Consider the following 144,179-nt stretch of genomic DNA (forward strand, 5'->3'; position numbering starts at 1 on the left):
GATAGACCTTGGTAACCTAAGCAAAACAAAGCCTTTTCCAGTTGTAGTTCTCACTTAATAGCAGGTGATACAATAGCAAATATTGAGCAAGCAAAAATTAGTCTGCATCCAGTGAATTTTAATAAATCATAAAATAAACATTTCTGTAGCTCTTCTGGGTTTTTGCCAGCAAGTGTTTACCAAGTTTAGACGTGTCTATAACAGCCAGACTCTATGCTACAACCTCAGGCAGTGCGAAGTACCCTGTGGACAGTAACCAAAAGCAATAACAATACCAGCACAAGGCAGAAAGAAAGAATTAAAATTAAAGCAGAAATTAATCTGGCTGAAACCAGAAGTTATGCTCTTTTAAAATCTAGCAAGATAATTTAGATTTTCAGATAGCTAAAAGCTAACCCAGATGTGGTTAGCAACTATATGGGAATCATGAGATTTGATTTTTCCCCTTGTTTTTTTTCATAGCCAGAAAAAAAATCCCTCAAAGTCTCAAGAATAAAAAAATAATTTTGTAAAAGGACACTCTTTGGTAACCATTATTTCTCTCGTTAGAATAACACCTCATTTGTCCATCACCATTGAGAGAATTTGTGTAGCTCAAAAATTAATTTTCCAATAAGGGAAAGGCAGTTTCATGTTCAAAGAAGTCAATTTCATTAAGTATTTTTGCTGGAACTTCTTGTCAGTGATCTACAGACAGAGCAGAGCCCCAGCTTCCCAAGGAGTCGGTTATCTCCCTGACTATCCATCATGCCGACAGCTACCAACTCTCTCCTGGAGCCTAACATGCTGGGCTCTCACTGGTCAGACATCTTCTCTACATTAAACTGCCTTCAACTTTCTTTTCTAAAAACTGATTTATTCAGATATAATTTACATGCTGAACTGTTCATGCATGCATATTTTCAGGGTATGGTTGTTACTATGTTCATTTTGGAGCATTTTCAAGGGGGAAATCTGTAGCCTGTACCACCTTGATATTCCCCTGCCCTTTGAAACGTCCCCATTACTAGGTCAAATTAAACACTATCTTCTGTGTCTAACTCCTCATCCCGGACTTTCCTCTGAAAGGAATCTCATAACCTGTGGCCTTTTTCCATGTAAGCATTCTCCAACTGGACATCTGCTTTCAAGATTCATCTGCACTGTTTCACATATAAATACTTAAGTCCTTAGAGCCACATGGATGTTTGGGTTCCCTCCATCTTTGGCTTTCGGGAGCAATGCTGCTTTCATATCCAGGGCTGTGTTTCTGTATGGCTATGAGCTTTCTTGGGTCTATACATGAAATGGCTGAATCATGTGATAATCCTAGTATAATTATCTAAGCTGTTGTCAGGTTTGACACACACAGGGTTGACCTCTCCCTCAGCTGCAGCAACTGCGTCAGCAACCCAGCCTACTGGTACTGTTTGAAAGCTCCAGTTTCCCCACGTGGCGTTCCTTTTTCAACCTCCCTCTCGGCCCATCTTCTGGTGTGTATGAAGGTGCTCCTCCAAGCTGACTTGCTCCTCTAGTGGTGATTGGCGTTTTACACCATTTCATGTGCTTTTTGGCCACTGGCTTAAATTCTCTGGCAAAATGTCAGAATATTTTGGTTGCTTTTAATTGGGAAATATCCTTTCCGTGAACAGGCCATGAAGGGTTTTCATATCATTAAGATACAAGTCTTGGATACGTGCTTCACAAATCCATCTGTGGATTACCTTTAAATTTCGCAGGTTTTTCTTCTTCTCTATTTAATTTCTTTTCTCTTTTTTTGCCCAGTTATTTAAAAGAAGACCTTGAAATCTCTGTGGTTTCTAGTCTTCCTCCACCAACCATTTATTCATTGTTTTTCAAGTACGTAAGTGTTTATACATGCATGTACTGTGTACTGATCACATTCCTACTCATGTTCCTGGACCCTCTCTTTTCTCCTCCCCTATTAGCTCCCTTTGTCTCTCAGACAGTTTCATTTCTGTTTGCACAACACATATAAATACATGACTTTATGTATCGTTGTAAAATCTACACTGCATAAATAAGAGAAAACATAATATTTGTCTTCCTGGAACTGATCTAATTTACTTAATATGGTATCTCCTGTTTCATCCATTTTCAATCAAACAGTAGAATTTAATTCTAGTGGCCAAGAAGAAATGCCATCGTGTGTATACCCCACCTGTCCTTCCTTCACCCGTCTGTCGATGGATACCTAGGCTGGTTCTGTAGCTCAGTTATTACCAACAATGCTGTAATAAAGATGTGCATGCTTCTCTATGCTCTGTTGATCCTATTGCTTCACAACACCCAGAGAAACATGGCTTTACCTTCCCCCTTCCCTGCCCTGTGTCTTTGGAGACTTTTACTGCTGAAGCTAAGCTCTTGTGTGTTAGCAGTTTCTCAGCCCCCTGATTTTCTCCTACCTGTATGTCCCTCTATCCTCATGTCTGCCTACCCACAAATAGCGAAGGTTTGGGCGCTTTTATGTTCCCTAGAAGTTCTGCATTCACTTTACTGTGGGTGTGTAATGAACTCGCGAAACAGCTGCTCCATTTTACATATATTTATGATCTCATGGTTACTGTGATTCCAGCACGATTATAGCAGGTCCTTCGCTTATGGTCTTGCTAAAGTGAAATCCAAGTGCTGGCCCACTGCCTCCTCTCACTGAAACCAAGAAAGAGACACTCACAGCCTCGGGCTGCTCCAGTTCTTCTTTGTTCTCATGCTAGTGAGGGAAAGTTAGTTTCCTGCTCGTTGTTGACTGAGGGCCTGGTTAGTCAGCTTTCCGGTAATTAGTAAAACACTGAAAATAATCGACTTGTAAGGATAAAAGCTTGATTTGGTTCCTGGTCACAAAGGTTTCTATCTATGGTTAACTGGACCTGGTGCTTTAGGCCCACGTGGCAGCTAAACTTCTTACATAAAAGAGCCTGGACTCTAAATCCTCTCCTAGGGCACATCTCCAGCCATCTAAACATGCCCCATGAGGCCTCACCTCATAAAGTTTCTTCCCACTCTCAAAGTCACAAAGTAGGACCTACATTTTCAACACATGAGCCTTTCAACCGTAGACCCAAGCTACAGCAAGACTGTTCTAAGAAGGCGGAGCCTCTGACAGTATGCAGTGCCAGTCAGGATGGGGGCTTCAGCAGCTCCGCATTCAATGCCCTCATGCGCATCTCAATTGCTTTTTATCTCTGGAACTTAAGGCTAAAGCCACCTAACCGGGCCAAAGCTTCCAAGATGCCCGATTTCCTATTCTCTCTGCTCCTTCTTTATCAGCCTGAAAAGTTCACTGGTGTCTCTTGAGGTCAGTCTGAAATATTGCTTATCCATAAAGCCTTCCACATACCATCTCCTCCTTCCTGTCGGTTCCCACCACATTCCCTAACTGTTCCAGTTTGTTTCTCTAGATGGTTTGAAAAAAAAATTAAAGAGTGTTAAATACTTTCCATTGGTTTTCTTGCTCCAATCCAGGTATGTCTTTTCTAGGAACAATTTATCTGACCCATCTCTTCATGGTGTGGTAAGGCCGTGAGAACGCCACAACCTGTGAAAATGAACACGGCTTCGGACTCCGTAGCAACAGAAGTCCTCACTGATGCCCTTGTTTCTTGTTTGCTCACTTGCTCTCTGTTGCTGGTTTCTTTCCTCTTTCTTTTTCACATACGCTCTTGAAACAGTGTCAGTTCTGGAGAACCTGGTCTCAAACTGGCTCTACCTGAATGACTGCGGCCAGGCTGGTGTGGACCTGGAAACACCTGAGCTAGATGCAGTAGGACAGAGGGTAGAGCGTGAGGACAATGGGTTCTGATTGACTGTCAGAAGGTCCCTTTTATGACTCTAATGCATGATCTTTGGCACAGAAACTGCAAAATCAATTTTGAGTGTTTTTATAGGCTTTCTTCCAGGGACTTGGGAGCCAGCTAGCAGAGTTTGCCAAGTGGGTGATCAGAGAATAAATGAGGCTCAACCTTACATTCACAAGGCCAACCATTTTGGAAGGTAAACTTTCCTATGAAGAACTTGAAATTTGAGGGACTTTGTCCACCTCTTTGCCTTCTGTTTATTCAATGATTATCAAATGGAGGCGTTTAAAATTGGCTTTAATAGAAGACCTTGAAGTAGAATAAACAACTCGCTTTCTTTTGCCCTTTTGTTGATTGGCTGTCTCGAATGGCAAGATCAAATCCTAAAGGTACACTTCAGAGCAGTGCTGGCCCCAGAAGACAAAACAGGAAAGAGAAGGCACCAAAATGGACCTCAGAAGAAGCAGCTGTAAATTCTGAGTTCAATTCTATACACCAAGGCACACTTTGGAACCTAGTCAGGAGCCTGGGGGCCACACTTAACTTGCATATATATTTACTTAAGATTTTAGATTGTGAACAAGCATACACAGCCTTGGCACTCATTTACGTGATTAATGAAAATGATTTGGGTTTTTATATCTTTCACTAGTTATGAATCCCCCCAGATGTGCAGTCCCTGCCCCATCTTATTACCACACAAGAGGCACCTCTGAAATTCCAAGTTCAACATTTTAATGTAAATATACCAGCAAAATCCCAGGGTTTGTCTTCTGCTGTTTCTCCCTCTGTGATTAGAATAAAACAAATTTCTCAGGCAACATGAATGAGGCACAAACTGAACACAGCAATTCAGTTAGCTCCAGGCCCAGGGAAGTGTGACTTTGTATGCATGCAAAGACAGAGCTTGGCTTTTTTGTAACACCAACTCTGAATCAACAGCCTCCCAAAGATGTACTGAATATGATCTTCCACAAAAATAGCAGCGATGTTTATACAGACAAAGATGTTTGAATAATAGATCCAATAAGGAAGCAAAACCTTTGACATTTCACCTGCAGCCCGAAATACATGGAGCACAGAGAACCTGGAGTACAGTATAATATATAATATAATACAATATAATATAATATATAATGTAGACCATTGTTATGGAATGGGGAGCCAAGGACTGACATGTTGTGCAACGTAGATTTTTCTCCTATTGAAGAAATGAGAATATTTGTAAGAACCCAGTTTACCTCAATAGTCTAGCAAAGAAGCAGAAGACAATAAGAATAAAAAGATATGTAATAAATATCCCAAAGAAAATATAATCTTCTGATATTGGCTGTGCCTGTGAAGTATGAAACAAAACACGTACAATTAAAACAACCATGAGAGTTGATAGTAACCAGACACCAAGCACTTAAAGCCCTGAGACCCAACAATTATCTATATATTGACTTTTGTATTTTTGGGACAAAGCCTTACTGTGCAACTCAAGCTGGTCCCAAACTTGTGATCCTCCTACCTCTTCATCCCAAATGTGGAGGATACTGAAACCCGTCATCCTGCCCCCTGAACACTGACATTGTTAAAAAAGGAAGACCCTAATTGGGATATTAATGCCTGTGAGGTTATTCTTGTCCTGCCCCCCTGCTTTTATGTTCTGTGTAGGTGGCTGTAAACATAGACTAACTTAGATGCCACAGACAAGGAAGCAGTGTTTGTCTAACACACTTACCATCTCTTCTTCCCTTATATGCCCACACACTTTCTTCTCCTACCATGTCATAGATGCACACATTGTAAATTTAGATTCTGTGTGTGAGAGAAAATATGCCATATTGGCTTCTCAAGAATGGCTTTATCTGATTACCATGATGACCTCTGCATCTATCCATTTTCCAGAAGGATGCAGTTCATTCTTCTACATGACTGAATGAAACTTAATTGTGTGTAAATGACACATTGTTCTTTAACTGTTCACCCACTTGGTGGGCATCTGTTCCACTTCCACATCTTGGTTACCATAACAATGTCACCATAAATGTAGATATGATTGTAACTCTATCATGTGTTGATTTAGAATATATTGTGTGTATACCTAAGAGTGATTGGTACAGCTGAGATAAATGGTGGCTATGTCTTCAGTGGTGATACAGTTCACATTCCCACCTGGGTGGATAAATGTCCCCTTCTCCCATATTCTTACCAGCATTTGCTATTTTTTCTTCATGAAAGCCATTCTTCTTGGAGTGACACAGAATCTGAAAGTCATTTTCATTTCTTTAATAGCTAAAGATGTTGGCTGGGCAGTGGTGATGCATGCCTTTAATCCCAGCATTCGGGAAGCAGAGACAGGCAGATATCTATGAGTCCAAGGCCAGCCTGATCTATAGAATGAGTTCCAGGGCAGCCAGAGAAACCCTATCTTGAAAAAACAAACAAAAAATGTTAAATATGTTTACATTTAATAGCCATTTGTGCTTCTTATTTTAAAGATTGTTTGTGTTGGGGTTAGAGAGGTGACTCTTCCAGAAGACCCAGGTTCAAGTTCCAGCTACTACATGGTGACTTTCAACTGCCTGTGTCTAGGGACTTTGATGCCCTCTTTTTGGCTTCTTTAGGCACTAAATATATGCATGATGTACAGACATATATACAGGCAAAAACTTGTACACATAAAAATAAAATAAATTGAAATTTGTTTGTCAAATTCTCTTTCCCACTTATTTATTGGATGACTGTGGGCAGTGATTTTTTAAGGTCTTTATGTATGCTAGATACTTACCTCTCATCTGATGAACAGTTGGCAAATGCTATTCCCAGTCTACCTCCTCACTCTTTATCTCAAGATCTGGAATGAATTTAAAAATTTTGGTGGGAGGATTCTACTGGGCAAAACAAAGTGAAAATGGAATTTACTTGCTGCGACAATGTCTAAAAAGGGATATAGATGAGCATAATTTTATACAGGTATTTTCTCCAATCTTAACCAATATGAGTAAGCAGAACATAGATTCATGCTGGGAAAGCACATGATATAATGTCAAAAAAATAATTATTTTGCTTCTTTGGAAAAGCCCTTCTGGGAACTTTTCCATCAAAGTTTTATCTGGAGTAGTTTTAGAATAAATGCATCGTAGTGAGTGTGTTTACCTACTTAATAAATACTGTAGTGTGGATGGAAGTTTCTATTTAGCCTAGTCCCACAGCTGTTCAGTCCCAAAGAAACAGAAAGGCTTATATTATTATAAACTGTTTGGCCTAGTAGCTCAGGCTTATTATTAACTCACTCTTACAAATTAAATTAACCCATAATTCTTGTCTATGTTTAGCCATGGCTTGGTACCTTTATCAGTGCAGCATTCTCATCTTGCTTCCTCTGTGTCTGGGTGGTGACTCTAGACTGAAACTTTTCTCTTCCCAGAATCCCTCTAGTCTGGCTGCCCTGTATATACTTCCTGCCTGGCTACTGGCCAATTAGCATTTCCTTGTTTACCTGATGCAGAAAGCAAGTTATGATAGAAAGTAAATTAGATACAAGACTTTGGACTCACCAAGATAGAATAGATATGGAGTATTTTCCTGAATTTGTCAAATGCAAATGGACTAGACATTGTTGATATATTTATTCCCTTATATATTATATATAGTTTCTCTTATATTAGTCATAGCCTTCTTTTTTTATTTTAGACAAAAGGAGAAATGTAGTGGCATTTCATTTATATTTTAATAAATAAAGATTGCCTGAAGATCAGAGAGTAAAAAAGCCCCACTGGTCAGCCTTACAGACCAGGCAGTGGTGACATACACCTTTAATACCAGTAGCCACACTAGTTTGCCATAGAAACTGGGTGGTCATGGTGCACACCTTTAATCCCAGCCCTAGAGAGAAATATAAGGCAGGAGGAGACAGTTCTCAGACAGTCTCATTCTGAGATTCATAGAGGCAGGATCGCCATTTCAGACTGAGGTCAAGGTAAGAGCCAGTGGCTGGCTGCTTTGCTTTTTGGATCTTCGGGTTGAATCCCAATATCTGACTTGTTTTTATTAATCATGCTTCATTGCAGCAAATCAATTGAAAGGTGAGGGAGCCTTACTGGAGGCTTCAGTTTCTGGGGCTCTGGTTCATTCTTACTCTGCTCTGTGGGGTTGATAATGTGGCTTGCCCAGTGGAGCAAAGCTGCTCATTTCTTCACTGGCAGGAAGCAGAGAGAGTGAAGGGGTGAAGGTTGCAGCTACGCCAAGGGTTCACTTCCACATTCTTCTGTTTAGGCTCCACCTACTTCCTAGGAACACAGGCTTGAGATCCAGCCTTCAGTACATGTGCCTTGGAGGAACGTTAAACAGTAACAGCAATCAGACCACACACAGAAAATGCACTAGTATCAGACCCTGACCACTCATGGGAACTCACGTGTGACTCTTGCTGAAGTCCTCAAGTGTCAGGAAGATGCTGTTCTCATCTGTAAAATGACAGTAAAGATAAAGCTACATGGCATCTAACGTACGTCCTCATTGTAGCGTTCTAGATGTCTAAGCCTGTGTTTTTGTTAGCATTTCACTTTTCTCATCCCATCCAGTAAATCCACAATATACTTAGTATTTCTCTTGCTTTCCTGCTTAGAATGAATGGCTCGCTGCCGGTAATCCAAAGTGCTGGATTGCCTCTCACGTGTTCTTTCCTGTAGTGGGTTACGAAGCTGGAGTTTATGATTACGCAGCTAGTGTAGATCACCAAAAACTAGGTGTGAGCAAAGACAGGGAGGCATAAATAGGTGCCCAGGAAATCTCCCTGGCAAGGGAGTAGTAAGAGTGTGGGAGCCAGGGAGCCCTCATTGCTGGGCATGCAATGTTGAGATCTGTCTGAGGAGAAGGTCAGCTGAAAGGAGCCTTTGAATCAGCCTCTCCTAAGGGAAAAGGGGAGAACACTGAGTGATTTTTCTCCTCAAATACATATAATATGAAGGAAGAGGATTAATATATTGTAGCAATACCTTAAATACTTCACTAACTTTCCAAAATATATTAAAATAACTAGCCTTCTTGATGTATGAAGACCACAAGAAGGAAAAATCTATAACCAGGAGCTCTGGATCCTGAAACAGGATTACGGGGAGGCCCCCACTCTACTGAACTGTTCTTAACACCATGCCAACTTTTGCATCAAGGACTTGGAATATAATTTTAAAAACCCTTGAAGATGCTTTGAGGAATTGTGTTGAGCAATAAGATATTTATTCTGGGTATATTTCTCTGAGAGATCTTGTTACTGCTTGGGATGGGACAGCTTCTAGGTTCATATGTTTTGGATCGCACACAGCATCATATCAAGCCCTTGGAATCTGAAAGAAAAAGACACATCCTCCTGAAGGTCAGCATGAAGCAAGGTCCTTCCCGTGAACTTCGACACCCTGCTCCCTGCCTTGAGGTTGCCTGGGTTCTAAGTGCTACTCTGTGAACATGTCAGCCTTTCTGCTCCTCAATTTTTAGCAATTACCATTTCTACTACTTTTTCTACTTAAGTGCAAAACTCCAGAGATCTTAATAAGAGTCAATTAGGTTAAATCACAGCTCTTCCTTACTGGCAGAATACACATAGTCCTTTCAGTAAAATGATCATCCTTTTTATTAAAATGCTTTCCTCCAAACCTCCTGCTTTAATTACTCTTGTTCTTCCCCGAGGAGTCATTGCTAGTGGAAGACCATAGCAACCCTCAGATATTTATAAGTGATGTCTACACATACAAGAAAACTCCTGGAGCAGTCACCAGCTGGTGTGCTTTGAGTGAGATGTTAACATCCAAAGATGAAGAGAATCAACATAAAGAGGTCTGGGTAGACATTGGAGTGAGCATGAAGACCTAGGTGAACACTCAGCACCTATATTGAAGGCTACACATGCTGGTATCTACTTGAAATCCCATTGCAGTGAAGATGGCCACATCCATTCTCCCTCTAGGGATTAGGAGGGTGGTTTTGTTTTCAGACAGTCTTACTATGTAGCCCAGGCTCGCCCACTCACTATGTAGAGTAGGTTAGCCTTGAACTCATAGAGATTCATCTGCCTCTGTCTACCAAGTGCTGGAATTAAAGTTGTACTCCACCACACCCATTTTACGAGGATTTTTTTTTAATTATAATTTGACTTTGCAACCACTGTTTTTGCGCAACTTGTCTGCAGATCTCTGGCAGGTGTGGTTTGAAAGGGTGTCAGATTAATGTAGTGTTCATTGCCAACAAGAGAGTGGAACAGTATGAAATGCAGGGAGACAATGTTAATAATTGGCTTTGATGGAAATAGAAGAATGGAGGACGCAAACAAATGTTATTTTTCTCTTCCCCTAAAACAATATAAATAATTTCTGGAAGAAGACAAATACTTTGAAAGTAACTAGAATGTTAGTATTTACCTGTGGAATGGCTGGTCAGAGGTGGGTTACTAAGCTACCATTGTGATATTTCAAAAGAGTTCTCATTTCTTCACTTCCAATAATTTCTTTTTTAATTTTTTATTGATTTTTATTGAGCTCTACATTTTTCTCTGCTCTCTTCCTGGCCTCTGCCCTCCCCTTCAACCCTCTCCTAAGGTCGCGACATTCCCAATTTACTCAGGAGATCTTGTCTTTTTCTACTACCCATGTAGATTAGATCCATGAATGTCTCTCCTAGAGTCCGCATTGTTATCTAGGTTCGTTGGGATTGTGATTTGTAGGCTGGTTTTCTTTGCCTACATTTACCATTTATGAGTGAGTACATGTGATAATTGTCTTTTTGGGTCTGGGTTACCTCACTCAAAATGATGTTTTCTAGCTCTGTCCATTTGCCTGAAAAATTCAAGATGTCATTATTTTTTTTCTTCTGTGTCGTACTCCATTGTGTAAATGTACCACATTTTCCTTATCCATTCTTCAGTCGAGGGGCATTTAGGTTGTTTCCAGGTTCTGGCTATGACAAGCAAAGCTGCTATTAACATAGTTTAGCACATGTACTTGTAGCATGATTGAGCATACTTTGACTATATACCCAAAAGAGGTATTACTGGATCTTGAGGAAGGTTGTTTCCTAATTTTCTGAGAAACTGCCACACTAATTTCCAAAGGGGTTGTACCAGTTTGCATTCCTACCATCAATGCAGAAGTGTTCCCTTTATCCCACAACCTCTCCTGCATACGTTGTCATCAGTGTTTTTGTTCTTGGCCATTCTTATAGATGTAAGATGGAATCTCAGAGCTGTTTTGATTTGTATTTCTCTGATGACTAAGGATGCTGAACATTTTCTTAAGTGTCTTTTAGCCATTTTAGATTCCTTTGTTGAGAGTTTTCTGTTTAGGTCTGTACTCCATTTTTTATTGGATTATTTGTTCTTTTGATGACCAATTTCTTGAGTTCTTTGTATATTTTGAAGATCAGATCTCTGTCTGATGCGGGGTTAGTAAAGAACTTTTCCCATTCTGTAGGCTGTTGTTTAAAGACTTGTATGACAAAAACTTTAAATCTTCAAAGAGAGAAATTGAAGAAGACACCAGAACGTAGAAAGATCTCCCATGCTGTTGGGTAGGCAGAATTAACATAGTAAAAATGGCAATCTTATCAAAAACAATCTACAGATTCAATGCAATGCCCATCAAAATCCCAGCAAAATTCTTCACAGACCTCAAAGAACAATACTCAAGTTCATATGGAAAAGCAAAAAACCCAGGATAGACAAAACAATCCTGTACAATAAAAGAACTTCTGGAGGCATCACAATCCCTGACTTCAAACTCTACTACAGAGCTACAGTTCTGAAAACAGCCTGGTATTGGCTTAAAAACCGACAGGAGGACCAATGGAACTGAATTGTAGACCTGGATATTAACTCACTCACCGTAGAACGCCTGATTTTTGACAAAGAAGCAAAAAATACCAAAAGAAAAAAAGAAATCATATTTAACAAATGGTGCTGACATAACTGGATACCAACATGTAGAAGAATGAAAATAGATCCATATCTATCACCACACACAAAACTCAAGTCCAAATGGATCAAAGACCTCAACATGAAGCCAGCCACACTGAACCTCATAGAAGAGAAAGTTGGAAGTACACTTGAATGCATTGTCACAAGAGACAACTTCCTAAATATAACCCCAGCAGCACAGACAGTGAGAGAAACAATTAATAAATGGGACCTCCTGCAACTGAGAAGCTTCTGTAAAGCAAAAGACACAGTTCACGTCCATTAATTTCTAGTTCTCTGTGTTTTAACGATTGTTGAGGGTCTGTCTCCAAGAGTTCTGATGAAGAGCTTCTTTGGAAATTGTCAAACTTTGGAAATCCAATTGCTTTTGTGGGGAGCTGAAGGCGAGAATGAGGAATGATAGTAGCTCCAGCAACAACACCTTGAAGGCCATCCAATCCGCACTCTGCACACCGTGTGCAGCTCTTGTTGTGCAGACGAAAAGAGTCCCTGCAACTAGAGGAGAGAGTGTTCACACCTTGGAGTGCTATGGGACAATGGTCTTTTATCCTGTTGCTTGTATTATTCTTAATAAAACTCTGATTGGCCAGTATCCAAGCAGAAAGTAGAGGCAGAGAAAAGAGAATTCTGGGAAGAGGGAAGTTTCATTCTGCAGTCGTGACCCAGACACAGAGGAAGCAAGATGTCACTGCCTCACTGATAAAGGTACCTAGCCGTATGGCTAACATAGACAAAAATAATGGGCTAATGTAAGTTATAAGAGTTAATAAGAAGCCCGAGCTAATGGGCCAATCCGTTTTATAATTAATGTAGACCTCTGTGTGTTTCTTTGGGACTTAACGGCTACAGAATTGGGCGGGACAGAAAACCTTGGTCAACATTTCAGTAAATGTAAAGAGATCAGCACAGGGTACAGTACACCTTTCAAAAGTTGCATCCAGCAATTGCAAGTCTAGCTCTCAAAGGATAAAATCTGTTTAGGGATGCAGATTTTAAAAGCCTGCCCTTTATTAGGTCACCCTTTGAAAAGCGACTTTATTGGGTTCACATTCATTGCCCCATGGTTTTAAAGATCTATCTCTAGGGCGAGAGAGATGACTCAGCGATCTAGAGTGCTTGCTACTTCTTCAGAGGACCTGGGTTCAATTCCCAGCACCCACATGGTGGTTCCATCCATAACTCCAATTCTAGAGGATCTGATGTCCATTCCTGACTTCTGTGGGCTTTGCACACGCATAGCCAAATACATACAGGCAAAATATTCATACATATAAAATAAATCTCTAAAAATATAATAAAGTTCTACCCAGGGCTGAACTACCCATACCAGTGTCAGACACTTTCTTTCCCCCAGAAACTTCACAGCTGTATTAATATGAGCGGCGGGGCTGCGTCCCTGGCACCCCAGCCGCCTGGCTAGCTTATGCCCGGAAATAACAACACACAAACTGTATTCATTTAAACACTGCTTGGCCCTTTAGCTCTAGCCCTTACAGGCTAATTCTCACATCCCAATCAACCCATCTCTAATAATCTGTGAGCACCGGTCTTACCGGGAAGATTCTAGCCTATGTCCATCCTGGGTCGGAGCTTCATTGCTTATGTCTGCCTGGGAGCGGGACATGGCGTCTCTTCTGAGGCATCTGCTCCCAAGAGGAGAGCTGTCCACTTCCTCTTCCTCCCAGCGTTCTGTTCTGTTTACTCCTCCCACCTATCTTCTAACCAATGAGGGCCAAGCAGTTTCTTTTTATTTAACCAATGACCTTCCTCCATCACACAGCTCCAGATCTTACTCCGAAGATTGTTATGGAGTTTCAGTTGATTGCATTTATGATAAGAGAGAAGGGTACAATCTCATTCTTCTTCAAGTAGATATTCAGCACCCCCAGCACCATTTGCAAAGAGACAGATACTTCCTTTTAGCTACTTAGTGCCCTAGAGCTTTATCAAATGTTCATGTTGATAATTGGTTTTATGTCTGGCTGCATGTATTTACTTATATGTCTGTTCTATATATGTTTTAAATATAATAGTTTTATAATATTTTTAAATGACAAGTGTGATCACATCAAATTGAATTGTTTTGTGCATGACAAAAAAAATGAACAGTTGTATAAATTTAGATTAATTTGACCTTTCAATTTCCTTGCATGTTCACACATCTCCCTACATATTTTATGTCTGTTTTACACTGTATTACATATATATTATATTTTACATAGTTTTTGAACTGTATCCTTCTCCTTCAACCTGCTTTTTATCCTTGACAGTAAGTTCCGATATACTCATCCACATTGCTTCATATAAACTCAATTTATCTATTTCTGTTGCTCATCAGTATCTCAATAGTTTGTTCATAATCAATATTCATTTTTCTAGACCTCATCTACAAAAGACTTTCAAAAATAAACTAAAAATCTAGAATCTGAAAACAAAAAGCAAACAAATTTTTTTTAAAAAAGAAGCCTCTCTACGAAGCTGGCTATGTGTCTCCTGTGTATATACCTGGATGTGCGTTCATCTTAAAGAATTACAAATTTGCAGAACTAAAAATACTGCTCAGGGGTTTCGAATGCCGGCTGTCTTGCAGAGAATCTGAACTGAATTCCCAGCACCCATATCAGGCAGCTCACAACCACCCATAACTCTAGCTTCAGGGAGGTTCAGCGCCCTCTTATGGCTTCCACAGGCATTGCACTCACATGTATGTGCAGGAACACACATGCACATGATTAAAATAATTCTCTTTAAAATGAACACATTTGCAGTGAAACGCTTCTGCTCCCACTGGTGTGGTAGGATTATGTGTTCCAGGTGTGTAAAGAATCCTTCTTTCAACTCAGTGTGCAAGCGTTAGGTGCCCAGGCTTGTGTTTTCTGAGTTAACTTTTGGATCTGAATGAAGGAATCTTGACAGCTCTCCATCTTCTTATTATGCTTCTCTCTAGCTGACAATAAGTCAGACCTTGCCGTGCTCCTGAGGAAACCCTGTCATGCTTTCACACATGAAGAAAAATAATATTTTATTTAAATCAAGCCATGGTTACTTACCTGCCTGATTCACTAATTTTAGTCTCAACCATTTCCCCTACGTATTGACCAACTGAACTAATGCATTCAAGCCCCAAATCCAATCTCCGTAGGCCCCTCCCTAGATGTCTTCTGGCAGAGTAAACTTGTTTCTTTTCTCTGGGTTCTTATAGCCAATACTTGGTTACTTTTCTCACCTCTGTGATGAAACGCTTGGCCAAAAGGAACTCAAGAGAATGGCAGCTTTTAGCTCTTAAGGGCACACTTTATCATAGCAAGGCATGGTAGCAGGAGGCTGCTACCCTAACGCTTGCACACTGAGTTAAAGAAGGAATTTTCACATACACACCTGGAACACACAATCCTACCGCACCAGTGGGTGCAGAAGTACTTCATGGTGAATGTATACATTTTAAAGAGAATCTGGGAAGACTGGGAGGTAGAGGAGATGAATGCCCATGGGATGGTGCTGTCCACAGTCAGAATAGGTCCCTGAAGACATCCTCACAGACACACTCAGAGCTGTATCTCCAGGGTAATTCTAACCCAGTCAAGTTGACAAAGCTGATTAAGTATAATGCTGACCCATAAACACCTGTTATTTAACTTTGATGAGGGACCCACTGCATGTGAGACTGTGTACAGGCATGTGCTATGTGTGAGGTCCTGTACATTGCAGACATAAAGGCAAATACAATTTAATTCTAGTTCTTAGTATATCTCAAATCTGGCAGACTGTATACATAACATATTATATCCCTCACCAGAATGTGAACCAGATAATGTATGGCTCAACCCCCCTTCATGTCTGTGCAGTTAGAGCATAGAGCATGCCATGTAGAAACATTGATAAATGTGGCTTGTATTGAATTGAATTACAGAAAACACAAACTGGCATTTAGTCTTCTTAATGCAACTCTATGCATACTCGAAGCGCCTGTGTGAAGACAGGCCAAGATGGCTCTGTGGCTTGGCAGTCCTCTGTGGATGGTAGAGATGTCCAGGTTGGCTTTAGTCTCGCCCTAATGCAGATGGCCACTGGCTGAACTTCTTTTTCAATCATCCTCTCTAAAGAGGACAGCATGTTCTTTTCTGGAACAAAGCATGGGATGTGATATTTCATCTTTTGACTTCTCTGCTCATCTTCTCCTATGGGGCTCTATGATCTGAAACAGCTGTAACACGGGGTTCTTCTCTGCCACACCCCAGGGGGACCATACCATTTGATCAGTGTAAGTTGGGAGTCACAGGACCCTATTGCTTGTTCTCAATAGGAAGAAAATGACATTGAAACCAAACAAGCTATTTAAATTCTGAGTGTACGGTTACATTAAAACCATGAAACCTCCTCTGTTCATTTCCGTACACCCTTTGGCAACCCGATGGACTAAGTAAGGAGATACAGGAATGACGACAAACTCTGAAAAACACGGATGCCATCAACTGCTCCAACACAGTGACCCAGAGGGAGAGATGAATAACTTTCTGTTTGGAAACGTAAATGGGAGGTGAACTCCCTCAAGAATGTATCATGGAGAACAGCCCCTACGAGAGCCTGGAAGTGACTCTCTGGAGAGAAAGAGAAAAAATATGCAAAGACGATCACCACACCAAGGGAAGGAAGTGAGAGCGCAGGGTTTATTTCCTGGTGTTGGCATGACCAAGTATCATGAATGAGGGACTTAACATGGATGCCTATTTCTCAGTCTGAGAGCAAAATGCAGTTCTTGGGGTCTTTTTGAGGGCTGCAGGGGAGTTTTAACTGTGCCTAGTTCCCTAGGTTTGGGGACATTTTTCTGGTAACAGGTTGGCACTTGTTGGCATGTGGAGACACCATCCTGCACTCAGTGTTCTCCTTCTCTCGTGTGTGGGGGTGAGTGGGAGGGGGGTGAGTATGTGCACGTTCCATGGCTATCTCAGGCCATCTGCTGTAATAACAGAAAACTGGATAATTGTTAGAAAAGTGTTTCTCACCATTACGGGACTGCTAAGTCCAAGATCTTGACTTAGCCTCTTTCCAGGGTCTTCATGCGGTGTTTTACTGTGATGGAGGTGCGGTGCAGACACATGAGACAGAAAGAAGGGAAATGAGGAGAAACACCTAAAAAACTCCACTCCCATCATAACTAACCTACTCCCTTGATGATGGTGTTAATCCCTCCCTTAAATGACCCAGTACCTCGGGCTGATATGATAATTGCATTTCAATGTGATTCAAACTATAGCAACTAACTTTTGATTAGTGTGTATTAGTTGTACAAAATAATTTGTTTCATTTTGATATTTTTATAAGTGTATATGAGGTGTGTTGATAGTATTTACCCCCTCCCGCTGATCTACTTCTCAATCAACAACACGTCTGCTTTCAAACCTTTTAAAACTCTACATATGAAAGGAAACACGTAATACTTTGCTTCCTGGGTAAGGCTTATTTCCCTTAATGATATAGATATGAATAATTTGCATTAGTATAGATTTTGCTTTATTGATAGAGATTTAAGGTCAATTTTGTTATATGTATAAGTATTTCTGATTTTGATTAAGGTATTGTGATTGTGTAGTTCATTTAAATATGTACTGTATAATTAAGAAATATAGGTTGTTAATGGATAATCATCGATAATAGTAAAGCTTGTAGTCATGTTAATTAGATTTTCTAGATATATAGAGATATATTTTAGATAGACATTCTTCATGTCTTTCAAAGATTACAGAATAGGACATTTAATGTTTTAATAACTGAGGACTTTTCATGACAATGAGACACTGCTCCTGGCAGCACCAATGTACTTCAAGAGGAAGATGGGCATCGAAGAGGCACCTTATGGAGTTTGATAGCCATTTGGGCAAGAAACTGCTCTTGCCTGGACTATTGTATAAACTGGACACAGAGAACCTACAGAGAGAGGACTACTGAACTTGCCTAAGGTGAGATGATCTTTCAGTGTTCCTGATTCATGAAAGAGTCTGCAAGACATTCTGCAGGACACAACAGATAGTGACTGAACTGACTTTGAATTTTCCTGCTTTATGGAAATGTCTGCTGGATAGCATGGGCCTGAAGGCTGAAGATCGGGCAGGCGGCTGGGGTGTTGGGGACGCAGCCCCGCCGCCCCTTAATACTACAGTTGGCGCCCAACGTGGGGCTCGAACCCACGACCCTGAGATTAAGAGTCTCATGCTCTACCGACTGAGCTAGCCAGGCAGGCGGCCGGGGTTCTGGGAACGCAGCCCCGCTGCCCTATTACTACACCTTAACATGATCTCCAATTCCATCTCATTTCCCACAAATGATTTAGAAATGCTCATCATAATGACTAAGCAATGTTTTTGAGGGGTATACCACTTTTCATCCATCCATCCACTCATCCATCCCTCCATCCATCATCCCTCCATCCACCCACTCATTCATCCACCCACTCATTTATCCATCCCTCCACTCATCCATCCATCCACTCATCCATCCATCCACTCATCCATCCATCCATCCCTCATCCCTCCATCCACCCACTCATTTATCCATCCCTCCACTCATCCATCCATCCATCCACTCATCCATCCATCCATCCCTCATCCCTCCATCCACCCACTCATCCATCCATCCACTCATCTATCATCCATCATCCATCCACCCACTCATTCATCCACCCACTCATCCATCCATCCACTCATCCCTCCATCCACCCACTCATCCATCCATCCACTCATCTATCCATCCATCATCCATCCACCCACTCATTCATCCACCCACTCATCCATCCCTCCACTCATCCATCCATCCAATCATCCATCCATCCATCCCACGATGAGCACTAAGGCTGATTCCATTATTTGGCTGTGGTGAGCAGTGCAGCATACATGTGGATGTGTGTAGTCGTCCCTGTGGAATGCTGACTTAGTGTCCTTTGGATATATATCCAGGAGTGGTATAACTGGGTCATAGTCATTCTCTTTGCATTTTTCTGTGGTGTTACCACATCGTTTGCCATAATGGATGCACTAATTTACACTCCCATCAGAAATCCAGAAAGGTGCCTTCATCCTACCTCCTCATTGATAGCTTTTGGTTTGTTTTGTTATTTCCTGTAGCTGTTCTTACCCTCGTACACTGTTTTCAATTCCCATGCACGATGAGGCCCCTGTCTTGATACAGTCAGTTGATTAAAAGCACAGACCCAGGAAGTTATAGGAGAAAGCTCATTTATTCCTTTTTAATGCATCTTTTGAGTTATTAACGAGTCTCAGATATGGTCTTGTACTGACTCCTCTTTTTTCCAGACATTCTTAAGTCAACAAATATTCTCAAGTTTCAGATATCAAAATTTTCAATCTATGTAATACAAAAATTGCTTTCTGTAATTCAGACTCTAACATTGCCCACCCCCAAACTCAAGCTTCGAAACCTGACCCTTAGCACCTGAACAGTGAGTTTGCTTCCTCTGAGATTTGTCCTTCTTCCTGACTCATTCTATTATTTCTGGATCCGCTGATGATAGCTCACTCCAACTCTCAAGTGCTATTGGGAATAAAACATTTATGGGACATACAATTGATGGTGTCACGTGTAGTAACTGGGCAAACACCAGATATCACAGACTCACTTAGAATCACCTGACTTGATCAGGCTTGGTTGTCCAGCACTGTCTCCTAAAGGGATAAAAATCCAATTTTGAGTCCTGAAGAACAAAGAGGAGAGGAACAAACATTTAAAAGGGACAGCTTTTTCTGCTAAGAGAAGGATATTCTCAAAGCCCAATAAAAGATGATAAACCACACCTCTAGGGGGAGTAAAAGGAGTAGGTAGTATAATAAAGTGTATTATTTTATTATATCTTCATGTCCATCATTAACTTCTGTCCTGAAAATGACTGTTTGAATCATTGACTGTAAGTCCTTATGTATTTAATAGTGAATAAAATTAGAATATGCAGCTATCACTTATGCATTTCCAACATTATATTTTACAGCCACTTGGGTGACACATTCTTTTTTCTAAAACTCAGATGATATAGTTCCATTAGTGTACCTGATGGACATCCCAGAATGTTTTGTTCCCTAGGAGAAATAATAATGCTGATTAAAAAAATAATCAGAATTGATCTCTTCAGAGCTGTGGCTTATAAAAATATAGAACATTTATTCGAGAAAAATAATGGGACCTCAGCAATGACAAGGAGATTTGTAGCATTTTAGCTTGTCACTGTCCAATTTTCCCTTTCCTGACGCCATGGTCTTTGAAGCCTTACAGCCCATAATCACAGTGAAAACCAGCAATCTGCTGACCACTGGATGGGAAGGAATGGGACTGGAGAGTTTTCAAAACCTCATTCCCAGAGAATTTTGATTTCTCCTCCCTAGTGGTTTCCTGGAAGACCCCACTTGCAAGGCTGCCTCTATATTAACTAACTCTGAGCTCACTCATTGCGAATGTGCCGTTTCATTCCTAGGATGACTGGGGAGAAAAGAAAACAAAAACACAAATACAGTTGTCTAAGGAGACCTGTCTCTTAAAAAGTGGATGGAAGTCAGAATAAATAAGAGATCAAAGAAAGTGCTGAAGAATAAAAATTGGAGAATGAGGCATCTGTGGAGAGTTTCACACAGCTCTGAAATCCTCCAGACCTAGGAGGCCACACATATGTAAAGGGCTTTGCCATGGCCAAGGTTGTATGCCTGCTAAGTCAAAAGACCCGGAAGCCTTGCCACTGTCTCATATGAAGTTCTGTGAGAGCAGAAAGTTCAGACCAAGGTAGAGTTGCAACGTGCCTGGCTGAGTGTTGAAACCTGCTTAAAATTCTCACAAAGGTTACCACCAGACACTGGGAGACGAAGTTGTTCTAGCTGCCCCGTTACTAACTGGCCTTTCTGCAAACCAAGTAGAGCCTTTGACTGCCAAAAGTGACACAGATACTCTTTCCAGAACTCGTTCAAAAAAGTTACCAAACCAACAAAGTGCTCCTCGATAGTAATGGTAATCACGTGGAGGCGGCAGGGTATGACTTTGAGAATTCCCGGTATTCTAAATATCTAGATATTTAAATACTTAAAACTAACAGACAATGAGACACACACATCAACATGCACAAATCAATAAATCCAATCAAGAGAAAGTGATCAAAAGAAAACTCTGTTTTTAGACGTACTATATAAAGGCTGTGTGTGGGATAATTTAAATAGTTCTTTGAAAAGGAAGCTGTTGTGGAGGAACTGAAGGAAAGGATGCACACACCCTTCATTGCCTAGAAGATATCACTGAAGAAATAAAAACATAAAGAACAAATTCAAATTCTGAAGTTGAAAATGATAAAGGAAGTTAAATAATCACTAAACACCCTTAGAATCAGATTACAAAGATAAGGAAGAGCCAGGGACCAGTGATCAACTGACATTTCCCAGTCTGAGGGATGAAATAAAAAGAGAAAGAAAGAAAGAAAGAAAGAAAGAAAGAAAGAAAGGGGGGAAGAGGGAGGGAGGAAATAAAGAAGGAAGGAAGGAAGGAAGGAAGGAAGGAAGGAAGGTGAACAGAATCTCTGTGGAATAAAACACCGCCAAGATATTCACAGGAAAGCCATGTATCAAGAGACACATGATAGGTGTCACAGATCATAATGGATGAACAAAATAATATCTAATGCCGGGTTCTCAACCTTCCAGATGCTATGAGCCTTTAATACAGCTCCTCATGTTGTGGTGGACCACCAACCATAAAATTATTTTCTTTGCTACTTCATAACTGTAATTCTGATACTGTTATGATTGCAATGTAAATATTTTTGGCAACAGAGGTTTGCCAAAAGGGTCATGATCCACAGGTTGAGAACCACTCATAAAGAACTAGTTGGAAAATCCTCCTACTTATTAAGAATTGTTAATCTACACACCCAAGAGACCCAATGAACTCCAAGCCGAATAAACTGAATGAGCTTCATACCTAGATGGTTCAATGCCAGACTCCCTGTCTCAAGGCAGAGGGACCCTTTAACCAAACAAAAGTCACTTTCTTCATGATAAAGGCCACTGTAAGATTATTTCTCATTAAAAACCCCAAGGTCAATAGTCCATGTGCTGGCGTAGAAGGCTGTCAATCAAAAATTTTATTTCCTGTTAAAACAAAGGATCCAAAAAATTTTTTAAAACTAATGTATTCTGAAAATGCAGAAGATAGCAGGATACGCTTGAACTAAAACGATTTTTACTAACAAACAGGTTGTGCTAGCTAACTCTATGTCAACTTGATACAAGCTAGAGTCGTCAGAGAAGAGCTGAGAAGAGCGAGCTTCAATTGAGAAAAGATCTGGCTGTAGGTAAGCGCTCCGCCCATTGTGGGTGGGGCCACTGGTGAGCTGGCAGTGGTCTTAGGTTCCAGGAAGATAGCAGACCAAGGAAGCAGCAGGGAGTAAGACAGCTTCCATCCATTGCTTTGGCATCAGCTCCTGCTACAGGTTTCTGCCCTGCATGAGTTCCGCATCCACCGCTTTTCATGATGAACTGTTTCATGGAACTGTGAGTGAAATCAACCCTTTCCTCCCCAGGTTGCTTTGCTGGCAGCACAGTTTCATCACAGCAATAGCAACCCCTCACCCGCTTGGAAATTCTAATACCCTGGGAATGGTCTTGGCCTGCTCTGATGAGGTAACCCGAGCAAGCTCTCAGGCCACACGCATCTTAGTTAGCAGTAATTACCTGGAAACTGAGCGGGTGATAGAGTTTAAAGAAGCCTCCACCAGTGACTAAGTTTTTCCTTGAGCATGTCCCAAGCTCTGTGAAAAAGGTAACTAACTCTAAGTCAACATCGCCAAGGGTGTTTTTGTGTGAAGTGAAGAGAGAAGTGTTTGGGTGGGGGGGGATGTGAAGAGAACATTTAGCGAACAGCAAGACCGCTCCAAACAGGGCTCTGATGATGAAAGAATGGTCCACACTGGAGGCCAAGCTAGCTGATTGACAGGAGTCTGGGGGCCCTTAACCATAGCCATGTAAATAAAACTCCCAGAAAAGGTATTTGGTAATAAGGAGCAAAACAGGAGTCTTAGAGAAACATCCAGAAATACCAGGAGGGAATTAGCTCACACTTCAAAAGTAGACACCAGAAACGGAGGTGCCTGGAGATTCAAATCGTCTGATGGTTTGGGGGGGGGGGGGGCAGTCACGGCTTAGTGATGACACGGTGGAAATGGGAAAGAGACCACTCTGTAAGCAGTCGTTGGCCACATACTCCAAAGCCAAAACGGCAAATGATACCCTGGAGCCCTTCTGCAGCCCCGACTCCCTGAAAGCCCAGGCAAGTCTGGAATTCTGTGTTGAAGGCTCCCCAGTCCTCAAGTTTCAGTGCCTCTGACCCAGCCAGGCTCTCATTTAGGAATTTGTTATTCAGCCTCATGAGGAGTTTCCTGAAACATCAAGTTCTATCCACACAAGCGTGACTCAGCCTGGGAATGGTGAGGGAGCCAGGACTCCCCAGACTCCGTGTTATCTGGGGCTCCCAGTGGTGGCCTTGGGCTGTCTCCCAGGGATGGGGACTGTGGGAAGCCTCCACACAGACTCTAGGGGAATAGGTTCCAGTGGAGACGGCTCTGGTCGGGAGTGGAGTCCCAGGGATGTCTCATTCCCAAGATCTAAGGATGGTGGCCCTTGCTGGCATGGCCACCCACTAGCTGTGACCGAATATTCTCTGTCAACGCCGTTCGTGCATCCACACTGTCTTCCGTTTTCTGTCAGTCACTCGATGACTAGTAGGTAGGACGTTTAAGCACCAACTGAACTCGCTGCCCATGGTGGGGACCCAGCTGAACGTTTTGTTAGGACTTATTTCACACCAGTCTGTGACTGAACATGTTGGTCAGCTGAACCCAAACAATGTTCCAGAGAACATTATAGGTTATTGAGACCTAGAGCCCCAGAGTCGTGGATGCTCTCTGGGTTTGAGAAGAGCGTACCTCTCAAGAGCATAGAACCCCCTTGACACCTAGACTGGTGTCCACATTTGCCAAATGACAGGCAGGAGAGCAAGCCAACAGGTGTGATTTTAGCCTCACTCACCAACATGATTTCTTAGCTCTGAGCATCTAAGAACCTGGCTCAGGGCAGTTCCTGACTTAGCAGCTGCTCATCTCATAGTAAGGGCCATATTAACTTCACTTTGTCATTGGTTATCTATTCCTTATAACAGAAAGAAATGAGGCCAAAGTGACAATAATCACATTCTTCTGGGCTTTTGAACTCTGATTGGGCGGCAGGAGGTGAAAGTCACTGTGAAGAGTCCGCTCTCTCTCTCTGGTAAAGGTTTCTTTACCCTTGGGCATCTGGGCTTCTGTAGAGTCAGCCTTTGCTGAAGGATGGGTGGTGTTCATAAGATCTGTCTGGCTATGTCATCCAGGAAAGACGGCTCAGACCTGGAGGACATTTGAACCCCTCAGTAAAAAGTCTCAGAAGACACAGATTCTGGCTGTGCACCCCAGACACTATGGATGGCCAGTGTGCAGTGGGGAGAACCAGAAACACATTCCCTCTCACCATGGTTCTAAAAGGACAAGCGTGGGAGAGGCTCCTGGCTACGTGTTAATCATAGTGGTCCTTTTTAGAATTCTCTTCCCTAATCAGGTGTGGCGGCACACACCTGTACTCACGACATTTGGGAGGTAGAGGCAGGAAGAACAGAAGTTCAAAACCATCTTTGGCTACACAGTGGGTTCGAGGCCACCCTAGGTTAAGTGAGACCCTGTCTCACAAAGTAAATCAAAGAGAAGAGTCCGCTTGCCTCATGAAAGGGAATCATGATGTCAGCTAAGTTGCTTCTGTCAGGGTGGCTGGGACATGTCTAGGTGTTTCTAGTACTTTGGCAGCCAGGCCTATGAGAATTTACATAAAGAACTAAAGGGGTAAATGAGTCACACATATGAAGTGGCCAGTACTTAAAGAAGATCCGTAACATTCTAGGTGGTACACAGCAATATTAACGAACTATACCACAGGAAGAGATTCAGCAAAGGAAGGCAGAACAGGAGGGAAGAACCAGGTGAGGGGTTGAGGGGCCATGAGCTGTGTGGTTGGATTTTGATATGAGTTCCCAGAGATGTGCCCTGGGAGACCAGGACTGGTGTGTCTTGCTTCCTGCAGGTTGCATAAGCTCTAATAGCCTTTAGTTTGAATGTCCTTCAGGACGCGGACATATGAGGTTTTTGGGGGGAGGAACGGGAGCTGGCAGTGTTCATGGACATAGTGAAATGTTGGGAGCAGTGAGACCCCAGATCCTGAATTTCTTGTAATCCCCTGATCTGAGTGCCTACAGCTGCTCTGAGCACGAGACCTTCAGGAGTTCCTGATGGCAGGAGAGTGGTTTCTGGTAGGTTTGGCTGGGGCGTGGCTATCTCTATACAATCTGCCCCTGAACACAATAAAGGGGGCATTCTTGGGGAATTCAAGGATGACCCGTGTCGCTGTCTCTCTGTCTCTCTGTCTCTGTGTGTGTCTGTGTATTTTAACCTCCAGCCCCTTGCCCAAAGCTCGCGAACTGGGTGCCAGTGCACAGAGTGCAGACACGGGGGTGCGGTGTACGGCAATGAAAGTCATGAATAGGAAAAGGTGGAGACCAACAGGGACCACTCATCCTGAGAGTCAGAGCAAAGGGACGCAAGGGCATGAAAGCAGAGGTGGTCCTCACAGCTGCAGGAAGCACAACCTCACTATGACCCCACACTGAGTTGGTCCATGCATGTGTGCACAGAGACCATTTTCAGTCTTACCTCTGTGTGTGTGTGTATGTGTGTGTGTGTGTGTGAGCCTATGTGAAGAGTGTATGTGTGTGTGCGCACACCTCTATACAGAGAGAGAAAGGGAGAGAGAGAGAGAGAGGGAGAGGGAGAAAGAGAGAGCACGCATGTGTGTGGAAGTCGTAAGTCAGCCTTGGCTATTGGTCCACAGGACCCACCCACCTTGCTTTTCTAAAATAGACAAACCTGTCACCAGATCTTGGAGCATGCCAATCAGGCGAGCCTGTCTGACCAGCAAGCTCCAGGGATCTCATGTCTTTCGCAGTGGGATTACAAGCCGGTGCTACCATGCTGGCTTTATGAGGGTGTTGGGAATTGAACTCAAGTCCTCATGCTTGCAAGGCAAGTACTTTACTGACTAAGCCACCTCATGGACCCCAGTTCTGTCTATTCAGCTCACTCATAAATAGTAATGCTGCCATGGGCTTCCTAGGGTACATATGTCAGACCCTGGCTGACATGTCCAGTGACCGAGTTCAGTTCTGACCTGGGCAGCATAATGACGTCACCATTGCCTACAGAGGAGGATTAAGCCCATCATCCCACTTTCTTTATAGGGTTCCAGGTGATGCCGCTGTGACTCCTGGACCACATCTTGTGTGTCAGTAACTTAAGGCCCCTCACCTCAGTTTCCCTGCCTGTGAAACAGGGCCAGCGATGTTTAGGTTGTGGTGAGGGTCAAAAGGAATAACCCATTTTGTACTGTGTCTAGCACTGTTAGTAACAAAGTGAGTGTTTTAACGCTACCTGTCGGGTTCACTTGGTGTGAGACCTACGCTGTTTCACCGTGTGCCCTTGGTGTGAGTGAATGTGTGTGTATGTTCTGGAACAAATGCCCTATTGAACATGTTTTAAAACATTTCCAAACACGGCAGTAATTCCTCTAAGTGCTTATTTTTGGTTGTTTCCACAGTCTCCTCTGGCCCAGTGGATAAATTTATTAGTAGTAATAATAAAAATAATCATGCACTTGCGTTTGACACAATGTATCAACTCTCCTATCATCCAGCCTCTGGACAAGCTACATGAGGGAGGGGACACTTTTTCTCCCCTGGTGGCCTTGTCCCTTATCGGATGCTGTCAGCATGGCAAATGTTTGTTCTGCTGTTCATGATAGGGTTACCTTTGATACACAGAACAGCTCAATCACAGACCCCTCAATACCAGCAACAAATCGCTGTGGGATTTATAGGAGTTTGGGGTGGACAGTAAGCAAAAGACAACACCTAATGTCTATCCCAAGCTAGCTTTATATTTCCTTAGTACACACATCAATACCTGTGTAACTTCCTTTCCCTTTGATGCATTGAACAGAAGTACCAACATTTTAACAGGCTCTGCTTGGTGGAACTCTTCATTGACATGTCATAATTGTTTTGACTTATTTTAAAGAATTTTTATTGCTCTTAATTTTTTTTAATTTATTTATTTTTTTCCATTTTTTTATTGAGAAAAGGAGAAAAAAAAACAAGTTTCCACCTCCTCCCAGCCTCCCATTTCCCTCCCCCTCCTCCCACCCTTCTTCCCCTCCTCCCAAGGGAACCCTGACTGCTCTTTGGACTGGAGAGGGAGGGGGAGAGGAGTGGGGGAGGGGGAGAAGGGTGCTCTTATTTTTTATATCAAATTTTGTAGACAGTTATATTGAAGTTTGGGTAATAAATCCTAAACAACATTGTTTTCTTTTTAATTTTTGAACCATGCGAATAATCTCAGCACTTGGGAGGCAGGAGTATGCCATGAGTTTGAGGTCAGCCTGGACTATACACCATTAGCTTCAGGCCTGGTTGGGTTCCATAGAGAGACACTATCTCAAAAGACAGCCTCAAAACCAAAACAATAAAACGAAATAAGTCTTGCTAGCATTAAGAACTATGATGTATATAATCGTCACAGAACCCAGAGACCCACTCTCTATACCATCACTGGAGCAGAGGCCAGGAGAGAGGGAGAGCCCTATGGTGGCTTTTTTTCTCCAGCAGGGTGAACCTGAGCCTGAGCGGTGGGGGTGGATGAATGAACTGATTCTGAAGCAGGCACATTGGCACCTTCCCCCTGGAGGCTGCAGCACTGAGACTCCTTTCCTTCCTTGAGATGGTGATCTCTGATACTCACTTATCTGAGATCCAGGAGCTTTAACACAGGCTGCCCGTTGAGTCACCAGCGAGATTCACAGATATGGAACCCAGACCTCCCCAGACTAATAAATGGAATGCAAATCACTGAGGCACAGACATTTGGATTTGGATTTTTTTAATGCCCATGTGACTCTGATGCACTACATTGCCTGAAAAACACTTGCTAACAAGTAATAAAACCACGGTATCCCAAACGACACGGATAATTATATATTAGTAAGAGGAGAATCTTCTGGGATCTGTGTGTTTGGTCAGAGCTCAGGTGTGTGCCTGGAGAGGAATGGGTTCAATCAAACTCACCATGCCAGGGTGAACGGGAGATTCACCACCTGAATCCAAGTCTTTGCATGTTCCACTAAGCCGTGTTGTAAGGAAATGCAAAAGACAAATATGAAAATAGATTATGAAAAAATTACTCATTTAGAATTGTAGGGATAACAACTATTTTCTGTCTTCTAGATAGGTTTATTGTAACCTGGACCCAAGAAAACCTAAAAGGAAAGATGTTTATGTAGAAAAGAGAAAACAAAGCCTGGCAGTGGTGGTGCACACCTTTAATCCCAGCACTCGGGAAGCAGAGGCAGAGGCAGAGGCAGGCGGATCTCTATGAGTTTGAGGCCAGTCTGGTCTACAGAGCAAGTTCCTGGACAGGCTCCAGAGCTACAGAGAAACCCTGTCTCAAAACACCGAGAGAGAGAGAGAGAGAGAGAGAGAGAGAGAGAGAGAGAGAGAGACAAGAAATCCTGAAATGTTTGTCTGCGAGCAATAGGTGAAAGGAAAAATGACAGGTGACATCTTCTGAAATACAAGGACACAGTGAAGCCTGTCTACAGCAGGTAGGGTTCTCTGCAGGAACACAACCAATAGAGTGACTATATATTTTGAAAAGGAATGTCTTTGATTGGATTATAAGATAGACTGGGCAGTTTGAACCATGTCTGTTTTCATCGTGGAGAGGCCGAGAACCCAGTAATTGCTCAGTTGATGAAGGTAGATGCCTCAGGGGCCCTGATGTGGAACTAATGGCCTGGAATATTCCTGGAGAGTCCACCAATATCTAGTACATGTTGGAAGGCCAAGGGAGTGTGGGGTTAGCAGAGTATGATGTCCACACCAGCGGTAGCAGTGACCAACACACCTGCCCAGAAAGAGGGGAAGGCAGGCAACACTGCTGTCCCCAACCTCTGGAGAGTTAAGTCACCCACTGAGAAGTACCGCCCACACACAGACACGCCCAAAGCTGTGTTTCCTTGGTGATTCCAGATCCCACCACATTGACAATCATCATGGGTCATCATGAATAATGTTCTGAGTCTCCTGGGATGACATTGAGACAGAAATCTTGAAAGCAAAACCCTCTTCAGAACTAAGCATGTGAGGTAAGGAAGGTAAAGCCTACCATTGTAAAGTCTGAAGAAGCAGGTCTACGTGTGTTTTCATCCACTGGTATGCCAACACACGCGTGACACACATTCACTTCCCATTTCTGGTCTTCAACGCCAAAGCTGTCCAACGTCTAAAGAGCAAATCCAACCCTGTGCTCCAGAAGCCGCACTTTTTAAAAGCTGCTACCGTGTCCACTTGACATGGTCTCATTTCCAACTCACGTTTTTCCTTGGAAGCCTCACGCCTAAGCCAAGGGCAACTTTCAGAAAACCCGTGTCTGGAACGGTGTGGTGGCCATGCTTTGACAATGTGCAAACAGGTGTTAATAGTTTTAACAACATTCCTTCACTGTCCGCTCAACAGGGAATCCAAACAATTCAAGAAGCTTTGATCATGAGGCTTCCGTGTTGGAACAGGAAAGACATCACCATGTACACCCGTGTTTGTGAAGAGCCTGTGTTCATGGCCACACAGGTCTCAGCTCAGGAGGAGTGAATGCCAGCCAGTCAGTGTAACTGAAGCAGCCCTCACCCTTGGGATGGAGACACCTAGCCCTCTGTCATTTTTCTTCCAGGCCCCAAACTCCCTAAGCTGGGCTGTTGGTCATTGAAGAGCACTTTCAGAATTACCGCAGGAAGGTTAGGGGCTGAACTGGTGTGGAAAGAGGAGTCATAAAGGGATCTTGGCTCACACAAGCTTTAAGTTCATCTCGAGGACAGTAAGACTCCATTCAAGGATTTCAAGGGCAAAAAATCATGGGGTCTTGGCATAGGCAGTTATAACATTTATTTCCATCACTTTCTTGTGTCTTCTACAATAAAAGGAAAAATCCTTGTGATTGTCAACACCATAGAAGAACAATGCATGGTGGCCCAGTGCTCAAACACTGTACAGATAACAACTTAAAGGCCAACATCTGACAGCAGCTTTGTCCATACAGCCCCCGCCCTTCCCCCATGCAACTGGAGTTTGCCAAACTCTAGAAACAGAGGGGAGCTTATATTCTCCTGTTTCCTCCTAAAAGCGTGCACACGTGTGTGTGTGTGTGTGTGTGTGTGTGTGTGTGTGTGTGTGTAGGACAGAAATTATTATGGAGAGCTGATCCGTAGGAGACCTCGGAAACGTCATCCACCTTAATATTGGAGACAGACTCATTGATTTAGTTAATGCTGATCAAACCCATACTCTCTCAATCCATGCCTCCTCAATGTTGGGATTACAAGTGTGCCCCGCCATATTTGTTCTTGGCTTCTTTGTTTAATGTGGGTGCTGGAGATTGAATTCAGGTTCTCACGAGTGCTTGACAGGCGTTTTCCAACTGAGCAGCTCCCCGTCCCTGCCCCTCAGTTCTCCCTTTAGTATCATGAGTTGTTCATCATCTCTGAGACAGTGTTCTTCAGTGAGGCCCCCTGTGTCCTTAGGATCCAGTTTCCCCCTGTGGCTTCCTTTCCCAAAAGCTTTTTGCCAGGCCCTGCCCTCTTCCCTGATGCTCAGCCTGGCACCTCCTCACATTGCCTGTCAGCAGAGCCTTGTGTGCAGCCTCAGCCTCTAGACTGGGAGTGAGTCACAGCGCTAGACTCACAGTTCCAAGGGATTCTTCTGCGTTTGCTCATTGCGATGTTCTAAGACAGTATTCTGAGACATCGCGGACGGTTACCCACATAGACCCATTTTTTCTTCCTTTGAACATTTCTGTTTCCTTTTTTTTTTTTTATGAATTTTCAAGGAACTAAGTGCCTCTTTTAGGCTTGCATTCCACTCTGGTGTTGTTCATCTGTTAAGTAAACATCCGGTGACGGGTCTGATTCCATCTTGGACATCTCTAAGGAGCAAGACAAAGTATAAGCTGGGAAGTCTGAGGTAAACAGGTGTCAGATAAGGGACACACAGAGCTAAACAAACACGACAGAGCTGTGCGGCCACAGGCAGCTTCTGTTCCTCTTGTTGCTTTGCTCTTGGCAAAGACGAACCTGATGCTAGTGGCTGGGAGAAGCAAAAATTTGAACCACTCCGTGAGAAGTGTGGGGAGTGGACTGAGGTTCATTTCCCATCATCAGCACTGTTAGATGGGACGACCTGATGTGTCCTCCTGGACGATCACCACAGAGACCTGCCTCCATCCCTGTGGCTGTGACTAGACATCCCAAACAAGTCTACTCTGGTTCACGGTCTGAGAGGCTGGAGCCCATCGCGGCAGAGAAAGCCCAGCCGAGTTTCTGTGGCAGTGGGAGTGTGTGGCTGGAACTGCTCACATCTCGGCAGACCAGGAAGCAGAGACAAAGGAACACTGGCAACCAGCAGGCTTTCTTCTTTGGATTCAGTCTGCGCCCTCAGCTCGTTGGTGTGCCCACGTTCGGGCTGTGTCTCCTCTGCTAAACCTCTCTGGAAGAGCCTGTAGACACGCCTAGAGGGATGTCTCCTACGTGTTTCCAGATCAATCACTCTGACAGTGAAGGGTTTTGTTTCTGCTCAGGACAGGCTTCTACTAAAGGCCCTCAAAGCCTGAAAAGAAGGTTTTATTCCTCCAAGGAACAGTTCCCAGCTAAACAGAAGCTTGTCATAGTGCATTCTGCCGGAGGTTTAGGCTGGATAGCCTCCTCCTGTCCCCACCAGATAGCATTTTTCACATAAATCTTTATGCCTGCCCTCCCTTGTCAGACACCTTTTAAGAACATGTTCCCTGCTTTGCTTTTTACCTCGTTTCAAACTTTTACTCTTCTGTTTCTCTTTGGTCTGTGATCTACAAAATCACATGCCAGGAAATTCCTGCTTCCCCCTCCATGGGATATCTACGCTGCTGCGTGTTCTACGTACAGCTTCTGCACAGACAGCTCCATGCCCTCACCTCTGTTCACATTTGAAGGCGTAAGTCACAAACAATGCCACACCAATTTGGGATTATGATTATTAGGGTGGTATTTATTTAAAGGGGAAAAAACTTACAGATCACTGTCCCAGGCAACAGCCCTCTACGCAACCAGGAAAGGAGTCTAGTCGCCAGCGGAGCAGGAAGTGAAGAGAGAGAGAAGAGGGAAGTGGCTGCTTTTTTAAAGGGAGAGAGACCACGCCCCAATGGGCTGGTATCTCAGCAGCTATAGGTTGGAGGAGTGGGAGGACCTCCCGCAACACCTCCCCCTTTTGTTTAAATAAGAGAGTTCTAAACCTACTATGAAATTATATACAATAAGTACAAATATCCTATTCTAACTAGCTTAGGTCTTGTATAATAAATAACTTGGCCAAGTCATGAGAGAAAGTAACTACATTTATATAGTCTTCAACCCCATCAAAGATCTGAGAAGGGAAATAATGTTACCTGGGTAATTAGGAAGTTCAGTAAAACAACTTCCAAAACATGCAACAAATCACAGAGACAACTAGCTACCTGGGCAATCACCCAAAATCACGTTAGCAGCGTTGAAGCAACCAACTTTGGCTAAGGCCTAACATAACTGACATACCATTTTCAAAGGCAAGCAACTTTTCAAAACTATCTTACCCTGTCTTGGCAGGATACGACAGTCCTGTTTTATCCATTGATGCACGCTCTGTATCTCTGTCAGTGGTTTGAGGTACGGGCATTTCTTTGCCCAAAGGCCAGTTCTGCTAAAAAGAAGGCTCCAGGTGGAGTGTCTTTGGTGCTCAACATTCTCTCGGGAATAGAGCGGTGTTGCCAGGAGCAATTGTGTCTCACTACCACAAAACTCTGAGTTAGATTAAAGGCCATTTTCTACAGCTCTTTGAAGAAGTTGAAGATTATCTATCTATACTGAGTATAATCTCTATATATCTAAAGAACCTGATTAGTCTAATTATAAATGACAAACTTAGATGACTATTAATCTATATAATTCTCAATATCTATCTAACTTAAAGACTAAGAAAATAAACTACTGTGAAACAAATGAGGACAATGACCTCCAAAAATAAACAATGTACAGATATACATTGCAGTAGGTAAATATGTATCAATACACAAACATTATATAAGTATCCTAATCAGAGGTAGAAATGTACACTCCAATATGGTAAATATATACAATATATATATATAATATATGTTAATACATAAAAAATGTTTTAAACAGAGGTAGAAACATGCATGCATACAATAATCAATATAATTTAACTTTGTATCAATATACAAGAATCTATACCAATATATTTGTCTAAAGACAGTAACTCACAATTACAAATCTATTATCCCATCATCCCTCTTTTTTTTTTCAAAATATTCCCCGAGCTTATAAAATTCCTCCCCCAACCCTCAATCGTATACTAATTATAATCCACCCCTAAATGATGTCCCTAAACCCAAGGGCAAACTTTACTGGGAGAGGGGACGTCATCCTCTAGAATTACTTCCAGCTGTCATAGGGGCGACGTTCTTTCTGGGGGATCCTGTGAAAGTAAAATGATGGTTAAATTTCAAGATCAATGTCTTTTAAAATTGCCAGTAGTCTCTGAATATTTGTGCAGGTCTGGCCAAAATGTTGTATAAGATGTGCACCATTTCAGCTAACCAAGTTGGAACTGTCTTGTGCAGCTGGTACCCAAAGCAGGTCTTGTAGTAGTGCTATCAGTATCATAACGTCATATCAACCAGGTGGAGTTGTTGTTATGGGGCCCCATCTTCTTCCTGGAAACTTCAAATGTCACTTCAGGAAAAACTCATTGTTCATTATGAAAAACTTAAACATTAATCATATAGACTTATATAGACATCCATATATATATTCACTGAAAGGCATGATAGATATGTTCAATGAAAAGTATGATAGATATGAAGAAAAGCAAAGATGTTTTCTAAACTCATATTTCTTTCTGTCCCATATCATGGCTCTTGACATGAGACAGAAACTCCAGAAACTCTGGGTTTTTCTCTTACTAACGGGCTTGGAATTGGAGAGAAGCACTTGGGACATTTTTTAAAAGATTTATTTTTATTTTCACTTACGTGTATCTGTATTTGTTTGTGTGAATGTGTACCACGTGTTTGTGAGTGCTCTTGCATGCCAGAAGAGGGTGTTGGACTCCCTTAGCCTGAAGATACAAGAAGCTGTGAGCTTCCTTGTGTGGATGCTTGGAACTGCACTCTGGTCCCCTAGAAGAGCAGAATGTGCTCTTAATTGCTGCTTCATCTGTCTAGCCCCAAACACTTGGGAGATTTACAGCCCCAGTCCTGCTGGGATGAGGGTGGAGTCAGAGCAACAAAGGTGGGGTCAGGCTGTGGTACTGACATTGGGTAATCAGGCCATGGTACGATCTCCTTTTTTTTCTTTTGTTTGGTTTTTTTGTTTTGTTTTGTTTTTTTTTCAATTGTTGAGCTCCTTCTCCACATCTCGAGTAAGCATTAGACTGCAAATCTGGTGCTGAGGAGGGAGCTCATGCGTACCAAGCCCTCCACAGACTGAGCTACATCCCCAGTCGTGCTTAGATTTTGTTTCCTTCTAACTAGTCAGTTGGGTCATTTCTGCTGCTCACTGTTCTGACTGCATTGACGGCGTAACCCAGCATTTCCTTCTCTTTCTTTGGGACCTGACAGACAAGTTTCCAGGAAAGGAATGTCTACCTAACTGCAGTACCTCCTGTGCTGGGTGGAAGATGCATGTGTTTAGAGACCCAAGACCTCTTTCAAAAAGTTATCACTTAGGATAAATGGTGCTGTCCCGGGCATACTGTTGACAGCTAAGATCCAGCATTCCAGGGAAGACCCTGACTTTCCGTTTTCTGAGACTCTGTGGGTTATTGTACAGACTTCTGAGAGGGTGATCTCAGCGGGAGTCTCTGCAGGGTGGTAGCCCACTGGATTATAAAGTCATCTTTGTAATAAGACACTTCTAACCTCTAGTGTGTGGGCGAAGTCATGGGTGAGAAAATGGGAAGATCTGAGTTTCTTCTGGAAGAGGGTTCTTGGGGTCATTCTGGGGCAGGAAGGCAGGAACTTGGAGGCTGGCTGGATGACATAACTCTGATGGCCAGAACACTGAAGGCATGCCTTGACATTCTCATGTCCCCGTAGACAGCCCCCAGGCTGCGTTTGTGTACCACAGAGTAAGTCCCCACACCCGGAACCACCCAGCTTCTCACCAAAGGCTCCTCCGCTGTGATACAACAGACTGAACATAGAATTCTTCGCTTTGTTTCTCACCTCTGACACTGATGAGTAAAGGGTTTTAGGAGATAGAGGGGATGCAGAAAACCAGAATGGTACCCCTTTCCAGGCCCGAGAAGAGACTGTGCCTCCCGCTAGTCTACCCTTTCTGAATGGCCACAGTCAGATGAGAAATGAGAACAGATTACATGAGTAACCTTTTATTTATTTACTTTTAAATTCTCATTATTGCTTTTTTTCAAAAACCCAAGTCTTGCTTTGTGTCCCAGGCTGACCTCCTGTCTCAGCTTTCTGTGTGTTGGGATTACAGGCATGAGCTACCATGCCGGACTTGAATGCAGCCTATAGAATGCAGCCTGTAGAATGCAGCCTGTAGAATGCAGCCTGTAGAATGCAGCCTGTAGAAATGTTGTTGTTCAAAACAGCTGTTGTGTTTTGTGGTAGAGAGCCACTTAGAGAGCTCCTCTTGAGAAACGCTGCTCTTGGCTGGGAACAACTTGAGTTTTTCTCTCTTTCCCAGAGTGTGGATTCTAGCCTTTCTATTCCTCCCACCTGCAGGAGACAAGGATTCAATGAGGAGGAACTCTGGGGTTGGGTGCTGAGACTCTGAGCTCCGTAAACAGGGTGACAGGAAAGTCTCTGGTCCACCTCAGTTGGTCTTCCAGAAGCCATGCCAGTGTCCCCACCACCAGGATACACTGCCCTCTCCCTGGTTCCAGAGCTCCTCCTAAAGGCACTAAAAGTCTCCCTGCTTCCAGCTGAGTCCCCCTGGCGTGTGCACTTCTAACTGAGCTTCCAGCTGAGTCTCCCCGGCCTGTGAACTTCTGAGTGAGCACATCTTTCTCTGTGGAACCTTACTCCGTGTTTATAACTCTAACATGAAGTTGCTGAGTTTCACAGCAAGGACCATTTCTAGAAGACATCCGACTGTGGGTCCCTCCTGTGCTTTAACTCAAAACTTCCAGGACTAGGGCTCTGACAGATGTCAATCAGGACTCAAAGGAATTCCTGTCTGCTCCTTAAAAACATAGCTCACTTACTCAGAGAAGAACTAGGCCTATGGCTAGAACCTCCTCGGATTTGAATAATTGATGCAAAATATTAATATTACAGATACATCGTCAGTCTTCAGTTTCAGGAAGTTCCTCTAGCTCCATATTATACGTATATGTAACTATTAATGTAGTTAGTTACAAAATAAATAATAATGTAATTATAAAATATTATATATAATTCATAATTTTATATAAATTGACACACAACCTGGCTAGGAAACATAATTTCCTACACACAGATAATTAGAGATGCCATTAACTATACCTTTACCTAACACGTGAAGTTACTCCCCTTAGATCTGTCTTCATGATAGTTTTGTCATTGACCCCATTATTGATAGGATTCAATAATCCTATCAGCGGTTTGAGTATATGTTAGGCAGAGTTATGGAGAGAGGAACAGAAGAGATAGACTATAATGAATATTATAAAAGGGTGTGTACTAGATTGGATTAAATGGTAGGTGCTGGGTAGGTTAACAGTGCCCGAATGCATGCTGCAGATACTAAGAAACCAGTTCAGCCCAGAAGCCGCGTGTCTCACCAGTCACAATATGGGGCTTAGAACCTGGAGTCCATGTGGGCAAACTGAGCCCTGGGGTCTAATATCAGAGGAGATGTCAGCAGTGGTATTGGAAACACTTGTGCAAGAAGTGGAGGCAGGCCTCACACCTCTTCATATCTGGTCCTCACTCAGTCCTCTGGAGACACCCTCGCAGGCATGCCCAGAGCTGTGTCTCCTCGGATATTCTAAATAACATTAAGTTAGCAAGACCAACCAACTATCACAAGGTAAGACCACACAAAGCATACCAGCACCCAAAAACCAATGCAGATGACAGATTTTTCTAGAGACAATAAGGTCTTCATAGCACAGAGGGATAATGCTCCAAGCCCAAGAAGCCAAACTACAGCGAGAAGAAAAAAGAAGTTCTTTCTTTGATGTCTGATCTCACTAACTTGACAGGATCTAGAATCACCTGAAACACAAGCTTCGGGGCGTTTCTGTGAGGGACCTACCCTAAATTTGGGCAGCACCAACCTGATGGCTGGAGTCCTAGACAGCATAGCAATAATAAAGAGGAGAAAGTGAGCTGACTGCCACGGTTCATCTCTCTCTGCTTTCTGGCTGTGATGGTTTGAAGGAAAATGGTTCCATAGGCTCACAGCTTTAAATATTTGGTCTCAGTCAATGGAACTATTTGAAAAGGATTGGGATGAGTGGTTTTGTTGGAGTAAGTATCACTGGGGATGGGATTTGAAGTTTCAAAAGACTCCATCACTCCAAGTGTGCTTCTGTCTTCATCCTGCTAATGGAGATATGAGCTCTGGGCTTTTCCTGCTGCCAGGCTTCTGCCCCTCTATCATGAACCCTAACCCTCTGAAATTGTTCAGCCCAGTTAAATGCTCTCTTTTATTAGTGTTTGTCCACGGTGTTTGTCCAGGCAATAAACGTAACTAAGACACTGGCTATAGACACAATGTAACCAGCTGCCCCCCCCATAGACACAGTGTAACCCAGCTGCCCCCCCAGATAGACACAGTATAACCAGCTGCCCCCAAGATAGACACAATGTAACCAGCTGCCCCCAAGCTTATGCCAGGACTCTGCCATGATGGACTCAGCTGCAGACTGTGAGCCACAGCACATCTTCCCCCCTCAAGCTGCTTCTGTAAGGTGTTTTGTCACAACAGGCAGAAGAGTAACTAATGCCCTTTCTAAATCTTTCCAAAGGTAAGTTGAGGCTGGTAAGGATGTGAATTTGTGTCTTGCGTGACAGATTGCAGGTGCACTGTGAGACAATGATGGAGCAATACCCTGAAGTCACGAGAAAGCTGGAGAATGTGCATGAAAAGACAGTTTGAGGCAAATCGATGGCCCTTGAGTAATGCCTGAAAAGAGTCATAGACTTGAGTGAGGCTGAATCCGTAAACACCTCATCCTCGTGAGACAATAGATCGTATGCACTGAAATGTGAATGGGTGTCACACCCTGGTGCAATAAGAGCAGTGTGAGTCACCAGCCCATAATTCAGGATTGTTGCATGTTTCAACAATGCTCATAACATTCTCTTCCAAATTCTTATCATTAAAAATAATTCAGATTCATCCGACAAGCCCTAACACTTTGCTTGGTTGATAATGATTCTTTAGCTGATCTTATGACTCTTCTGTTGTTTTGTTTTGTTTTCAAGACAGGGTTTCTCTGTATAGCCCTGGCTGCCCTGAAACTCACTCTATAGACCAGGCTGTTCTCTAACTCACAGAGATCCGCCTGTTTCTGCCTCCCAAGTACTGGGATTAAAGGCGTGCACCACCACTGCCTGGCTCCATGACTCTTAAGATGAACAAGACACTTAAAATGTTGCATATACTTCACACTGCTGTTAACTCCAGTGTAAACCCCACCCCATATAAATAGATCTTCCCCACTTCTACCATACACAATTTCACCCACCAGCCATTCTCCTGCCTGCCTCCCCAGCTCTATTTATGGTTCTTGTACTTTTCTCTCAGTACCTCTAGAGTCCATAAAGAAAAAGAGGGGAAGGTTTTGAAGTCTAAGCCAAATCCTTGATCTACTCTTCTTTTGAGTCATTTCTCTTTACTTACTGTTGCCATTCTATTTGGTGACACGAACCTGGGAGAGTGGGGCCTAAAAGTGAGGCAGTCTAAAGTCTCATAAAGTAGTCAATTTTATTCAGGTGGCAGACAATTTATATTCTGTGGGAATTCTGAAGGTTAGGCAAGGTCATGAGAGCAAAAGTCACTTGAGTTCAAGTTGTATACAGTCCTAAGGACAAGGTCACATGAGTTTCCAGTATATAGTCAGGAGGACAATTTATGCTTGGAAGCATCATTCTGAATAATAATGGCTGTGATGGTTTGAATAGGTATGGCCCCCATAGACTCATGTGTTTGAATGCTTGGCTCAAGGAATGGCACTATTGGGGGTGTGGCCTTGTTGGAGGAGGTGTGGCCTTGCTGGAGGAAATGTTTCATTGTGGGGGTAGGCTTTGAGGTCTCATATGCTCAAGTTAACAGACAGAGACAGACACAGAGATAGATTTCTTTTTGTTCTTACAAATTTAGTTGTGTGTTTACAATAGATTTATGGCACTAGATTCAACATTTTGGGTACCTGATGTAAGTTGATGCTCAGGTTGTCATCTGATTCCCCAACATTGCGAAGACTGAAAATTCTTCAGCTGCTTCATGGTAGCTCAAATGCTGGAAGAAATGAGGACAGATTGAACAGTGACAGAACATTCTACAGCTCTGAGCATGCTGAGTCCTCATCCCTTGTTGAGAAGAGCAGAGCAGTGGGCTGTGTTCCTGCTGCCCTGGCTCACGGCCGCCTGGGGCGCCACTCTGTTGATGAACGGCGGGCTGGGTTCCGCCACCCAGTTAGCTTTATACCCAAAATAATTACACTGAAACTGTATTCTTTTAAACACTGCCTGGCCCATTAGTTCCAGCCTCTTATTGGCTAGCTCTTACATATTGATCTAACCCATTTCTAATATTCTGTGTAGCACCACGAGCTGGCTTACCAGGAAAGATCTTAACCTGCATCTGTCTGGAGCGGGAGAATTATGGTGACTGCCTGACTCGGCTTCTTTCTCCCAGCATTCTGTTCAGTCTACTCCACCTACCTAATTTTCTGTCCTATCAGGGCCAAGCAGTTTTCTTTATTAGTTAACCAATGAAAGCAACAGATAAGATACAAGACCCACCTCCATCAATCCCTGCCTTCATGAAGGGCCCAGTTGATGCCCGATACTGGCCCTGACAGAACTTTCCCATTAGTTGCTATCTTCACTTCTTTGCTTTATCTGTGAAATGATACCTTTCCCAAAGCTTCAAAGAAGTAGAATTTCCTGCTAAGAGAAAAAACAAAACAGCAAAGTGTGGTTGAACACTTCTTTAACTTTGTTTCATTTTTTCAAGTAAGAAGGAAGAACCTTGTAACTGCCCACACATAGACCCGTTCTCTCTTCCTGAGTACCAAGGACAGGTGGGGTGAAAGCAGACATTAGCTGCTTCCTTCTGCCAACTAGGAACTCAGTGTAAAGCTTGTTGCCGTACGATGGGATGGCTGAAGTCTGTTTGTGCCACACAGAAACCTTGAATCGTAAGATAGGAGGACAACTCCATCAGGCAAGAAATTCTCATAGTAGAATTTTCTGCATAAGTAATCGAGATAGTGAATGAATTTTGGAGAGGGGAAATACATAAGGAAGAAGCCCAATAGCTGGAGCCAAACATGGCCAGGTAATATCGATACATGTTTAAAATAGTCTTGCCTGCTCACAGGGCAAGAGCTGAAATCAGCTCACAGCTAATGAGCACAGATCCGGAAGTCTTTAAGGGATTTAGAGGTAGGCTGCACAGTTGCTTTTTGTTGTTGCTGCTGCTGTTTGCTTGCTTGCTTTTGTTTTGGCACACCGCTTCTTGGGTTTATGGGTGCAAGTCTGAGCACCAAGAATGGCCGAGGTTGTAGTCCGTTGTGGAAGTGCTGATCACCTCCCCACCTCATACTCCAGGGCAGCTCAAAGCAGTGAAGTTGCCCCACTACATAGGGTCACATTACAATGGGAACTAGCAGTGCGGTGTGATGTGGGAAGTCCTTCCATTTATGTGTTGCTTTTATTAGTTAATGAATAAAGATGTTTCAGCCAGTGGTTTAGCAGAATAGAGCTAGGCAGGAAAACTAAACCGAATGCTGGGAGAAAGAAGGCAGAGTCAATGGGACACCATGTAGCCGCTGCAGGAGACAGGTGCAACAGAATCTTGCTGGTAAACCATGAACCTCATGGTAAAATATAAAATAATAGAAATGGGTTAATTTAAGATATAAGAGTTAGCCAGAAATATACTTAAGCTATTGGCCAAACAGTATTGCACTTACTATAGTTTCTGTGTGGTTATTTTGAGTCTGGGCAGCTGGGAATGAACGAGCAGCCTTTGCCAACAGTGGTCAAAGTTCTTTACACATATGAATTCACGTAGCAATCACAGAGCCGAATGAAGTAGATGTGGTTCTGCATTCCCAGAGCCCAAGCTTTATCTGTTTTCCTGTCCCTTGGCCTGCTGGGTGCTCACTAAATGCTGCTCATTACTAGAGAGTTAGTAGTGTCATCTACGCTACCAATGACTTTCCACAATGTTCCCATGGGACCATAGGTAAAAATACACTTTCTTCTCTGCCCTGGCTATCACTGTTTAGTAGACACCACCTATTTCCTCTTTCTTTTGAGGAGGATCTATTTCACAACATCAAGGTGACCTGATTAGATTATTGCAACTAAAGAGAGGTGAGTGGTGTTACAAGGAACCCACGCCAAGGCAAACCTTCAAACCCAACAGTTCTGAAGCTTTTCCAACACAAGGCGCAATTCTGTTGAGCAGACCCAGCCATCCAAGTAACTTGTCACTGCCTGGTTTACTTAAGAGCGTACTGTGTATGAACGTGTGTGAGCATAAAACCCTTTCCTTCCTCCCTGTATCCCAATCCAGGTGGCTCCAGGGGTATAACTTAAGGAGACTGCATGTGGAAACAATTCCAGATTGCCTTTCTATCACTTGTTTTCTATGTAGAAATGTTTGTATTTAAAAAGAAAAACACTAGAGGGAAATACTGTTCTTATTTTATATACAAAAATGAGTTATGACTTTCTCGACTTTGAAGCAGTGAGCTGCTGTAAATTGATTATAGCAAGACTCCCATAAACTATGTGAGTAAGCCCTGCTCTGTGGATACGCAGCAGCATGGGACAGTTGGACTTAGCAGGGGTGAGCAAGTTCAAAATAAAATCTCTGCCTTCTTAGTTAGGAATGGCCTTAACCTCACTGGTGGTTTGAACGAAAGACTGTCCCCCCCACACTCAAATATTTGAACATCTGGTTCCCCAGTGGTGGTACTCTTAGGGGAGCTTAGGGGGTGTCGCTTTGCTAGAGGAAGTACTCCACTCAGGGGGGGCTTTGAGGCTTCAAGGCCTTTAGCCATTCCCAGTTTGTTCTCTCTCCTTCCTACTTCCTGTTTGGGCTGTGAGCTCTCAGCTCGCCACTTCAGGGCCTTGTCTGTCTGTCGCCACATTTCCCTTCCGTGATGGCGATAGACTTCTGTCGCTTTGGAATCACAGCCCAAAGAAACCTTTCTATAAAATGGTCACGGAGTTTTACCACAGACGCAGAAAAGGTGTAACTAATACACCTTTAGGTGTAACCCATACATTTTTTCCTGTCTTTGAATGGGAGTCCGCATGTTCTCAGTTAAATCTATAAAAGCCAATGCTTATGGCTAAGTGTCAGGGACCATTGTCCTAAAGATGATAACAGGGACCATTGTCCTAAAGATGATAGCAGGGACCATTGTCCTAAGGATGTTTGCAGAGAGCCCTACATCCCAACTATCTTGAGAACTGTTTGTTAACAAAACCACAAAAAGAATGTTTCTGCTTACACAAAAAACACCAGGTGTGCTGACTGGTGACCTTTGCTACCCCCTACCCCTCACCCCAAGCCAAGTTCCTTATTCAAGGACTATATAAGCTGTAACCATTACCCTAATAAACGGAGACCTTAACAATTGAATTCTGCTTGGTCTCCTTCTTTTCTCTCACCCTTGATTCTTACCTGTAGAGCCTCTTCAGACCCTGAATAACTGGACCTGCTGGACAGGTCAGCTAAGGAGGGTTTATTCTTCCATTCTTACCCACCCATATATTCAACAAGGGTCTGAGAGTCTGCCGAAGGCCTAGTTCTAGGGCAGGGGATGCGATGGTACACATCCACATGGCAAACTCTTGTAGTCTAAATGCTGAAATGTACAGACTGACAGAGTTTTTTGAATCACTGAGGAGTCAAGGAAGAGGAGGAGGTCACCATGAGGGCAGAGGAGGGACAGTAGGACAGAGTGTTTCACAGATGGTGATTATGGACTTGCTTCAAAGGTGACACAGACCTATCACCCAGAGAAGAGCGAGGATGTGCTGTGGTCAGAACTGGTATCATGCAGAGAAAGGACCTTTCTAGGAATTGATCATGTGACAAAATTGGAGTAGCTTTGGCATAGGTTGTGTCAGAATTGAGAGAAGAAAGACAAATGTATAAGGGCAGGTTATGATGACTATATTCTAATAAAGAATATAAACTTTTTCTGGGCATGGTAGGTAATGCCTTTGACACCAATACTCTGGAGGCAGAGGTAGGTGGACCTCTGTGAGTTCTAGTCCAGCCAGGTCTACATAGTGAGTTTCAAGTCAGCCAGGGTTACACACTGAGTCCCAGGACAGCCAGGACTACACAGTGAGTTCTAGAACACCCAGGGCTACACAGTGAGTTCCAAGACAGCCAGGTCTACACACTGAGTTCTAGGACATCCAGGTCTACACAGTGAGTTCTAGAACACCCAGGTCTACACAGTGAGTTCTAGGACAGCTGGGTCTACACACTGAGTCCCAGGACATCCAGGTCTACACAGTGAGTTCTAGAACACCCAGATCTACACAGTGAGTTCTAGAACACCCAGGTCTACACAGTGAGTTCTAGAACACCCAGGTCTACACAGTGAGTTCTAGAACACCCAGGTCTACACAGTGAGTTCTAGGACATCCAGGTCTACCCAATGAGTTCTAGAACACCCAGGTCTACACAGTGAGTTCTAGGACAGCTGGGTCTACACACTGAGTCCCAGGACATCCAGGTCTACACAGTGAGTTCTAGAACACCCAGATCTACACAGTGAGTTCTAGAACACCCAGGTCTACACAGTGAGTTCTAGAACACCCAGGTCTACACAGTGAGTTCTAGAACACCCAGGTCTACACAGTGAGTTCTAGGACATCCAGGTCTACCCAATGAGTTCTAGAACACCCAGGTCTACACAGTGAGTTCTAGGACAGCTGGGTCTACACACTGAGTACCAGGACATCCAGGTCTACACAGTGAGTTCTAGAACACCCAGGTCTACACAGTGAGTTCTAGAACACCCAGGTCTACACAGTGAGTTCTAGAACACCCAGGTCTACACAGTGAGTTCTAGGACAGCTGGGTCTGGGTCTCATGTGGTCAGTTTTAAAGAGTTCTCTGCACGAAAAAGAAAGAGTGAGAGAAGGTTACACAGGGGCAGGTGGATGTTCACATTCTAACAATTAACATGGCGATTTGAAGCAACACTAGTGGACAGAATACTGCTTTTCTCTTTCAATTTGAATCTCATCTTCTTTTATAATGAAATATACAGTTTTATGAGCTGCCTTTCCATTTCAAAACACAAATTTATTCCCTAAAACAGAAAACATGTGGCCTTCTTTGGTTCTAGCTTTTTTTTCTTATTATTCTTTTCTTATTATTTCTTTGTCTTCTCACCTTCTGTCTGTCATTCACTGAGTTGGCAGGACAAACAGATTCTCTATTGGGCTGATTCATAACTAATCTCTCTACTCTGAAACAATGTAACGAGAAAATGCCTTCATAGTTTTTTCCGATAACATCTTTCGCATTTCAAGTTTAAGACTTGCGTTTGGTGATGCTCGCACTACTATGGCAAGCTATCTGATGGAGATAATGAAAAGATTGACTTTGGCTCACAGTTGCAGAGAGTTTGGTCTATGGATGTATGGCCTCTTACACTTGGGCAGAATATCATGGTGGAGGAAACATGTGGCCTGGGGCATTATTTATCTCATGGTTGATGAGGAAGCAGCAGGCAGGGCAAGAAGCCAGGGATGATATGTTTCCAGGGTCTGGTCCCCAGGGTACCCACTTCCTCCTGCCAGGTCCCCCTCCCAAAGTCTGCATAGTCCCCCATATCAACTCCACCACCTAGGGACCAAACTTTGCAAACATGAGGCTGTGGGGGCCATTTAGTGCCAAGAATGAGTCTTAGAATTTAAAAAAAAAATAGCTTCATTGTGATAAAATGTACATCACATAAACGTTACCATTTGGGGGTTTGTTTCTTTGTTTTTGTTTTTGAGAGTGCAGTTCTGGGTGGCTAGAGATATGGCTCAGAGGTTTAAGAGCCTTGGCCACTCTTCTAGAGGATCTGAATTTGGTTCTCAGCATCCGACATTGCAGTTGGCAGCTGCCTGTTCCTCTAATTCCAGGGGATCCAGAGCCCCTCTCTGGCCTCTGAAGGCACTGCATGCATCTGGGTGCAGACATACATGCAGGTGAAACATCTGTACACAAAAAAATAAAATGAAAAAAGTCCTTTTTAGATAGCTCAGTTATGGGGGGTTCACACACTTGGCGTTCTTGCCTTACAATCTCAACCACCCACTCTCAGTCCTTTGGTCTCTAGATGAACTTCTATACTGTCAAGAGCTTCCTGCTCCTTTGTCCCTGAGCCATGGGGAACCCTGCACTCTGTGCCCCTGAATTACGTCACTCTGGGGAGCTCAGAGCCGCGGAATCATAGGGCGTTTGGCTTTGGAAGTGGCTTGTTTCATTTCCCAGCATGTCTCTGGGTCAGAGAACCAGTGACCTTTTCTCCAGTGTGGTCTCTCTGATCTGCCATCCCACCTAGGAACAACAGCTTTAGGCCAACACCAGGCATGGGAGCACCTGCCAGACTTCCTACCCCAGCGTCAAAAGCTTTGGGGTGAACAATGCCTATAGCCAATCGAAGGAGAGGTTTTGGTAATTAAAAAGTTCTATGCGATTTAAACGTCTCTAAACAGCAAAATGTCTTCTCCTGTGGCATTGTTTGTGATGGCAGCGGGTGGCCGTGGAAAAGCCTGCTTTGGCAGAAAGGAAGAAATGGGTTTGGTAGTTTGAAGAGCCGAAAAAAGCATTTGTAAGTTAACACATAAATCAGTCAACTTTTATTTTAATTAACCCAGCCAAAAATACTTCTATAAAAATAAAATCCTTGCTGGGGTTCAGGACATACTATAAATCATCCGCTAGTTTAAGGTTATATAATATACAAGGAGAAAGGCAGAAGTGACTGTTATACCACGGACGTTCGTAAGAGAACGACCAAGTCCTTCTGACCTCTGTCCAGATGCAGGAAACGTTACTGAAGTCCAAGTGGGGCTCTCTCTGACTTTCCCCTTCTCCACCCCCACGGCAATCAATTTTTTTGACTTCTAAGCCCGTTGATTAATTTTGTCCCTAATAAACACAGGTGGTCACAAGACGCCTTCCTGTTTGCCTTCTTTTGTTTGCCGTCATTTTTCTGAGATAATTTTTAGCAGTCTAGAGGTTTGTCCCCCTCTGTCATCACCACATAATAGTCCACTGTGTAAAAACACTAACATTTAATGTACATTGCTTTACTTTAATTATTTTTAAAGATTTTACTTTACTTACTAAATAGATCTATATGTGTGTGGCGGGGGCGGGGGGCATGCTCGTGCAGGTGGCCACGGAGGGCAGAAGAGACTCCAGAGCTGAAGTTACAGGTGACTGTTGGGAACTCAGTCCTCTGCAGGAGCAACAAGGTCTTAACTGTTGAACCACCTTCCAGCTCCTCTCCTTTTAATCATGGATACTTGAGCCATTTCCCAGTTTGAGCCAATCCCAATGAAATAGCTAGTCTATAAAGCTTAGAGGCATACTTTCCTGCGGGCTCTGTCTAGGACTTTTATGACTTTTATGTCTTGCATTTATGTTCAGCTTTAGTAAGTATTGAGATCCCGTTCCCAAATCACTGGGCTAACTAATCTCTGTTGACAGGATGTGTGTATGGCAGCCTCTTCTCAACTCTGTCAGTGTTTCCTGCTTCCTTGTTTTAGTCCTGTGGGCGTAACCTAGATTTCTGTCCTGACTGATAGAAACCTTCCTTTGTGAGATCCCTGAGTCTTTTGGTCCTTTCTACCATTTTGTCTGTTTGACTTACTCACAATGGCTTTATATGACATATGTAGTATGTAATTTGGCGTGTACATGTAGATGTAGGTCCTCTGTTAAAGGGACTGGGTGATCTTTGCCGCCCTGTGGGTGACTTTTTACTCAGAATGGTGCATTTTGCGGAATATGAGTTTTAAATGTTAAAATAGTTACACACCATTTTCTTTGTGGCTAGTGTTCTCGAGGTGAGGTTAGACAACGTTTTATTTGATTTGTATTTAGAACAGAAGCTACCTGTGACTGGTGCACATTTTGATGAAAGGGTTACAATATGTACATGCATATGTGGTTCTTTTTTTTGGCCTGGAGTTCTTTTTATTGAAAAATTGAAAAAAGGACATTGCATTGCCCTTTCTGCCACTGATGTGTATAATATGATTGTTTACCTAGCTAACTGATACATTCCAGTGGTCTGTTCATCATCCTTGTGCTAATTCTATGCTGTCTTTTCTCATGCTCTTCTGTGATTGATCCAGTCAGCTCACAGCAGACGCAGTTCCTGGGGGTCATGGTCCCTCCATTTATTTTGGTTCTCTTTGATTTGCTGTTATGATGTTTATCATCTGGAGGAGTAAAGAAATGCATTTATTTTCTATTTATTTGGTACTGACATATAGAAGTAGCAACTGGAGTTTGCAAATTGATTTCAGCTTTGTCAGCTTTACTCTGTCATAGTCTGGATCAGTAAATGAAAGTCTTAACTCATAAAATAATCACATGCCATTTGTATGGGTTGTACTTTTGAAGTCTGTTTTCTTCTAGAAGTTCTTTCATATGGTTTTTAATATTTACAGTGAACTATTTCTGCAGATACAAAAAGATTCCTCCATCAGTAATTTTGGAGTTTTAAGGGACCCATTTTGCCTTTTCCAAGGAATGCTGTTTCTACATTTTAAAACTATACTTTGCACCCCAAGCGGAGTATGGTTATGTTCTGTGCGATGGTGAACAATGAGAGTTTGGAGGCTTCATTCCCAATTTCTCAGTCACACTCCCAAAATTCATCATTCAATATATTTGACAAATGATTTTTCTTATTTTTGTTTGTTTGTATCAGATCAAGAATTTCTGTCTCTGAAACCTTAAGAAGCTTTTAAGCAGCCATGTCACTGCACCAGTGTGCTGAGATGTCCATGTCACTGCAGTGTGCTGAGATGTCCATGTCACTGCAGACAGTGTGCTGAGATGTCCATGTCACCGCACCAGTGTGCTGAGATGTCCATGTCACCGCACCAGTGTGCTGAGATGTCCATGTCACTGCACCAGTGTGCTGAGATGTCCATGTCACCGCACCAGTGTGCTGAGATGTCCATGTCACTGCACCAGTGTGCTGAGATGTCCATGTCACTGCACCAGTGTGCTGAGATGTCCATGTCACTGCACCAGTGTGCTGAGATGTCCATGTCACTGCACCAGTGTGCTGAGATGTCCATGTCACTGCAGACAGTGTGCTGAGATGTCCATGTCAATGCACCAGTGTGCTGAGATGTCCATGTCACTGCAGTGTGCTGAGTTGTCCATGTCACTGCAGACAGTGTGCTGAGATGTCCATGTCACCGCACCAGTGTGCTGAGATGTCCATGTCACCGCACCAGTGTGCTGAGATGTCCATGTCACTGCACCAGTGTGGTGAGATGTCCATGTCACCGCACCAGTGTGCTGAGATGTCCATGTCACTGCACCAGTGTGCTGAGATGTCCATGTCACTGCACCAGTGTGCTGAGATGTCCATGTCACTGCACCAGTGTGCTGAGATGTCCATGTCACTGCAGTGTGCTGAGATGTCCCTGTCACTGCACCAGTGTGCTGAGATGTCCATGTCACTGCACCAGTGTGCTGAGATGTCCATGTCACCGCACCAGTGTGCTGAGATGTCCATGTCACTGCACCAGTGTGCTGAGATGTCCCTGTCACTGCACCAGTGTGCTGAGATGTCCATGTCACTGCACCAGTGTGCTGAGATGTCCATGTCACTGCACCAGTGTGCTGAGATGTCCATGTCACTGCACCAGTGTGCTGAGATGTCCATGTCACTGTAGACAGTGTGCTGAGAAGTCCATGTCACTGCAGACAGTGTGCTGAGATGTCCATGTCACTGCACCAGTGTGCTGAGATGTCCATGTCACTGCAGTGTGCTGAGATGTCCCTGTCACTGCACCAGTGTGCTGAGATGTCCATGTCACTGCAGTGTGCTGAGATGTCCCTGTCACTGCACCAGTGTGCTGAGATGTCCATGTCACTGCACCAGTGTCCTGAGATGTCCATGTCACTGTACCAGTGTGCTGAGATGTCATGTCACTGCACCAGTGTCCTAAGATGTCCCTGTCACTGCACCAGTGACCTGAGATGTCCATGTCACTGCACCAGTGTCCTGAGATGTCCATGTCACTGCAGACAATGTGCTGAGATGTCCATGTCACTGCACCAGTGTGCTGAGATATCCATGTCACTGCACCAGTGTGCTGAGATGTCCATGTCACTGCACCAGTGTGCTGAGATGTCCATGTCACTGCAGACAGTGTGCTGAGATGTCCCTGTCACTGCACCAGTGTGCTGAGATGTCCATGTCACTGCAGTGTGCTGAGATGTCCATGTCACTGCACAAGTGTGCTGAGATGTCCATGTCACTGTAGACAGTGTGCTGAGATGTCCATGTCACTGCACCAGTGTGCTGAGATGTCCATGTCACTGCACCAGTGTGCTGAGATGTCCATGTCACTGCAGTGTGCTGAGATGTCCATGTCACTGCAGACAGTGTGCTGAGATATCCATGTCACTGCACCAGTGTGCTGAGATGTCCATGTCACTGCACCAGTGTGCTGAGATGTCCATGTCACTGCAGACAGTGTGCTGAGATGTCCCTGTCACTGCACCAGTGTGCTGAGATGTCCATGTCACTGCAGTGTGCTGAGATGCCCATGTCACTGCAGACAGTGTGCTGAGATGTCCATGTCACTGCACCAGTGTGCTGAGATGTCCATGTCACTGCAGACAGTGTGCTGAGATGTCCATGTCACTGCACCAGTGTGCTGAGATGTCCATGTCACTGCAGTGTGCTGAGTTGTCCATGTCAAGGCAGACAGTGTGCTGAGATGTCCATGTCACCGCACCAGTGTGCTGAGATGTCCATGTCACTGCACCAGTGTGGTGAGATGTCCATGTCACCGCACCAGTGTGCTGAGATGTCCATGTCACTGCACCAGTGTGCTGAGATGTCCCTGTCACTGCACCAGTGTGCTGAGATGTCCATGTCACTGCACCTGTGTGCTGAGATGTCCATGTCACTGCACCAGTGTGCTGAGATGTCCATGTCACTGCACCAGTGTGCTGAGATGTCCATGTCACTGCAGTGTGCTGAGATGTCCCTGTCACTGCACCAGTGTGCTGAGATGTCCATGTCACTGCACCAGTGTGCTGAGATGTCCATGTCACTGCAGTGTGCTGAGATGTCCCTGTCACTGCACCAGTGTGCTGAGATGTCCATGTCACTGCACCAGTGTGCTGAGATGTCCATGTCACTGCACCAGTGTGCTGAGATGTCCATGTCACTGCACCAGTGTGCTGAGATGTCCCTGTCACTGCACCAGTGTGCTGAGATGTCCATGTCACTGCACCAGTGTGCTGAGATGTCCATGTCACTGCACCAGTGTGCTGAGATGTCCATGTCACTGCACCAGTGTGCTGAGATGTCCCTGTCACTGCACCAGTGTGCTGAGATGTCCCTGTCACTGCACCAGTGTGCTGAGATGTCCATGTCACTGCACCAGTGTGCTGAGATGTCCATGTCACTGCACCAGTGTGCTGAGATGTCCATGTCACTGCACCAGTGTGCTGAGATGTCCATGTCACTGCACCAGTGTGCTGAGATGTCCATGTCACTGCACCAGTGTGCTGAGATGTCCATGTCACTGCACCAGTGTGCTGAGATGTCCATGTCACTGCACCAGTGTGCTGAGATGTCCATGTCACTGTAGACAGTGTGCTGAGAAGTCCATGTCACTGCAGACAGTGTGCTGAGATGTCCATGTCACTGCACCAGTGTGCTGAGATGTCCTTGTCACTGCAGACAGTGTGCTGAGATGTCCATGTCACTGCACCAGTGTGCTGAGATGTCCATGTCACTGCAGACAGTGTGCTGAGATGTCCCTGTCACTGCACCAGTGTGCTGAGATGTCCATGTCACTGCACCAGTGTGCTGAGATGTCCATGTCACTGCACTAGTGTGCTGAGATGTCCATGTCACTGCACCAGTGTGCTGAGATGTCCATGTCACTGCAGTGTGCTGAGATGTCCCTGTCACTGCACCAGTGTGCTGAGATGTCCATGTCACTGCAGTGTGCTGAGATGTCCCTGTCACTGCACCAGTGTGCTGAGATGTCCATGTCACTGCACCAGTGTCCTGAGATGTCCATGTCACTGTACCAGTGTGCTGAGATGTCATGTCACTGCACCAGTGTCCTAAGATGTCCCTGTCACTGCACCAGTGACCTGAGATGTCCATGTCACTGCACCAGTGTCCTGAGATGTCCATGTCACTGCAGACAATGTGCTGAGATGTCCATGTCACTGCAGACTGTGTGCTGAGATATCCATGTCACTGCACCAGTGTGCTGAGATGTCCATGTCACTGCACCAGTGTGCTGAGATGTCCATGTCACTGCAGACAGTGTGCTGAGATGTCCCTGTCACTGCACCAGTGTGCTGAGATGTCCATGTCACTGCAGTGTGCTGAGATGTCCATGTCACTGCACCAGTGTGCTGAGATTTCCATGTCACTGTAGACAGTGTGCTGAGATGTCCATGTCACTGCACCAGTGTGCTGAGATGTCCATGTCACTGCACCAGTGTGCTGAGATGTCCATGTCACTGCAGTGTGCTGAGATGTCCATGTCACTGCAGACAGTGTGCTGAGATATCCATGTCACTGCACCAGTGTGCTGAGATGTCCATGTCACTGCACCAGTGTGCTGAGATGTCCATGTCACTGCAGACAGTGTGCTGAGATGTCCCTGTCACTGCACCAGTGTGCTGAGATGTCCATGTCACTGCAGTGTGCTGAGATGCCCATGTCACTGCAGACAGTGTGCTGAGATGTCAATGTCACTGCACCAGTGTGCTGAGATGTCCATGTCACTGCAGACAGTGTGCTGAGATGTCCATGTCACTGCACCAGTGTGCTGAGATGTCCATGTCACTGCAGTGTGCTGAGTTGTCCATGTCACTGCAGACAGTGTGCTGAGATGTGAATGTCACCGCACCAGTGTGCTGAGATGTCCATGTCACCGCACCAGTGTGCTGAGATGTCCATGTCACTGCACCAGTGTGGTGAGATGTCCATGTCACCGCACCAGTGTGCTGAGATGTCCATGTCACTGCACCAGTGTGCTGAGATGTCCCTGTCACTGCACCAGTGTGCTGAGATGTCCATGTCACTGCACCAGTGTGCTGAGATGTCCATGTCACTGCACCAGTGTGCTGAGATGTCCATGTCACTGCACCAGTGTGCTGAGATGTCCATGTCACTGCAGTGTGCTGAGATGTCCCTGTCACTGCACCAGTGTGCTGAGATGTCCATGTCACTGCACCAGTGTGCTGAGATGTCCATGTCACTGCAGTGTGCTGAGATGTCCCTGTCACTGCACCAGTGTGCTGAGATGTCCATGTCACTGCACCAGTGTGCTGAGATGTCCATGTCACCGCACCAGTGTGCTGAGATGTCCATGTCACTGCACCAGTGTGCTGAGATGTCCCTGTCACTGCACCAGTGTGCTGAGATGTCCATGTCACTGCACCAGTGTGCTGAGATGTCCATGTCACTGCACCAGTGTGCTGAGATGTCCATGTCACTGCACCAGTGTGCTGAGATGTCCATGTCACTGCACCAGTGTGCTGAGATGTCCATGTCACTGTAGACAGTGTGCTGAGATGTCCATGTCACTGCAGACAGTGTGCTGAGATGTCCATGTCACTGCACCAGTGTGCTGAGATGTCCATGTCACTGCAGACAGTGTGCTGAGATGTCCATGTCACTGCACCAGTGTGCTGAGATGTCCATGTCACTGCAGACAGTGTGCTGAGATGTCCCTGTCACTGCACCAGTGTGCTGAGATGTCCATGTCACTGCACCAGTGTGCTGAGATGTCCATGTCACTGCACTAGTGTGCTGAGATGTCCATGTCACTGCACCAGTGTGCTGAGATGTCCATGTCACTGCAGTGTGCTGAGATGTCCCTGTCACTGCACCAGTGTGCTGAGATGTCCATGTCACTGCAGTGTGCTGAGATGTCCCTGTCACTGCACCAGTGTGCTGAGATGTCCATGTCACTGCACCAGTGTCCTGAGATGTCCATGTCACTGTACCAGTGTGCTGAGATGTCATGTCACTGCACCAGTGTCCTGAGATGGCCCTGTCACTGCACCAGTGACCTGAGATGTCCATGTCACTGCACCAGTGTCCTGAGATGTCCATGTCACTGCAGACAATGTGCTGAGATGTCCATGTCACTGCAGACTGTGTGCTGAGATATCCATGTCACTGCACCAGTGTGCTGAGATGTCCATGTCACTGCACCAGTGTGCTGAGATGTCCATGTCACTGCAGACAGTGTGCTGAGATGTCCCTGTCACTGCACCAGTGTGCTGAGATGTCCATGTCACTGCAGTGTGCTGAGATGTCCATGTCACTGCACCAGTGTGCTGAGATGTCCATGTCACTGTAGACAGTGTGCTGAGATGTCCATGTCACTGCACCAGTGTGCTGAGATGTCCATGTCACTGCACCAGTGTGCTGAGTTGTCCATGTCACTGCAGTGTGCTGAGATGTCCATGTCACTGCAGACAGTGTGCTGAGATATCCATGTCACTGCACCAGTGTGCTGAGATGTCCATGTCACTGCACCAGTGTGCTGAGATGTCCATGTCACTGCAGACAGTGTGCTGAGATGTCCCTGTCACTGCACCAGTGTGCTGAGATGTCCATGTCACTGCAGTGTGCTGAGATGCCCATGTCACTGCAGACAGTGTGCTGAGATGTCCATGTCACTGCACCAGTGTGCTGAGATGTCCATGTCACTGCAGACAGTGTGCTGAGATGTCCATGTCACTGCACCAGTGTGCTGAGATGTCCATGTCACTGCAGTGTGCTGAGTTGTCCATGTCACTGCAGACAGTGTGCTGAGATGTCCATGTCACCGCACCAGTGTGCTGAGATGTCCATGTCACCGCACCAGTGTGCTGAGATGTCCATGTCACTGCACCAGTGTGGTGAGATGTCCATGTCACCGCACCAGTGTGCTGAGATGTCCATGTCACTGCACCAGTGTGCTGAGATGTCCCTGTCACTGCACCAGTGTGCTGAGATGTCCATGTCACTGCACCAGTGTGCTGAGATGTCCATGTCACTGCACCAGTGTGCTGAGATGTCCATGTCACTGCACCAGTGTGCTGAGATGTCCATGTCACTGCAGTGTGCTGAGATGTCCCTGTCAATGCACCAGTGTGCTGAGATGTCCATGTCACTGCACCAGTGTGCTGAGATGTCCATGTCACTGCAGTGTGCTGAGATGTCCCTGTCACTGCACCAGTGTGCTGAGATGTCCATGTCACTGCACCAGTGTGCTGAGATGTCCATGTCACCGCACCAGTGTGCTGAGATGTCCATGTCACTGCACCAGTGTGCTGAGATGTCCCTGTCACTGCACCAGTGTGCTGAGATGTCCATGTCACTGCACCAGTGTGCTGAGATGTCCATGTCACTGCACCAGTGTGCTGAGATGTCCATGTCACTGCACCAGTGTGCTGAGATGTCCATGTCACTGCACCAGTGTGCTGAGATGTCCATGTCACTGCACCAGTGTGCTGAGATGTCCATGTCACTGTAGACAGTGTGCTGAGAAGTCCATGTCACTGCAGACAGTGTGCTGAGATGTCCATGTCACTGCACCAGTGTGCTGAGATGTCCATGTCACTGCAGACAGTGTGCTGAGATGTCCATGTCACTGCACCAGTGTGCTGAGATGTCCATGTCACTGCAGACAGTGTGCTGAGATGTCCCTGTCACTGCACCAGTGTGCTGAGATGTCCATGTCACTGCACCAGTGTGCTGAGATGTCCATGTCACTGCACTAGTGTGCTGAGATGTCCATGTCACTGCACCAGTGTGCTGAGATGTCCATGTCACTGCAGTGTGCTGAGATGTCCCTGTCACTGCACCAGTGTGCTGAGATGTCCATGTCACTGCAGTGTGCTGAGATGTCCCTGTCACTGCACCAGTGTGCTGAGATGTCCATGTCACTGCACCAGTGTCCTGAGATGTCCATGTCACTGTACCAGTGTGCTGAGTTGTCATGTCACTGCACCAGTGTCCTAAGATGTCCCTGTCACTGCACCAGTGACCTGAGATGTCCATGTCACTGCACCAGTGTCCTGAGATGTCCATGTCACTGCAGACAATGTGCTGAGATGTCCATGTCACTGCAGACTGTGTGCTGAGATATCCATGTCACTGCACCAGTGTGCTGAGATGTCCATGTCACTGCACCAGTGTGCTGAGATGTCCATGTCACTGCAGACAGTGTGCTGAGATGTCCCTGTCACTGCACCAGTGTGCTGAGATGTCCATGTCACTGCAGTGTGCTGAGATGTCCATGTCACTGCACCAGTGTGCTGAGATGTCCATGTCACTGTAGACAGTGTGCTGAGATGTCCATGTCACTGCACCAGTGTGCTGAGATGTCCATGTCACTGCACCAGTGTGCTGAGATGTCCATGTCACTGCAGTGTGCTGAGATGTCCATGTCACTGCAGACAGTGTGCTGAGATATCCATGTCACTGCACCAGTGTGCTGAGATGTCCATGTCACTGCACCAGTGTGCTGAGATGTCCATGTCACTGCAGACAGTGTGCTGAGATGTCCCTGTCACTGCACCAGTGTGCTGAGATGTCCATGTCACTGCAGTGTGCTGAGATGCCCATGTCACTGCAGACAGTGTGCTGAGATGTCCATGTCACTGCACCAGTGTGCTGAGATGTCCATGTCACTGCAGACAGTGTGCTGAGATGTCCATGTCACTGCACCAGTGTGCTGAGATGTCCATGTCACTGCAGTGTGCTGAGTTGTCCATGTCACTGCAGACAGTGTGCTGAGATGTCCATGTCACCGCACCAGTGTGCTGAGATGTCCATGTCACCGCACCAGTGTGCTGAGATGTCCATGTCACTGCACCAGTGTGGTGAGATGTCCATGTCACCGCACCAGTGTGCTGAGATGTCCATGTCACTGCACCAGTGTGCTGAGATGTCCCTGTCACTGCACCAGTGTGCTGAGATGTCCATGTCACTGCACCAGTGTGCTGAGATGTCCATGTCACTGCACCAGTGTGCTGAGATGTCCATGTCACTGCACCAGTGTGCTGAGATGTCCATGTCACTGCAGTGTGCTGAGATGTCCCTGTCACTGCACCAGTGTGCTGAGATGTCCATGTCACTGCACCAGTGTGCTGAGATGTCCATGTCACTGCAGTGTGCTGAGATGTCCCTGTCACTGCACCAGTGTGCTGAGATGTCCATGTCACTGCACCAGTGTGCTGAGATGTCCATGTCACCGCACCAGTGTGCTGAGATGTCCATGTCACTGCACCAGTGTGCTGAGATGTCCCTGTCACTGCACCAGTGTGCTGAGATGTCCATGTCACTGCACCAGTGTGCTGAGATGTCCATGTCACTGCACCAGTGTGCTGAGATGTCCATGTCACTGCACCAGTGTGCTGAGATGTCCATGTCACTGCACCAGTGTGCTGAGATGTCCATGTCACTGCACCAGTGTGCTGAGATGTCCATGTCACTGCACCAGTGTGCTGAGATGTCCATGTCACTGTAGACAGTGTGCTGAGATGTCCATGTCACTGCAGACAGTGTGCTGTGATGTCCATGTCACTGCACCAGTGTGCTGAGATGTCCATGTCACTGCAGACAGTGTGCTGAGATGTCCATGTCACTGCACCAGTGTGCTGAGATGTCCATGTCACTGCAGACAGTGTGCTGAGATGTCCCTGTCACTGCACCAGTGTGCTGAGATGTCCATGTCACTGCACCAGTGTGCTGAGATGTCCATGTCACTGCACTAGTGTGCTGAGATGTCCATGTCACTGCACCAGTGTGCTGAGATGTCCATGTCACTGCAGTGTGCTGAGATGTCCCTGTCACTGCACCAGTGTGCTGAGATGTCCATGTCACTGCAGTGTGCTGAGATGTCCCTGTCACTTCACCAGTGTGCTGAGATGTCCATGTCACTGCACCAGTGTCCTGAGATGTCCATGTCACTGTACCAGTGTGCTGAGATGTCATGTCACTGCACCAGTGTCCTGAGATGTCCCTGTCACTGCACCAGTGACCTGAGATGTCCATGTCACTGCACCAGTGTCCTGAGATGTCCATGTCACTGCAGACAATGTGCTGAGATGTCCATGTCACTGCACCAGTGTGCTGAGATATCCATGTCACTGCACCAGTGTGCTGAGATGTCCATGTCACTGCACCAGTGTGCTGAGATGTCCATGTCACTGCAGACAGTGTGCTGAGATGTCCCTGTCACTGCACCAGTGTGCTGAGATGTCCATGTCACTGCAGTGTGCTGAGATGTCCATGTCACTGCACCAGTGTGCTGAGATGTCCATGTCACTGTAGACAGTGTGCTGAGATGTCCATGTCACTGCACCAGTGTGCTGAGATGTCCATGTCACTGCACCAGTGTGCTGCGTTGTCCATGTCACTGCAGTGTGCTGAGATGTCCATGTCACTGCAGACAGTGTGCTGAGATATCCATGTCACTGCACCAGTGTGCTGAGATGTCCATGTCACTGCACCAGTGTGCTGAGATGTCCATGTCACTGCAGACAGTGTGCTGAGATGTCCCTGTCACTGCACCAGTGTGCTGAGATGTCCATGTCACTGCAGTGTGCTGAGATGTCCATGTCACTGCAGACCGTGTGCTGAGATGTCCATGTCACTGCAGTGTGCTGAGATATCCATGTCACTGCACCAGTGTGCTGAGATGTCCATGTCACTGCACCAGTGTGCTGAGATGTCCATGTCACTGCAGACAGTGTGCTGAGATGTCCATGTCACTGCAGACAGTGTGCTGAGATGTCCATGTCACTGCAGACAGTGTGCTCAGATGTCCATGTCACTGCACCAGTGTGCTGAGATGTCCATGTCACTGCACCAGTGTGCTGAGATGTCCATGTCACTGCAGACAGTGTGCTGAGATATCCATGTCACTGTACACAGTGTGCTGAGATGTCCACGTCACTGCACCAGTGTGCTGAGTTGTCCATGTCACTGCACCAGTGTGCTGAGATGTCCATGTCACTGTAGACAGTGTGCTGAGATGTCCATGTCACTGCACCAGTGTGCTGAGATGTCCATGTCACTGTAGACAGTGTGTTTTCTGCATGTTTAAGGGTGAAGGTGCAATATATTGATTACTGATGCTAAGCCAATATTCAGTCCTGACCTGAGCACAGTCAGTTTGAGTTCTGTGATCTTTTATATAGTCCTTGCGTCTAATTGTTCTAGCATGCCTGTATGTAGTGGTTTTTCTTTCTTGTAATATCTTGTCATATCATAGAATCAAGCCTATGTTATTTTAAAAAATGAAATTAAAAGAATTTCTGCATTTCAACTTCTCTGGGGAGCACTCATGAGGGCAAAAGCTGGTTCCTTCTTAGATGTCTGGTATGGTATGAACTGATGAACATTGCAGTGGGACATGCAAGTACTTGGGGGACATGAATGCACTCAGTTTAGCAGTCATGTAACTATGCAGAGCTTCTGTTTCTTCTATTACTGCATAAAGCTCTGTAAGAATTTGAACAGTTTTTTCTTTTCAAATTTATTGATGTAAAGTCAGTATTGCTATTTTATTAATGTCCCTATAATGTCTTTGTGGCTTGCTTTGATGACTGCCTTCTCATTCCTAATATTAATTAAATATCTCCCCCTTTAATAGTATTACACAGATTTTGCATGATGTTTATACTTTAGGAAGATTTATTTATTTTCATTTTTGCATACGGGTGTTTTGCCTGCATATATATCTCTGTATCATGTGGGTGCCTGCAGAGGCCAGAAGAGGGTGTGGGGTCCCCCAGAACTGGAGTTACAGACAGTTGTGAGCCATCATATGGGTGCTGAGAGCTGAACTCCATTCCCTTGCAAAAGCAGTGAGTGCTTTTATCTGCCGAGCTGTCTCCAGTCCTGCAATTATCTGATTCACTATAGTCATTATTGCTCCCTTCCTTCTGCATCCTTGTATTTAATCCCCTTTTCTCAAGTTAGAGACGTAGGCTTTCATCTTAATTCTTCCCTAGCGTGTGTCTGAGGAGCAAACACTCCCTGCAGTCCCCTGTTCCTCTCACAAGGTTTGGCTTGTCATTATTTCTAATTGCTGTGCTTAGCATTTTACTACCACAGTATGAGTTCTTATGTATGACTCTCAACTTCTAAGAACTTGGAGCTTTTTCTTACATTATGTTGTCATTTTTAGTTTAATTGACTTATTTTATTAGCTATGATTTGTAACACTAGATTGAAAAGATGATCAGTACTGTGCTCTCTAAAAATTGTGAATAATTTTTAAGAATTGTGGGCAATCTCTAATCCCACAGAGCATGAGGGAAACATGAATGATAAACTGGGGAAGAGCACATGAATGATGACCTGAAGACTGAGAGTGGATACTGTTAATGACCTCATGACCTTTTTACTATCTGTGGTAGCAAACTGATGAAGGTGGGTCTTCTGTCTATGTGTTAATTTCATTGGTAAATAAAGAAACTGCCTTGGCTTTTTGATAGGGCAGAACTTAAATAGGCAGAGTAGACCAAACAGAATGCTGGGAGGAAGAAGGCAGTGAGGCAGACGCCATGATTCTCTGACCCGAGATGGACACAGGTTAGGCTCTTTCCTGGGAAGCCACCACCTCGTGGTGCTACACAGATTACTAAAAATGGTTTAATCAAGATGTGAGAGTTAGCCAGTGAGAGGCTAGAGCTAATGGGCCAATCAGTTTACAATTTATAGAGACCTATGTGTAATTTTCTTTGGGGCTAAACAGTTATAGGATACTGGGCAGGACAAAAACCCCAACAACAAACAAGCCATTCCTCATGTTACAGTAAACCTCACCCACCTTTTGTTAGAGAGGAAGATTTCACCCAAATCCCCAAAAATGTTTATCTCAGGATCTCCCTCCCTAGACTTTTATCTTGAGCTCCCAGTTCATAGAACCCATTCTTAGAGGTGATGTCACATGGATTCTTCAGCCTCCCAACCTCCATGCTATCTCAGTCAGGAACCACACTGGATTCTAGATCCTTTAGCTATAGAATTCATGTTCCTGGCCACGTGCACTCTGTAAAGGAGTTTCTAAGTCATCACACCCTAAGCTCTGTTGTGTACCTGGAATGGGACTGATTGTTTTCTGGGAACTTTTCCTCAGGTTGCTCATGATGAACCACATGGCATCAGAGCCCCCAGAGTCTGATCCAGGTTGGTGGAGTAGCTCTGAACCAACTTCTCATTCTCACATCTTTGTAGTTTGCTTCCCAGGCTGGACACCTGCAGCATCCTGCTCAATCTTCCAGTGTCTCTCCAACTAGGATGTCTGTGGGTTTTATTTACATAGGCATTATCAAGTAAAGAAGTAGAACCTAGAACTCCAAACATAACAATATATTCACTCCTGTCAAGTATTTTTCAGAAAATCTGTTACCTCACTTGGGACTTAAACTTGGTCTATACAAAAAAGAAAAAAGAGCCTAGGGATGGCAAACCAAGACATGTTCCATTATCTGAATCATGAAAATTTAGTCCCATGAAAATTTCTACAACTACCTCACTGGAAAGAAACCAGCTGGTGTCCTCCTTTGGCGGGGGGACCTTCACTGAAGCAGGTTTCTGAGCTCTGTTAAGAGAATCTCTTCCCTAGGGAGACACACGACAAACATGTAAGCTACCAAAGTCTGCCTTGGGGAGCCAATAAGCACCAAAGTTGTCTACTTGGGGAAACAATGAGCCCAGGGGGCTTACAGAGTGTGGGTGAGGGGTTACCTCACAGCATCTTTAGAGAAACTCTTACCACAGCATAGATAACACAATGACTTCTCTACAGTTGCCTAGATGGAGTCCCTCTCATAACTAACCTTTCATTCACTGTACACATGACCACCTCTCCGGAACTTGAGGTGTCCTGTAATTAGGGCAGAATTACAGAGAGATGACTAAGAGGTGCAGAAAAGCACAGCCAGAATCTTAGGGGGCTCTCTCCCACCCCTCCTTCTATGAGGAAATATCAACCATCCCCAGAGATGGGGTCAGTTCCAAGAAGCCACAGCTGCTCTCATGAAGATGATGGCTGTTGTGCTCAAATCAATGCCCTCCACAACAGGCTCCTTCATATCTAAGAGCTCGGGCCAGAAAGGGGACATTTGAGAACACTGTGATTCTATGTCACCTTTTCTGTAGTTATACATGTCTGTTCTTTGTCCCCCCACACATATGCACACACACACACTCCTCTGCCACCTGCTGTGGTATAACACTCCTGTACATGCTAAAGATTTGTCACCTGTATCAGTTTGATAGAATGCTGCTGATTGGCCAGTATCCGGGCAGGAAGTATAGGAGGGGTGACCAGACTAGGAGAATTCTGAGAAGAGGAACGGCAGAGATGCAGTCACCAACCAGATGCAAAGGAAGTAAGATGAGAATGTCTCACTGAGAAAAAGTACCAAGTCACATAGTTAAATAAGAATTATGGGTTAATTTAAGTTGTAAGTGCTTGCTAATAATAAACCTGAGCTAATAGGCCAAACAGTTTATAATTAATATAAGCCTCTGTGTATTTCTTTGGGACTGAATGTCTGTAGGACCAGGCAGGACAGAAACTTTTGTCCACAGCTACCAGAGACAGAAGATCTGATATTAACCACTGGGCCCCCACCAGTTAAGCCTTTGGTGCAGGACACTTGTACAGGTACCTTTGGAGATGTACTCTTTATTCTGGGGCTGGAAAACATGTAGCAGGACTTCCTCCCTTGCAGGCTGCCTGGTGAGTGGTATGTTCTCCTCTGACTTCTAACACGCAAGAAAGAACTGCGACCTTCAAAGGGTGGATAAGAACATCAGCCTGAATTGAACATGGAAATAAATGTCTTCATCTAAAAGTATCCATTTATTTGTAGTATGTTGTATGTGTGTGCCCTTGTGTGGGTTCTGTATGCATGACTGTCAGTTCCCTGGAGCAGGTGGTTCTGTACCAACTGATGTGAGGGCCAGGTATTGAATTAGGGAACTCTCTAAGAGCAGAGAGTACTTTTAATTGCTGAGACAACTCTCAGGCCCCTCACACCCTGACTGTTTTAGATGGCAAAGAAACACAAAGCTGACTCAGGACAATATGCCATTTTTTCATTTTGTTTTCAACATTTATCTGACTTCTCCAATATCCTAATTGTGCTTTATACATTCCTTTTCTACCTCCTCTGTTGATTTCTTAACTCCCAGAGTCCCTCCCTGCTGTGGGGCAATGGTCTGTACCCTGTCAATTATATTTTAAATAAATGTTGATTGGCCAGTAGCCAGGCAGGAAGTAAAGGTGGGGCACAGGAAGTAGAGGTGGGGCAATGAGAATCCGGGGATGGAGGAAGTCTCAGTCTGGAGAGGAAGTGACCCAGTCACAGAGGAAGCAAGATATGACTGCTTCACCAAAAAAGGTACCAAGCCATGTGGCTAATTCATATAAGAATTATGGGCTAATGTAAGTTATAAGAATTAGTTAATAAGAGAGCTAATGGGCCAATTAGTTTATGATTAATGTAGACCTCTGTGTGTTTATTTGGGACTAAGCAGATGTGGGACCTGGTGGGACAGAAATCTTGGTCAACACCTCCTATCCGAGTAGGTGATGAGTCTCCCCATGATCAACACAGCTGGCCTTTCCTTCTCTCTCAGGAAAGAAGTGGTCACTCCTAGTAATTCCAGGATCCCAGAGAAGGTAGTGGGACCTGCTTTTAGCCTTGGCTCTCACCTAAGGCTTATCTCCAATGGTCTTTGCCGTGGGTGATATGACTTTGCTTTTTATAGAACTTTCAATATCTTCCTTGAATAATAAACTGTTTTAGCTATACAGTGTAGTTCAAGGGTGTTGACAGAGGTTTCTGTCCTACCTGGTCCCAAAGAAGCACACAGAGGCCTACATTAATTATAAACTAGTTGGCTTGTTAGATCAGGCTTTCTTTTAAGTAACTCTTATATCTTAACCCATAATTCTTGTCTGTGTTAGCCTTGTGGCTTGGTACCTTTCATCAGTGAGGCATTCTCTTCTTGCTTCATTTAACAAATGGCACCAACATGGACAACTACAACAACATAAAACCCAAGAGAGCTAGGGAAGTAATTCTAGACACAAAAGCACAGAGTTAAGCATGGTTTCTTGGTAGAAGCGATTTCTCAGGTTTGCTTTCTTTGCTAGAGGCAAGCACATCTCCTTTAAGAAACTTTGCAGCTCTTTTAAGAGGTCCTGACATAAAACACTTAAATGGTGTTTATGAATACCTGACAGCATGCTACTTGGTGATAGCAGCGACTTTGAAATCCCATAGAGTTGTGACAGTAAACATGATATTTGATTATAAATGCTGCTGAATTAATCCAACGTGTGTATTTTGAAAATGTCTTGACTTCAAAATTTAAGTCAAACGATATGTTGCTTTGGAAAAAGGTTTTGCTTTTGTTTCCACAGAAAATAAGAGCTGTGGATTCATTCTGGGTTAAGAAAAATAATGTTTGATCAAGGAAGAGCTCCTGAAAAATCTCCGATAGGAGCAGATGGCCCAGATGATCTAATATTTCAGAGGACCTCTGTTGGAGTTTCCTTTTAGTTCTACATCCAGAACAGTCTCAAGACTCCTGGCTGAGATGATCAAACCTCACAAAATACTCCAGTCAGAACTTGACCATAATTCTAAATTGTCTTAAGGTCCCCATAAGATTATCAGTCACCCCAGTCGACAGGGAGTAGCCTGGAAAACTATGCCCACATTCCCGAATGGGTTATTAATGTTTGTCTTTGTTTAGAATGTTGGTTCCAAGTTGTGATGGATAATGGTCAGGAAAAAAGCTAAACAAAGGAGATTCAATTCAGAGTTCTTGTTTTGAATAAAAGGGGAAAGAGTGCTGTGGGACACTGGTCTGTACCATGTAAAGATTTGTCACTTGTACTGGTTTAATAAAGTGCTGATTGGTCAGTAGCCAGGCAGGAAGTAGAGGTAGGGTAACCAGAACAGGAGAATTCTGGGAAGAGGAAAGGCTCAGTCTGCAGGTGTCACCTAGACAAAGAAGAAGCAAAATGAGAATGCCTCACTGATAAAAGGCACCAAGCCACATGGCTAACACAGACAAGAAATATATGGGTTAAGATGTTAGAGTTAATTAATAAGAAGCCTGAGCAAACAGGCCAACCAGTTTATAATTAATGTAAGTCTCTGTGTGTTTCTTTGGGACCGGATGGGACAGAAACCTCAGTCAACATAAGGGTGATCTGTCCATTAGGCATCCACACCATCTGTTGTAAAGATGAGCAAACATTCTCTCATATACATCAGAGTAGAAGCCGCATTCTCCCCAGTCTCTCTGAATACATTAGTGAAAGTCAATCCCCATGCAAACCACAATGCAATGGTTGGGCTTCCTGACTTGACCAGTTTTAGAACCACCGTGGAAGCATACCTCTTTGGTGTGCCTAAGAACATGTTCCCAGAAAAGTCAGTTTAACTGCAGGGAAGACTCACCCTAAGTGCGATGGCAGTGCCCAATGGGATAGACAAAAGAGGAGCTGGTGAGATGGCTGTGGACATAGGCACTTGCCACCAACTCTGAAAACTGTATGTCAGTCCCTGGTCCCCAAAAGATCAAAGGAGAAAACAAGCCTTCACAAGTTGTCCTCTGACCTCCAGAAATGACAGTGGCATGTCTGTACCTGCTCCCAACAAGATAAATACATGAACACAATGCTCTTAAAGAAAGTGAGTTCAGCTCCATTGCCCATCTCTCTCTCTCTCTCTGCTTCCTGAATATGGATGAATATGACCAGCTGCTTCATGCTCCTGCTGCCATGGCTTCCCTGCAGTGTGATGGACTCTACCCAAATCAACCTTTCTTTATTTTGCTTTGTATAAAGTGTCACAGCAACAGAAGTACTTCACCCAGGTTAATATTTGTATCCCCAAGATAGTTTTAGTGTAAAAACAGAACATTTATGCTTTTTTTTAAAGAGCAGTTAGTTGTTTTGCATGAGATAAGATGTTTCTTCTGTCCTTCCAATCTTTTATGACTAGGGGGAGAGGTCATGGATACCATGATGATTCTGTAGCTTGGTTTGTGTCATAGACAAGTTCTCTCAGGCCATTCTGTCCCCTCTTTCCTCTCCCCTACCTCTCTTCTAACAGGCATTCAGGACCATGTATGCAGGAGCTGACCTATGAAAGCTCCCCTGTACTGACACAAACACACAGGGTTGGGACTGAATGGAGAGGCCAGTGTGCGTGCCAACTTCTGTTCCGTTCACTTCTTGTGTATTTCTCAAGAGAGACACATTTGCCTTCAAGATCCTGAGACCACCCAGGCCGCATAGCAGGCTGGAGAGGCATGGCCTCCTCAGATGGGCTTTCTGTGAGCACAAGTTACTTTCTCTGGAGATGGACTGGGGCACCTAGTTACATTCTACAGCAGCTTCGGGGTACTCAGACCTTAACACAAACAGATTGAAGGAGTGGGGAAGGGTGGCCTCCAGCAATCCCTCTCAAACATGCCTTCCTAAATCCCATCTGCTTTGCCCAAAGCCCCTCTACTCATTTTTTCCTGACCCCACACACTCTAAAAGCCTATGTAAGAGGGCCCTGACTTGCTTCAGACTCAGTGTGCAGACTTGAGAGCTGCAGCCTGATCCAAGTCTCTGTGGTTGCCACATTCATTACTCATGAAAGAACCAGGGAGCCCCCACTCTCCATGGAGCCTTTGGTCTTTATTTATTTGTTTATTGATTTTGCCACAGCTCACCCTGGAGTCCAGGGAGACTCTGTAGTCTGACCAAGTCTGTGAGCTTTGCTAGAAAGAGCCGACCAGTCTAGCGTCTTAATCAACGCAACTTGAAATGTTTTATTTTCTATTTTCTTGAGAAGAACTCAACATCAACCAAAACAACTTTTCTTGGATGCTCATGCTTTTAAACACTATTGGTAAAGGCGCAGGGAGAAAAAGCCCTCCCAGGCTCAACAAGTACTTAAAATAACAATACTGAATGTAAATAAAAGGGAAGGTACTTCCTGTAAGTAGCTGCAAGGTTCTTAAAATAGCTCTGAGCCCAAGCCAGAGTTAACACAAGTTCACAGCCAGAATTCGCAGGAAAGCTTGGGGACCCTGGCTGTGTGTTCTAGCAAAGTCGCACAAATATTCAGAGTCAGGACACTTTGCTCACCAGAGCCTGAAGGCTTTTCACACAGTGAGGATCCTAGGTCTGCTGCCTGTGTTGCCTCCTTCCCCGCCTCCCTAAAGAAACAATGTATAAAATATTAGGAATCATAAAATATAGGTATATTTTGACTTACAAATGTATTCATTAACCAATTTAATATTTAGCTATCTTTATGGAATAGTATGTATTTGTAATAAAACAAGGGGTTACATGTATGAACAGCAACAAAAAAAGTAGCAGTCATTCACATTCTGACGTCTCAAAGATGTTTAAACCTGGGCTGTATTTTACAAAACAGCATAAAAGTTAGGTGTGCTAGTAAGCCAGCATCCTCTGAGTGTGTGTGTGTGTGTGTGGTGTGTGTGTGTGTGTGTGTGTGTGTGTGTGTGTGTGTGAATTTGTATACATTCTTGTGTGTGTGTCTTTGTGGGTTTGTCTTGTGTGTTTGTCTATGTGTTTGTGCTTATATGCCTCTGTGGAGAGAAACCGGTCCCCAGGATACCATTCTAGCAGGATGAGAGTCATGTGACCCTCCTTTGCTGACAAAGGTGGTTTAATCAAACCATGTCCTCTACTTTGTAAAAGCCACCCAGCTTTCTGTTTTTAACTCCTCGAAAAAGGAGGCAAACAGTCTAAAATTCTAGCCTTTAGATGAAAGAACTCTTGGTGACAGAGGGTAATACATGAAGACTGCTGCTTGTGTGTTTCAGTCTGTGACACAAGGATCTTGCTGTGTATCCCAGCCTGAAACCCCCTGTGCTGTTCAAGACAGGCTCACTCTCAAAGCAATTTTTCTACTCAGCCTCCCCAGTGCTGAAATACAGGGGTGTGAAACTCTGCCTCTTGATCAGGGATTTTGTTCTTTGATGAGGTTTAGTTGAGACAGGCAGGGTCTTGCTAAGTGGCCCAGGCTGATGGCGAACTCACGTTTTACTATCTTAGTCCCGTGCAAGCATGCTGAGCATTGGTGAAGAAGCATCATGGGCAGAACCTTGGTAGCATCTTGGTGCACTGAGTGTTCCGTCTCACTACATATAAAATCAACTCTAGATTTTAATAACACCCAGCCTCCCCTGAGCCTGCAGAAGAGCATCCTAAGCCTGGATCTTAATCAGGAGCCATTCTAGTCCATGCTAATAATCTCAGTGGTGTGAACAGAGCTCACAGCATCTGGTCCTCTGGAAGTTTGCTCTTCAGAGTCTTTCTTCTGCCTTTCCTGACCAGTGGGTGTAGAAATCATCACCTTTTCTCTGGCTGGCAAAAAGCCCCCGTTCAGACACACTATAAGACTTCTAAGGCCCATGTTTGAGATTGATCAAAAGAGCAAGGAAACCCACCTTTGAAATGCAGAAATAGTATTAAATGCAGAAAATATATTATTCATACAATCCTCATCGTTTGAAGACTTTTTACAAACTATTCTGTAACTTTTTAACTTTCTAAGTGATTCGATTCACTTTGATAAAAATTATGTGCACTCAGGGTATGTGTTAATACGGAGGAGTCTGAAAGTCCTCTGTGTGGTTACGCATCTATTAGGTCAGTGGTTCTCAACCTTCCGAATGCTGCAAACCTCGTGTTAGGGTAATTCCCCATGCATGAACTTATTTTTTGTTCTAACTTTAAAACTGCAATTTTGCTACTGTTATGAATTGTAATGTAGATATCTATGCTTTTTAAGGTGACCCTTGTAGAAGAGTTATTTGACCCCACAATTGAGGGGGGTCACTGTTGAGAGTGACTTCATTAGGCCATCTATACTTTGATCCAATCATCTCCAGCGGGACTCATTATTCTAATGATCACCTCTCATCTTCCTCCTCGTGGCTTCTTAATGCTTCCAAGACACAAGACTCAGCTATCAGGATGCCTTCTTACAGTGTTCTCAGTGAGACTGAGTGTGGTGATGATCCCAGTACTTAAAAGGTGGAGTCAGGAGGATCATGAGTTCAAGCCCACACTCCACTATATGAGGCTCTGTCCCAAAACTTAGAAGATTATATGAAATGTTCTCTGTCAGCATTGGGTTTTAAGCACATTCTTTCCCTTGATTGCTGTGCCAAGGAGCAGGCAATGGCCTGACAGGCACTGCTCTCTATGGGAAACCCTTTCTTTCCAACTTCGTTCCACCTGATGCCGTATCTGGGTTCTGTACTCTCGGAAAGTCTAGTTCCATTCTGCTATTTCCTACCATGGAAGAGTGTATGTCTGCTCAGCCATGCAAAGCCCTTTCCCATGCATGTGGCCTCTTCAACAGCACCCACAGTGTATCCACACTGGGGTGGATATTTGAGTCATTCACCATTCCTTCTCCATGCCCCACCTTACCACATCTCCTCGTCTCTCTACTGTGTATTCCCTCACCTTACTCGTCCCCATCTTGGCTATGCTCCTGGGGTTTGCAGGAAGTTGTAAGTGGAAGCAGCGAAGTGTTCATTGTGAGTGAAGACTTTAAAGGACATGCTAAGTTCTCAGCAGTTCTTCTGGGAAGTTGTTAGTGGCCAAGTCCCAGGGAGCCATCCCATAGTCTTGGTCTCAAAATAGGGAGGGGGATTTGATCTATATCTTAAAGCCTAAACTAGTTAAGACCAGAAGAAAAGTGGTGTCAAACCCAGCAAAGAGGTTCCTAATCTTAAAACTAAATATTAAGAAGAAAATAGTTGTTGTCATAAATGGCAAACTCTATGTCCACCTTGAACTGTGTCTCCCAGTGATTTAACGATACACTTTCTGCAGAAGTGGAGACTTTCTCTGCTTCCTTTTGCTCTTCATGCACTCCATCCTGCTTCTCAACCTTACACCCAGAGTGAAGCCCTCTTTGTGCAGGAAGACTTACCTGGTCTCCACTCTGTGATCACTTCAGATTTAATATACACTGAAATGGACACCTCTTTATCTCTGATTTATTACTCCTCCAAATAACGTAACTAGCAGTTGGGTGTGGTGGTGTGTGCCTGTAATTCCAGTGCTTGGAAGACTGAGGCAGAAAGATCATGAATTCAAGATCGTCCTGGGCTATGATATGAGATGTTATCTCCAAATGAATGAATAAATGAATGAATGATGAAGACAAACATATAAGTAATTCATATTTTAGCTTATGGCTGCATACTGAGAAAGTTGTTTATTGATGTGGTAGAAAGAACTTTGGTATTGAACTGAAAGATAACAACTCGAGTCTTGCCTCTGCCTCATAATTTACAGTTAGTTTTCTCAGGGCTGTGGCCGAGCACCCAGCAAGGCATGGCTTAAGAAGGAGAGTGTTTATCCTCACTCACAGTTTGAGAGGACAGTCTGTCACAGAGGGAAGACAAGGCTGCAGGTGTGGTTTGAAGCTATAGTCAGGAGTCTTAGGCCGCTCCCATGTGGACCAGGAAGCAGAGAGCACTGGGAATAGGACTACATTATAAACCCCAGCATCACTCCTAGGGACCCACCACCCCCAACTAGACCCCACCCCCAAAGTTAATGCAGTATGGGGCACCCGAACACTCAAATCCAAACAGAGCCTGTGGATTCTCTTTTTTTTAAAAAAAAAAATTGTGTTTGTGTATGTGTGCACACGTGCACGTGCGTGCGTGCGTGCGTGTTTGTGTGTGTGCACCTGCCCTTGGAGGCCAGAAGGGAGCATCAGATCTCCTGGTGCTAGAGTTAAAGGTGGTTGTGAGCAGCCTGATATAGGTTCTGGTTCTGGGATCCCAACTCAGGCCTCCAGAGCAGTAAGTGCTGTTGACCACTGAGCCATCTCTCCAGCCCCAAGTCTTTCTTCTTTCTCTCTCCTTCTCTCTCTTTATTTCTGAGTCTTAGAGACATGTGGACTTGTGATCTCACTGCCAAGTCTTTTATGATCCACTCCCACCACACAAATGCCTTATAGTGGGGCCTTTTGAGTTCAGAGCTTCAGAATGCTTCGGTCTGTCACGAGTTTTTGCCTTCCGTTTTATGTGACAAGAATTCCAACGCTGAAGGAAATGTGTCTTTTTTTCTTAAATCTTTGGATTACTTACCTTGGATATTAGCAAACTCAGTGCCCACAGGGAGAGAAGGGACAGCAATAACAGATGTGTGGAAGTGTTCTCCTGATGGGCCTCTACACAGATTCCACCAAAAGCAGTCAAAATAGCATGGAGATTAGGAATGCCGAAGGCAAGAGTAGGGTGGTCTCAATTTAATGTGTAAAATCCAGACGTGTTGTTTAGAAATAGATGTTTGATGGTTCTTCGAATCTTTTTGAATCCCTTTCTCGTCAGGGGCTTGGTCATAGTCCCGAGAAAAGGAACTATGAAGCATGTGACAGAGACAAGACTTGAGCTGCTGTCTTTCAGTTATCTGCTGTTGCGGGAGGTCCTCCCTCCTCCAGCCTATAGCTGCTGAGATACCAACCCATTGGGGCGTGGTCTCTCTCCCTTTAAAAAAGCGGCTACTTCCCTCTCCTCTCTCTCTTCACTTCCTGCTCCGCCGGTGACTAGACTCCCTTCCTGGTTGCGCAGAGGGCTGACGGTGATCTGTAAGTTTTTTCCCCTTTAAATAAATACCACCCTATTAATTATAATTCCAAACTGGTGTGGCATTGTTTGTGACTTACGCCTTCAATCTGCAGAAGTTCTTTCCCCAGCACTGAAACCGCTTTCTCTGCAGTCAGAAGCCAACCCATCGGACTCATGTGGGCTGACTCTATCTTTGTTATCCATTCATCTCCCTGTAGCAGAGAATTGGGATCAACCTAGTTGCCCATCAGTAGATGAATACATGATGAAAGTTTGATGCGTGTGTGCACGTGCATGTACAAATGTTATACAGCTGCAAAGAAAATTGAACTTAAAAATTCGTAGTAAAATGGATGGATGTAGGTATATAATATTATTAAGAGGTCACACAATCTCAGAAAAAAAGGCACATATTCTGTCTTATATGTGAACTCTAATGAATAATTTAGGTATATATGTAAACAAAATATACATGTAGTTATAATAAAAAATGAAGAAGAGGAGAACAAGATGGGGTAGATGAGGAAGGACTGAGTGCATGTAATGGGCATGATTTAACAAAGATTGTGTAAAGGTAATTGGCTTTCTAGTTCTAACTCTGTCATGGATTTATGTTTGTTTTAGCGGTAAATAGATGTATTAAATATTTTTTATCCCAAAAGTGTAAAAGTGTATGTAAGATAGGCTTCTATGCGTAGATATATATATACATATATATATATATATATGTATATATATATATACATGTTTGTTGAGTTTGAGTTGTACAGGCTTTGGGTCTGGTTAGTTTTGGTGTGTGACGTTTTGTTTATTTAAGTGTTTTTACAAAACAAAGTTTATATAAATTTTAAAAGGAATATGGATTTACAATTGACTTTAAATTACTCCACAGAAGGCATGAACCACCACTATTCCTGGCTTCAAATCCTTTGTGAGAAAACCTCAAGAGAAGCCCGAGGGAGGAGAGGGCCCCACACTGAATGTGGAACAGAGTGTGGGATCTATCAGTGAAGACTCTAGTTCCGTACTCCACTGCTCACCTTTCCCCAGGTGAACCCTCTCTTTCCAGCTCATTTCGGGCCGAACTCTTCCTTGACTCTCAGAAGCACCTTCTCTAGGTGTCACTGCTGCAGACCAGCCCCACCCCCTGTATCCCCAGAGGCCCCCCCATGGAAAGGTGCACCCCAGGCTCCCCAGGGCTCCCATTGCCCTCACCATCTTTGTTTTTAATGCATTTGTTTCAGCAGCTTGTTAGAACATGGCGGACACAGCTGATAGCCATCATTTCCCGAAGGAGTTGATCTTCGCAGAGCCAGGGTGAACTGAGCTCCTTGAAAACCAACTCTCACAGCAGACATGTAGTCTAGACAGGACAGCCAGATCCCTTTACAGAAGGCAGGGCAGCAAGCGAAGACAGGAGCTGTGGAGGAGCAGTCAGAATCCCACGATGGCCAAAGAAAACCAGGGAGAATTCTGGATTCCCAGTGGCAGGTAAGACTCCTCAAATAATGGCTGACAGGGAAAGTGGTCAATATATAAACTGCCCTTTCATCTTCTTTGGATGGTGCTGGACTGTGCACACTGTGGGGTGAGTCAAGAGAGTGCTTATCCAGAGACCTGGCTTTTCTTTACAGTAAAGGCCCGAAACATTCTGTTACGGTGTTCCTAGATGAACACACGCGACAGCTGTGGAACTTTCCCTCCTTCACACAGTGAGACTCAGTGACTCAAGAGATAGAGACCAGCACAGAAACATGGCCCCTGAGTGAATATTGGATGCTAACAGTTCATGCCCTGAGTATGCATGGGTATGTATCTGTGTGTGTGTGTGTGTGTGTGTGTGTGTGTGTGTGTGTGTCTGTGTGTGTGTCTGTGTGTATGTGTCTGTGTGTATACATGGAAGTTTCTGTCCCACCCAGTCCTGCAGTGATCCAGTCGCAAAGAAACACACAGAGGCTTATATTAACTACAAACTGTTTGGCCTATTGTTCAAGCTTATTACTAACTAGCTCATACAACTCAAATTAACCCATCATTCTTATCTACGTTTATCCATGTGGCTTGGTACTGTTTCTTAGTAAGGTAGTCTCATCTTGCTTCCTCTGCATTTGGCTGGTGCTGTGTCTCTGCCTTTCTTCTTCCCAGAATCCCCCTAGGCTGGTTGCCCTGCCTATACTTCCTGCCTGGCTTCTTGCCAATCAACATTCTATTAAACCAATATGAGTGGCAAACCTTTACAGTGTACAAGAGCATTATCCCACAACATGTGTGTTGTATGTTTATGTGTGAAGAGACTCATGAACCTGTGTGCAGGTGAATGTCAGAGGTCAGCATTGGGTGCCTCCTCAATTGATCACCACTATTGTTTTGTTTTGTTTTCTGAGACAGTTTCAGTGAACCTGCTGCTAATTGGCTTAGCTAGATGGGCTTTCTACTGAGCCCACTGAACCCTTCTGACTCTACCGTCCTAGTACAGGGATTGCAAGTGCACCACCACACTCAGCGTTTTCTGAGTGTACCGGGATGCAGACTTGATCCTTGCCCTTGTATAGCAAACCCTTTATAGACTGAGCTTCTCCAGCACAGTTAGGTAAACAGTCTCCACTCCATCAGGGAAACAAGTTGGTGTTTCCAGAGAACTCCTACTTCTCTTTTCCACATTCTAATGATCAACTACTTTCTTTTTTCTCTGTATAGCTTTGGAGCCTGTCCTGGAACCCACTCTGTAGACAGACTGGAGTCATACTCTCAGAGATCCATCTGCCTCTGCCCCCCCCACCAAGTGCTCGGATTGAAAGGCGTGCGCCACCACCACCTGAACTCCCCCTACTATTTCTTAAATCACATCTACACTGATTGCATACATATTATAGTTTAACGAATCAAAGGCAATCTCTAGGTTGCTTTCTTGAGGAGGTATGATGCCCCTTTGTTGTGGAGTGTTATTTTAGAACGTGTTACACTTGTTTATGCTATGAAACATTGGTTTAATGATGCAAAGATTTGTTGCATTCTTTTATGTTGAATTTGTTTAACTCTGTGAAGCTGTGTTGCTATCTTAGACCAGAGTTCTAAGGAAGAACTGAATGGCCAATAGCTAGATGGGGGAGAGAAATAGGTGGGTCTGGCAGGTAGAAAGAATAAATGTAAGAAAGAGAAGAAGAGGGAGGAGCAAAAGAAGGAGGAGAGGAGGATACCAGGGGCCAGCCACCCAGCCACACAGCCAGCCATGGAGTAAGACATAAAAAATGAATACAGAATAGAGAAAAGTAAAAAGCTCAGAGGCAAAAGATAGACGGGATAATTTAAGTTAAGAAAGCTGGCTAGAAATAAGCCAACCTAAAGCTGTGAGTTCATAAGAAAGAATACGTCTCTGAGTATTTATTTGGGAGCTGGGTAGCAGGCCCAAAGAGTCAAAGAGTGAAAAATAAAACCAACCTCACCCCTCAAGTGCTTTTATTCCAAGAGACTATTATTGAAAAGGGAGGGAAATGAACCTTGACTGCTGGAGAAGCCTGGCAAGCGGTGCCCCAGGCTGATGGCAGCCATGTCATGCATGACAGTAGTAGGCGTACTTGCTGCAGCACAGACTTAAGGGTCTTCCTCCACCAAACCTGCCCCCCACACTTTGCCAACCCTTTGCCGGGAATGCATGGACATTCTACAAGTGTCTGAGCTTTGCACCTTAAATCGTTGAAATAATCAGACGCCCGGGCTTCCTAATCCCCAGCATGGGTAGAGAGACACGTCACGTGGCAGAGCATGTAAGGTGCTATACAGTATGGGACTCTGGGATGGAAAAAGATGACCAGTAGGCAGGAATGAAGACATGAGCCAAGCGTGGCCTGTAGCGGGTTTTCACTGTGAAGAGTTTGTCACGTGAGTGGGAGGCGCTAGCAGCCTGGCTGGACTCTGCCTGTGTAAGACTATGTATTGTTTTGCTGACTTTTGGGAAATCAAATCTAGCATTACAATAAAGAATCCACTTAAAAAGAGCAGTGGCAATCTTCTCCACTTTGGGAGCCCCCCTGTAATCTAGCTAATCTTTGTAGGGCCAGTCTTCCCTGACGGCATAGACCGTTTCTGTGTTATTGAGTTTGGACTCCTGTGCTGGTGTATGTGTGTGCGCACATGTATGTTAACCATATCTCAGGCACGAGTCATGAGATCACTGTTCTAAGTCAGAAAGAGACATTGCAGTAATGACCATACACTCACGAAGAGAGCTCCCCTGGCTCCTGTGCCTTGATGTTTACCCCACTCTGACAGGCTTAGTTAGGACTCTGTTCTCCACACATGAAGGCGATGAGGCTGAGATGGAGGAGAATTTATACTCCCACAGTTGAAACTATAAACACAGACAATGAACATCGGTTCTCCCCAGATAGAAAATAAATATATAAAACCCTGCCACCACCCACACTGCTCGCCGAGAGTGATCCTTGTAATGTGTTGAAAAGTTTGAGGCGCTGGGATGCTAAAGTCTATTGGTCTTGCTCAAAGAAAATAAGAACAGAGAAATTCTAATCTGTTTTCCCAGAGCAGTGTATTCATGGAGGTTGGGTTTGTGTGCAGAAAGCACATAGTCTCGTGCTTAGGTATTCTCTTTAGTTGTAAAAAAAAAAAAAAAATTAAAGTGGGGAAAGACCTTCCTCATTCATGAGACTTCAGGGGCAGATAAAGGCACTGTTGACTGAGCTTTAATTACCCTGATTGAAAAGCCAGAGCTTAGTGCCTTCCCTGATTTTCTTGGAGCCAGGATCTCATCTTTCTCTTTAATGCCACCATGCCCAGAAACTGCTCTGGGAACAAACATTTAACAAGAGGAGAAACAGAATTTTGTTTAGAAAAAAAAAATCAAAGAAGTAATTCCCCAATTGTTCCCACAGCTCTTTGGGCAGCCACAATAAGTTTATCACGCTGTTGGTGGAGACAACAAGAGAAACCACTCAAGGGTCTGTGGGAATCAGGCCCCACAGGGCAGGGGCAATGGGGGCTTTCTGGGAGAAATTCCCAGGCAGCTTGTGTAAGCATAGCTCTAAATGAGACGAGTGGGAATTTCCAGAGGAGACGGCACTTTGGGGGGCCAGGGCAGGGCAGGGCAGGGGAATGGGAAGTCTGTTGCTTTTGGAGTGAAGGTGGTAATGTTTCTTTTGAGCTCAAGGACCCTCCAGTTGGACTGGCTTCTTAGAGTTATAAATGATTAATTCCCGCAAGGAAATGAAGCCGCGCCTCCTCGTCGAGCTTTGTATCAGGGATTCTTGTGAATTTGCTTAAAATATTATGTGGGCTTACTGTAGCCGGCCAGAAATCAAGCTGCAGGAGCCAAGATGAGGGTGGGAACTCAGCCAACACGGGGAGGAGGGCGGTGCAGAGGGAGAGTCTGCCAAGCAGATGAAGGCGAGCTTGAGCTATGGCAGCGCAGGAGAACCCCACTATCCCAGGGTGCTCCTGATAGTATGATTGTGACGGTAAGCAAAACGAGTTTCCCGTTGCCTCTTTCCACCAAATGAAGGGCTTGCTTTGTTTTGTAAGTGCGGTGGAATGTATGGTGGCTGAAGAGGACAATGAGGTTTGTTGGCTTTTTGGAATGAATTTGGCCCAGTAAAACTGCATAGAGCCCCAGTGAGCTGGGAAGAGAGAAGCGTCCGGAAGACAGAAGACAGGAGGCAGGGAAAGAGAATAGATAGATGAGAAATAGTGAGAGTGAGTGGATTGATGATAAGCAGATGATAGACAGTAGATGATAAGCAGATAATAGATCATGATAATAGGCAGATAGATGATAAATGGATGTATGATATATAAGAGATAATATGTAGGCAGATAGATAATTGATAGACAGGCAAATGATAGTATATAGATAATAAATAGTTATTGATAGTAGACAGATGATAGCTAGATTATATATAACAGATAAATGATAGAAGGTAAGCAGATGTATGGTAAATAAATTTGATAGATTAATAGATGATAGTAGGCTGTTAGCAAATATATGATAGACAGATAATGGACAAATAGATAATAATCGATAAATGATAGGCACACAGATATATGATAGATACACAATATGTAAATGATAGTATGTTGTGTGGAGGTAGTTAGTTCCCGACTGTTCAGTCCTGAAATAACCACACAGAAACTGTATTAATTAAATCACTGCTGGCCCCATTAGCTCTAGCTTCTTATTGGCTAACTCTTACATATTAATTTAACCCATCTCCATTAATCTGTGTATCCCCACGTGGCAGTGGCTTACCAGGTAATGTTCTAGCATCTGTCTCTGGCAGGAGCTCCATGGCTTCTCTTTGACTCCACCCACCCTTCTTTCTCCCAGCATTCAGTTTAGTTTTCCCCACCTAGCTCTGTTCTGTCCTTCTCTGCTATAGGCCCAAAGCAGTTTCTTTATTAACCAATGGTAATTCACAGCATACAGAGGGGAATCCCGTATCAGTAGTAAGTAGATAGGACAATAGATGACAGACCACACCATCCGTGTTAACCTCACTGGCTTTGCCCAGAAAATTACTGTGTTCTTAACATCTCCCCTCATCCATCCAGTTTTCCAAGCATGAACATCACCAGCAGCTTCAGCCACACTGTCCATAATTCGATTTCTCAGTCATCCTCTATTGGTAGAAAAATCCAAAGGATTGTAAAAAAAACTGATGCTGGGAGGCCACAGTCTGGTGCAGATGCAAACAGCCTGCCAGTGAGTCCCAACTGGTCAGAATGCAATGTACACCCATTGGCCCTTTAGGGGAAGCAAAGGCTTAGAGCTGCAGAGGCTTAGAGCTGCAGGTGCATCCTACCCCACAGCAGCAAGGCCTTGCATCTTTCCTTCTCTTGTGCTCCCTCCTGCTCTCCACTGGGAAGCCTGAACTGAAAGCGCCTGCCCCAGCAACCTGTCAACAGCAGCTCCTGCAAGGCCCTGGAAGGAACACCTCCCCAGACTGAGCCAGTAGGAGCTGCCCTGCTGTCTCCACAGGGAATTTTTCCTGGCTCATCCTCCAAGCCCTATGCACAACATACACAGTGTACCAGTGCGAGAGACAAACCCCAGTTCTGAGGCCATCATTCCAGAGTGGCTCCTAACTGGCGCCCCCCACATACAAACACACATACACACACCCCAAACATCTCCACACCCTCAACTAGGACCCGAGCTGCTGAGGGTGAGTGACATTCCCTTCACCTCCACCCGGGGTGAAACCCACACTCTTCTTGTAAACACAAACTGAGAGATGCTTGTTTTCTGGAAAGAGACAGGGAAAAGTCTGGACTCTTGCCTTAAGCCATCATGAAGGGAGTTCCCCTTTTGGAAAGAGCATCCTGCCAGCAAGGGTTGGCACCACAAGTACTAGAAGTGGATGTTTCCAACCAAAGTCTCCTTGCCTGAGACAGTTTCCCCCATCTGGTCCTGCTTCAGGAAAGCGGGCCTTTGGACTGCAAGAGTCCAGGAGGTTAAGTTTTCCGGGACTGGTGATCCAGAGATGAGAGACCAGTGAGCTTCCTGTCAAACATGTCCCAGGCCCACAAGAGCCCTGAACAATCACTGGCACTGACTGACAAGTGTTTGCATGTGTGAGAAGCAGCCAAGGTGGGCTACATACAGCTACCTACCGAGAACTGGACATTTGCTCATCTCTTGTTCATTCTTATGACAACTCATGGGATAAAGAGTATTTCCTTAATTTTTATGTGTGTACATATGTGTTTCCATATGTGGGTACCTGTTTGTGTATAAGAATGCATGCATGCTTGTCTCTGTGTGTTTGTCTCTGCGTATGAATGCATGTATGCCTGTCTCTGTGTGATTGTCTCTGTGTATGAAAGCATACATGTCTGCCTGTGTGTGCCTGTCTGTATGTACATATGTATATGCCTCTCTTAGTCAATGTTCTGTTGCTGTGAAGAGACACCATGACCATGGCAACTCTTACAAAAGAAAACATTAAATTGGGGCATGCTTACAGTTCAGAGGTTTAATCCGTTGTCATGGCAGGAAACATGGAGGCACACAGGCAGACATAGTACTGGTTGAGCTGAGAGTTCTACAGGCAACAGATTAGGGAGACACTGGGCCTGGCTTGAGCTTTTGAAACCTCAAAGTCCACTTCAGTGACACACTTCCTCCATTAATATCAGACCTACCCCAACAAGGTCACACATCCTAATCCTTTTAAATAGTTCCACTCCCTGTGGACCATCACAGTGCCTGTCTCTGTGTTTGCATGTGTGTGTACCTGTGTATTGAGGCCAGAGGACAACCTTAAGTTCCAAACATCCCCTTCATGGTGGCATAGTTGCAATTCTGCTCTTGATGACATGTGTCCATCAATATCCAAGGGCTAGACCTCCCATGTCAACAATGCTGGGTTCATGGAAAATAATTGGCTAGCTAGGTGAATATAGAGCTTTGCTCTTTGACCAGAAAATATCATCAATAAGGCAGTTTCACCCTAGTAGATATGTGAGGTCAAGCTTTTCCATGTCTAGAAAAGAGTTTAGAGCAAGACTAAGCTCAAGACAAGGCCTGGACTTGATATTTAGTGAGTTACTATTCTCACTGTTCTGACAAAACAATCTAAGGGAAGAAGGTTTTGTTTTAGCTCCGGGTCCCCGGGTGCACCATCATGGAAAGAAAGGATGCTGCCAGAAAGGACTCACAGCCCTGTGGAAGGAGCATGCCCACATCTCAGGAGTCAGGAAGCAGAAAGAGATGAATGTGGATGCTGAGATTGCTGTCTCCTTTCTCTCTTTTTATCCAGTGTGGTACCCCAGGCCCTGACTAGTGCTGCCCATGTTTAAGGTAGGTCTGTCTCCTTAGTTAAACTTCACCGAAAAGTCCCTTAAAGACACACCCAAACGTGGTCTCACTGATGCCCAAGGGGTGACTTAATCTCATCTACCTGACAACCAAGTAAATCATGTCATTCCTGTGCAGAAGAAGATGCTGCAGGGGTTTTGGTCCCATTAATGTAATTGAGGGGGAAGGTAGTGTGTATGAGGATGATAGCTCCAACAGTAGTGTGTAGAGTCTGCGGATGAAGACCTGGCCTCACAATGAGACATCTTCAGTGATGCAAGAAACACAAGCAAGAAGCGTTGTCCCTGACTGAGACCATCTTCACCACAACACTCTGAAAAAAATAGGGCTGTCCTGATAGCCTGCCTAGGCTGGTCTCTCATTTGCGAGCTGTGGAGTCTGGGCCCATGCATGGATGATATTTGGATCTGAAGTGCACACAGAGGCATGTGTGGAAAACTTGGTTCTAAGGCTGTGGAGCTATAGAGAGCTGAGATAACACTGGGGAGGTGAGGCCTGGTGGGAGGAAGATAGGTTTAGGAAGCCATGCCCTTGGAGAGGATATGGGAACCTGGCCTCTTCTCTCTCTTAGGCAACAAGCTACAATGAGGTAGGCTGCTTCACCCCCACCTCTCTGTTCCCCATGCGACCCTTCTGACTTGCTATGGGCCTGAAAGCAATGGAGCTAGCTGATCAGCAGTATCTCTGAAACTATGACCTAAAACAAACCCTTTCTTCTTTCAGTTGATTGACAGTGCACAGGATTGATTGGCAGCAATGGAAAGCAAGCTGACAGGACACAGGATTGATTGACAGCAGCGGAAAGCAAGCTGACAGGACACAGGATTGATTGACAGCAATGGAAAACAAGCTGACAGGACACAGGATTGATTGACAGCAGTGGAAAGCTGTCTAGCAATTCTCTTATTCACCTTACTGGTTCTGTTCTTCTCACAGCAGTTAAAGTGAAGATGAAATGAATTTGCAAGCTTTGAAGACACAGGGTACATTTTACTTGTATGATGCACCTAATAAACACCATACAGAACTCTAAGTGGCCCTACCAAAGCAGGAAGGGCTGCTGTTGTTTCTGTTTCTCTCCTACATGACCAGAATTCTCACCGTGGAGAATTTAAAGTCTAAGAGGAAGCAAAGCCCCAAGGAAAAATTTCCAGTCCTCTCTTAAAATGAATACAGATTCTATAAAAAAAAAAATAAAGGGAGAAAGCAAAGAATTATTAAATCATAGGTCAGCAAAAAAAGTCTCTGTTCATCTCACTTGACTCTGTCATCGTAGAATGAGAAAGCAAGGTTTGTGGGGAAAAACTCTCAAAAGTCAGGGTGAACACAAGGTGACTGTTGATGTTTCTGTCCCTAATCCTTTTTCTTCGACTTCAGCACAAAATTTCCTCTCTTGCTATAGTTGCTGAGTTCACAGAACACTGGCTGAGTGTTTGAAAGCCTTCAGAGAAAACTAAGACAGGAGATTGACTTATGTATGTCAATGCTACAACAAAACGCCAGATAAAAACAACCTAAGGAAGGACGATTTATTTATATTTGGCTTAAAGTTAAGAGGGTACAGTTTATTGTGGCAGAGAAGTGCTGGGGGCAGGAGTGTGAGGCCCCATTGCATCTGCAATCAGGAAGCAGAGAGAGGTGGATGTTGATGCTAACTTCTTCTCTCCTTTCTATTTAGTCCAAGGCTCCAACCCACTCAATGGTACCACCCACTTTTAGTATGGGTCTTCTTATCTCAACTAACCTAACCCAGACAATCCTTCCCATGCATGTCCAGAAGCTGATCTCCTAAGTGACTCCAGATCCTCTCCAGTTGACCTAACCATCTCAACAAGTTAAAGAAAAGCAGGGGATACCAGAAAGTTGGTGTCTGAGGGACAACCAATGGCCTCAGCTAGGAGACATCTTCAGCAATGAGGAGAAAGATGTGAAGAACAAGAGGGGAAATTTTTCCTTTCTTGTGTAACTCCTGTGTGAAGGGAGAAGGTGGAGTCAGATGAAGATGACCGTGCATTCCTTGGAGTGGTTGACAAGATAAAAATAGCAGAATGGGAATTGAGAAGGGTTGAGATGGTAGAGTCTGGCTTTCCTTGTGGGTATTTCCAGGCCGTGTAATCTAGAACTTCACAGAAGAGAAGGGAACACCCAAACCCATTAGTGTAATCTAGAACTTCACAGAAGGAGATAAGGGAACACCCAAACCCATTAGTGTAATCTAGAACTTCACAGAAGGAGAGAAGGGAACACCCAAACCCATTAGTGTAAACTAGAACTTCACAGAAGGAGAGAAGGGAACACCCAAACCCATTAGTGTAAACTAGAACTTCACAGAAGGAGAGAAGGGAACACCCAAACCCATTAGTGTAATCTAGAACTTCACAGAAGGAGAGAAGGGAACACCCAAACCCATTAGTGTAATCTAGAACTTCACAGAAGGAGAGAAGGGAACACCCACACCCATTAGTGCCACGCACTGCGGCCCCAGGTCTGCGCTCTATGTGCTAGACCCCAATTCGCGAGCTTTGGGCAAGGGGCTGGAGGTTGAGAATACACACACAGAGACAGACAGACACACAGGCCTTCAAACACTGATACCAAAGCCCCTCTTTATTAGCACCATGTAGGCTTAAATACATGTTGTCAATGGCCAACAGGTGAAAATCCCATCATCTGATCCTCTAAGCTAGGCACAGCTTCTAGTAACTTTAATTAGAAGGTTCTAGGAGGGAAGAGCAGCTGAAGGCCAGGACTCATTAGTCCCAACACATTAGTGTGATCTAGAACTTCACAGACGGAGAGAAGGGAACACCCAAACCCATTAGTGTGATCTAGAACTTCACAGACAGAGAGAAGGGAACACCCAAACCCATTAGTGTAATCTAGAACTTCACAGAAGGAGAGAAGGGAACACCCAAACCTATTAAGTGTTCCGAAGAACACTTCAAAGAAACTGGAATTCAGAGGAATGGTTTTTTTCTTTTCTGTTTTATTTGGGTATTTTTATTAATCCTTTTCTTGAACAATGAGTTTAAATAATGGACCAAATTGTCTCAAGTCATGTGTAACTTTTCCCAGAGCCATAAAGGGCTTTTGGTTTCCAGTTTTCAGCATTAGCCATGATTATGAGGTTCTAGAAGTGGCTTAGACTGTTGTTACGCCTTGGCTTGATGCTCCTAGCATTTCCGAAATATGTAAGCAACATGTTTTTATTGGTAAATTGGATTTTAATTTATGTTTATTCTTTGCAGCTGATGCATTATGAGACTAGTAGTTTTCATAATTGGAGCGATTCAAGACACCAGATCTTCTGGTATATAATTTTTTATGTAGACCCAAATGCTCTCAGACAAAACAAGAACCTAATTTAGCCACTCACCAGCCACAAAAGCATCTGGGCTACATGATATTTTCCTCTGGGGCCTGGATAACTGTTTCTTGGACTTGTTTATTTGATCTGGAAAAAACAACTTACAAGCAGATTTCAGAAGTTCCTATATTTGTCCCGGAGTCCTCCTCCGGTAGGTGGTGTCCAAATGACTCATCTTCAAGGTCAGACTTGAGTCTCTTGGCAGAGACTAAAACTCAAAGCTTTCTACAACCAACAAACCCCACAATATGGGGATGTGGGGCATGGGAACCTGTGTGAGGTTTTCCCAAGCTCACCAGGTTGCTGGGAAGAATACAAAATCTCGTAGCCAGAGGGGGGACACTCAGTCCCCAGAGGGGTTGGAAGGACCCTGGAGGGGTTTAGAATTTGTTTGCTTTATTTCAAGAATTACCTGTAAGAACTAAGGGTGGAGTGAAGACCTAGGAGAGGAGGGGTTCTTTTTCTTGTTTAAAAGTGAGACTGAGAACAAGCAATTACTTATGACACAACTCTTCCTGAGAGTTCTCATGGCTGGAGGCACAGCTCGAGACACTGATGAAAAGTTAGGAGGCAGTCTTCTGAAGCCTCAGTGACAAGCCTAATGGTAATAACCTCTCCCACTTCCAGAAGGTCTGAGTCGCTTAGAGCAAGTGATGAAATGACACCAAGAGAGGCTTTTCTTGAGCACCAGGACCATGCCAATCAAGGCTAGGACAACACAGTGTCAACTTGACCTGGAGCTCCGAGAAGTCCAAGATTTAAAGTTTTTAATCTTTTGCCTGTTCCATTATTTCCCTTATCATGTGATTTCTGGAAATATGCCGAGTCCACAGAAACTGCCACTGTGAATGCTAGCAGTGTGGAATCTGCTTCCAAGGCTGATTTATTGCATTGGTACTTTATTATGAAGACCTAACAAGAAGTCTTCATGGACCAGAAACAACTGCTGTTTTCACAAATGCTTGGTAAGATGAGAAGCGGCGAGGCCCTCCTAAACATTATTTTAAAAAGCAGGTGACTCCAGGCATACCCAAATCTCTGTGTCTTAGCTCCCCTACCCTCATCTCTCTCTTTCCTTCTTTCTCTAGTGTGTGTTCAATACGTATTCCTGTGGTTTCATAGGTGTGTAGGTGTACAGAACGTGTGTGAAGGCCAGAGGTATTCTTCAAATACTTTCTTGAGATGTTATCTCCCACGGGATCTGGGGCTCCTAGTTAGATGAGGCTGGGTGGCAAGTGATCCTCAGGACTCTCTCTCTCTCTCTCTCTCTCTCTCTCTCTCTCTCTCTCTCTCTCTCTCTCTCTGTGTGTGTGTGTGTGTGTGTGTGTGTGTGTGTGTCCCTCCCTTCTTCTTTCATCCCCAGTGATGAAATTACAAACAGGCGTTATGCTCGACTTTTTTTTACATTGGTTCTGGCCTGACTTATTTTTTACATTGTTTCTGGAGACTGAAAGCAGGTTTTCAAATTTAATGACACATTCTCTGGCTGTTCTGCCTCCCCGGTGTTCTTCATTCTTTCTTTATAAAAAGAAAAAAAGGTAAATATAAGGAGGAAGACTTTGATTGTTTTCCGCTTTGTGAAACCGATTTCTCGACCTGCCTGAAGAGTGCTGCAGATGTATTAAGAATTACAACAGTGCTGCATACTCAAAATAAAAACAAGGAAAATGGCATGGTAGCTCTTGCCTGGAATACTACTAGCATTTGGAAGGTTTATGTAGGACAGTTGACTCCATTTCTAAGCCAGCCTGAGCTTCATGGGGGACAGAGATGAGGGAGGTAGAGGAAGGCAAATTATCAGAAGGTTCTGTCTACAGAATGAATGCCTGTAATCCCAGTCTAGGCCTTTATGGTGGTTTGAATAGTAATGACCCTCCCTCCCCCATAGACTCATATATTTGAATGCTTGCCCAAGAGGGAATGGCACTGTTAGGAGGTGTGACCTTGTTGGAGGAAGTATGTCACAACCAGGCTTTGAAGTCTCCTAGGCTCGTTATACTCAATGTGGACATAGGCTCCTTCTGCTGCCTCTGGATCAAGATGTAGAACTCCTTCTTCTGTACCCTGTCTGCCTGCACGCTGCCCTGTCCTGCCATCATGATGATGTAGTAAGCCTCTGAAACTGTAAGTCAACCCCAATTCAGTGTTTTCCTTTATGAGAGTTGGCGTAGTCACGGTGTCTCTTCACAGCACTAGAAACCTAAGACAGCGTTCCTTGTGATCTTCTAATTTTTTTCATTTTTAAAGTCTTATTTTTAACACCTCTTATATTAGGGAACCATGAAGAGCTGAGAGGCAGCTCCCTTAGTGCTGGCACCCAGAGCTCTTAGATGAATGGCCAAGACCCACGGACTCATAAACCCAGAGACCTCCAAGGACCACTCAAGGCAACTGGGAAACCAGGAAAGCATCTGCCAGTTGTGACCAAGCCACTTGGCCATGACAGCTCCCATCACCCACAAAGGAAGAGCACAGGAGCTGGGGAGGTGGGAAAAGTGCTCCAGAATGATGGGGAACTCAGTTCAGATGTCAGGGTCCATGGGAAATAGCTGAGTGTGTTAGCCTGTGTTGGTACCCCAGTTCTGGGGGGACAAGAGACATGTGGATCTTATGAACCCAGTGGTCAGTCAGTCCAGAGAACATAGCAAGATCCAGGTGCAGTGAGATACATTGTCTCAAAAAATAAGGTAGAGAGCCACAGAGGAAGGAAGACATCTGAGGTTGACCTCTGGCATCCACATGTGCACAAACAGGCAAGTACATGTGCACGCACACAAACACACACACACACACACACACACACACGGAACCACATTAAAGACTTTATGTTAAAGTCTTACAGTGAAGACTTACCATGGAATGGTAATGTTGGATGTCTCTCTGTATGCTGTGAACATGTTTTTATTACCATTGGTTAATAAAGAAGCTGATTCAGCCAATAGCCAGGCAGAATAGAGCCAGGTGGGAGATCCAAACATAGATACAGGGAGAAAAGGACAGAGTCAGAGAGATGCCAGCAGACATCAGAGAAGCCATGTGGCGGTGTGTAGATTAATATAAGTTGGTTAATTTAAACTTAAGAGCTAGCCAGGAATAAGCCTGAGCCATTGGTCAAACAATTATTATTAATATTAGCCTCTGAGTAGTTATTCAGGAATTGGCAGGCAGGAGAGAAATGTCCAGTTTCAAATGGCACCCACTGTCTGGCATGGATTCACATGATATCTGAAACAGCTTTTAAAAAAGAGGGCTCTAGACCCACGAAAATGGGAGTCAAGAACAGCTTCTTGGTAACCACATTTTTTCAGATTGGCACTGTTTGCTCACCACAAACAGATGCAGGACTCCTTTAAGAGATAGCTTCCTGGTTTGGCTGGGGGCACAGATGGTTTCTTTGAGAGGTTCTGCTGTGGAGCACTTGAATGAGGTTTGTGAGCAGTGTGCTGCAAGCTGCTTGATGGCAGCATGGACCCATTGCATCCCTAGAGTTGGGGTGGTGAGCATGGCTCCCAGAGCTGATGGTGAACATACGTCTGCCATGGAAACCCAAACAGGGTGGAACCAACAGCCAAAGTTACAGTTTTGGTCCTAGCCATGCCCACTTAGCGTTTTAAAACTCTCCTGGTCAGAAAATGCTTACAGATACACAATAAAGACAGATTCAGACAAAAGAAACAGGTCATGGTGTGTTTAAAAAAAATGTACATAGGCTTGGGAGAGAGAGGAAAGTTATAGAAAGAAAGGAATCCTTTAAAAAATAAAATATTTAGAGAGACAGTAAAAGTAATATGAAATAAAAGCACCATGTAAAGATGGGAAACACACAGGGAGTCTGGATTGTGTTGATTTTGAGTTTTTTGTTGCTGAAAAACAAAGAACAACTGCTGAGGGGCCTGATATTGAAATTGATACTGATAAAATATACCAACCTAAATATTTTTAAAATGCCTTAACATTAAAACAGAAGTCAAAAAATATATTTACAAAATGGAACTTAAAAAATGCAATGCTTTGGAAAAGCAGGTTTGGGTTTTTTTTGTTTGTTTGTTTCCACAGCAAACAAGAGGCTATGGATACATTCCAGGTTAAAATGAACCAGATTTCATCAAGGGAGACTTCCTGAACCTTGACAGATGGTATCTATCAACAAAGGTTATAACTGGTCTTCCCAGCACTTGGCTATTATATCAGATTTTCTCAGGGTCCCCATAAGATTATCAGCACCCCAAATCAGGAGGAAGTAGACTAAAGAACTATGCCCAAATTCCCAAAATATTGTCTACTAATATTTGTTTTCATTTAAGGGGGTTGTTCATGAATGGTTAATGATCATGGTCAATCTCTTTCTAAAGAAGAAAGGGAAATATGACACAGAAATGATGGGGAAAATGATAGATTATTGTAATCTTTAAAAAGGAATGAATTGTTGAATCTATAACCCCCCCCCAAACAACCGCTATTCTCAAAATACTTTATATTGGTATGGATTTTGGTTTATTGACACAAATTTAAACTCAATTTTGTTACGCTATATGCGTATTTCTACTCTTGTTTAAGGTATTGAGTTTACACAGTTCATTAAAAATGTAATGTATAGTTAAGAAATACAAATTAATAGTCATTTATAATAGTCAAACTTATGTTACATTTTCTAGATATGGAGAGATATATTCCGATGGATAGGCCATCTTCAAACACTTCAAAGACCTACAGAATATGGCATGTATATGTTTTAAGAACTTAAACTTTTCTCAGCATGAGATATGTTTGCTCCTGGCAGCACCAATTATTTCAAAGAGGATGATGGGCATTGAAGAAAACTTTTTGGGGTTTGCTTTCAATGTGGCAAGGCTAGCTTATCGGGAAAGTATTCTTGCTTGGACTGCTTGACAATATGCTGTATAAACTGGATATGTAGAACCCACAGGAAAATGATTGCTGAACTTGCCAAGACAAGATGGGACAGTCTGTTGTAAGGAGCTGCGGGCTGCGTTCTTGCAGCCCGGCTCCTGGCTGCCAGCTAACTTATGCCCTGAAATAACAACACACAAACTGTATTCTTTTAAACACTGCCTGGCCCATTATATCTAGCCTCTTAATGGCTAATTCTCACAATCTTGCCTAACCCATATATAGTAATCTGTGTAGCACCAGTCTTACCAGGAAAGATTCAACATGTCTGACCTGGTGGCTGGCTGCATCGCGTCTGGCTCTGAGAGGAGTTGCATACTTTCTGAGCTCACTTCCTCTTCCTCCCAGCATTCTGTTCTGTTTACTCCGCCTATCTAAATTCTGCCCTATCAGATGGGCTAAGGCAGTTTCTTTATTAGCTAATGACCTTCCTCCATCATTTCCCCTTTTTCTGTTTAAACAAAAAGGAAAGACTTTAACTTTAACATAGCAAAATTACATATAACAAAATAGTTATCAAGTAAGAATTACAGTTAAAATACTTACATCTACTTTATCTTTTATCATAACTAAGGAAAGCTATAACTTTTCTTTATTAGCCAATGACTTTCCTCCATCAACAGTCCTTCAGGGTTGCTATTTCATGAAAGACTCTGCTAGACATTCTTCAAGACACAATAGAAGTGATTAACAAATTTTGCCGAAATAGGTGGAACAGTCCTTCAAACATTCTGCTTCACTGAGCAATATTCCAGATACTCTAAGCCTGTAGGCTGAAGATGGATACTCCAACATTACAGAAGAACTTCAAGTGACTGTCAAGGCAGCCAGATATTGCTGTCATTTCTAGAGTTTTGGAAGTTTCTTACAATGCACTTTTTGATTACTCAGGTAATATATCCTCCTGGGGTCTTTGATGGATTTAAAGACTAGATAGATATAATTACAGTTTTCCTTAGTTATGATAAAAGATAAAATAGATATGAAACTTTAGACTCACAAAGATAGGATAGATAATAGAGTGGGGTTTTTTTTGGTTTTTTGGGTTTTTTTTTTTTTTTTTTTGGTTTTTCGAGACAGGGTTTCTCTGTGGCTTTGGAGCCTGTCCTGGAACTAGCTCTGTAGACCAGGCTGGTCTCGAACTCACAGAGATCTGCCTGCCTCTGCCTCCCAAGTGCTGGGATTAAAGGTAGAGTGTTTTCTTTAATTTTGTCAAATAGAAATAGACTAATATAACTATAATTCTTGCTTGATAACCATTTTGTTACATGTAAATTTACTATGTTAAAGTTAAAACCTTCCTTTTTGATTAGACAGAAAAAGGGAAATGGTGTATGTAGGATGTCTCTCTGTAAACTGTGAATATGTTTTATTGCCATTGGTTAATAAAGAAGCTAATTTGATCAATAGCCAGGCAGAATAGAGTCAGGTGGGAAATCCAAACAGAGATTCAAAGAGAAAAAGAATGGAGTCAAAGAGATGCAAGCAGCCACAAGAGAGCAAGATATTAGGTAGCAGTCCATGAGGTTTGCAGTAAAATATTAACTAATAGAAAAAGACAAGATCTCCTGAGTAAACTGGGAGCATGGGGACCTTGGGAGAGGGTTGAAGGAGAAGGAAGAGGCAGGGATGGGAGCATAGAAAAATGTAGAGCTCAATAATGATCAATTAATAGAATAAAAAGAGATAAAATAAATGGGTTAATTTAAACATAAGTGCCAGCCAGAAATAAGCCTGAGCCAATTGACCAAACAATTATGATTAATGCTAAGCCTCTGAGTGGCTATTTGGGAACTGGCAATGGGAATAAATTTGGGAACTAGACAGGGTGAAATATCTGGTTACAGAGTTATATTAACAAAGTGATTTATCAGTGTTTGACCCTAGACAAATACCTTAGGGGAGAATGTACCTTTTGGTCTATCTCAGTAAGAACTTTAATTTCTCATACATACTTCTGAATGTTAAAATGAATACTTGTCACTTTTGATGAAAATCACAAAGCAAAACTATTTGCGTACTATTCAGTGTGGGGTCTCAGTATTATTCCTGACAATCCACGGGAATTGACAATTGATGCCAATATGCCGAAGAAGGGTCTGGATCCCAAAATCCAAGGTCATTTCGGTCAAGAAAGCTTCTCCTGGGGATGCAAGCTGTCTCAAAAAACTGTGCGGGATGTGTCTATGTGTCCATTTACAAAGTGTGACTTCTCATCTGAGTCAAGTGAAGGATCTGAAAGAACAACACTCATATGTTGATATACATATTTTCTTCACCACTCATATGTTGATATACATTTTTTTCTTATCCACCTGTGAAGAAACAGCTATGAGAACTGGTTTCTGTTCTAGTGACTTCCGTGTGTGTGACCCTGTTTCTGACTTATGCTCAGAGGAAAATCAGACAATTCCATGACGCTGCAACTGTTTACTTACAGACCCTTTATTTGAAAATTCACTTTGCTGTAAACCAAAGTTTTGTGAATATTGTGGTAAATTTAGTTAAAAGTTTAACTCTAAAACTGAAAATATTTTATGGTGAAAGTACTAACCTTATTGAAACAGACACCAATCTAAGACAAAATTCTTACTAAATTTGAAATTAGTTTTGACATGTAATTGATATTTATACCCAAGGAACCTGCCGTTTTCTTTAATGTTATCATTTGTGGTATGTGGTGTGGGATTAATGTAGACAATGTTGTTAACGTATTCCATGTATTAGCCCATATTCCTTCTCTTTAGTCCTTTCCTCTTCCCTTCCTTTCTCATTGGTTCCCTCCCACAACCCTTATCTTTCTGCATGTCGTGTATGTCGTTTATAGTGTGTGTGTGTGTGTGTGTGTGTGCGTGTGTGTGTGTGTGTGTGTGTGTGTAGTGTGACTTTGTACATCTGTAAGGAATTCTGGGGTCCACAAATTAAATCACATACACACAGCAGTTTTTGGTTTGCATCTGATTTTAATATTTTAATTATTTATTTAAGAATATCTGCAGTTGCACTACTTTCCAGCAAATGACATTATTTCATCAGTCTTTATGATTGAATCAAATGCCACCGTGTATACACCGCCACGTTTTCTTCATCTGCTGGCTGGCACCAGGACTGTCAACCGATACACACATCTCTACAGGATGTTTTCTTAGAGACCTTTGGGTATAGAGTCTGGTGGCTTTAGTTTCTGAAGAAACCTCCATCCTGATTTCCGCAATGATTGGTCCAAATATAAGGTGTTTTCAAAGACCCTGATGTTAAATAATAAAAAACTCAACGACACAGCAGGACAGCATTGATGCCTTGGTATTTGATATCAATCGAATGTCTGAAATGACGATCTGCAAACCCACCTCAGTGTCCCACAATGCTTTTTGAAGATCTTTGTAAACAAGACCTCTAAAACCTGCTTTTATTTTTTTTTCAGATCTGGTTGGAAACCTTTAGTGAAAATTCAAAAAAAAAAAAAAAAGAAAAAGAGCAACATGAAACTCCAGGTCTCAGAGTTGCCTGCTGCAGCCAGACAATAAAGCTTCAATGGGAAATGTACAGTTATTTCGTTTTTAAAGAGGAAGAAGAGGAAGAGGAGGAGAAGGAGAAGTAAACTGTTAGACCTCAAAGAGTATAGAAGCCTTAACTTTAAAAGCACTATAATTGAGATTTGTGATATTTTAACTTGTCATGAGACTCTTTTGATGCAGTTCCCATTTTTAATTGGATAGATTTATATTCTGAATGGGAGGTAATGAAGTTGAAAGGCCCACAATTCTGTAGCATATAAATTTAGCAAATGCTCAAATGAACCAAAACAACTTGTTTGATTAATTTTTCCTTGTAAAAATATTTTTTCAAAGAGCCGTGTGGAAGTACAAAGACAGAACCTGTGAAAATATTTAGTCTGAAATATTTATACATTTCATTCCAAAAAAAAAAAAAATAAAATGTATTCCAGAAACTTACTATGAGGTTGGCCTGAAGAAAGACTATTCCCTCAGTTAAAAATATTTTAAACTACAAAGAAACATCAGTGTTAAGTGTTACTGATTCCAAACTTAGAAATATAGAATTCGAATTTGAAGGATTCTGAAGGCAATCATGTGAAAAAATTAGCAACAGGATACTAATAGGAGACAAATCCTTCGGTATAGTAACATTTATGGTAAAGACAGCCAGACATTAAGTAAATGACAAGGATCTTACCAAAAATTAATGTTAAGGAATGGAGAGATGGCTTAGCAGTTAAGAGCACTGGCTGCTCTTGTAGAGGACCTGGACTTGGTTCTCAACACCCACGTGGTAGCTCACAACTATGTCTAACTCCAGGTTCAGAGATCTGATTCTCTCTTCTGGCCTTCAGGGGCACTACAGGCAATGGTGCACACGAACACAGGCAGGCAAAACACTCTTACACATAAAATAAAATTAAACAAATAACTAAAGGTGTACTTTAGAGGTAGAGCACTTACCTAGCAGGGAGAAGACTCTGCATTCAATCCCCATCACCACAAAAAAAAAAACTTTTAAATAAATAAATGTTTAAGGTGATTTTATATACTCATACCCCATATGTAAACAAGTTTGTTGTGTGTGCTAAGAAAACACGACATGCTATTTCTATTTTATGCAATGCCTTCTTTTCTGGAAAGCGGACTTTCAATAAAACCATTTTACAAGCACCATGAAATAATAAAATCAATGCTAGGTCAATAAAGAAACATTTCAAAGGCTGTCGTATTCAGCTATCTATAGTATCCCTCCCACTCTCAAAGCTGTCCAGTGGGGATTATTAATTATATGGTCACTAAAATTAGAAACAACTTAAAGAAAAGGAACCTTGAAATGTACATGAAAAACATGGCAGAAAACCATCTAAAACATAAAATTGCCAAAAATGAAAGGAGGAGGGAGAACTGTGGACGGTGTTGTAGCTCATTCGCATCTTCACACCAAAAGAGGTTACCCCTGAATTTCAGCAAATACCCAGGAGGAAATCATGTCATTTCCAGAGTACAGAAAATATGGAAAATGTCCCATCTCTAATTTACGAGGCCAACAAAACTTTGAAAATAAGACTTGACAAAGATGTGAAGAGGAAACACCACAGGCCAACTTGACTCCCACACGAAGAAGCAGGAGCGAGAGACACTGAGCTGTGCTGAGGTTTACATAGCCCAAGCCATTCCATCTACGCCAGGAAGGAAAAGCTGATTTAGCTGCAGAAAATCCATCACCGCAGCTCATCACGGTAAAACAACATTGGAGAAAATGATACTTATCTAAGCATTTGTAGAAAAATGTTTGAAAAAGTCAGTTATAGTAATGAAACTTGTAAGTCTTAGCTAACTTGGAATATGAGGAAATGCGTTTAATGGTGTGAGGGTCCTTCTGTGTATGTGTTGCTTTTTTTTTACTGGTTAATGAGTAAAGCTGTTCTGGCCAATGGCTTAGCAGAGTAAAGAGAGGCAGGAAATCTGAACAGAGATAGAGAGAGAGAGTAGGCAGAGTCCAGGAGAGGCCGTGCAGTTGCTGAAGGAGGAACATACCACACTGGTAGGCCACAGCCTCGTGACAGTACACAGGTGAATGGGAATGGGTTAGTTATAGCTAGCCAGGAAGAAGTCTAAGACATCGGCTAAACAATTATAACTGATAATAAGCCTCAGAGCAATTATTTCATAGGTGGCTCTGGAAACAGGCAGATGAAGAAAAACTGATCCTGGGAGCCCAGCAGGATGGCGAATACTTCTAGCTACAGTTTAATCTCATGGAGGCGCCACAAGTCACCTGCAAGGATATTGATGATCACCGTACTTAACGGTAATGGTTCTGAAAGCTTCTCCCTGCATTCAGAAAGTGCGGTAGACTAGAAAAATAAGAATTGAAACACAACCGTGATGTTTCGGTATTCACACTTGATGTGATTATGGGTGATAATCGGTGCAATGATAATCCACTTTACTCAAATTGAGGGATAAAGACCAATGGAGAAAAATCTCACTTGAGCTGAAGTTAACAAGAATGGAAATGAATGGTGTGCGCAGGGTGGGGGTAGGAGTCTGAGCGTGTGTCTTTGTACACGGGTAAGTGTTCACGTGGAGAGGCAAGAGCAGGCTGCCACTCCAGTTCATTCCACTTTATTCCCCTGAGATAGGGACTGTCACTGAACCTGGTGCTAAATTAATGGCTGGGAAGTCCCAGCAATCCTCCTGTTTGCCCTGACCAGCATTGACGTTACAGGCGCCTGTGGCCATGACCAACTGTTTTATGTGGGTGCTGGGAGACAAAACAAGCACCCTTGCCCACTAAGACATCCTTTCATCCCTGAAAATTAAATTTTTAAAATGCTATTTATCATTTTCAAAGCCATAAATTTCTAGGGCTATACCTAAGGGAAGACTCATAGACTCATGATCTGAAGAAAGTAGATGAGAATGAAAGGGTCATATTGTTAGGGCGTTAATTCTCTCTGCAATGATCTTCATGACTCTGTGCAACTCCTTTCAAATCCTTAAACCTTTTCATGTAATTTTTGTGGATCACAAGCTGATTCTACAATTTACACCAAAAGTTAAAGAAAACCAAAGCTATTTAAGACTGATTTGAAAAATTGAATAAGGGGATTCTCTTGCCCATATATCATACTGCAAAATGATGGCAACCCAGACAGTGTGGTGTCTCAGGGATCAATAGAGAGGCCAGGGGTGATGCGTGTCTAAATATGTGTAGTGAGGAGCAGCGGGCAGCTTCCTGCCAACCAGCTCCCTGGCTAGCTTATACCCCAAAATAATAACACACAAATTGTATTCATTTAAACACTGCCTGCCCCATTAGCTCTAGCCTCTTATTGGCTAACTCTCACATCTTGATTAACCCATTTTTATTAAATCTGTGTATCACCACAAGGCTGTGGCTTACTGGGAAAGATCCTAACCTACGTCCATCTTGGGCCAGAGATTCATGGTGTCTGCCTGACTCTGCTTTCTTTCTCCCAGCATTCTGTTCTGTCTATTCCGCCTATCTAAGTTTTGACCTATCAAAAGGCCAAGGCAGTTTCTTGATTTGACTAATGAAAGTAACATATAGACAGAAGACCCTCCTACATCAAGTATGTGAGCTGGTATTGTGCTTCCCTGGGAAAATTATCATCATCTCCTTAAACTGTGCTTAAAGCCCCGGGTACCTATGAAACAGACCACGCTCACACCACACCAAGTATTTTTTCCAGCTGCAATGCACGTAGAAGAGGCAAATAAGTTTTCTAATCCATTGTATTGAAGAGTCTGCTCACCACCTAAGGAAGGGAAGAGTGTACAAAACATTATCATTGAAGAAGACTGCTAGTAAATTGTACTGCTTTAAAAGAAAATATATTACTCGGAGCCATGAAGTATGAAGAAGGTGAGGAAACACGCCACGAGGGAGAGCATTTGTGGTAGAATGGTGATGGTTCATTTAGTGAGAGAGTAGCCAGAACCATATGCCACAGAATGGGACTGGCAGCTGGCCAGTGAACACCGAGAATATGCAGCCACAGCATCATTCAGGAAGTGCAATCCACATCACAGCGTGGAGGCACATCAGTGCACTGGGCAGGACAACAATGCCATCGACAATACCTACTGTCAAGGACCATGGTATAGTGGCTGGGACTGCAGTATACATGTCAGGGCTGCAGTTCGCTGGACAGGATCTCTCTGTGCACTGGCCAGGGCTGCAGTGCACTGGACAAGGACTACAGTGTACCAGACAGCATCACAGTGACTTGGACAGGGCCTCTGTGTACCAGACAGGCAAGACCTCAGTCCTCTGGACAGGGCCTCTGTGTACCAGACAGGATCACAGTGCTCAGGACAGGGCCTCTGTGTAGCAGTCAGGACTGCAGTGCACTCACCATGATTGAAGCACCCTAGACAGGGCAGATCACTGACAGGAGTTGTTGAGGTCATAGAGAAAGTGGACTCACTGCTGGTTGAAGTGTGAAGATAGGCAGTATATACTAAGGCTAAGGAGATGTTCCCCCATAAATGAGCCATGGCACCAAAAGGTGAGCACACTTGAGCCTCCAGACAGTTAAAGTCAGTATTCACCATGAATCATCAGAAAGCCTGTGCGAATCCCAGTTCTGGCATGTTCATCTCTGGGAAATCTGCTGCTGAAAACAAGTGAACTGCACCTACACACATCCTGCAAAGATGCTCACAAGTACAAATGCACTGGACTGAAATCTCAAGGTCCATACATACATACATGGTACATACATACATACATACATACATACATACATACATACATACTACACACATCCTGCAAAGATGCTCACAAGTACAAATGCACCGGACTGAAATCTCAAGGTCCATACATACATACATACATACATACATACTACACACATCCTGCAAAGATGCTCACAAGTACAATTCCATAGAAAGGCCAGATAGAATATGTAATAAAGGACATAGTGTGAGTATGGGTGTGTATATGTGTATACAAATACACACATACTACATACATACATACATACATACATACATACATACTACACACATTTGATTATGATGGGAGCAGTTTTTTAGTTGAGGCTCCTTCTTCCCAGACTGACTAGATTGTGTGCAGTGGATAGAAAGCTAACCAGAGCAGAGCACAGACACAGTGGAGAGAAGACGTTCGACTCGTGGGCTCATCATGAATTGCACTCATGGTCCCTCCCACATTCCCCATGCAAACATATTAACCCATACCTTTCTGTCTGGTTAGAGATGGGCTTAGATTAGCCTCCAAGTGTGTATGAAAATGTGAAAGAATTACAAGCTGAAGAGCCAAGATAAAGGAAATTTAAGGAAACAGAACCCAAGACCAAGAAATTGAACCATGCATGGCCTTTTTCACTTTGATTAGGAGCAAGTGAATAGACTGTCTGAGTCTATGAGAGGGGCTGGGTGTGGGCTGGAGGAAACGGGTGCTGTGTGGGGACCTGGAGCTAACTAGTGGGTCACGTAAGAGACTCAACCATGGCTTCACCCTGCAAAAATAAGGGAAAAGGAGCAGTCAGAACCTCCCTCACCATAGATAACTCTACTGGATGTCAACCCGCAGTTGTGGAAATAAAAGGGCTCATTTTATGGTTTCCTAAACTCCTATAATCTCTAACTGTGGGAAGTGTAAGATGTTGACTATTTCATTCTATATTTCCATAGAAGAAATTGAATCATGCCCCTGATCACCCAAATTATGTCATGACTTTTCATTAAAAATAATCTGCCTGATTATTTTGTTGACAGAGTTGTAAGTGTCAGAGACCAAAGAAGTACTAGGTTTTTGCCACACATAGGATTAAAATCTAGAGATCTTTGAGTAGTTTAAGTCAATCAAAGTCCTAAAAACAGACATTTTCAGAACAAACAGATCAGTAGAAAATTATTCACTTGACAAAAGTCTGTTTTTCCAAGGCCTCTATCATAGAATTCTTTTTGAAGTAACAGAATTTTCTGGTATATTTATGACTCATTTTTTTTCCATACCAGGGACTCAAACCAAGTGAAATATCAGGTCGGGTCAGACTGGGTTTGGAGAGTATTTTGATGTTCTGGTTTTGTTCCACTTCAATTTCCTTAGGGAAATATGTAAAAATCAGCTGCAGCTCAACCTGACTCTACAGCCTTCGGAAGAGAGGGCGGCTGGGACCAGAGCGGGACGGACCTGCGGTCTGTTCACGGTGCCTTTGGAAGGGTAAGTCAGGGCTTCAATTTCTTTCAGGCTTGAGTCGGCTAACGGAATTCTTCCTGCTCTGGGTTTGAGTCTGGCAAACACTCTGGATTCACATGCAACTTTTTTTTAGGAAGGGAATCTTCTTTGCAGAAAACGAGGTCAACCTGGAACCCACGCGGATCCTCTGAAGAGAGAAAGGATAAGGTTGCACATTTACACTGAATAGTATTTTGTCCCTCTCAGAAGTGATTGCTCACCCTCTGAGAGCGTCGCTCCCACTCCTCACTGTGACTTCTGACTTTTCCCAGTTTTCTCTAAAATATCCTTAATGTCTCCATCTCTTCTTTGTTGAAAAAAGCAAACCTTCACTTAATCCTTTGTCAAACGCTTATGAGAGTCCGAGTCCATGAAAAACCTCCACCTTCTGGACGCTGTCCTGTCCCATGTACTGGCCTCTGGTTCTTCCTTGTTTCCTGTCTTTAAAACATAATGAAGTAGCTATGGAGTTTGTCTCCCAGGCCTCTGTTAGAATAATGTGTGTCAAGCAGTCCTTACCTCATATCCTAATGCCTGAATTAAATCCTTGCATATTTCCTATAAGTTATCACTGGGCACACATTTCTCTGTTATGGAAAGGATCTCAGAAATGTTCTGACCAGTACAGAAGCTTAGTGCCATCCAGACATCCCGTGAGTGACATCTGTGCTTATCACAGATGTCAATGGATAGAGGAGTACCAACAGTCTTAAAGTCGGTCAAGCCTTGTCCCTGCTCCTCCAGCACTGGTCAGGCAGGAAGTCACCAAGCTGCTGCTTCACCGAAAGAGACAGCATTTCGTACGAGATAGCATGGAATTTGGAGCTAGGAGTTCTGCGTTTGAGTCTCAGCCTCAGGCATGCTCACTGTGTCATTGAGTGATGCAGGATTCCCCTCTGTATGCTGTGAATATCATTGGTTAATAAAGGAACTGCTTTGGGCCTATAGCAGAGCTATAGGGGAACAGAGCTAGGCAGGGAAAACTAAACTGAATGCTGGGAGAAAGAGGGCAGAGGCAGAGAGAAGCCATGTAGCCCTGCCGGAGCCAGATGGAACTTTAACTAGTAAGCCACAGCCATGTGGCAATACACATATTAATAGAAATGGATTGAATTAATATGTAAGAGTTAGCCAATAAGAAGCTAGAGCTAATAGGCCAAGCAGTGATTTAAATAATATAGTTTCTGTGTGATTATTTCGGTTCTGAGCAGCTGGGAACCAACGAGCGGCCTCCCACTGCAATTGAGGTGTCTGCCTAGCCTACTCCAAGCCTGTGTCTGTGTCTTTAACATGGGGGTCAATGAACCACAATAATGAAGAACTGTCATCACTATGGAAATGGATTAGTGTACACGTGAATGCCATGTATACATCCCATCTGCTGTGTTTGTGGCCTTCTTTCACTCTGTGAATAAAGTCCTGAGCTGGGAAAATGTGTATGTCTGACTGACAGGTGGGATGACAATAGATGAACAGAGAGAGAAGAAAGACAGGGTGTCTTTGCTATCCAGATATGGTGTTCCCAATGGGGTTTCAGACTCCATTTCCCTGCCCAGCGACTTTTAGCATAGAGTTGACATCTCTAGTCTGACAGCTGAGTGGCAGCAAGAATTTCTCTGGGTCACCTGAATAGTGAAAGGTGTTTGTCTCTGAAATTTCTGGGAGATTTTTAAATCCTCAATGGCTCCAAAAGTGTGTCTTTAAAACAACAACTAGTCAAGTGTGATGTCATAGAAATAATGCAGCAATGTTAGGATTATTACAGTTCAAAACATGGAGGTCAGATGGTGTCAGAAAGAGCTCCCAACTAAATGAAGCTTGACAGATGTTCTCAACAGCAAGTGAGAAAATGCTCTTCAATCTGAACATCACTGCTGAATTCCAGACGTGATCAAAAGTCAACACACATGTCCCTGGGAAAGGTTTCAAGAGACCAAAAAAGGACAAAGCACAGACACCATCAGGAACCTAAGGTCTATGATCATTCAGAAGGATTCGCTGTTGACATCCTGAGACAGTCAATGCGGGAAACCATCAGCTGGAGGCTGGGCTGGGGGAGATCGTGGGTCTCATGGTAAAATCTGGATTGGGGGGATTTCAACAGAACCACCAATCAAGAATCACTCAAGTATTTGGAAAACAATGGTGATGAGTTGAGGATTCAGCAAGCATCCGTCCCCAGATAGGTTTCACCAGGACAGAGAATCGGTTGTTTCCCATTTCACCTCCTTTAACCGCTCCTCTGACTATGCACTCAGTCTCACTTGCGCTCTGGGGTTTCTCGAGTGGCCATAGGATCTCAAGCAGGGCAGGTAAATGAGGCTTCTGTAGATTTCGACAATGTTGTGACATGTGCTAACAGGAAAAGCTGGAAGACGGACAAGAGAAGTGCACACAAGCTTGCGACATGCCCGGGTCTTCGTGGCTGGTGTCAGAGGCAGCAGAATGATAAGGAAAGTTTTCTGAGCTTCGGGGGGTTCTTTCTGAGCCTGTTTAACCATGAAAATCCCAGACACACTTGCAGCCTCCTTTTTCCCTTTGAACTGTAGCTCTTGAAGGAAAGACACAGACTGTCTGCACATCTTCTCTTTTTTCTGAGTCCTCTTGTGGCTATAGAAGCTGCTCAGAAGAACACTAACATGTCATTTCAATCATCTTCACGAATAGTCAACTGTTTAGAAAGTAACTTTAACGCTTTTCTAGGAGTCATCTTAATCTGAAAGACCAGTGCTGGCTTTGAACACGTCTCCGGCTTGCTTGGATCAGGACTGAGCCAACAAGAAGATGAGAACCTGCAAGGCTTGCTTCTCCTTGCTGTAGGCTCCAGCTTCGTTTCCTATTGTCAATGTCTTGTCTTCTCTCTCAAAATTACTTTAAGAACACATCGCTATTTTTGGCAGAATTCTGTGTGCTCGGAACTTTTTTATCTGGCTGTGTGTACCAACCATTTTATTAAATTCCAATGTCCCTCGTTTACATATCACCTTACATTTTAATGAGCAAACATATTCTCTCTTGTGATTCTCAAGCCAGCCTCATCAAAGACATGAGATAATTATTGCTGAGCCCATTATCCATGTGGAAAGCTGAGGTCATTAGAAAGGAGCTTTAAGTCAGAGTTCAAACTAGGTCTTCCCTCTGCCTGTTTCTCTTCCTCCCACGGCACCAGGACACGTTACATCCTGGTACTTTTCCTCCAATTTGACTCTGGAAACATCTAGAAAGCACTTGTGGGCTCAGATTTCCTATGTACCACCGTCTCTCTCTTTCTTGACCACATCCCTTCTAAATGCCCTTTGCAGATGTTGACCTCGGGGTGTCTCTGGACTTACATAATCTATTTGTTCTTCCCAGGGTAACCAAGTAAATTATAACAAATACAAGGCCCAGCAGAGTGGGCAGACACAGATATGTGTTAGCTCATTAAATCATCCCCTCCCAAGAACAATGCTTCACAGAAAAGAGGCTATGAAGTCATCTGACACCCCCCCCAACCCCACGCCAAATCAGGTTCATGGCCAGAACACTGACTGCCAAGTTGCCCTTCGTCTTCCAGCTCTGATTTTTGATGTTCTAAAGATTGTATCTGCTGTTGGACCTGATTCTAAACAGTGAAGTGATCCTGCATTTGGAATGCTAGCTGTGTTCCATGGGCCCTCATGGCTCTGCAAAAAAGTCCAATGCGAATGTAATTGCTTGGGTCTCCTATGATGGATGTTGCCCTCATCAGAAGTTAATTCCCATGGGTTGGTTCTCAGTTAACTGGCTAAGAGTGAAAACCTGAATCCATGAACTGCTCAAGAGCTCAAGTCCTTTCTGAACGTAGACATGGCCCACAGGAATGTCATAATACATCGAGTGCTTGCGCCACTAGGAAACAAGCCAGCGCTATGCTCTGTTTTTTCTCTATTATTTTCTAATTGATATCTGATATCAGGCAGCCAGTAGGAGTGCTGAGAAATGCCAGAGGTTCCCAAGTGTCTCAAAGCCATCACTGTTTGAAGAGCAAAATTAAAACGTTGATGTATCCATTACATGTAGCCTCATTCTTTAAGCCTCTTCTTGTGTGAATGAAGGTTCCAATTCATGCTATTCTTCATGAAATGCTACCAAAAGAAAATTGCTGTGTGTTCCTAAACCTTGAGGAAGAAAGATACGTTGAGAGTATTAAAAATGTATGACATAAATCACTCAATTACATGACGAAGAATGATCACTCCCCTGTCTAAAATGTAAGAGCATAGATGATAACACCTCCAAGATCACTTCTCTTTCTCATGCTAAATGGGCTCAAAATAACTGTCTATTTTAAGCGAAGTTTGTGGAAAATGACTTTTCTTTTCTCTTTGTCTCCTTTGCCAATAAACATTGAGCCTGCTCCAGAAAGAGACCAAATAAGAGACTCGGCTTTCTGTGACACTCTGCCTGTCCAAGCGTGGCTTTGCCAGCCGCATTTATGAAGTGAGAAGCTGGGAAACAAGGAGTTTGATGCAGGAGGAGTCAGCAGATGATAAGCTGCTTCCCTGCAGAAGTTAGCGTCCAGGATGTGGGGCGCTAAGCTCTCTGTTCCCTTTCCAGGCCCCCAGCATGTCAGCGCTACTCTGTCTTTTCCAAATACTTTATATTTTGTTCTCCCAAATCCCTTCAGGGTTCTCATCAATCTCTCTTTCCTTCTTCTTTTCCTTTAGAGAATTCTGTGTTTCAATGGTGGCCTCAGTAGCAATCAAAATGCATATAGTTAAAAAAATCGATCTTGGATCAAAGTTACATATTTGCTTTTCTGACCCTCTTCCCTTATTCCCTGTCTGTGATCGCCCCAAGTCTTGATGCCTCTGCTCCTCTCCAGTATCTGTCGCTGCTTCTGCCCTCTCCTTTCATCCCATTCCAGTGGCCTTCCTGCCACTCGCTGTCCATCAAGAGGAAAGTTCAAATGAAGTCTATGTATTCCCAGGCTCCCGAGTTTCAAGGAAGGTTTGCCCACATCGGCCCAAATCTCTACTCCTGAAGTCGTTAGATGTGGAATTTACGCTGCTCCCCCATTGCTCATCATCGTAAACCAATATCTTCATCCACAAGTTATCCTACTCTTTCAGCTGTTTTCCCCACTAGGAAATAATGAATAGAGTGGAGTGAGAAAAATGGGACAACAAGGGAAAAGCGGAGTTGCTGCTTCTCCATTTTGAGTAGATTAGGAGACACTGAATTCATAAATTTGTCCTTGACCTGAGACCCTCAGGGATTTGTGGGAGTGTCATATATCAATCTGTCAATTTCATTGGTTAAGCAATAAAGAAACTGGTTGGCCCTCATAGGTTAAAACATAGGTGGGTGGAGTAAACAGAACAGAATGCTGGGAGAAAGAAGCTGAGTCAGGAGTCACCATGATTTTCCCACTCCAGGCAGATGCAGGTTAAGATCATTCCTGGTAAGCCAGCTCGTGGGCTACACAGATTATTAGAAATGGGCTAGTTCAGGTGCGAGAGTTAGCCAAGAAAAGGCTAGATATAATGGGCCAAGCGGTATTTAAAAGAATACAGTTTCCATGTAATTATTTTGGGTAAAGCTAGCCGGGTGGCAGGACACAGCCCACCGCTCCTTATTTCAACAGGGATTAACAGTGGAGACGGCTCAGTGGAGTAAGTGCTTGCTGCACGAGTGTGAGGTTCTGAGTTCAGATCCCCAGCGCCCGTGTAAAGATGACATCACAGCAAACATGTATGATCCCAGTACTGGCTAATCCCAGGGTCTCTCTGGCTAGCCAGTCTAGATGAAGCGCAGGCTCCAGGATCCCGGAGGCCCTGTCTCAAAACATAAAGTGGAGAGCAATAGAAGATACCTGACATCAACCTGTGGCTCACGCATGTGCAAGCACACCTGATATCAACCTGTGGTTCATGCATTTACGAGCACGCCTGCATTAACCTGTGGCTCACGCATGTGCGAGCACACCTGACATCAACCTGTGGCTCACGCATGTGCGAGCACACCTGACATCAACCTGTGGCTCACACATGTGTGTGCACACCTGACATCAACCTGTGGCTCACACATGTGCGAGCACACCTGACATCAACCTGTGGCTCACGCATGTGTGTGCACACCTGACATCAACCTGTGGCTCACGCATGTGCAGGCACACCTGACATCAACCTGTGGCTCACGCATGTGCGAGCACACCTGACATCAACCTGTGGCTCACATGTGTGTGACCACACCTGACATCAACCTGTGGCTCACGCATGTGTGTGCACACCTGACATCAACCTGTGGCTCACGCATGTGCGAGCACACCTGATATCAACCTGTGGCTCACATGTGTGTGAGAACACCTGACATCAACCTGTGGCTCACACATGTGCGAGCACACCTGACATCAACCTGTGGCTCATGCATGTGCGAGCACACCTGACATCAACCTGTGGCTCACGCATGTGCAAGCACACCTGACATCAACCAGTGGCTCACGCATGTGTGTGCACACCTGACATCAACCTGTGGCTCACGCATATGCGAGCACACCTGATATCAGCCTGTGGCTCATGCATGTGCGAGCACACCTGACATCAACCTGTGGCTCACGCATGTGTGTGCACACTTGACATCAACCTGTGGCTCACGCATGTGCAAGCACACCTGACATCAACCTGTGGCTCACGCATGTGCGAGCACACTGGTGTAGTAGGAGCTGTGGGCTGCTTCCCACAGCCCAGCTCCCGGCCACTGGCTAGCTTATGCTCCGAAATAACAACACACAAACTGTATTCATTTAAACACTGCCTGGCCCATTAGCTTCAGCCTCTTATTGGCTAACTCTCATATCTTGACTAACCCATTTCTAATAATATGTGTAACACCACGAGGTGGTGGCTTACTGAGAAGATTCTAGCGTATGTCCATCTTGGGCAAGAGCTTCATCGCGTCTGGCTCAGAGAGGAAAGGCATGGCAATTGTCTCACTTCCCTCTTCCTCCCAGCATTCTGTTCTGTCTATTCCACCCACCTAAGGGCTGGCCTATCAAATGGGCCAAGGTGGTTTCTTTATTAACCAATGACCTTCCTCCATCCCCTTTTCTGTGGAAGGAAGGCTTTAACTTTAACATAGCAAAATTACATACAACAAAACAGTTATCAAGTAAGAATTACAGTTACAATGTTAATATCTATTTTATCTTTTATCATAACAAAGGAAAACAACTATAACTATCTATTCTTCAACTCCATCAAAGACTCCAGAAGGATATAAGTAAGGATATATTTACCTAAGTAAATGAGAAGTAAGCAATTTACAAAACTCTAGAAATGACAGAGACATCTCGCTGCCTGAACAGTCACCCAAAGTTCCTCTGTACCATTGGGGCATCCATCTTCTGCCTACAGGCCCATAGTTTCCAGCAGACATTTCCATGAAGCAGGAAATTTCAAAGACAGTTCAGTCACTACCTGCTGTGCCTGCAGAATGTCTCACAGACTCTTTCATGAATCAGGAACCCCGAAAGACCATCTCACCTTTAGGCAAGTTCAGTAGTCCTCTCTCTGTGGGTTCTCTGTGTTCAGTTTATGCAACAGTCCAGGCAAGAGCAGTTTCTTGCCCAAATGGCTGGCCAACTCCATAAGGATCCTCTTCGATGCCCATCTTCCTCTTGATGTAGCTGGTGCTGCCAGGAGCAGACATGTCTCATTGTCATGAAAAGCCCTAAGTTATTAATCCATTAGCAACCTATATTTCCTAATTATACATTACATTTTTAAATGAACTACACAATCACAATACCTTAATCAATATCAGAAATACATATACATATAACAAAATTGACCTTAAAATCCATACCAATGCAAATTATTCATGTCTATATCACACCTGCACTCACATGAGCACACACATACATGCAGCCTCCCACTAAATAAATAAAAATTTAAAGACATAATTTTCCCAGGAAAGTTTCATGGGTTAGAACTCAGGCAATGTCCTCGGTGGGGGCAAAATTGCGACTTGATCGGCTCTAAGGACAAAGGTCATCTTTGCCAAGCACCAAGGGAGCTACCACAATTGGTGCTTGACCAGGAAACAGTCTCAGCAAAGAATCTGGGTTCTGGGCTGCATGTGTCTACAGGTAGTGTGACCAGGCAGTGTCACGGAACTGTTGCCTCATTAACGTGGCGGATTGGATGGATGCAGAAAAGTCAGTACCTGTTAGAGATGTGATCTGGATAAGATATCTCTGTCTTACTCACTGCTGGGGTTGACTGACACCTTCAACCCAGCAAAGGTTTGGGGACAAGGACTAAGAAATTAAGGCTTGAGTTTTCCTTTTCTGGTTTTGTCTATTAGATCTGAATGCGACCATGCATCATGATATCATAGCCATAAGCTATGTTACCTCGTGACATCAGAGACTTATGAGAGGGTGGTTTTTAATGTGAGTAGTCCCATAAGCCTATATTGTCTTGTGACATCGTGGGTCTATGAAAGTGGTTCCTTAAGACTATATGGCTTAGTGACATCATAGCCTTCTTAGGGTGTCCACTCCCCACAATGTGTGAGCAAAGACAGTCTCCTAATGATGCCTCCTTAGGAAGGGACCCTGGTGTTAAGTATCACAAGACTTTATTGGGAAAGAAGATGGATACCAGGCAAGTATTACCATCCCTACCCATTCCATATGCACACACACACATGCACAAAAATGCCAGCACACACAAGCATACACACATGTGTACACATTTGTACGCACATACACGCTCTAACATGCTCATGTGCACATATACAGGAGTTGGTCATGCTCCACTTTTCATCTACAAGTTGATCTCTGGACCTGAGATCATGTGACAACTTGCTAGCTATGTAGACAAACTCTTTAACCTCCTAGAATCACAGGCTCAGACCCTGCACCTAAAGCCCAAAATGAGGTATTTGAGAAGAAGCACCCCAGAGCCACCTTCAGAAGGACTAGCTGGAGGAGGCACGATAGGCAAGTGTGGGAGAGAACTGGAAACCAAGAGAGGAAAAAGGGTGATGTTGGAGAGCTTTTCCTTCTGTGCTGAAGCTGTGATTGACTCAACACCCCCTGTACCACTGACTCCACAATGAAGCAACCATGACCAGTGATTTAACAAAGGGGAAAATCACGTAGGGGCCTGAAGTTCACAAGAATTTCAGTCAGTAGGGGGCCTGTTGGCTAGACTTGCCAACATGAGGAGGTCTCACCCTGAGGCTTCCCAGCAGCCTATTTGATGCTGTTGTATCCAGGACAGCTTCATCCATCCTGTAAGCTTTGGACCCTGGCTACTGAAGATTTCCCGGATGAAAGTTCAGGGTTATTTGTGAGCAGTCCATGACGGCTGTGCTGACATAGAGGCTGACAGTTGGCCCTGTGTCCAAAGGGAACAAAAAAAATCTGCGTAGGGGCCTGGGGAATGGGCTGCACTCCTTCCTCAGAGACCAGGCAGCTTGCTAAGCTATGGTAGGCTCTGGCCCAATGGCCCAGATAATAGCTCTGACTTTCTTTAGAGGTCAAGTTTGTCTTTGGGTAATATAAAGTTTGACTGTGAGAAGTCCTCACTAGGCGCCTGTGTTTGAACACTTGGTCTTCGATTGGTGCTGTCTGGGGAGGTTGCAGAGCCGTTGGGCAGGGCTCTGCAGGGCAGGCCTCTATGTCCAGCCTGCTTTGTTTCCTCTTCCATGTCTGCTTCCTAATCATCAAGGTGTGATGCATCCCAGCCACACAATCCTGCCACCGTGGACTCTGCCTTCAAACCACGAGTCAAAGAAATCCTCCCCCACTTACACCCCCTTTGACAGATATTTTTCCAAAACATTGAGGAAGATGACTGATCTGCTGAGATCTATAAGGAGACTGATCTGCTGAGATCTGTAAGGAGAGGCCCCATGATGTCAGGAAGACCTCTCACCTAGTTCCTCTGGACATCTCCATAGCATCCAGCGGCTGCAGAACCTTCTAGAGCTGTGTGTTCAGCAACCTTACCCACAGGTGACCCTCTGAAGAGCATTCTCTTCCAAGAGAATGTTAGCCCTGGTCAGTGTCACACACTCCTCCAAGAAGGAACAAAATGTAGCCAGTACGTTTGACACTTCGTATCGTTAAGGCAGCTGTGAGACACCACCTCCACCTAACTACTTCGACAGACAGCTGCAAAGGACATTCAGCAAGAGTCTTCTCAAACAATGTAGCCAGTTACCCGGTCCAATCAACTGCCGCTTTCCCAAATATGTGTGCCTATGTGTAATTTCATATAATCAAACATAAGCATTGCCCTCAAGTTTCTAATTAAAATAATAATGTACAATTTAGTGTAAAATGGAAAGGAATGGCATTTGGTATCTTTTTCACTAAATAGTTTTCAATTGCTGTATAACCTAATGGCTGTATTTCCATAGAAACAAAACTTAGCATAGGCTTTTCTGTAAAGTCAACACAGCTTTCCAGGGACCCAAGACTGCAGCATCGCTCGGAAGCCGTGGCACAATTTTTCAGCCTCCTGTAGTCTCCGTACAAGAAAGAGTTACTTGTGAAACTTTGGGGGGGTGCACTCACAGTAACCAGGTATCCTCCTGCTTCTGCTCATAAACATGGTGTCCTTCTCTGACTGGGTGTGGTCCTGGGGCCTCCCAATCTCCTGCCTCAGAGCCTGGACTACTACTAACAGGAGGATCTGTAAGGATGCTAGAAGAAGGCCCTTCTGAAACAACCCGACCAGGAAGAAAGTGGACTTTGCCTGTCAACCATGCAGCAAAATCTCCTAGGGAGCCTTTGTCCTCTCACCCGCTTTTCCGAGTCCAAGCCCTCGGAGGTGTTCCTCCATTGCTTTCTCCACTAACTGCAGCAGCTGCCTGCAAGCTTCCCCTGCTTTCTAGACACTCTGTGGATCTGCTTTCAATGAAGGGAGATGAACTGCTTCCCTCTCGCGAACATTGCCGGCCCCCACATCTCAGCCTACACAGTAGCTTTTCCACACAAAGACAAAGCCCGTTTGTATGAAGACACCCTTGCTGGCAGCGAATGGAGACATGGCAAATTAGAGGGGAATGTTTTTTTGTGTGTGATTTATGTGATTTCAACATAATTATTTGCTTGTAAAATACATGAGAGGAAGGAAAAGGCATGAGGGTATTTTCAAGATCAGAGGAGGAAAAACAGAGGCGGGATTGGATTGTCCAGCATAGAGATGAAAGCGTTTAACTGCCTGGGTTCAAAGCCTGACTTTGCCAAAGTATGTTGGCAGCTGAGCAAACTACTTATCAGTGCCTTGGTTTCCCCATCAGGTTAATAAAAGAACCTACTTATTAATGGCTTTGTGAAGACCGAATGAATTAAGATGCATAGAAAAATCTAGAAATACCTGGCATATGGTAGGCACCACAGCTTAAGTAATTACAGTTATTATGTGTAAGATACCAGGAAGCAAGACCAAGGTAAGTTTCCCAGCATTCTCTGAGCTGCACTTGATTCCACCGTAACTCTATAGTGTGGCTTATGTTATGCTTTTGAGAATCTGACATCTTTGCCCTTAAGGAGTTTAAGGTGTTCCGCCTTATCCTCCCAGAAGTTACTTGGTAATATTTAAAAACATCCTTTCTGGAATATGGGGAAACTGAGGAACTAATTGTACAGGTACCTTAATTATGGGGATAAGCCCAAATGTTCCCCCTATCTCTTTTGATGCCCATCCTTTCAACTAAAGCCCCTTTGGCTTTCAAACCAGTTCAAAGCCCTGCGTGCTGTGAAAGATCTGACCATCTTGGTTTCAGTTTTTCTATTATTTTTTGTAACCCCAGTGCATGGTGGAAACTTCTAGAAATACCTCAGAAGACCAACAAAGGGCTGAGGAGACCCATCTGACTGCCAGTCAGAACCAAATCAATCCACACATCAGAAACCACCAATGTTCTTTCATTCCTCCGTTGATCTGCAAGAAGCTGATTGGGTTGTTGATAACCAGGAACATAGCACATAGACAGTCCTGAGAAGAGGAATGTCTGAGAAGACCTATGTCGTCTTCCAAGGAGCTAACAGGATACAAGAGAGAAAGTCGTTCTGGCTCTGTACATCCTAAGTTTGGTGAAAAGGAGGCTCTGAGCTGCTTTGAACTTCATTCTTCCTTTACAAAGCAATTGTTCCAAGGTGAACTGTGAGTGTCAGGGAAGACCACTGACCCTCACAGCCCCTCAGAACCGTGAAGTTCTATGTCATCTATCAGAGACTTTGCCTTAATGACCGGAATTGTTATGTATTGTAAGAGCACACTTCTGGGATGGCTTGTTTAGGATTAATTGCTTGGTTGGTTGATTTTGAGACTTCTTATTTCCTTCCCAAGCAAAGACCACATGGGGCAGAAGCAGGAATGTGATCAGTAAGAAGCCAGAGCCCTGTGCAAGTGGGTAGACATCCCCATTGCTGGCAATCGGTCCAATTAGGGTTGGAATTCTGGCTTCCATTGTTTTATCAGGATCTGTTCTCCTGCAGGCAGTACACAGAGTACACAGTTTGAGTTCAGGTGCATCACAGTTGATGGGTGGATAAAGTCTTTGCCCTGGCATATCCAGGAGGCCCCAACACTGCATAAAACAGCTATGCCAGCTCACACCCATATCTTCAGCACTTGGGAAACTCAAGGTCATCTTCATCTACACAGGGAGTTCCGGGCTAGCCTGGGCTACAGGAGTACCTGTTGGAGGAGGGGCAAGGAGGAAGAGGGGCATCAATTGTCATCAAGTTCTTAAGAACACAGGCAAAGAGCTGCTCCAAGTTTGGACAAGCGATGCTTTGTTTCCTGTCACAGCAGCTGGGCCACAAGAAGCCCTGCCTGTGCAAAGGCCAGCGCTTTAGGAAGCAGGTGTCTGTCCAAATGTGAGCTTTGCTCCTGCCATCCTGGGTGGGCCAGTCCCATAGGCTTGTCCCGGTACTTTCTCAAGTGTTTGGGTTTCTCAAGTGTGCCTGGCCTGCCTTCTTGCATCCTGCACTCAAACCCTGAGTGTTTTAAGGAAAATCCAATCCACATGTCTCTGATATGCTTATGCTTAACATATCAAAATATTGTTTTATGAAAACCACCGGGTACCCAGGTTCTTCGGCAGTTCTTTCAATGGACCTTTCTAAAGCTCACCCCTCCCGGAGAAACAGGAAGTCCGGTGTGTGCCAAAAGTTAAAAAGAACTTGAACCTCAGAGGCAAAACAAAAAAAAAGTATTTGGCATCCTATCTGGAGTTCCAAGTCCACGGGGTTCCAGAGGGTTCTGTACTGGCAAGTCCTGCCATGTTTCTCAAGCTGAAAATACCCCGGGCAAGCCCACCTTTACATTAGACATGAAACCCTAGCAGCCAAGGAACCATGGTGACCAGGCTGCACATAACAGAAAGCCCTTGGTGCTCCGGCAAGACATCAAAATCTGCAGCAGGAGCCAGGCTGCAGCCTCGCCTTGGGGTGGATTGGATGACTGTGAGCACTCTCTCAATTACAGGCTTCCTAGGACTCCTAAGTCCTGTCTTTTTTAAAAATAGAAAGGGAGAGGTTTGGGCCAAAGGCACTGTGTTGCTACAGAGCCCAAATGAAAGCAAGGCCAGAAGACTTAGCTGTAAACCTAGGGGCTTACAGGGTGCAGGGAGAGAACAAGACTCTTTCCTCCCAGGACTGTAATTACAACGACTTTACACGTGAGGGCCTTGCCAAGGGTACAGCTCAGGGCCCTGCCCTCCTGAGCTCTTGCTGTAGGCTTTATTTTCCTGCCCAGGGTCTCCATCATAAGCCCATTAGAGAGACGTTGAGTCATCCAAGTTCTCTTGACACTCGTGGGTCCTCTGCCAGTTTTGTACTTTAAGAATCTCATAAAAGCTTTTTCCTAGAGCTGTCTTGACATGACTTTCTATAGTCACCTGGAGATAAATGCTCTCCATAACAATACAACCCTGGTGAATCTCAGCCACTGCCCTCTCAGGTCCATGAACTTTGTGTGTCTGCCTTGGTGCTCCTCTGGTAGGCTGGCTTCCACAAACAAGGCCTTGACAAAAAATCCTCACTATTGAGCTGGGGTGGGAGGTCAGTGGGTCAAGTGCCTGCTGCTCAAGCAGGGGGACCTGAGTCTAGTCTCCACGTGGGCAGCATGCGTGTAATCCCAGCTTAGACAGGAGGATAACTGGGCTCCACTGCCCAGCCTAACCTAACCAGTGAGATTCAGACCAGTGAGAGGCCCTGCTTCAAAAACAAGGACATCACTTGAGAAATGACACCCAGAGTTGACCTCTACATGAGTGTGTGTGTGCGCGCGCACACACACGACAGGAGCAGCTTTCCGGTCCCGTGTCTCATCCTCTCCCACTTGTGACTCAGTACCACATGTGGTCAGTCCACTGGCCCTCAGTATCCGGGTCTTCTGACTTCAGCAGTAGTGCACATCATCATGTCAGGCCTCCTCGGGTGATAGCAACATCATTGTCCACACCAGTTCTCTTGCCTCAGACTTTAAAACGGAACATACCACAGACGATTCTAGAGCCACGATGTTCTGAGATGTCCTTTAGGAGTTTATGTGTGTGGCTCCCCATGAGCGTCCTTCTCACGTACATACAGATGCCTGGACTGTGGCAGGCTTCAGTTTGGGAAGTCTCTGCCTGGGAGACATCCCTGGTTCTGGGGCATGCTAGAGTTACAAAAGATGTTCAGCTTTCTCTTGGCTTTCTTTCTTCCACGCAGGGCCCTGGTGACTGCCCGTGGAGAGAAAAGGCCCTGTCTGGGACTTGAGGCACCTTCCTGTTCTTTGGCTGCTTCTACAAAATCTCTCTGAATAATCAACCTTCTCTCATTTCAGCCTCCTCTAGGGGAGGCTCCGGCAGTCCATGGAAGCACTGTACTTGGGGTCTGTGAGGGGAGGGGGGCACCCCGGAGCAGTTTTGGCTCAAGCTGCTTTCTGTTAACCTTGGGTGTATGCGCCGCTGATGTGAGAGCAGGAAGAAAGAAATGTCACATTATCCCCCCTCGGCTTTGCCTGCCGTGCTTGGCATGGAGTCTGCCAGTTCAGACCACCTATAATGCAGACCTGCCTTGGAAGAAAACACTCTCTGCGGATGAACACACCCAGGAATCCGCGAGGCAAGAATGCCCTCTAACGGAAGCACAGAGGACATCTGGGATTCGCCCTGTTCCTACCTCCCTGGCAGCGATTCTGCCCCCTGTTTTCCCTCTGGGGCTCAAAGCTCGCCTTGATTTTCAACTGCTTCTTCCATCAGGGTGAACACTTAGAATGTTCACTGCCCCGCACCCTCACCTCAGGCCTCGGACCTGGGAAATTGTAGAAGGAGTCTACTGTGGCTCTGGTCTCCTATGAGTCCCAGCCTCTGTACCCAGCAGGCTGTGCCACTGTGTTGTGTGTGATACAGAGGTAGCAAAAACTGGCAGGAGAAGTTTCTCCAATTCACCTGCATCTGATTAAGCCTTACAGAGAAGTATTTCATCACCCTTACTTAGCCATTTGCTTACATTTTAAACCTTTATTGATAGTTGAGAAAGGTAGGTTTTTCTGCGATTAATTTCTGCCCGGATTTGAGATGAGGTAGCCACGATGCTTCCAGCCCATCTTCCTTTGCGAAGTGCCCATGTTCTTTCCTAAAGGCATGTGTTTACCATTTAGCAATTGTACTTGGCTCAGAGCACCTCGAAGCCCTCTCAGGATGATGCAATGTCGCAGAACAAGAGTCCAAGCAGAGCTGCGTGGGTCGACATAGGCGAGTTGTGTTCAGACTTGCCGTCAGTACTTGCTGAGAAAAACCCACATAGGCATGTTCCCAAAACACTGCGATTAGCTCAGATTGAACCCAGGATAAGGCCAAGCTTACTGGGCATTCCATGCCTCTCTCCTCCGCAAGTGAATTAAGTCATTACTACGTAGAGGGCACAAACAGCTGCTTGGATACGGGGCCATGTCTGAAGGCCTTTCTACCCATCCCTTGGCCGTGAGGGTGGCTCAGACGAGAAATGAACTCCAGCTAGCTTCCCAAGCAGAACCAGGTCATGTGTAGAACGTCACACCATGGGCTTCCAAAAGCTACAAGATTGGTGTTGGGACACATAGATCAGTACTTCTGCTCACCTCTCTCTGTTAGACTGGAAAGAGCTGTCTGATCTCTATGGGCAGGGATATGGTGAACTGTAACTGAACTACTAAACCTGAGGCAGGAGGAACACCAGTTGGTGTCTACTCTCTAGTTTTGTCTCTCACTTCTGTGGTTCATAACATTAAATAACCATGGGGCTGGGGCAATGACTCAGTTGGAAAACACAACACAAGCGTGAATACTGAGTTCGATCCCCACCACCATGTTTAAAAAGGGAGAAAAAAAAATGAGCTCAATGTTATATGTCTGTAATGCAAGTGTAGGGGAGACAGAGGCAGGAAAACCCCTGGAACCGGCGGGCAGCCAGTTTAACCAAGCAGTGAACTCCAGGTTCAGTAAGAGACCCCTGTGTCAAAAACGTAAGATGGAGAACAATTGAAGAAGACACAGAAGAGGGCAGTGGCCTCTGGGGACAATATGCATGCTTACTTACACACACACACACACACACACACACACACACACACACACACCTAAGCATAAATTTGCCCAGGTCAGTGTCTTGTTTGTCAGGGATCCGTCCCTTCATGTCTAGAATGAAAACAATTATTTCAACTGATAGGATTGCTGAGGAGTCTCTGGGTGAATGCACTTTTCTGGTCAGCTCAAAGTTATGATTGACTCAAGAGCCCTCATCTTGATGTTCAACCTGTCACCTTCCCTGTTTGGGGCTCTTGGTGCTAATCACAGACAATAGGAAGCAGTTGGCTGGTAGGTTTTGTTCAATCAAAGCCATTTGATTGGTCCCCAAGAATGTTACCCTTTTCTGTAACCTTCTGATGGAAGTCAAGACCCATGATCATACAAAATGATAGGGATAGAGGCATTCACTTTTCAATGAAGAAATATTTATTAAAACTTTGACTCAAAACCCCTAATTTAAATTTCCATTCTAATTCACAATCAGCTTTCTAGCAGGGCAGGTCCTGAGAAAACATCATTCGGAAGTTCTGTTAGGACCTGAGAGACAGAACAGAGTCAAAGGATTGTAGTGCAGGCATGAGAACCCCAGTTCTACCCCCACAAGAGATGTTAAATAGCCAGGCATGGTGGCATAGAACCAGAGGGTTTGCCAGCCATCTTGTCTAGCCTAACGAATGAGCCCCAGGTCCCATTGAGAAACCCTGTCTCAAAACGTGGTAGAGGACTGGAGAGATGACTCAGGGTTAAGAACACACACTGCTCTTGCAGGGTTCGGCTGCTAAAGCGCATATTAGATGATTTGTAACCACATATAACTCCAGCTCCAGGGCATCCAATGCCCTCTTCTGGCCTCTTCAGGCATTCATATACACGTGCACACACATGCACGTGTGCACACACACATGCACACACTGCATACACACTCACAAGCACACACACATAGTTCTAGTAATTGAGACTGATATCACACTATAGTCTGTCTTTCTTAGTGCAGTTTGGAGGGTTCGGAGTCTCTTTGTGCTTAGATACAAAACTTTGCAGCTCATGTCACCCTGTGGTACTCGGAATTGCATTATCTCTCTACTTTCCCCTGCAAATGCTCCAGGCAGGGTAGATGAACCAGCAGGAGGGAGATACAGGGCACTGAGAAACCTATGTGTCTGTGACCCTGAACTTCCTTCATCTTTCTTGTGAGTGATCCCAGCTTTAGGATAGAATGAGAACAAAAAGAACCCGAGCAATCCCCTCCGGAGACATTTCAAGGCTCCAGCAGGGAGTAAATCCAGTCTTTGCTTGGCTCCTGGCACAGAGTCCAGGTGGAACCAGGGAGGGGCTGGTGATCCGGGCAGTTGGCATGTGACGCATACAGTGCTGTGGGTCAAGGTGCAGGTGATTGAGGAGGTATGTGTGGGCTCGGCCATGTCCACAAGCCTGGCGTGGGCAGACTGGCCTGAGAGTTACACAAAGAACTGTGTGGCAAGATCCTCATGTGACCTCTGCCCAAAGTTGACTCAGTCTGTTCCGGCCAAATGTTTTTCATCTCTCAGTTTCAAGAGTGCCATAGTCATTCGCCAGCTCCCCGAAGGCCTGGAGCTGATCAAACTTCAGAAGGAGCCAAAAAACCAAACCAAAAAAAAAAAAAAAAAAAAAAAAAAAAAAAAATGTTTAAGTAACACCTGGTGGTTGTCTATAAGCTTACCTTTGGGGGCCCTCCAGTGGTTACTGGAAAAACTGAACTCTGGCTCCTGTCCCTCAGAAATGGTTCAGGCAGCCTCAGTCACCTGTACATTGTCCCCAGTAATGTCACAGCATCTAAGATGAAATGTCTTTGGAAGAAAGAGAAGAATGAGTCTTGTTATCCTGAGGCTGTAGATGGCCCAAGAAAGAATACATGTCTCAATTTGTTCTGCTTCTGCGTCTCCTCTGATACAGGGCTTCCATGTCCTTCTCTAAATATCCCCCAGTTTGTGTGTGTGTGTGTGTGTGTGTGTGTGTGTGTGTGTGTGTGTGTGCATGCTTGCATGCAGCCAGTTATCTGGGATGAGTGCTTCTGCCTGCCTTCCCCAGATCTGTAATTTTTAGTTGCATTTATGAAGCATGTTTTTTTCAGTTGTTTTCTTTTGTTACTTTCTTCCCCATTGCTTGGTGGCTGCCTCTTCGGTCTTTGAATTTCCTAACTGGTGATCTCTCTCTACCGCGTAGTCTATCAAGATTACATAAATGCAATGCATCCAATGATGTCATGACTAACGTCCCCTTAGCACCACTGTGTTCTCCTTGATGTACCCACAACCCCAGGAGAGTTGATACTCTTTCCCTTCTTCCTTTCTCTCTCCTTTCCCCTCTCTGTCATTTTCTCGTCCTCTCTTCTTTTTATTCTTCTCCTCTAAATAATTTAACTAAAGAAGTCACCTGGGGAACTGGTAGATATAGCAGGATTAAAATTAAAATTAATATTCTGCCATGTTCATATTCATAAAAAACTCTCATTTTTTATTTGTCTGTGAAGATTTATCAGTTGGGATCTTCCTCTCTCTTCAGGACTGAGATGGAACCCAGGGTTTTTCAAGCACTCTGCCATATTCACGTTCCTCACAACAAAACCGTTCCTCCAACACCTTGAATTCTGAAGTCTTTTCCCTGGTTCCCTAGTAGAGGTGACATTTTGGATACTGGGACACTCTGAGAAGACTAGGAAGCAGAGTACACGAGAACTTCCTGGTGAAAGGTCAAATGGGTCAGGAAGAGGAAAGAAACCAGAGTAAGCTGAGAGCTGAAACTGGGCACTGCTCGCCCTGCACTGATGTCGTGGGGTAGCTCTTGAGTCAAACCTGCTGAGCGTCAGATCTAGTGCAGAATCAAATAGTCCAAGTTCAGGGTTATATCAGTTTTTACACAGTGAAGGTGATCTGGTGTGAGGTCTCATACTTGTCATCCCAGCACTATGGAGACTGAGCCAGGAGAATCACCAAAAGCTCCAGACCAACAAGGGCTATAGAGTGAGGCCTTCCCTGAAAAACAACAATCAAAAGAAAGGTGGATGGGTGGATGGGTGGATGGGTGGATGGGTGGATGGGTGGATGTGTGGATGTTTGGATGGGTGGATGGATGGGTGGTTGATGGATGGATGGATGGATGGATGGATGGATGGGTGGATGGATGACATTAGCAGAGTCATCACCCTGCTACTGGTCCATGCATTGTTTTCTGTCTTACTTACGTGTGCAGACTACATTTTAAGTTCTCTGATGTGTAATAATCCTTTTGTACATTGTGAATATTTGTCACTTCGATTGGTTTAATAAAGAGCTAAATGGCCAACAGTCAGGCATGTAGACATTAGGCGGGACTCAGGGACAAGAGGAGAGTGAACATGGGGAAGAAGGAGGGGGAGTCACCAGCCAGATTCAGAGGAAGCAAGAGATGAACATGCCATGCTGAAAAATGATACTGCCACATAATAGAGCATAGGTAAGAAATATGTGCTAATTTAAATTGCAAAAGCTAGTTCATAATAAGCCCAAGCTATCGGCTGAGCACTTATAACTTATAACAAGTCTCTTTGTGGTTATTTGGGAGCCAGTTGAGAACCTACAGTTCTCAATCCTGTTCCTGGTGTCATTTCAATAAGTTTAATATGAATGCAGGCATATAGTACAGGTATATAAAAATAAATATAAAAATTAAACATTGACTAATAACATCATAAAACATTATTTTAAAGTTTACATCTTTTAGAGATTAAAGCAATTTTACATACTAACAAGAGAGATGTGCTTATTCTTTACATAAACAAATCTTGGCTGATATTTGACGCTGCAAGAAACAGAGCATCAACATTTTTTCAGAATTGATCAGGAGGATCAGGAGCTCAAAGGTAGCCTTGGCTATACAGTGAACTTGAGACCCAGCTAGACCACAGGAGACTGTGTGAAACCACAGAAATAAGCCCAGGAGAAATAGTTCCCTCTTCTCACTGAATCATAACATAATCAAGGTGACACTAATGATATTCTTTATTTAAATACATAGATTCTGTTATCACTTGTGCGGGAGCTCCTGTCCTGCATTGTTAAGGGTATATACACTTGACTAATGTCGTTAATTTGTGACCTAGCAGAATGTCTTTTATGAGCGTCTCCTGGGTGCCTTGAGATCCTAGAATGACACCAAGTTATTGGCATAGAGACGTCTGTGAAGACATGAAAAAGAAGTCAAACTTCTTTTTAGATTCCTGATCCGGTGTTGTTTACTTTTAAATTCTTTAGTGAATCTTCAGGAAATTACATAAAGTTGAATAGGACCATTGAAAACACAGATAGTTTATTTTTAATCAATTATACCCCTAAACACGGTTGTGGGGGTGTGGACCAACAAATCCCACTCACCTACAAATCCAGGCATGTTGACTGAGTTGCTCTGTCCAGAATTCCTCAAAGCCTGTTACTGTTCTCTCACTTGGTCTTTGTGTATCTCCACACTTTCCTGTTCTCTATGACTCTCAGTGTCCATGTCCCTCATTAGCTCTGCCCATGGCCACCACATTCATTCACTCTTCTTTCAACCAGGCGGTGATGGCACACATCTTTAATCCCAGCACTTGGGAAGCAAAGGCGACAGGCAGATCTCTGTGATTTCAAGACCAGCCTGGTCAACAGAATCAGTTCTAGGACATACAAGATGGTTACACAGAGAAAGCCTGTCTCGAAAAGCACAAAACAAGCAAGAAGAAAGAAAAATTGATAGTTTCATTGACTCTTCTTTCAATGAGATGAGCCAGTTAATGCCAGTACCTATGACCTGGCCTTCTGATGCCTTGAACTATTGGATTCTCCATGTCTAAGTTTTCCTTGACTAAGTTCGTCTTCTAGTTAGGCTACATATTTATTGAGATATAGGATTAGACTTTTTCCTCTGTGTATTTTTATAACATCTGGAAAAATGGTTTGCATAAAGGAAGAGAACCATAGCATTAAAGCAAGGGCCAAGTAATAATTGTCACTGTTTACATGCAGAATGGCTTCCCAAATGCCCAGGCAGTCACTCTTATGATTAAACTGTCTTAACAGAATGACTGCTACATGACAGCAATACCACTGAATTCCACAGACATTGCACTGGGCAAAAGAGATCAGAGGTGAGAACACTGGTGGTGGCACACTTCTTTAATCCCAGCACTTGGGAGGTAGAGGCAGGTGGATCTCTGTGAAGGCCAGTCCGATCTACAGAGAGAGTTCCAGGACAGCCAGGACTATACAGAGAAACCCTGTCTCAAAAGAACCCAAACAAACCAAATAAAACAAAACAAAGAACCAAACAAACAAACCAACAAAACAAAAACAAAAAAAACCTACCTATTAAAAAAAAAAGAAAAAAAGGAAGGGAAGAAAGAAGGGAGAGATGGAGGCAAGAGAAAGAGAGAGAGAGAGTCAGAGGCGGGTTGTATAATTCCATTGTCACAAGGTCATGAAGAGGCGATATCAGCCCATACTGAAAGAGGTCAGAACAGTGGCTGTAGTTTGGAGTTATTATGGGTGAGGTAATTCTCTAAGCCCCGGATGCCAAAATCATCTGTTTGTGTTTAAGTTGCGGTACATTTTTTCTTTGTTAGAGCTTGCTTGTGTAATTACCCAAATGAAAACTACATAATGCAATTAGCTGTCTCTCAAATCTCTTAATCTGAAAGCCCTCAGTCCATCGCTGACCTTGGAGTTTTATGTTGAAGAGAGGTGATTGTCTTGTGATTTTCTCACACTCTGGGTTTCACTGATTACATCTCCCTGGTGGGAGTAGCATGTTCTTCTCTGGCCTGGATTCCATGAAAGCTGTTTGTTCCAGATGTGTGATCCAGTCAGGCTCAGTTTCTTGGGACGACACAGAAGATATGTGCTCTGTTAGGAGTTGCATAGTTAGTGTATGTGTGTATGTACATTTTCTGTATGTGTGCTCTTGTATGTGTGCATGTGTCTGTGCACACGGGTATACACACATGTGTCTGTGCATGTGTATGGAAGCTAGAGGTCAATGTCAGGTGTCTGTCAATCACTCTTCACCTTATTTTTCAAGACAGCGTCTCTCACTGAACCAGGAACTCAACGGGTTGGGCAGACTGGCTGGTCAATGAGCAACAGGGACCTGTTTGCTTCTGCCTGTCCATTTTGGGATCACATGGTCACACCTGGACTTTTATGTGGGCTGTATCAGTAAGGACTCTGGCCCTTGTTCTTACACACATGGGTACTTTCAGTTCAGGGCCTTTCAGACCTCTTGTGTAAGCCCCTTTCCTGTTGCTGTAACAGCGTACCTCAGACTAGGAAAAGTCTACTCGCTGATTCTAGAGGCTTCAACGAGCTGAAGTTTGGCAGCAGTACATGGTAAGGCATTTCTGTCTATGGGAGACTGGTCAGAGGGTGTGACATGGTGAGAGAGGGTCATAGCATCAGAGGGCATCCCAGTTGAAGGGCGTCACATAGTCAGAGGGCATCTTGTGGAAATGGGGCAAGAGAACACATAAGAGAAGGTCATATTCATACGAAAGCTGCTCTCCTGAGATCTAAACCCAGTCCCTTAAGAATACTTTAATCCACTCCTGAAGGGAGAGTCTCATGGCTTACAGACCCCTGCTTAGACCTCAGCTCTGATTCTACTGCAGCACCTGGCCTCTACCTATTTATTTACCTGCTTCCCTTGTTTTCTTGATTTTTCCTTGAACAATTAGCTTAAGTATCTAGGTAGAGCCCAGTCACAGCTATAACCTAAGTGGGTAATTTGTTTAATTTCGTATATGTAAAGTTACTATCAATCAAACACTCAAGCCATTTTACTTTCTTTGTTTACCTTTTTTTTTTTTTTAGTTTGCTTTTTTGAATCAGAGTCTTACTAGGTAGACCAGGCTGGCCATGAACTGAAAGCCATCCTCCTGGCTCAGCTTTCTCAGGTGATGAGATTATAGGAGTGAGGCACCATACCTAATGACTTTCAACCTATTTTAAACGAGATATTTAATTCAACAAGTAAGTTATGGATGCATCGGTCCCATGCAAAAATTCCTAGAAAGTGTGCATAACACACACACCCATTCCCCACATGATTTTCTCCACTATAATCTTTAACTGCCTCTATAAGCAGACACTAAGTTGGCCATTTGGTGACCTCAAGGATGAAGAATTTTTAAATTTTTTTATGTGTGTATCTCTGTGAGTGTATGTCAAGTTTTGGGGATGGGACATATAAACCAGAAGCAGACATCAGATACCCTGGAGCTATGGTTACAGGTTGGAATAATTTGAAAGAAAAACGCCCAGGTAGTCTCAAGCATTTGAGCAGTAGGTGGCGCCATTTGGGGAGTATGGCCTTGCTGGATAGAGGAAGTACATCACCGGAGATGGGGTTAGAAGGTCTTGCCCTGTTTTCATCTCTTTCTGCTTTCTGCTTGTGATTAAGGATGCTAGCATTTAGCTTCCTGCTCCAGCCTCCATGGCTGCAGCTTGCCCCATCCAACATAGTGGATCTATGGTCCCTGCCTCTGCTAGCCATGCTCACCACCCAGACACATGGGTCTCTGTCACCATTTGAGCAACTAGTAGCATGCTGCTCACAAACCCCATTTAAGTGAAGGACCTCCCCCAAAAAAGTCAGAGCTATTTATGCTGCCAGCATGAATCAGGAAGCCCTCCCTCTCTTAAAGAAGCCATGAAGTTTTCGCTGTTCATGCTGAGTCAGAAACCCTTCTCTAACAGGAGCCATGTCTCTGCTCACCACCAGGAAACAGAGCCTATCTGAAAAAAAAAAATGCTGCTACCAAGAATCTCCAATTGACTCCTGCTTTTGTGGGTGTAGATGCCCTTTTTTAAAGCTTTTTTAGGTCTTATGTGACCCTATGCCCCATGTTGGGTGCCATTCTGTAAACAGAGACTGCTCTTTCATTCCCAGCAGCCCAGACCCAAATAATCACATAAAAACCATTTTAATTACAACATGCTTGGGCAATAGCTTAGGTGTATTCCTAGATACCTCTTACATCTTAAATTAACCCATTTTTATTAATCTATATATCACCATGAGTCTATGACCTACTGGTAAGCTTCCAGCATCTGTCTCTTTTGGCAGCTACATGGCATCTTTTTGACTTCACATACTCTCTCTCTGTATATCTCTGTTTGGATTTCCCACTTGGCTTTACTCTGTTAAGCCATTGGCTGAAACAGGTCTATTCATTAGCCAATAAAATGAACACATCTACAGAAGGACCTCCCATATCAGTACATGCTTGTCTTAATGAATATATATAAAAAATCTTTGAAGGTTTGTGTGTTAGAGCAAGGAGACCAGACACCAATAAAGACAGGTGGGCCAGGTTATCCAGCCTCTCAGAGTGCTTCTGTTACAGTCTCCTTAGAGTTCTGCATCCAGAGCAGCTTCAAGGCTGCTGACTGAGGTGGTCAAACCTCACAGACTATTCTAGACAGGATTGCAGATAAACCTTGTGCTTTCCTATTGCACAAAGACTGAACAATAAATGTCAGGGCTGGTTTTCTCAGAACTTAACCATTTTCTCAGTTCTCTCAGGATTCCCTAAAGATTCCATCACCCTAAGTTTAGTGGCATTTCACTTGTATCTTAATAAATAAAGATTGCCTGAAGATCAGAGAGTAAAAGAGCCCTACTGGTCAGCCTGACAGACCAGGCAGTGGTGACCCACACCTTTAATCCCAGTAACCACACTGGTTACCTTAGATACTGGATGGTGCATGCCTTTAATCCCAGTGGTGCATTTTATCCCAGATGTAGACAGGAAGAAACAGTTCTCAGACACAGTCTCATTCTGAGACTCCTGGAGGCAGGATCGCCATTTCAGACTGAAGCTGAAATAAGAGCCAGTGGTTAGTTGCTTTGCTTTTCAGATCTTCAGGTTGAACCTCATTTTCTTTCTGAGTTTTTATTAATTGTGCTTCACCCCTAGACAATAGGAAATAGTCTAGAGAACACACTACCCACATTCCCAAGATGTAGGGTAGGTGATTTTTGGTCATTCGAATGTAGGTTATTTATGTTTGTCATTATTTAGAGGAGATACAGGAATATAGGATTAAAAAGCAACTCTTAATCTCAAATACTTTACATTGGTATGGACTTTTGTATATTGATATCAATTTAAGGTTATTTTTGTTATTCTGTATATATGTCCTTACTCTTGTTTAAGGGATTTTTGTATATTGATATCAATTTAAGGTTATTTTGCTATAATATACTACATATTTGTCTTGTTTAAAGAATGTTTGTATATTGATACAAATTTAAAGTTATTTTGTTACAACATACTGTATATATCTGTTTCTATTCTTCTTTAAGATATTGCACCTAAGCAGTTCATTTAAAAATGTGAGGAAAATCTTAGTCCTTGAAAACTATTATTCTAAATCATTTAGGATAGTTAAGAAACACAGGTTTGTAGTTAGTCATCTATAACAATCAAGCTCGCAGTAATGTTAGGCATGTTTTTATGAGCATACAGAGATATATTTTAGGTGGATAAATGATCTTCAAACACTTCAAAGACCTACAGAATATGGCATTTAGATGTTTTGTGACAGTGAGCCACTTCTGCTCCTGGCAACACCAATCTACTTCATAAAAGGATGATGGGCATCAAAGAAACTCCATATGGAGTTTGCTTTCACTGTGACAAAGTTAGCCACAGGACAAAGAAACTGCTCTTGCCTTGACTACTGACAGCATGCTATACAAACTGGACAAGCAGGTCACAAAAGAAAAAGATTGATGAATGTTGTCAATGCAAGGTGAGATGGTCCTTCAAAATTCCTGCTTCATGGAAAAGTCTGCCAGATATTACTACCTTTAGGTAGAAGATGGATTCCCCAACTCTGCAGAGGAACTTTGGGTGACTTTCCAGACAGCCAGAGATCCCTGTCATTTCTATAGTTTTGGGAGTGGCTTGCACTGCACTCCCTGTTTACTCAGGTAATAGTATATCCTTCTTGGATCTTTAATTGAGTTGAACACTAGATAGTTATAGTTATAATTTTTCTTAGTTATAATAGAAGGTAAATTAAGTACAAAACTTTGGACTCACCAAGATAGGATTTATAATGAAATATTGTCTCTGAATTTGTCTAATACAAATGGATTGAATATTGTAAATGTAATTCTTACCTGATAACTGTTCTTATTGCATATAGTCTTACTATTTTGAAGTTAAAACCTTTCTTTTTATTTAGATAAAAGGGGGACTGTTGTGGAATATTATTTTAACTGGGCAAATATTTGTTACATTTGTTTATGCTGCAGAATATTACTTTAACAATGTGAAGGTGCCTTTGTTAATGATGTAAGGATGTGTTACATTGTTTCTGCTTCCTTTATTAATGAAGTAAGGATGGGTTACATTGTTTCTGCTACATTTGTTTAATTAGGTAAAGATGCATTGATGATTCACCTTGCCTGCATAAGGCAATTGATTGGTCTAATAAAAAGCTGAATAGCCAATACCTAGACCGGAAAGGAATAGGTGGGGCTGGTGAGCAAAGAGAATAAATAGGAGGAGAGACGAGATAAAAGAAGAGATTGAGGGAAAAGGAGAGTGGCACATTCAGGGTCAGAAGGCAGGCACAAGAAGCAGTGAAAGGAGAGCACACAGAATGAAAGAAGGGTAAAAATTCCCAAGGCAAAACATAGATGAAGAGAAACAGGCTAAGTTATAAGACCTAGTGGGACAAGCATAAGATAAGGCCACGCATTCATAACTAATAAGAAGTCTCTGTGGCATGATTTGGGACCTGGTTGGTGTCCTAACAGAAAGTCTGCTACATAAGTCAGTCTGGTTTAACAAGCCTGACAAAAGGACCTGTTACTTATACAGTCGCACTGTGACCCACCATCCCCTTTGGACCCTGTCTTCTAGTCCCTTCTCAGTCTGGAGCTGTGACACATTTAGTGGGGTTGTGATTCTTTTATCATCCATCCTGTGTCTTCCTGGGCTTCCTGTTGGAAGGGCTTGTTGATGGAGTGGCGGGCCGCTTCCCGCCACCCAGGAGGGCTCCCGGCCACTGGCTAGATTTACCCGAAATAATTACATGGAAACTGTATTCTTTTAAGCACTGCTTGGCCCATTAGCTCTAGCCTCTTACTGGCTAACTCTCACATCTTGGTTAACCCATTTCTATTAATGAGTGTAGCACCACAAGATGGTGGCTTACCAGGAAGGATCTTAACCTGCGTCCATCTTGGAGAGGAGAGCTATAGCATCTGCCTCATTTCCCTTCTTCTCAGCCTTTTGTTCTGTCTACTCTGCCTATCTAAATTCTGTCCTATCAGGCCAAGCAGTTTTCTTTATTAATTAACTAATGAAAGCAACAGATAGATAGAAGACATTCCCACATCAAAGGCTACTGTCTAGAGCAGTGGCTCTCAGTCTACCTAATGCTGTGACCCTTTAATACAGCTCCTCATGTTGCAGTGACCCCAACCTTAAAATTATTTTGTTGCTACTTTATAACTGTAATTTTACTACTGTTACAAACTGTAATGTGAGTGTATGACATGCAGGATATACCTGATTTGCAGGATGTCTCATGTGTGACCCCCAAAGAGGCTGCAACCCACAGGTTGAGAACTGCTGGTCTGGAGTCAGCCATCTGATCTTACATAATGTTCTGTGGAGCTAAGCTTGCATTCTTCCTTGTAGAAACAATTTTACTTTATGTGTCTATCTGTCTATTTTATGCATCATTGAGCATCTGTGTTAGTGACTAGCAAGCAGAACCTATGTGTTGGCCCTTCCAGTCCTCAACAACACCTACACTATAAATATTCTGTTAAAGGAATGAGCCCCTAGCCACCTGGTCCAGTGAGTGAATTCCATCTAATGTGGATAGAAGTAATACATTTGGCTGGCTGAGGGACCTGATCTCTCTACACTCTCCTTCTATGGGCTAGTCTTCTGAAAGGCTTCCACAGATGTTCTACTTGGTCACCCAATGGTGTCATTGCCACAACACTACCTGTGCCTTTATCCCAGCACACTACAGTGAGTCCTGTTCTAACCAACCAGCTACATCCATAGATTGTAACCTGTGTGTAGGGTTAGACCAACACCCCTAGAAACTGGCAGGAAGCTGGGGACACTGGTTATCCTCTCTCTCCACATATATTGTCTCTTTGTGTTTGTACTACCCCCAGATCTCTTGTTGTTGGGGAACACCATGCCAGTCTCTCTTGCGTATGAGCACCTACAAACTGCACAGACAAGGTTCTTTTTATTGGGGGTATTATAAACTCGTGTTCTTACGGAGGTGAAAACGCTTGCTACCATTGTAAGCACACACGTGCTCACAAACACGTGTTCTAGAGCAAGGTTCACCCATGCTGAGTCGTCCGAATTCCCTCTTTTCTGTTTTCAGTGTGATATCTATCTTCAGTAGCCCAGGAAAAGCAAAAAGTAAGTAAGTTTTACAGTTTTTTAAAACTTGACGTTCCATGGATTTGTGATGTGGCCCCGTAGGTAAAGGTGCTTGCCGCCAAGTCTGGTGAACCGGGTTCAATCCCTGGGACCTACCTGGTGGGAGGGAAGAACTGACCTCTGCACATGGCACATGTGTGTCCTTCACCACCACAGAAACCAAATAAAGACATAAAGTTTCCTATTTTGTTTTGTTTTGTTTTGAGATAGGGTCTCTTGTACCCCAGGCTGCCCCAAAACTTCCTGTGGCACTGAGGATGCTCCTGAACTCCTAATCTTCCTGCCATCCCAAGGGCTGGTGTTGGAAGTGTGTGTCTCCACCCCAGGCACTGGAAAAGGAAGGTAGACAAAAGCATGATTGCAACAATGAATCACTCTGCTGAAAGCCATTGCCCCCTCCAGGACTTTTCCCAGGACTGTTTTCCCATGCGTTGTTTCTGGTCGCCCCTTAAGACTCCAGAGAAGCACAGACTAGCTTTGCATGGTGGCCATGTCTGCAATTCCAGCACTAGGGAATCTGAGGCAGGAGGATTGCTGCAAGTTCTAAGTCAGCCTAGGCTACAGAGTGAAGCATTGACTCAAAAACTCCCCTTTGTCCTTATTTCATGTGTGCGGCTCTCATGTCTGTGCACTGTGTGTGCACGATGCCACCAGAGGCCGGAAGCAGCATCTGATCCCCAAGTTACAGGTGTTTGAGAATCACCATGTGGGTGCTGGGCATTGAACCCAGGTCCTCTGGAAGAACACCCAGTACTCAACCACAGAGCCATCCTTCCAGACTTAAATTGCACAAACTCTTAAAAGGTGACCAACCTGAAGGGACAGAGCAGGAAGAAGTGAGTCCAAGGGCACAAAGCTTAAATTATGTAAAGCTACTTTGGCTCTGAAAATCTAATGCACATGAATATAGTATTGTATATATAAAATTTACTGAGTTGATAGATAAATGGAATCACTACCTAAAGAAAACACAAAATATCAGCCAGGGGAGGCAACGGATAGAGATTAATTGCAGTAAATATGTGTGTGTGTGTGTGTGTGTGTGTGTGTGTGTGTGTGTGTATGTTTATATATACTATATATCTTTACAAAAATGTATGCTCTAAATATAAACAATATTAACTCGATGATATCTCAGTAAAATTTAAAAATAGTTAAAATGTAAATTGTGTTTGTTGTTGGCACTTTAGTTATATTGAACCTAGTAAGTACTCTATTTTAAACATATTTTAAACATTATTTCAAGGATGACCCAGCACCCACTGCAGGCAGCTCACAGCTTGCTGTAACTCCAGCTCCGGAGGATCTCACACAGATCCATGAGCAGGTCCAAGCCAGCTGATGAATTCTGTGAACCTGGACAATGTGCTTCAGAAATGATCACATTCCTCCTGCAGGGGTCAATTCTGATCTTCATTAATTGAGTTAAGGCTATGAAGACCCCCCCCATAGGGCTAGAACCAGGAATCCACACATCAGTTTGCTGAGGATGAGTGGCAAGGTGTAGATACAGCTAAAGGTGACCCAAGGGTCCATGTGTTTGCACTGTGTTCATACGGGGAAGAGTGGAACCTTTAAGACATGAAGTCTAGAGGTGTAAGGATGGCTCAGTGTATTAAGTGCTTGTCATACAGCCTGACAACCAGACTCCAGACCCTCAGGATGTATGTCAGATCTGTATGTGTGTAAGAAACATATGTCAGATCTATATGCATGTGAAAAACATATGACAGATCTGCATGTATGTAAGAAACATATGTCAGAATTGCATGTGTATAAGAAACATATGTCAGATCTGCGTGTATGTAAGAAATGTATGCCAGATCTCTATGTATGTAGGAAATGTATGTCATATCTGTATGTATATAGGAAATGTATGTCAGATCTCTATGTATGTAGGAAATGTATGTAATATCTGTATGCATGTAGGAAATGTATGTCAGATTTGTATGTATGTAGGAAATGTATGTCAGATCTATAGCACACACAGCTGCAACTCTCTTGCTATGAGAGATGATGTCAGGAGTTTCCCCAGATACTCCAGGGTCAGCTAGGTGTGGACAGGGATGAACAGGATGGAGATCCTGTCTCAGAGTAGAAGGCACAGAGCAATATCTGAGGTTGTCTTCTGACCCCCCCCCCAACACACACACATGCCATGGCACTTAACACACCTGTGCACACACGGAGATGTAGACACACCAAAAAGAAGAGGAGGAAGGGAAGGAAAGAAAGAGGAGAGGAGGAAGATGGGAGGACAGTGGGAGGAAGGGGAACAGAGAAGCCTAGAGAGCTGATTGGAGGAAACAATCTCTGAAGAGATTGAAGCCTTGATAGATCTTACGGCATCCCAGTAGTTCCTGCAAGGCCATGTTAATAAAAGAGCAAGTCTCTGGCTTCTCAGTTTGCAGGGTGGTCTTCCGCCATTGTGATTCTGCCACCACAACGTCCTTAGCACAGTCTACTCAGTGTTAGCACCACACATTTGAACCTCTAAACTGTTGAGTTGAACAAGCCCCCTTATGTTACCCAGCCTCAGGTTCCTGTTAGAGCAATGTGAAACATATTAATACAACATGCAAGAGGCAGTTTCTCCAAAGATATGAGATAATTACCAGTTACCATAAAAGAAAGTGTGTGTGTGTGTGTGTGTGTGTGTGTGTGTGTGTGTGTGTGCTATCAAAGGAACAGGCAGATCCTGTGTCTGTGTGTGTATGTGTGTGTGTGTTCAATGGCTTCTGCCACCCAATCTGTTAGGCAAGAGTTTGCAAGTGGCACTTTAAGTCCTGAAGGTAAAATATACTAAAAACGTAAAATGTTAAGTTTTAAAAACTAAAGTTGGAACAAATACCCAACTCCTTTATTTTCACTTCTTGGTGCATATTCATTCTTTTGTGTATTCACACACAAGTATTAATCATCTCTCCTGCAACAAACACAAGCAATGCTAAGGGTCAGAGTTGAAGCAATCAACCCTACAGATGAGGCCCCTGTCCCAAACAAATTCATAGGCTAGAGTAGAAGACAAACGCCTAGCCATGGAATAAGTATTCATATGATACAATGTTTAGGCAGAAACAATTTGATTTAAAAATAAGGCAGGGTGGGTGAACACAGGATGGCAAAACATAAGTTTGTATCAAGGATTCAGAAAAGGCTCCACCAATAAGGGCAGGTGAGCAGAGATTCGTATAAAATGAGTGAGACGTGAGGGTATGTGTTGGAAGCAAATTGCATTAGTATGGAACAGTAGGAAGCAAAGACCCCGAGGGGAAAGGATGCACTGGCAAGCGTGTGAAAGAACAGAAAAGGGCAAAGAGTACAGTGAGATGAACGCACACTCTAGAACCTTGGGTAGGAAAACCAACGTCTACTTGGGAAACTCAGGACTATGTTAGAAATAGCAAAGACTATGTGTGCAAAGTACCTGGCATGCAGAAGATGTCCAACCAAATATCAGCTTTTTCTGAGCACCATTCACTCCTCCTTGGACCTAGCATATACTAAGTCATCTTAGGACACACACTAAGCCTACTTCATCTTGCCTGTGTAAGCCTCTCATTCCGAAGGCAGCTGTAGCTGTGAAGTCTTCCATGCCCAAACACGGTGGTTTCAGGACCTCTTTGTTTGTGACCAAGTGTGATGACCACAATCCACAGAGAGCTCTACCAAAGCTATCTTCTTCACTCTTGTACATCCAAGTGGTTGGGTTTTTTCTTCTAAAGGAGCTGTGTGGGTGTCTGGTCATCTGAGTCGAAGGTTCCAACCAGAGTATAAATAAAATCCTGCTCTTGGTCAAAAGAAGCCAGTGTCAACTGGTATAAACCAGACCACAATATGTACCTAAAACCCTTGAAAGCCATTGAAATCCATTCTCCATGAGTGTTTCCAAAATAATCAGAATAGATATGTCGTGCTTGCTCTAAACTGCCAGGCTGGCTTGCTCCCTAGTTCCTACATAAGCATTTCGTTGTACATTGGTGAACTATGCAAACAAATTAGTCTAAGACTATGCATTTGCCTAAAATTTTTGTATAATGTTATTTTATGCATAGAGGTGCTTTGCCTGCATATATGTCTGTGTACCATGTGCATGCCTGGTGCACAGAGGCCAGAACAGGGCATCGGGTTCCCTGGAACGGAAGACAGCTGTGAGCCAGCATGTGGGTACTGGGAATTGAACCCAGGTCCTCTGGAAGAACAGCCAGTGTTCTTAACTGCTGAGCCTTTTGCCTAAGGTTTTTATATGATGTGGTTTCAACCTTAGTCACAGACTTTCAAAGCCGTGAGGATCACAGGCCATCATGACCTCAAATGACTTTTGTTAATTTTTCACAGTTTAAGAGATTTCCATTAAGCAGAAGAGTCTTATTCCTAAGAATCAAGAGGGTAAATGTACAGGGTTCAGGACAACAAAGTCAGAGGGAGATCTGCCTAGACGTGTAATTAAGCCGGATACACCCTGTTATCAGATCGAGAGGAAAAGGCAACTTCAGGCTGAGGCTTTGCCTGCTGGCCTATAGCCAAGGTCAGAGCCTGTATCTTCTCTATCAGCTACTGTATTGCGAGCAGGGTTGGGTGTATGAGGTCAGCAAGCTCAGTTAGGAAGCAGCAGCCCCTGGAACAAGCAGGCAGGAGCCCACCCTGACCCTTTTTCCACTTTTTAGTTGCACTACTGGAGAAATGTGTTTATATTTAGAGACACTTGTCCCATAGCGTCACCATGACTGCTCAGAGTTCCAAGACTAAAACTATGGAACGTGTTTATATGAGTTATTGAGATCTAGTCACAGTAAAATTGTTGCTAAATTCTAATTTATTTCCATGGTGAAGTATCTAAAAGTCTCTTATAAAAAATGACTAGACTTCTCTTCCTTCTAACGCAAAACTAGAAGGTCGCTTGTGAGAAATAACCCACTCATCTCCCAACCAGAAGTGTTCCAGTTGCGTCCATCCTGTGGGCCTCTTTGGGGCCCTTGTCTAACACCAAGCCCTGGTCCACTTGATCCAGTCTTCCACACCTCAAAAACTCCATCCTCCTAGGACATGTCTTGTGGTGGTCGCCCCACCTCCCGCGGTGTTTGTTCTGGAACACATCAGCAGAGCAAGAGCAGAGACTTTCTGCTCCTTCACCCAATTTCTTCATTTCCTTCCACCTGAATTCAGAAGAGGACAGGAATATTTTGAAACACTTTTGTTTTACAAAAAAAAAAAAAAAGAATCTGTTCTTAAATGGCTCTTTAGGAAGGATATCTTCTTATGTGGAGGGGTGTGTGTATGTGTGTGTGTGTGTTGTTTTCTACATGCAATGCCAAGTTTCCAGGGAAGAAATGAATTTATTGCATGAGGCAATGTCAGTTCCCACGTAGGTACAGTAGGCTTGTGCTGATAAGAGTTAGATTCTACTGGCTCCCAAGATAACAGCCATCTCCATTTAGTCCCAGGATAACAAACATAGCTTCCACTCCAACAGCTGACCATTTCTCTGACAACAAACAGAATACTAACAGCCCAAGACCTTCGGTGTCTCTTTCTGCTGCCTTGCCTCTGTTGAAAATGAGCTTTTTAAAGCAGAACATTCAATTGTTTATTCTATGTGCTCGTGTGTGGACATGCATGTGCAGTCCAGAGAACAACTTGTAGGAATTGGTTCCTTCCTTTTACCATGTCGGCCCCAGGAAAGCTTGGTCCTCTCCCCATCCAGGCCAGGAGCTTCTAAGCTTCTCAGATTGGCCTCGCTCACTGGCTTCTGGTGCTTCAGTGTGCGTGCTGGCTGAAATACCCATCTCTGTTAGTTTCCACCAATACACTGAATATTGCCAAGCCCAACTGAGGTGCCGCTCTGACCTCCCAGATCTGAGAAAGGGCCTCTCCTCTACTCCCAACTATCCCACACTTTCCTTATCATCTCATCAGGACTGAGCTGTGAGTACTTCACCTCCCTTTACCCTACTGAGATCATAATCACGGGGCAGGCAGGCACCTTATCTCTGTAGGTCACCAGAACATCATCAGAAATTAGCACAGAGGGAGAGAACTGTAGACGCCCAATAACTGCTCTGGTAATCAATGAACCAAGGGGCATGGTCCGTACTGTCACTGAAGCCTCCGAATGCACGCACAGCCATTCACACTTAAAACCTAAAAATACAAATGCCATTCACGCATATTGGTTAAGGGGATGATGTAATGACAAATTTTATCAGATGAATGGAATCTGCCAGTCACTGGCACATGTTATGAAACCCTTATCCTTTTAATAGCACTGCAGATAGGTGTTGTTTTCTGTGCAACACAAAGACTCACACTGAGGCAAAGGGAGGCCCAGTCTGTGCTTGGGAAGCAGGTGGAAGGGTCTTGCCTTCATGAATCTATAAAATACCATGTCTTCAATGTAGCTGTTTATTGTGTGAGATGCTTCCACGCATGTCTGTACCAGTTTCTAGCCTGTCCACTTCTGAAGTGGAGAGAATTTGTGGTCTGTGGTAACAGAAGAGGACAAGCTATTGTCTCTAAGGTTTTCACACCTCGGTGTGCATGTGTGAGATGGAGGAGGAGGAGAAAGAAAGAGGAGGAGGAGGAAGAGGAGGAGGAAGAGGAGGAAGAAGAAGAGGAGGAGGAGGAAGGGGAGGAGGAAGAAGAGAGGCAGTAGCAACATTCTGAATGCCCAAAGAAGCCTACAACATAGTCCACCTTCAGAAATGAAATTTATGAAAATGTTTATGCCTATCTGGGTTTATCTTTGTTGCTTGAGGCAAGGTCTCTAGCTCTATCTATAACCAAGCAGGATCTTGAATTTTCGATCCTCCTGAGTTCTTTAACCAAAGGTATGCACATACCCTTCCCCAGTTTATGCAGGGCTTGGAGTTGAACCCAAGACTTCATGCTTGCAATGTCAGAACTCTGCCAACTGCTGCATCCCAGCTCCTAGCAGAGTTTTGACGGCGATAGGGACTCAAGAATGAGCAAGAGAGCCTTGAGGGAGTATAGTTATCGACCCGGTACAGGTAGAGATGAGGCTGCTGGGTATGCTGGAAGAAACCACGGGGCAGGAACACCTGTTGAAGTAGTTATTGGATGCCTTGTTACAAATTACCTAATTGGTAATAATTAGGAGAATCAAACTCTAACTTCACCTATACCTAGCTTTGTACCTAGCTTTGTGAGTTTAGGTGAATCCCCTAACCTCTCTGATTTAGTTTCTCATAAATAATAGAGCCAAAATTAGTATCCACTATACATGATATATAGATAGAAGATGATGATAGATAGAAGATAGTTGCAGAAAGAAGGGGGGATTGCTGCGGATGATAACATACATGCACCCTGTGCTTATCCTATGCATAAAGTATTGTTATAATACGATTCTGAACTCTTTCTCCTGAAACCTAATGTGGAATCTACACGTGGGAAACCAATGTAAGAAATATCCTGCCTCTGAACCTGCCCCAGCGTCCATTCCCTGTGATCTCTCTGCAACCTCTAGCCTGGTCCTTTCCTCTGAGATCTAGATATTTGTATTTCAATAAATAAAGCTTGTCTGAGGATCAGAGAAGTAAAACAGTCACACTGGCCAGCCTTATAGACCAGGAAGCAATGACACACAACTTTAATCCCAGTAGCCACACTAGCTTGCCATAGAACCTGGGTGGTAGTGGTGCACACCCTTAATCCCAGAACTAGAGAGGAATATAAAACGGGAGGAGACAGCTCTCAGTCTCATTCTGAGAATTCCTGGAGGCAGGATCACCATTTTTGGTCTGAGGTCAAGGTAAGAGCCAGTGACTGGCTGCTTTGCTTTTCTGGTCATCAGGTTGAATCCTAGTATCTATCTCTGAGTTTTTATTCATCGCGCTACGTTCCTTTCCAACAACTCTGTGGCTTATGAATTCTCCAGTCATTTTGCTGTGCAGTTCAAGAGTTTGACTAAATTTTTGTTTGTTTTTAAATTGTTTCCTCATGAACACAAAAGTGCTTATCATGTGTTTTGCTAGGTTCTGAGAATGCAGAACAAAAGCCCACTGGGTCTGCCTGCCTTCGAGTCCAGTCTTGGGTGTCACCTCTAATCTGCTCCCCAGGAAACATCCATTCACCTCACTGGATCATCTTCCCCTTTCCACTCTTCCCTGCTATGAAGGGCTAGGTTGCTGGGGCACAAAATTGGCTTTGTATGGAAACTGTCCGTGTTTTAGTCTTAGAGAAGCCTGGCCATTCTTGTGGTGGCAAAATTGGGTTGGAAGACAAATAGGAAATCAACCAACACTTCCACTTGATGTCGTTTTTACCTCGTGAGCAAGGCTCTAAGGATTCCATTACATACCCATCACAAAGTTTCCATAAGGGAAACCAGACCGGCGACAGTAGGAACCTCGCTGTAAAGGAGCGCTTGCACAAAACACCCCAACAGCTTCTTGAGCATTAGAAGGAAGGAAAAGAAATTTATACGTTCTCAGGGGGCTAAACATTTTTATACTGCACGGTCTCTAAAGCTATTACATTAACCCCGGGGATAATAATGACAGTGTAGGCTTAAGAATTATTTTGACTAATCGAAAAATGATCTTCCACTATAAATAGCACTGGATCTTGCAACAGATGCATAAGAAATTCAGCAATGGAAAAATCATGATTAATAGCACTAAACACTTAAGTAGCATTTAGCGTTCTCAGACCACATTCATTTTAACCTTGTAAGAACTCTGTGGTTAAATGGGTGGCAGACACCCAGGTGATAGACGAAGAAACCAAAGCACAGAAGGCTAATAACTCATTGGAAGCATTAATGGGTACACGGGGATGAGAAACCATGATTCTAAACCTCCAGTCTCCAGCCTTCTCATGAAACTGTGCTCATGCGGCAGGCAGGGCTTGTAGTTCAGTTGGTAAAGTATGTGTCTAGCCTACAGGAAGTCCTGGGTTTTTATCCCCAGCCCTGCCTAAACTAGGCATGCAAGCCTGTCCTGGCAACATTCAGGGAATAGAGGCTAAAGGACCCTCTCTATCTATCTATCTATCTATCTATCTATCTATCTATCATCTATCTATCTATCTCTCTGTCACGCACACACACGAGTAGTACTATAGTGCTGTATATTCAGCCTTTAAAAACTTCCTAGTGAACTATACTATTGGGTTATTTGAGGGAGACTATTGGCACTGTCAAAATGTGTGTCCTGAGAATCCAGGATGTAAACATGCAGAATGTATTGACTTGTACCTACCTCCTTCAGGCCAAATCTCACAAGCTCTTTTCCGAGTCAGTATTGTGATTTCATGGGTCTGAGCTACCTAGTTCATAACAAGCCCCTCAGATTTACCTGAAGCAACTTACTCGGTGCCCCTTGGCATTTTGCTTTCTGTAGCACCCAGTAGGACAGCAGAAACTGCTCCTCAAATGAGTGTTTTCAGCTACACAAAACATGGCTGTCTTCTGTATGCCTAGAGACTACAAGTCTCTCATTGGGGCTTGGTAAAGATACCACACTTTTACATACATGTACAAACATGTGAGACTTTATTCTACATGTACATGCATGTGAGACTTTAATCCCTAACTATTGCTACACTAAAAATATCTTCAAAACTCATCTAAGGTTATTTTACCTTCTTTCCAGCTATAATTTATTTTAAATCAAACATCTTGATCCCCAAGTAAATGCATTCATTTCCCAGTACCACCAAAAGCAGAAATCGTCCTGCTGATGTATTTGGCTTAACTCATCCTCATTCAAATGGGATGAGATCCGAGAGTGGAGCTCTCCTTCCCACTAAGTAGGAAGTCGCTGGCCAGTATGTGGACCAGTTTAGTCTGTGGTCCAGGAGGTTCTGCAGCTGTTCTTTACAGGTGTGGCTCCAACACATTGAACACCAGTCTGCCTCACAGATGGTCCAAGCTTCATCACTGTCTCCCACATACAGATGCCTAGTTCAGTCCCATGGAGGCTCCACAGCTGTCAGTCTAGAGTTCATGAGTTTCCATGAGCTTGGTTCAGCTGTCTCTTTAATAACTAAAGACCTGAGTTCTACTCCCTGCACCCACATGAAGACTCACGACTGTTTCTAACTCTATTCCCGGGGGGAACCAATGCCACATCTGGCCTCACAATATACATGTAAACAGACATCATACACACAGCCAAATACTGATACACAAAATAACATAAATTTAAAATGTTATATGTGCCCATTTCATTTGATAGGAACACTATTTGCTAGACAAAATGCTAAAGTTTAATCTTGTTTGCCTTATGACTAGGTTTTCTTTAATTCTTTTTTTTTTTAAATTTATTTATTTATTAAGGATTTCTGCCTCGTCCCCACAACCGCTTCCCATTTCCCTCCCCCTCCCCCGATCCTGCCACAGTAACTAAGCAGTATCAGAAGGCTTTTCTATTTTGATATCAACCTACACATTTCTCTCCGTCTACCTGCTATTCCCTGAGCTCCAAACTTACCATCTCTGGGCACCACTAGTGAGTTTTCTCCACACCACAGACCATGAAGATTTTGGTATTTAAGACAGAGGATAACTTACGGTCATTTAGACAGGAAAAGTTTGTTTTAGTTTTCTTCTAACGTCTTCTTTGTTTTTCCCCTCAAAACAATCCAAGCTGCCTCTCTATAAAGAAACCAGGCGTGTTTTCCAGCAATATCACTTCAGAAACCAACAACCACACTGGTCCTGGGGCAGGGATCTTTCACAGGAACTGTGTATGGGTGCACATTCCAGCATAGAACGGCCTCCAGAATTGGCCCTCATAGGTGATGTTACAGTCAGTGCAGAGTCATAAATCTAAAACATATTCAAGGCATGTTACAATACTAAACAACCTTATCAGGTGGACCTTATCAGGTGGCTACCTCATTCCACAAACACCTTTTAGACCATAGATTGCAAAACACCATTATCTCGGTTACCACGTTCTGTGCTTTTGGTCACGGGCCTGTACCTTGCTTCTGGCAAAAGTCCAGATCACCATGCAATCAGTGGATCCAGTCTAGGTGGGTTTAACCTATGCACTATGATATAAGTAAAAACAGTTCTGTGAGGGAAGAGAATGTATGTGACTTTTGAAGACATAGATAGTCTGTGTTTCAAATAGCAAATTCTGTTTTTGCTAGAAAGCAGCCATGGACAATTCTTAAATAAAGCTGCCTGTGTTTCAATAAAATTTTAACCATAAAATTAAGCAATGGATCACACATGGCCTACAGTTTAAAGCAAGCCAATTTCTACTACAGACTATAATTTCTGTGTATAGTTTCTCAGCAACTCCTCCAAATCCAGTACTGATAAGTATATTAGCAATTATTTTTTGATGGAGGTGGGTCTTGTATCTTATCTGTTGCTTTCATTGGTTAACTAATAAAGAAAACTACTTGGCCTGATATGACAGAAATTAGGTAGGCGGAGTAGACAGAACAGAATGCTGGGAGAAAGAAGCCGAGTGAGGCAGTTGCTATGATTCTCCCGCCAGACACAGACGCAGGTTAAGATCCTCCCTGGTAAGCCACCAGCTCGTGGTGCTACACAGATTATTAGAAATGGGTTAATCAGGCCGGGCGATGGTGGCGCACGCCTTTAATCCCAGCACTCGGGAGGCAGAGGCAGGCGGATCTCTGTGAGTTCGAGACCAGCCTGGTCTACAGAGCTAGTTCCAGGACAGGCTCCAAAGCCACAGAGAAACCCTGTCTCGAAAAACCAAAAAAAAAAAAAAAGAAAAGAAAAAGAAATGGGTTAATCAAAGGTGTGAGAATTAGCCAATAAGAGGCTAGAACTAATGGGCCAAGCAGTGTTTAAAAGAATACAGTTTCCATGTAATTATTTCGGGTAAAGCTAGCCGGGTGGCGGGACACAGCCTGCTGCTGTTCCACTCACTACAATTTTTTAAAATTTTTCATTCATTTTATGTACCAACTACAGTTCTCCCTCTCTCCCCTCCTCCCAATCTCTACCTCTTCCCTCCCCCACTTTCCCCTAACCCATTCCCCATCCACTCCTCCAAAAGGGTAAGGCCTCCCAATTGGGAGTCATAAAGCCTAGCACATTAAGTTGAGGCAGGACCAAGGCCCTCCCTTCTGCATCAAGGCTGAACAAGGCATCCCACCATAGCGAATGGGCTCCAAAAACCTAGCTCATGCACCAAGGATAGATCCTGGTCTGACTGCCAAGGCCCTCACACAGACCAAGCTACACAGTGTATTAGCAAATGTGATGAAGCAGCCAACAATGAGAGAACAGATTCTAAAATCCAGTTCTAACTGGCTTCTGGGAACTAGCCCTACAGCAACCTGGTTTGGAACCCTTAAAAATAGACTGAAATGTACCCAGGTAAGAATATCACGGATGTGGTTCCAGAACAAAAGAGAAAAGATTATGGAAAGAAGGAAGCTACAAAATTTCTCCTGGCCAGTAGTGGTGGCATGCACCTTTAATCCCAGCACTCAGGAGGCGAAGGCAGGTGAATCTCTGTGAACTTGAGGTTAGCCTGGTCTACAAAATGAGTTCCAGGACAGCCAAGGCTACACAGAGAAAATCTGGCTTCAAACAAGGAAGGACGCGAATTGGCAGACTGAAAGTGAACGGTGTGTTTTCTGTCACTCTAGGGCCACCCGGGAACACTGTGATGAGACGGAGCCCACGGAAACGTGAGCCCACGTCGCCAACTGGTGGGTTTCTAGGCTCGTGGGCCTCTATATTGAAAACTCAGGCAGTCCGCAGACAGCCTGAGGTGACTCAGACCAGAGACTTCTGAAGGACCCCAGCCCAGAGAGTTTGCAGTGCAGAACAGATGCTATGGTAAGGACAGGAAGGTTTGCTGCTCTTGGGGGTGATAGGGAGAAACAGAACGCTCTTCAGTACAGACATATAAGTAATACATTCTTTCATAACATAGGAATGCAGCTCGCTGTGACTAATGCCTTGTGGTTCTCTCTAGTATAATAAAATACAATAATGTCTATGGAGTTTGCCTGAAAATTATTTTAAGCTATTTCTGAAGCAAAGCCTTGGACAATATGCTGATATCCTGACCAAAGGAGACCCTTCTTCAGGTCAGAGACTCAGGCTCCAGCAAGCAAGAAGTTGGGGTTCCATAGGTGTGGTTGCAGTCAGCCTCACAGATCTGAGAGGAGCCTCAGCTCAAGCCAAAGGCATCATGGCTTCAAGGCTTATCCTATTTGTGGGATCAGAGTTTGGGACAAGATTGGATGGAAAATGTTGTGACTGGAGGTTCTAATTGCTGGGGTAGCGGTGAATTCTGGAAGGTTTCTAGAAGGCCTCTCCCTTACTGTCTTTTTCCAGGTTTCTACTCCCAAGCTGTCCACAGTATCAGAGACACCTGAAGTGTCAGAAGGTAAAAATTAGAAGCCTACACCTCTGAAGTTATGTCTGGCATCCCCTTAGTTCAATAATATTTTTAGACTTGGGTTGAAAATTTAACAATTATTTCATTCCTAGTCTGGGGCTGCTTCTGCGTGTGAGGTCACAGGATTCCTAGGTCTGTGAGTAAGAAAGTTCTGGATCAGAATCAACACAGAAAGAGCCTGTTTGTTCTTTATGCAAAGCACGGGGCACCTGAAACTAGAATTTACTCACAGGGAAGAAAATCAGGCTGTGGTAATCTCACCTTCAATCCAAGCATAATTCCAGATTAGGCTATTTTAGGCTACAGGAAATCTTGGTTCAAAAATAAAAAATGAATAAACAAACAAGTGTCAATCACTAAATCACTACTTATACTAGTTGCAACAATTCTGTCTTCTTCCAGATACATTTATTCAGAAGGATTGTGGCAGTGCCCAGTGGTGAGCTCAGAACGCTCTAGCCCTGTGCTACCCACAGCCACTGACAATCCTTTTTCTTTGGTCAATTGTCTCCCATCTTTTAACGGATCTATTCGCCTCATTGTTGTTGCTCTGTTTGCAGTCAATTTCCGAGACAAGAAGGCAGCTAACTGTGAATCTCCTTGCCTGGAGGAAATGACTTATCAGGAAAAAAACTATGGCATATTTTTAATATTATGTAGAGGCGCCACAATTTTATTAAGTCATCCACTCACTTGGCAAGGGACGGAGAGCCTAACTCAGGAGGTGGGTATCACTGGTTGGGATGGTTGCTACGACAAACGGGCAAACACTGGTCATCACAAGTAACCAAGGTGTGCCGCTGAGTTCATTTAACCAAAAAATCCCTGCAGTAAATCACTGGTCATCCGACTTTTTTGTGTATAAAATACTCAGAATTCTTGTTTTCTATCTATTCCAGGGAATATTATCTCTCTTCATTTGTTCTCTTCGATCAGGTTTCTAGGATATAACAACAACTCAGACACACGTTATCAGATCCGAGATCTTCTTTGAAAAACAGATAATTGCTGGCACTGGCATTAGAAGATTTTCAAGTTGTTCAGACCGAGGACTTTTCAAGTCACCGTGTATGACTTCTATTACTCAATTGCTCTAGAGATCTATTCTGTTACAAATAGAACTTAAAACTCAACAAATATGGAAAGATTTATGCACCTGTATTGTCGAAGTCTTCACACTGGGTACTGTGGAGAGTGTCATTCTCTAAGATCGAGGACATTATGGCTTACTGAATATGTATAGCTCAACATTTGACCTACCGAGTGGCTCATGATGGGCAATCCTACTGAAGACATTCTACTGAAATATTTTGAGATAAATTGCATAAAGAAGTGAGTATTTGAAGATGTCACTGAACAGTAGATGGCATTTTAGTGGGCAGGGATGGCATCCTGAATGAGAGACACACCAAATAATTCTAAAAGCATCTGTGGCAAGGAAAGATCAGTTGTTTTCACCAGAATAGTGACAAGATAGGATACGCACTCATACATGACCACCCTCTGGAAAATGGCAGCAAAGACTCCAGCTCAGCCAGCAGCTGCCATAGGTATGAGCAAGAAATAGAACATTACAGTTAATTACAAATAAGGATGAGCTCAGGACAAAACTGTCATTTGATGAGGATGAAATCTTTCATTTCCTATTCATTGCCATAATGGATCCTTCAGTTTAAAAATGTCTTCTTGGAAGAAATTGTAAAAGCCTGGTTGACACCTTCATCTGCTCCTTCTGCAAATTTCTGTACTTTTTAAACAATAAATGGCCAATGGGAAATGAAAAGAGGCATTTGAGCACAAACTAATAATTAATTACAGAAGGATAAGGTAATTAGTCTACTCAGGTTTCTAAAGTCAGTTATGACATGCACAGTTGAAGCTGACTCTAATAGTTTGTACTTATAGTCCCAGGTACTTACTTTTCTCCCACTGCTATGTAAACACTGCTGATAAAATTTTAACTGTGGAAATGCCTCTTGAAAGGGGCAGTTCTAAGCCTCTGGTAACGGGACCCATAGCATTATTGCTGACCACTTAGACAGCATCTTACAAACTAACTTGTTCATTTTTCATCTCTGACACAAAAGCGGAAGAACCTAAACTGATGTATCTAGGTTCCCCTGAAGACACCTATGAAAATGTTCCATCTTTCTGGCCAACATAACCAGAACAGAAGTCAGCTAGACAACTGCTAGATAACTTTCATTTGCTTATAAAAGAAGTGGTCAAAATCTGTGGTCCCCGGTGGAGGTGCTGTAGAAGCTGCCCTGTCCATCTATCTTGAAAACTGTGCAACCAGTATGGGATCTCGGGAACAGCTTGCTATTGCAGAGTTTGCAAGATCACTTCTTGTTATTCCTAATACACTGGCAGTGAATGCTGCCCAAGACTCCACTGACCTGGTTGCCAAGCTAAGAGCTTTTCACAATGAGGCTCAAGTTAACCCAGAACGTAAAAATCTAAAGTGGATTGGCCTTGATTTAATCAATGGGAAACCACGAGACAACAAGCAAGCGGGGGTTTTTGAACCAACCATAGTTAAAGTGAAGAGCCTGAAGTTTGCAACAGAAGCTGCGATCACCATTCTTCGAATCGATGATCTGATAAAATTGCACCCAGAAAGCAAAGATGATAAACATGGAAGTTATGAAAACGCCGTTCACTCTGGAGCCCTTGATAGCTGATTGATTGGATTTCCCTTTTATTTATAGCAGTGTCAGACGCAATGTCTTAGCCTTGGGTGTCTCATTAAAGTACAGCAAGCTGAAAAAAAAAAAAAGAAGTGGTCACAGTCAGAACTGTCTCTTGAAGACTTGTACATGTGCCTGGTCTCTGAAATATAGTAGGTATTGTATGAAAATAAAGGTCAAGAGAATTTCAGAGACATAAATTGCCTATCTGCAAGCTACTGAACCAATACTAATTTCCTCATACCTCTTGTTACATAATAACCATTTTAAAATCAAAGTCACTGTTGGTTGGGTTTTCTGTTATGTATAGTTAAAAGCCCTAACAACAAAAAATAGATATTAGAATCAATTGACAATTTCTACTTAAGTATATTTACCTTAAATGTGAAAATCAGAAGGGAGTGAGAGTAACACATACTTAGATATTGGGTTATTCAATTGCTCTATATCAAATATTCTTTCCTCTATCTGGAATAATATGAAGTTATCACAAGGACAATGGAATCCTGGAGCAACCCTAAAATAAGACATGAAAGTCAGTGGAATAGAACAGATAATCCAGAAATAAGCTTGCACATGGATAGTCAACTGGTCTACCTTCTAGTTCACTGGCTTGCCTTCTGATTGATCTGTTCTGCAGTTACATTCTCTGAGTTCATTAAATCAGTCACAGTATTCTCCTGTGCTGTGACAGAGTTAAGAACACTTTCTGTTGGTAAAAACCTGCAGTACACTTTTGCATCGCTGACCTGATCCTGGCAAGCACCTTGGTGATCACTATTTTTAAATCCCTATCAGGTAACCCACATATCTACATTTCACTAGGGTTGGTTTCTGGACATGTATTTTCAGAGACAACAATTTCATCAGTCCTGTCAGACTGACCTCATGTAGAAAGAACCCATCAATCAGTCCAAGCACCAAAAGGTCTGTGTTTATCCATGCTGTCATCTGTTCTTAGTAACTGCCAGTAGATCCTATCAGGATGCTGGTTCAGATGCAGCAGAAGCCAGGTCTCTAGATGTGATGACTGGTCAAGCATTCTCTGTGTGCTGAAGTTCTACCTCCGTGTAGGATAGGTGTTTGTCTACTTCCTACTCTGGCTACATTAGGCTAGAGGGAATATCTGTGGCACTAGCTC

This window comes from Microtus oregoni, unplaced genomic scaffold (genome assembly GCF_018167655.1).
Source record: "Microtus oregoni isolate MIOR12 unplaced genomic scaffold, Mior012 000002F_ref0000024, whole genome shotgun sequence".
In the NCBI taxonomy this organism is placed as follows: Eukaryota; Metazoa; Chordata; class Mammalia; order Rodentia; family Cricetidae; genus Microtus; species Microtus oregoni.